Below are 144,179 nucleotides of genomic sequence, written 5' to 3'. Positions count from 1 at the left end.
TAAATGTATAAAGAAGGTGGATCTCAGGCTGAGGTTGTGGCTCAGCGGTAGAGCCCTTGCCTAGCATGTAGGAGGCCCTGGGTTCAATCCTCAGCACCACATGAAAACAAATAAATGAAATAAAGGTATTGTGTCCAACTGCAACTAAAAATAAATATTTAAAAATTAAAAAAAGATTGATCTCAGCTAGATCAACTGGTTAGGAACATGGATAAAACAAAGTTGTTGCCAGTTCAATATAGGCAAAATATGGAGAAATAATAAAGGGAGGGTATGTGAACTTACAATACAATGCCACTGAAAAAATGCCTAAGAACCTTGCTGAGCACAGTGGGAGCCATTTGCCCACCCATGAGACAGGCTCAACAGCCAGATCACAGTTGTGAGCAGGATATGCAGAGTAAAAGGGGGGAGAGAGTTAATAATAGTCAGAGACAAAGCAGACAGAGAGAGAGAGAAAAAAAAAAGAGCTGGCTCCATTTTGATGATGGGGTATGACATTTTCCATTCTCATCATGATGCTTGTAATACATTAAAGAATCAATGAGAAAGTTTTAATTCAGTTGTGGTTATTGGTTATGTTCTTGCTCCTTCTTTACACAAGGCTTTGTGGAGGGTGATAGTCTCCTTTCTATTTCCACATATGTCTCTACCCATCTCACAATTTTCAGAGGTTACCTCCTGTATTAGTTTCTTATTACAATAAGAAATTTGTAATTTGTTATAACAAATTGTTACAAATTGATTGGCTTAAAACAACACAATTTTAAGAGCTGAACTGTAGTTCAGTGGGAGCATGTGGAACATACAGGGTGAAATTAAGGTGTGGTCCAGGCTACATTTCTTCATTCCTGCCCCCACCCCCTGACACTGACCCTCCAGTCCCCCTTCTATAAGGACCCTTGTGATTACAACAGGTGCACATGGATCACCCAGTGTCTCCTGTCTCAAGTCTATTACATTTCAATGTTCATTTTGTCAGGTAAGATACAATGTCCACTGGCTTCAAGGATTAGGAAGCTGATGCCTTTGCAGGACCATTATTCTGCCCACCACACCTCACAGAATGACACTTCATGCCAGCAGTTGACAAGTGGTTTTACAGAGGGCTATGTCATGAGAGTTGATTAACAGGACCTTTGGTTTTGGTATGCCAGCAAAGCCTTTACAGAAAAGAAATACATTGAATCGAATTTTTAAGATCAGATGAGAATTCTATTGTCAAAGAAAAATAAATTCTTAGGATGCACATAGAGAAGAATGCAGCATGAAGAAAGATGTGGAAGGAGAAATAGATTTTTAAAAAGGGATGATTTTTGTTAGTTGGTAGAAACAGGATATTTGCATCAGGAAATGGATGGCAGCTTGAGAAGTTAGATTTGGGAAAAAAAAGTGTGGAAAGTTTTGAAAGTCTACCAAAAAGTTTTCATTTCAACCCCAGATCATGGGTTTTCCAATGATATTGGTGGTAGGCTGTGGTTAAAAAGAATTAGAGAAAGAATTTCAAGAGCTACTTCAGTGTGGAATCATGAGGTTCAATCATGAGGTTCTAAGTGCTCACATGAATTAATGAGGTATAAAACAGAAAGCATTAAAATGCTGGATTTTACTTCAAATTTGAATGCAATCTTTATTTGTTATATATAGATATATAAAATATATTTGATGAGTATAGATAAATGTGACTAAAACATCTTATTTTATTATTATTTGTCAAATTTATTGTCAGATTTTTAAAAACGGAATGAGAGAAATCTTAGCAATAAATCAAATTGTAATGTTTATATAATTTACAATTTATATTTATTCATCAGTATGCTTTTACTTATTTCATTTTTGCACCTTGGCATGAGTAAATATTGCTGAAATTCAAGGTTAAAGCTAAAGTCCTAATTTTTTAAAAAAGAGAATTTTTGTGCTACTTTTATATATTGACACTATTTAGAAGGCTTGTTTTTCTTCTTGGCTTGGTATAAGTAGTTTCATCATCACATACTGCACAGCCTAAATCAAAGCTTGCTCAGTTGTCAGAGATGTATCACATTATCACAAAGGTGGGAAATATAAAACTACAAAAAAAATACTATATGATTCATGAGCAATTCTTGTACTATAAATGTAGAAGTGAATTTTTTCATGACAAAGACACTTAACCCCACATCTCAGAAAGTAATTGATGATTTGAAAATAAAATCTAACATAAATACTGTTTTCTTTAATATTACATTCAATCAATGGAAAGATATTATATAAAAAGATGGGGAGACATTCAGAGAATAATTTGCTCTGTGGAAGGTATGTTGAATCATTTAATTCTCATAATACTACATTTGAAAGTGAGAATAATAAAGATTAGAGATAGTTAATGTCTCAGCCATAGAACTAAAAATTGCTGGTTGGGGCAGTATGGTTCAAACACAGTATTTCTATACTTGCTACCCTGTTGCTTTAACTCTTTATATTTGATAGTATTGACTCTTTGAAAATTAAATATGCTTTCCAAGAAAAGGTACTTTATAGTACTCACATTCTATAAATATTAGTTTATCTTGGAAAAGAACATGAATCCTAGTTATTTTATACTAAACTTTTAATAAAAACATGATTGTTTATGATCTAATTCAAAAACTGAGAAGTATGAGCCACAAAGCAAAACAGAATTCTTGGTAACTAAATTGTTTGAATAGTTGAATTGGTGCATAGTCATTAAAATTTTTGATCTAAAAGTTATATTTTAAATTTGAATATCCAAAAGAGGGCTTGTGGCAACTAAATTTGTTATGAATCTAGCAGGAACTAATGATTCTCTGAACACTTATCAATGTGAAAAATGTTAAAAAGAAAAAACAAAACAGCAATAAACACGAACTAGTACATGTATCAATAGATTGTAGATTTATGTCAGTGTTTTTCAAACTCCACTCTACATTTGAATCATCTAAGGGATGTTTTAAGAAGACCAATATCTGGACCTCTCCACCATGAAAGTTTGATTTAATTGGTATGTCATGAAATTAATTTATCTATATTTTAAAATATCACTTTCATTTATAAGGTTGCTGTGATAAGACCTCATTAAAAACACTGAGGGACTATGGTCCTCCAGTCATACCCATGCCACAATATTTATCTCTTTTACAGTGAGTTTTTTATGGAACAATGTATTACTAAATAGATGGTAGCTACACTAGGTATTTCAGAACACTAAAGGTTATTACTGCATGCCAAAAGAAAACTCTGGAGCCATAAGATGAAAACACAAATATTAATTATTTTTGAAGGCGATATAAACCAATGCTGTTTAAATAGTGTATGTTTTCATTACACATGCATATATATGAATAAATGTATAATGTAAAAAATATATGTACATTTTCTTGTTTTTTTTTTTTAGTATTGGCCATGGATGAAGTATTTTCAGAATATAAATTTCAAAATAAACAATGCTGAAATATTGTATCTGGTAGGCAATTTGAGGGAGGGTCAGGACTATGTTATGTGTCCTAATATGGCCTTATATTTTTATGTTCTCTATAAGCTTCACAGAATGTTGATACTCATCCTGTTAAAATTGTCTCAAATAGACAAAGAGAAAACCTAAAAATACACAACTGTTCTTGAGCTGCTTTCTTCTAAAGAGTGTTTAATTGTATTTGAGGGTTTATTTTAAATATTAACATTACTAATTTTAAGTAATCTCTGTGAAGGGAATGATATAGAAATCCTTAAGGCATAATAGTACAGGTATGGTCCCTCATAGGCCAGTGTTTGCACATCCTTGGTTTGTATTTGGAAATTTGTTGGCTCTCTCATTGTGAACAAGCTGTGAGGGATGGTGCATGACTAAGCCTATTGTTGTTCCAAGTTCAGGATTTCAACCTACTACCTCAGAAAATGAAGCAGGCCGATTTCCTTAAGTAAAAGTGAAAGTTGAACTGCAAATATTTTTACTGTTTATGCTGGGTAAATAGTATATCTTGTGAGTCACATATGATGGAAGTAGGGATCCATCTGTACATGTTTGGTTTTGATTTTTTTTTTTTTTTCAAATAAAATGCTGGCAAAAGCCAGCATTTTCAGAAGACAGCATGCTCTTCTGCATAATGGAAACTATTCTGAAGCATACTTGAGATCAAACACCTTAAGAATGTCATCTTGGGAGGAAAACTCTGGAACAATATCGTAAAGTCAGGAGGTGAGTATGCTTGCCCTTCCTTTATCCATCATGGAAAAAATTAGTATTTAGAAGGAATTATTTTTTAATGACAAAATATTCATCTAATCTTCAAAATTCTACCGAATTTACTCTCTTCTGTGATGACTTATGTCTCAGGCCAAATTGAAAGTTTTTCCTCATAATAAACTCCTGTGACATGCCCTCTGTAAAACATTTTTTGACTGCTTCCTTGAAGCTTCATTTTGTGAAGTGTAGTGGGCACAATAATGGGCCTGCAAAGGTGACCTCCTCCTAATCCTTGAAGCCTGTGGATATTCTACCTTACCTGGCAAATGGACTCTGAAAATCCAATAGACTTGAGACAGGAGACACTGGGTGATCCATGTGCATCTGATGTAATCACAAGGGTCCTTGTAGAAGGGAAACTGATAAGTCAGTGTCAAAAAAGGATGTGAGGAGTGGAAAAATGGAAACTGGAAAAAGCAAGGAAATGTATTTCCCCAGTATTTCTTTCAGAAGGAACGCAGCCTGGGCCACACCTTGATTTTGAAACACTAAAAATTGTGTAATGTGTTGACATTGACAAATATTGATATCAATTATTTTTCCTGTTTTATACTCTTCTCATGTTCAAAAAGTTCCCATTACATAATACCTTCAATTTCACTTATGAATAAATGATGGTCTCATTTATTAATGATAGTGAAATGTTATCCAGCTCTAGTTTATTTAAAATTTAAAATATAAACTTTAGTAAGCAAAAGGAAACACACTCAAAGATAAAAATTTATACATTATCATAGTAAATTTTATGAAACATAATAAAAAATAGTATGCCATACAATAGACATATTTTATATGCATGTGAAATAAAACTTAGACTTTATCTACCAAGTTACATTTTTTTCCAGAAAAAAAAAAAACATTAATTCACATAAAACGCCTGAGATTACATTTTTTTAATCTAGAGTTTTTCATGATAATATATTTACATTATTAGTTAACAAAAATGTACCTTTTCTTTTGTTGAACTCAAAGAGCTATACAGAAATGCATATTTTATAGCTTAGCTGTTTCTTGCCAGATTGTACCTTAAAGGAGTTGCACTGCATTTCCATGCATATTGCCATGCACCCTTTTCAATCATTATGATGCATTCATAAATGATTAATTAGAATATAGAGTACAAGATGAGATATTTCATTTTTAAGCACATAGAGATAGTTTCACCAGGTTTAAAATTATCCAGCTGAGAAAATAATTCCCACAGTTTTTCTTTCAAGTTAGCAAGTAGTACAGAAAGTGAAATTGTGTCCTTACTATTGTACACACATTGTTTTTTTAAATTCATCCTTTACGATGAACTGTCTTCTAACTACTGATTAGTAGGGCTTCAGTCAGTTTTTTGTGCTGTGACCAAAAGACCTGACAAGTACAATTTTAGAGGAGAAACTTTGGCACTCATGGTTTCAGAGGTCTCAGTCCACAGACCATCGCTCAATAAGTCTGGTCCCATGGTGAGGGAGAATAGTGTGGAAGGATAGTGGAGGAAAGCAGCTCAGCATATGGCCACCAGGAGGCAGACAGAGCTCCCCTCATGAGGAACAAAATATATACCACAAACGAACATCCTCAGGGACCCATCTCCTCCAGCTGTACCCTACCTGTCCAAAGTCACCGCCCAGTTAATCCCCACCAGGGGATCAATGCACTGATTATGTTGACTCATAACCCAATCACTTCACCTGAATTTTTTGTCTCACACATGAACTTAGGGGGAACATCTCACATCTAAAGCTTAACAAATCTCATCCAAAAATATCACAAAAAAAAAGAAAACTAGAAACCAAGAATTTGAAAGTAAAATAGGGAGAGTCCCTTTGGAGCAGGTTATTTTATCTAATCATTTTTTACTGCCTTTTAGATATGGAATAAAGGACCCAAGGGGTAAAAAATGCAAGTATTAAAATAAGATTTGTTGCATTGTCCTATTGATGATGCTTTTCAGCTTCAGTCTTTGTGGAATTTAAGAGCTTCCTGTCATTGTGTACTCGTTCCATAAACCCATAATGGTCACATAGTATATCAAATCCTGAGCAAACATAGTCCATTGTCTATCTTTTCCTTAAAGACTACTATTTTTGTTGCTTTACAGTCACTTAAAGTCCAAATCTTGAGGCTCAAAAAATATTGTTTATCTATTTTATTGATAATTTATAGCCAAATTAATACAACATTAGTAATATTCTTTAACTTGGTTCTTTGCAAAAGACAGTACATTGTGTAACTACTAATGGGATTGTATTACTTTATGGTGACAACTAGAAATAGAATAGGAACAGTAAAGTCTATAAGAATGGATGGTGTGTTTTGTGACTATGGAAAAGCCAGATTTATAATTGGAAATAACATTAATAGCTGACAATATTTAATCATAAATTATTAGAAATCATAATAGGAAACATAAATGGGTATTTTCATTTAATTTTTAAGTAATTCCATGGGTTAGATCCAATGAAATAAAGTTTAGAAAATTTGTGTAACCATTGTAGCTTTTTAATGAAACTGAAACTGTGTGAACAAAGAGAAAGGCCAGTAGATGTAAAGTCAGAGAAGTGGCTTTGAATTAAAAACAGAATGAGGCAGATAAGTGTATAGAGACAGCTGAGAAAGCTGTAGTAATAATGCAAGTGAAAGACAATGGTAGCTGGGATGCATGATAAAGGTGGGCAGGTACTGCAAGTATTTTCTATGTCTCCTGCAAGGATCACTGTTAGCTTATATTTAAAGTACTCTCAAAAAGGAAGAATAGAATTCTCTTTAATTTTATATAGGAAAAACTTGAAAGGAGCAGGTTTTTGAAGACAGGCTTTGCCCTTGTGCTCTAAAGTCTGGAGGTAACAAACTTTGCTGATCTGTGGAGAAAACTGTCTGAAAATGAAACCAACACAGAGGACAGCAGATGCATGAGATGGGCAGAGGAAAGCTCCCATTTGCTTTCACAAAAATCACAAGCTAGCTTTCATTTATCTCATCCATACTTGCTGGTTTCCAGCCACAGTGACATGCTTTTCATTTTTCATACAGGTAAATCTCTTTCTCTTTTCATTTTTTTCCCACTCACTGTTCTATTTGCCTAAAATACTTCCCTAGTTCCTTGGGCTGCCTTTTGCATAACTTTCAGTTACTAACATGAGTATTCACCTCCAAGAGCTATATTCTGCATTCTTTAATTGTCCAAAATAAAGTAGAACAATCTATTGTTACCTGTTACTTTCACCCACTATGCCTTTTATTATATACATGCAGTAATGAATATACTTCAGTGTCTACATGAACATATATACTTCATATATATATATATGAATATATATACTTCATGAATATACTTCATGTGTTCATATATATGCTTATTTCATTAATATGCTGGCTCATTATATATCTGTTTAATCAACTTAGTTTATTAATTAAATTTAAAAGCATGAGGCTATTATTTACTGCTCTATTCCCAGAAATTATCACACCCCTTAGAATATACAATATGTGAATTAATTAATTTTTCTTTGTTGATTTTTTGTTGTCTTTGTATTAGCCACCTTCTCTCTCTCCTCCTCCTCCTCCTCCTCCTCCTCCTCCTCCTCCTCCTGCTCTTCCTCCTCTTCCTCCTCCTCTTTCTCCTCCTCCTCCTCCTCCTCCTTCTTCTTTTTCTTTTTTAATCCAGGGATCTTAATCTGATCAAACAGATTTTGATATCACCTTTCCTTTTACCATAACTCAGCATAACTCTGCTTTGATTTAGTATATTTAGAGTTTCCTATTTTACTACAGAAAATAATTTTCTTCTAAACTTGCAGATTCATGAAAACACCCATATCAATATTTGAACACATGTACCTAAATGTAGTCTGATTTCATCATCGGAATTTTAAATCAGCTGTCTTCATTGTAACTAGAAATGTGACACATTTTCATAACCCTGGAATATTGACTGTATATTGGTGAAATATTGGAGTTAATGAGTATATCGATTATGTTGAAATTTAGAATAGTCCAAAGCATGACTAAATCTTTATTGGTAGAATTGTGTAATTCACTAGAAGAGTCACAGTGACTTTTTTCTAATGTAACCCTGCTGATTAACCAAAGATTAAAAGAATATAGGAGGCTGTGTTTATTTGGTTCTAAGATTCTATCAATGAATGAGTATAAAATTATACTCAATTTACTTTCATTTTTAACCATTTTATTCTTAATTTTCTGAAAATTGAGGATTCTTTCAGATATCAATAAATTAAATTCACAAATCAGAAGTGGTAACATGAGCTTGTAATCCCACCAAGTTAAAAGTCAGCCTCAGCAACTGGGTGAGACCCTGTATCAAAATTAAAGATTAAAATGGGCTACGAATGTAGCTTAGTAGTAATGTTCCCATGGGTTTAATCTTCAATCTAAAATAAGTAAGTAAATAAATAAATGAAAATAAATTCATAAGAGTATAATTTCTTTTACCGTTTACTTCTGTGTCCATGTTCCCAAATACTGAGAATCTTTTCAACTAATTCTATTTAATACCATTTTCAACTAATTCTAATTATGTGATCTCTTATAAATTCAAAACAAATCATCTGAAAATAGAAGGAGTAGGGCAATCTCTAAATTGGACATCTGGATACTAAAAATATTTAAAGGAAGGGAAACTATTTTAATAAAACTAGAAAATATTAAAACTTTGAGTGAGTTAAATGGAGAATGAGAACACAAAGATATATTTTAATAAAAGACTTTAAATTATTTATTTATTTGTTTGTTTGTTTCTTTAATTATTGGTAATAAGGATTGGATCCAGGGGCACTTATCACTGAGTCACATCCACAAACCTTTTCTCCTCCTCCTCCTCCTCCTCCTCCTCCTCCTCCTCCTCCTCCTCCTCCTCCTCCTCCTCCACCTCCTTCTCCTCCTCCTCCTCCTCCACCTCCTTCTCCTCCTCCTCCTCCTCCTCCTCCTCCTTCTTCTTCTTCTTCTTTCTTTTTCTTCTTCTTTTTGAGACAGGGTCTAAGTTGCTGAGGCTGACTTTAAAATTGCAATCCTCTTGCCTCAGCCTATGCAACCACTGTGATTATAGGCATCCACTACCACATCCAGCTTAAAATTTAAAATTTTAGAAAATTGTACTTAGAAATTCCACAGTATGTATCTACTTTGTATTCAGATATAACATTCATGCTAACTATAAATAAAACTCCTAGTATAAATGTCCTGAGCTCTTGCCCAGAGACTAGCATTAGTAAGCTCTCACTTCTGTTTCTCTAAATAAAATAACCCCTACTCCTTTTTTTCTCTGGAAGTATTTACATTTGCATGTATTTACTATAGATTTTTTTCAGAACTCAATGAATATATTTCTAAATTATATGAAATCACATTTTCATCTTTATAGTAAAATAGTGTGGATAAAATGTACTTATTTCTTACAATTTAGGTTATATAGGTATCTTATGCTCTTTTTTATGGTTAGTAAGTATCACATTCTGTATTATTTTTAGTAAACTGACAATGTCACATTATTTTATAATGTGACATTAAAATCAACTTCATTGTATATGAAATTTTGAGAACTCTCTCTTTTTTATGACAAATGTTTAATATTCTTCTGTATATCAAGTTATATTTCAGTTTAATTAAATACATAAATATAGGAAATTATAAAAGTCTTATAAGAAAACCTCCATAAACATTAATCAAGGTAGAAATGATCTTAGATTATGAAAAGAGAAACATTAATAAATTTTACTACTGCTGAATTTAAAGCACATATCAAAATCAGTGAAAATTGCCAGGCATTGTGGCGCACACTTGAAATCCCAGTGGCTGGGGAGGCTGAGGCAGGAAAGTCATGAATTCAAAGCTAGCCTCAGCAAAAGCCAGGTGCTAAGCAGTTCAGTGAAACACTGTCTCTAAATAAAACCCAAAATAGGGCTGGGGATGTACCTCAGTGAGGAAGTGATCCTCAATTCAATCTCTGGTAACTCCCCCAGCCAAAAAAAATCCCTGAAGCTAAATTAAAAATGTATCTAGAAAAATGGTTACAACAAAGTGGACAAGCAAAACTAATGTCTATATTCATAAAGATTAAAGATGTATGGGATGGCCATCTTCAATAAAGAAAGCCTGTCAAAGTAAAAAAAAAAAAGATTAAAGGAGAGACAATTTCAATAGAATAATATACATAAAATATGAATGAGCAGATGAAAAGCAAAAAAATGAAATACAAAAGGCCAATTAATAAAGAAGGAAATTTATTATCCTGAACTATCAAAATTATCCACACCAGCTCTGTTAGGAGCAGAGGTGGATTAGGATTTACAAATTGTGTTCCTAATTCACACAAAGAGAGATGGCATTTAGAGTTGCTCACCAGGGGACTTTAGGGTAGCAAATCCCTAGCTGCCATTTCTAGCACATTGCCTAAGTCAAAGAAGAAAAATTTTAGTTAATTGAAAGACTGAAGCATTGGAGTTTAATAATTCCAAGCACTATTGTTAATGGGAATGTTAGATCATGTAATTTTTTTTTCAATATTTATTTTTCAGTTATAATTGGATACAATACCTTTATTTAATTAATTAATTTATTTATTTATTCTTTTATGTGGTGCTTAGAATTCAGGGTCTCACATGTGCTGAGGGAGTGCTCTACAGCTGAGCCACAATCCCAGTCCAAGATCATGTAATTTGATTTGTAATTTTTATTCAATATAAGAAGACACTAATTGTTTGCATTTTAAAAACTATTTCCACAGAATGAAGTATAATTTAAGCCCACTAATATACAAAATTTTAGTGTAATTTGGATTTGGTAAATGAAATAATAAAACTAAGTTACTGATATTTGAAAGTATTTATATAATGTAGTCTAGTCTATTTGTTGAGGCTATCTTTAAGCTTCCATATCTATTGTATTTTAAATAGTTTTAAAGATACGAAATCTTCTCAAGACTTCCAGACTGTGGCCTGATAACCTGATTCTAGACCTTCAGAAGCATCATCAGATATCAAAATGCTTACTACTTTAAGGTCTTCTCACTTCTCATTCCACATACACCACCCCTCTCCAAATCAATGCTTGAAATTTAATTATCAAATCTCCACTACAAAATCCTCAAGGAAACAATGAAAGCCATTATGGGTCTGTTTGAAAATGTTTAGGAAGGAGAACTTGTTTCTTATTAAAATGCACTTTCATAAATCTGTGAAAAAAAATACTTTCAAAGGATGCACCTAGAAATCTACTTGATAACAGAATCCTAACAGGGTTTAGTGGGGCACATAGAGCGATGTTTAGTATTCTTGCCTGATCTCTCTGTCTGTCCTAAAATACAATTTTCCCTTCCTAAGCGGTAACTTAATGCTGAATCCTGACTCCTTCAGTTCTGGGATGTTGATTGAATAAGGTCTCTGTGTACTGATGGCTCTTGCTGATATTTCCTTCTGTTCCTTCATTGCCTTGCATGTAGTAAGTGATAAATAAATATATTTAATTCTCAAAATATGTAAGAATAGACTTGAAAAATCTTAATGCAGTCATATCCACATGAGAATTTTTTCTTTTGTTGAAACAAAAATTTATAATAACTACAAATAGCCTAGTTGTGTATTAACAGCTTCTAAAAACTACAGGTAGTGGATCTCCCATGGAAATGGAATACCTTTCATAACTTCTATGCTTAGGTCATCTACAGGAACAGCAAAATTGGAAAAGTACAATTTTTTTTTTAAACTGAAAAATCTACCACTGTTAAGTCTGTGTTATAAAAAAAAAGCTTAACACCCTGAATCTACCTTCAAAGAGCTTATCGTTCAGGAAGGATGATAAAAGATGCACACAGAGAACTGCAAAACAGACAAGATTTTGAGAGGTTGGGTGCTATATAAAAGTTAAAAAAAATTGAAGTTTTCAAACACTCCATTGTGACAATATGCATGCCTGTGGAGAACTAGAGCCAAGATTTTGGGGGAGATGTGTATAGGTTATCAATTTGCAGAAAGATTTTTTTAATTCAAAATAGATTTGACATTTTGAAAAAAAGGATATTTTTGCTTTTCTTATTTATATTACTGCATTATATAGATCCAGAAAAAGGAAAATAGTTAATACATAAATTCTCAAGGATAGAAAACTCAAATCTTCACATAGTGACTCAGGCTTCATAATTATGACTTTTTAACATATGGATCATTACTGATTTCATCTTAATTGATATGACAATTCCATTTACACTCTGTAGCAACATTTGGTGTTGTGGTTTTACTCAGAATGAATAACTCATATATCTGACATCTTAATTGAAGAACATCTGTCAGTCTCAACTAAACTGATCATTGATTTTTCAGCATCAAAATATTTAGAATGTAAGGTGATAGAATATAAACTAATCTCCAAAATAATTTGATCATTTTCTATAAGTGTGCATTTAAGTCTAAAAGAATATGCTTGTACAATATATATTTTAAATCTTTTTCTTATAAATATCGACATATCAGCAAAATATATCACCCACAGTTTTGTGTTAAAATAAAGGTTTTCCTTCAGAATTGCAAGAAATTTTTAAATTTCCTTTTAGTGAGATAGGATAAAATGGATTCTCTTTTTGGTTGATTTCTGAAAGATTTTTTTTTTTTATTTCTGGTACAATGTCTGACCCACAAAAGAAAAAAAAAATAAAAATATCACCAATAGTATATCTTGTGATTTTTCCCCAAAGTTTTAAAATAGCAATACATTGTTGAAATTGGTAAAATAGTGGCTGACAAAAAATGACATAAAAGATTCTCAACTGAAACAGAGTTTAAAAGTCTTTAAATTAATTACCCCCACTGTGTTCTCTTTCACACAATCCCTTCTCCTTCCCTTTGCTGATAACTGTTTTGGTCTGCTGTTGGTACTGACAGTACTTTCTATTCATTATTTGTGTGGATTAACAGGCAAATGGGAATTGTTTCCCAAGTGATTTGTGAGAGGGACAGCTTTTGAGAATCTTTACATTATAATGTTAAAAAGAATTTCATACTTAGTAAAAATAAATTTTTGATGCTATAATATTTAGACAATTTTCCTGAACAATGAGGATGAACACAAATTAATTCTATTCCTTTCCCAAAACTGATCATAGATAGAATCATTCTTTCTGTTCAGTCTTTGCCTTTTCTGATATGCTCCCATGAATATTAGAAAAATACATATTGGAATTATGTTTTAAGAATTATGGAGAGCTTTGCCAGTTGTAATTATTAGCATTGAACATGGAAGGATGGTATCAGAGCCAAAGCCTGAATTTTCACTGATGCTGATGTAAATGTTTCATGGCTCATATTTGGAGAAATATGAGTCTGAAACTGTTTGAATTTTAATCCTGGGTCTGTTTTTTATTTCTTTTCTTTTTAAGTTGAGACACCTTAGGCATCACTTATTTAATGTCACTAATTCTCAGTTAACTCAACTGCATGCCAGAAATAATGTTTCTATTTTCTAGAGTTGTGGAGAGGATGCAGTGATGTTATGCATCCAAAATATTTTGCCCAGAGGCTGGTCCTAAGAGAGAGCTATCAAGTTCTAACATTATCATCATCATCATCATCATCATCATCATCATCATCATCATGAAATAGACATCCTGTAGAACTCCAAACTGAAGATATTTAAAAGAATCTTGCCTTAATGCTTATTGCTTCTTTTGATAATATACTAATTTATGTTTCATTAAAGTTTGGTAAGATATTATCTAGAATTCAATTTGCTTCTATGTTTTGAGCTTTTTTGGTAGGGAGTCCAGGCAGAGATCTTTTTCCCTAAATATAAAAAATATTTAGAGCTAGTTTACTAAAGCAATTTTTCATTTTGTAAATGTTGCAGATTTATAAGCTATTTTAGGGTGAAAAAATAAAATATTAAATTATACCTAGCTGGGAAAAGGGAATAATTTGTTTGTCTTCAGGAATAAATTTGTTTCTTTTCTCATGATAAAAGCAAACATTCCAGGCTGGTAGCTGCTCTCCTACAGAGAAGAACACACAGATAGTTCTTTATTCTCCTGTTATGTCACACATGAAGCAATTAAGAATTTGAAGAAAGATCCTGATCACTTTGCTCAACTATATATATCCTGCAGTTTGGTATACCAGCAAGGCAAAAACCACCTGAAACACAGAATTTCTGCCTTCCAATCAACAGGAGTGAGAGGGTGCTTAAGACTGGTGCTCAACAAGGTTATATTGAATGAGAAAATCTGACAGGACTACCATATTCTTTCTAGTGATTTCACTGTTCCAGGATTTGTACCCAGTTTTTTTTTTTTTTTTTTTTTTTTTTTTTTTTTTTTTTTTTTTTTTTACTCAGAGAAGTCATTTGCCCAAAATGTTTTCATAAGCAGTGAGTCAGAGGTGGGGCATACATCCACTTTCCCAAGTGATTTGTGAGAGGGACATATTTTGAACTCTTCCTAAATCTGAATATCTTGATAGTCTTCTGAATGTTTTCCCACTTGGTCCTCTCTCAATTCCCTTGAAAAATCACATTCTTTAAAAGCTTCTTGAAACAACCTGAAATAATGAAAATGTTCTTTATCTTCATAGGGTGTTTTTTTATGCTATTTGCAGCAAACTCATTTATTTACACAATTAAAATTATATATTAAAGGTCCTATACAGAAATTTTTCTCATTTAGAAAGGAAAGACTTCTCTATGTTGATCTATATTTGAACTTTGAGGTGGAGTTTTATACTGGTTTTTATTTATATTTTTTAATTGTTAAAAGAATCATAAATATGTACTTCTTCTTGTTCAGTCACAAGGTATTAAGCTTGAGTGTCAATTATTTGGTGCCCTTGTTATCTACTTGAAGCATGTTACCATTGGAAGAATAGAATTTTAATGGAAAATTCCAGCACAAAGATGAAAAATGGAAAATAATGTTTTCAGAATGATATATTCAGCCCTCATAGTTTTACAGTTCTTGTATGAATTTGAGACCAATGTATGATTTAATCTATGAAGAGTATATAAGGAATGAATATCTGATAAACATTTCTCACAACCTCCAATGTCCCTAACAGATTGTAAGGCAAAACAGCACACAATGTCCACTTTACAAGGCTACTTTGATGGACACAGTTTAACTGAGTGTATTACCTCCTGAACTCTTGTGCAAGTCAAGCAGTGCCCACTTGTGGAAGGCTCTGAGTTTGTAGAGCAAACATCCTTATTCTTTTCACTTATACTCTTTTGAGATGGAGATAGAAGAAAGGACAAAATCCACATTGTTTATGTATTTTGGTGGATAAGCTCTGTTAAATAGAAAATGTATATAAATTGATTTTATCCAGCATCCAGGTAAATGCTTTCACCTGTGTAAATGAAAAGCAAAAGGTAGATACAGAGGAAAAGAGCATTTAGGGAACATTGAATTTAAAAGGCAAAGAATTAAAAGACACATACTGAAAATATGTGAAATCAGGTTATGATATGTAGTTACCATTGGCTTCAGTTGTGAACCCGATATAATACAGATCACTATCACTGGGTTTTAGATGTCAAAACAGTCTTTTTGAGACTTAGATTTTCAGCGTTCCTACATTACTAAAACATTGACACCCAAAGTAAATAAAACTATACAGTTCATTCGTCAGGCACATTTTGGTTAAAAGGGAATTTGTAAATCCCTGTGTATTATTTGCTAGACCATGTTAAAAGAACACAAGTTGTACTGACTCCTAGGATTAAAGGCAAATGCAATGTCAAGAAATGCATGAAAGTTTAATTATTATAAATTTAAGGTAGGAAAGAGGAGGGACAGGAGTCAGTCACAGGAGAGGACACTAAAGGGGGCTCAAAGGTTTAGCATATTACTAGTGAAATCTCCAGGCTTTCTGTTACCTGTCTAAATTTTCCAGTGGTTTCTCTTTATCTCAGGGCAAAAGCCAAAGCTCTGGTAATGATCTAATCTACCCTCACTTATCAGTACATACCCCTTTATTCAGTCTTTCTCAGACACAACTCCCTCCTTACTGTTCCTCAGAGACAAAAGCATGGCTTCCATCACACAACTGTCTGAAGCTGGTGCCCTCACTTCCTTCAAGAATTTGTTTAAATGTCACTCTCTCAGTGAAGAGCACCTAATAATAGAGAACATTTACGAGGCCTTTCCCCTATTTATTGTTTGCCATGAGACTTAGCACCCATCACCCATTGTGATATGTAGTTACCATTGGCTTCAGTTGTGAACCCAACTATATGATATACATGTGTATTATGTTAAAGTCCAATTCCCCCAACTGCATCCCACCAGCAATTTTTGTCTTTTATTCACCAATGAATGAACGAGGAGCTACATGTGGCATGTTTAAAGCAAAAGACATTCAGGATTTCCTGGTGCTACAGAATACATATCATCTATCTGCCTTAATCCATTATACTCCTGACACATGGAGACAGCTCATCAAACAGCAAGGGCCATCCTTGAGCACAATCTCCTTGTTAGGGATTTTCCCAGAATAATACTCCAAAGACCTGGCTGTTTAGCTGTCTCTCTGATCCTTGACTCAAATCTCAGGACTATACCTCAGATTCAGGTTTCTTCATATTGATGATTAGTTTGGGTTATAGTTGAACTTCTTTTCCTTCCCTCAATGTCTCTATATTATATTCTTGCTAACCATTCATCCAGAATCAACTCTGTCATCCTTCTTAAAGGAGGAGGAACTGACAGAAGCCTGTTTCATAATTGCTCCCTTAAAATATAAAGCCTTCAGGCAAGCAATTTGCCACCTACAAATTTGTACTTATAGCCATGTCTGCAATTTTTAAAAAATCCCTGTTATAACATGTAAAACATGAGGAGGAGAGGCTTTTTCCCCCATTACTTCTATTTCATCATCTTATTTCCTTTGTTCTTCAATTGATTTTCCTCCGCTTTCTGCTGAGTGGCTTGCCTTGGGGTTTCTCAGTGTCCTCTGGGCCTGCTTTACGTGCTTTGCCTCTCTATAAGTTAAATTTCAGAAGCAGGTGTGGAGTGTAGGCACCTGAAGCACATCATCTGCCAACAAAGCGCAGTGGCAAACACCAAATAGAGGCCAGGGATGAAGCAGGGAAGAGGACCGGAGCCAGGGCTGAACTGGCTCATGTTTCTGAACTGTGCAATAGGAGTTAAGGAGCCAAGAAAAAGAGCCAGATATAAACTTTTCATCATATTGAGGTTTTAATTCTGGGAACCAGAAAGATTTATTTTTAAGTCTTGGTGTCATCATTTGCTAGGGGTGTTAAGAGTTGAGAAAAACTTTTAGTTCTACTATTTTCATAAGGGCCTGGCAAAGACAGTCTTTGCTGAATACAACTGACAAACTCTGAGGTCCTCCAGCTTCCCTGCCATGATCCCAGTCCCTTTGGGTTGGTGCCTTTGTGTAAGAATTGTGGAAAGGAGCTGTGACTTGCTTCTACTCAATACAATTTGGCAAAGGGGAGTGATGTGATGTCACTCCTGTACTTGTTATGTTATGTAAGACTCCATCTTGCCAGCCAACTTGCTCTAGAGATGCTCTTTGCTGGCTCAATGAAGTAAGCAGACATGCTTGGAAAGTTAATGTGACCAAGAATGCATTAGCCCATTGGGTCTGGGAAACCTCTAGCAGCTGAGGGTGACCTCCTGCTTCTACCCAGCCAGCCAGAAGCTGGGATACTCACTTTAACAGCTGGAAAACAAAAAATGAACTCTGTCAAAAACCTGAGTGAGTTTCAAAATAGAATGCTTTTCAGTCAGATCTCTAGATGAGAGAATAGCTCTAGCTGACCTTCTCTGAAGCTTTATAAGGCCCTAACCTAAGCAAACTGTAGCTAGGGTAGACCCAGACTCTTGAGCCCATAGTAACTTTGACATACTAGATCAGTGTCGTTTTAAATTTTAATTTTGTTGTACTGTGTTACACACCAATAAAAAACTATGACCTGGTGGCTTCTCCATGCCCCAAACAAACAAACAAACAACAACAAAATAACACAAATCTTAAAGGATGCTGTCATACTAACAGCCTTACCCTGATTTTTATGAGATGTGACCATTTCTCCTACTTTCACAGCCACATTTTTAGTTCCTAAATTAAATGTTATTGTAACTTTGGTGATACTATCTGAAAATTGAAGTGGGTCAGTTAGGTTTTCCTTATGCTATTAAAAGTAGGATGTACCCTAAATGTCTCCCTGAGTTTTGTGAACAATGTAAATTTTAAGAGTGTGTAAAATGTATTTAATACAATGTGCAGCTCTACACATATAAGGCATTAACATTTTACTTTAATTATTATGATTTTCAAAATAAAAGTTACCTAAATATGAAAGTGTGGCAATATATAGTCAATACATGTTTGCATTTATATTTATAGTCAATACATGTTTACATTTACCCCTACCAGGGAGTATATTTTTATATTCCACTGTTATATTTTAAAAAAAACTTTGCTGATATATACTTTTAAATTATTGTATACTAGCTAATGAGAGCTATTTAAATCAGAATTAATTTTAATAGAAAAAAGAAAAGCAACATGAGTTTCCTATTTGTGACATCTAAAAATGCCATAGTAGCTTACTAGGTATATAAAAATGGTATTGAACTTGTAGAAAAATAATAATACAATTTTATTAAGGATATCCAATTTAGAAATACAAATTTATGCTTCCTACTAACAGTCACAAGTGTGTCTGATTTACTTATTGTTTAAAAAATAATATTAAGTAGTACCTATTATATAAATTACAGATGCCACTGATAAAGAAGTGATTAAGATACAATATTCTTCATCAAATATTGCATACCCAGAATGCCACATAATCCTCAAATTATTTGATTTGATCTTGATTAAAATTAATGTTGTAATCAAAAGTCACACATTTCAACAATGAATGATAACATTATAAAATAAACTAATATTCTATCTGAACATACAATATTAGAGATGTTATCCTTGTTTTCAATTTTAAAAAAAGGACACTAACAAATATATACATGCTTATTGTCATAGCAAAATTCACCAGAAAGTTAAAGCTGGTTCAGTTAATAAAATAGTCCAGCACTAGTCACAAATGATTAAAAAGTTTCCTTTCATAGCTACAGAAAGTTTTGACTTGGAACTTTAAGAGTATACATGTTTCTTTTAGGGAACTTAGCCTGGGAGAATTTTGTAGAAAATAATATTGATTCACATTGCAAATTACGTTACAGGAGATTGGCAGAATGGAATTATAAGTTCTTGTGTCTGGAGTATAGAGGAAGTGAGTGACCAGAAAATAATTAGAAGAGTAGATGATGGCTGAATATTGTTTTGAAAATTGAACATGACTTGAAAACTCAAGAGAAGAATAGCAATAATAAAGTCACAGAAGTACAAAATAATGGAATATGAAGGGCTGACATGAACTTTCAAATCTATTCAAGAAGGTTCCCTTCCACATTTATAAAATTATTAATTACTTTTACTCCAAAAAAATTTTCTTTTCTTTTCTTTCAATATAGAACTAAAATCAAGTTCTTATTTAAATTTTATAACAAACATAAAATACTCCTGACAAACTCATTTTCTAAAATCAATATAACATCCTAAAACTGGTTATTTAACACAAATAGTCATCTAGTTCATCGGGATATCATGTACTTACTATGTTTTTAGAAATGCACAGCTATCCCTCTATATTGATAGGTTCTGTATCTGGTAATTTAACCAATCACAGATGGAAAATATTTGGAAAAAAAGCTTTGCAATTTTACCTACATTTTTCTGGTCTTCATTTCCTAAACAATACAAAAACTAGTTACATGACATTCACATTATTATGTTATTCTAAGAATCTAGAGATGATTTAAAGTAAATGGAAGATGTGTGTAGGTTATAGACAAATTTGAAATCATTTTATACAAAGAACTTGAGCACCTTCAGATGTAGTTGTGCACTAGTGGTCTTTAAGCAATCTCTTGAGGATATGGAAGGTATGTGGTACTTTGTAAAGGCAATGTTATACTGAATTGCTTATGGAGATAATGATATATAAGAAATACTTTAGAAGAAAATATGCAAACAGCCAGAAATACCTATGCATTGTGAATTGAACATTGAAGGTACAGCATTAATAGAAGTCTGGTGAGTAATTTTTTGCATCAACATGGCTCAGCCACAATGACTAGATATATGGTAGAATATTATAGAGACTTTTAGAACACTGTTCTGGGTGTTTCTGTGAAGACATTTTACAACAACAAAAAACCTCTGAAGTAGAAAAGTTTGAATGATTTGCACTCTATTTCTATTTTTCATCATTTGTATAATTATATTTCATTATTGCTGAAAGACAATAGTTGTAATTGCATACAAATTGAAAAAGAAAAATTTATGTGCCAATTAAACATGTTCTAAGTTATGGTTCTAAGGAAATAAGTTAATATGCATATGATTCCAGCACAAATGGTTGAAGGTAGAAAAAAAAATCTAGGTAGTATTTTCACCAAAACATTGAACACTGTTATTATTTTCATGCATTTTGTTTTTGTTCACGAACTGACCAGAACAACTGCTACTTGATCATCATTTGGTTAAAAGATATAAATTTGATATTGTTATTATATTTATTTTCAGTGGTTATTCCATCTTTACAATGCTTTTAAAAGCTAATGGTCTATAAAGAATTTTCATGCATACATCATCAAAAGCATCTACATAGAGACACAAAATAATTTATTTTCCTGATAATCTATCCATGTTGGCAACTATGTTTCTTTAAAGAGATGGCACTATGATAAATTATCCAATATGTAGGAATCATGGCATGAATCTGGAAACTTTGCGCAGATGCTTATAATGAGATGCTCGTGATCACACACCACTTGTACGTTCAGAGAATGACAGAACCTTCTGTTGTGAAAGACGTTTATATGCTGAGGTTTCTTTTAGTAATGTTTAGTCATGCTGCTTTGGTTCAAGAATGATATATTTTGACGTCACCACCCCTGTTTTTGACTGACCACAGCTCATTCAGCCATAGATCAGGTAATTTCAGGCTGCAATTCGCCTGCGGCTTGCAGACAGATTGCTAGGGTTCAGTGCCTGGGTGCTTCTTAGAACCTGATCCTATCGGAGCGAACACCTAGCGCGGGGCGGCGGAGTTCCGGCTCCCGGAATCGTCCCGGAACCGCCCTGGCCCAGGGCTGCGGAGCCTACAGAGGCTGCTTCTTGGACCCTGCGCCTATCAGAGCATACACCAAGCACTACGCAGCCGAATTCCGGCTCCCGGAACTGAGCCCGCGGGGACTGCTTCTTGGAGCTTACACTTATAGGAGCTTATACAGAGCACGGAGCGGCCGAGTTCCGGCTCCCGGAACTTCCCTGGCCCGGGGCTAGGAGCCCGCGGAAACTGCTTCTCGGTCCGGGTCCTGCTGAGGGCCGGTCAGGACTCACCCGTTGCTTTGGCTGCCTGGCAAGGGGAACGAAATGCTGCCATTCGCATAGGATACCAACATGGCAGAGATCTGATGTCAGCAGAAAGCGGCGGAGGAGAGAACTTCATCAATACCAGCGGTGACATAAGCAGTTGGTCTCCTGGTAGGGGGGGTGAGGCACAGTCACCCGAGTCTCCTCAACTTGTCGTCGAGCCAGAGGGGAGGAGCCGGGCCGCCGCCAGCGCCCAGAGCAGGCCCAGCAGCTCGCCAGGATGGTGACCGCGTGACCCCAATTGGAGAGGGGGCGGAGCGGAGCCGCCACCCGCACCCGCAAGGTGGGCAGACCCGCGACCCAGTGGTACATGGGCGTGGTAGGAGGGGCAGGGCAGAGCCGCCGTTCGCGCTGGCAAGGTAAACAGACCTGTGACAGCCTGGCAGGTCAGGCCCAGTGGCCTGCCAGTGTGGTACACACGTCACCCCAACTGGAGTAGGGGCAGAGCACATCCTTCTGCCACGCCCGGATCAGGCCCTGCCGGTGTGGTGGTCACGTGACCCCAATTGGAGTGGGGGCGGAGCGGAACCGCCACCCGTGCCCGCAGGGTGAGCAGACCAGTGATCAACCTGCAGATCAGGCCCAGGGGTCCGCAGGCGTGGTAGGAGGGGCAGGGCAGATCCGCCGCCTGCACCTCCAAAGTAGGCAGACCTACAACAGACCAGCGGATCAGGCCCAGGAGCCTGCCAGCGTGGTAAAAACACCACCCTAATTGGAGTAGGGGCAGAGCAGAGTCGCCGCCCGTGCCAGGAACAGGCCCAGCGTCCTGCAGGCGGGGTAGTCACGACACCCCAATTGGAGTAGGGGCAGAGCAGAGCCTCCACCCGTGCCCGAAAGGTGGGCAGATCTGCGACCGACCAGCGGGACAGGCCCACTGGCCTGCCGGTACGACAGACACGTCACCCCATTTGGAGTAGGGGCAGAGTAGAGCCGCCTTCCGCGCCTGCAGGGTAGGCAAACCTGCAACCGACCGGCGGATCAGGCCCGGTGGCCTGCCGGCGTGGTACACTCTTCACCCCAATCGGAGCAGGGGAAGAACAGAGCCGCCGCCAGCTCCCAGAACAGGCCCAGTGACCTGCCGGTGTGGTAGCCACGAAACCCCAATTGGAATAAGGAGAGAACAGAGCCGCTGCCCGCACCTACAGGAAAGATATGCAAGCAGTATGAAAAGACAAGGAAAGAAAGGACCAGAAGCAATGCAGGTCAACGCAACTTTAGAAGAGGTAACAGCTGCAGCAGATGGAATGTCAGATAAAGAATTCAGGATATACATGCTTCAGATGATCTGGAGTACCAAGGAAGACATTAAACAGCAAAATCAGACAATGAAAGATCACTTCGACAACGAATTACGCAAACAAATCCAGGAAGCAAAGGATCAACTATACAGGGAGATAGAGGTTATAAAAAACAAACAAACAGAAATCCTAGAAATGCAGGAAGCAATAAACCAACTTAAAAACTCAACGGAGAATACTACCAGCAGAGTAGAACACTTAGAAGATAGAACATCAGACAATGAAGACAAAGTATTTCAAATGGAAAAGAACATAGACAGCTCATAGATTGTTAAGGAACCATGAGCAGAACATCCAAGAAATATGGGATAACATTAAGAGACCAAACTTAAGAGTTATTGGGATACAGGAAGGTACAGAGCTCCAAACCAAAGGAATGAGAAGTCTATTCAATGAAATAGTACAAGAAAACTTCCCAGACTTGAAGAATGAGACAGAATCCCAAATCCTAGAAGCCTACAGGACGCCGAATGTGCAAAATCATAAGAGATCCACACCTAGACACATTATAATGAAGATGCCCAACATACAGAATAAGGAGAGAATTTTAAAAGCTACAAGAGAAAGGAAGCAGATTACATTTAGGGGTAAGCCAATCAGGATAACAGCTGATCTTTCAACACAGACTCTGAAAGCTAGAAGATCCTGGAATAACATATTTCAAACACTGAAAGAAAATGGGTTCCAACCAAGAATTGTGTATCCAGCGAAATTAAGCTTCAGGATGGAGGATGAAATTAAAACCTTCCACGATAAACAAAAGTTTAAAGAATTCGCAGCTAGAAAACCATCTCTTCAAAACATCCTCGCCAAAGCATTACAGGAAGAGGAAATGGAAAATAACAATGAAAACCAACAGTGGGAGGTAGGACAGTAAAGGGGGGGGAAATAATCAAAGAGGAAAACAAACCATGTTTAGTAACAGAAATAAACAAATATGGCTGGAAGAACAACCCGTATCTCAATAATAACCCTAAATGTTAATGGCTTAAACTCACCAATTAAGAGACACAGGCTAGTAGAATGGATCACAAAACAAGACCCAACAATATGCTGCCTACAGGAGACACATTTGATAGGAAAAGACATACATAGGCTGAAGGTGAAAGGTTGGGAAAAATCATATCACTCATATGGACTTCGGAAACAAGCAGGAGTGTCCATACTCATATCAAATAAAATAGATTTCAAGCCAAAGTTAATCAAAAGAGATAAAGAGGGACACTACATACTGCTTAAGGGAACCATACAACAACAAGACATAACAATCATAAATATTTATGCCCCAAACAATGGTGCAGCTATGTTCGTCAAACAAACTCTTCTCAAGTTCAAGAGTCTAATAGACCACCATACCATAATCATGGGAGACTTCAACACACCTCTCTCGCCACTGGACAGATCTTCCAAACAAAAGTTGAATAAGGAAACTATAGAAATCAATAACACTATTAATAACCTAGACCTAATTGACATATATAGAGTATGCCACCCAACATCAAGCAGTTACACTTTTTTCTCAGCAGCACATGGATCCTTCTCAAAAATAGATCATATATTATGTCACAGGGCAACTCTTAGACAATATAAAGGAGTAGAGATAATACCATGCATCTTATCTGATCATAATGGAATTAAACTGAAAATCAATGATAAAAGAAGGAAGGAAAAAGCATACATCACTTGGAGAATGAACAATAGGTTACTGAATGATCAATGGGTTATAGAAGACATCAAGGAGGAAATTAAAAAATTCTTAGAGATTAATGAAAACACAGACACAACATATTGGAATCTATGGGACACATTGAAAGCAGTTCTAAGAGGAAAATTCATTGCTTGGAGTTCATTCCTTAAAAAAAGAAAAAACCAACAAATAAATGATCTCATACTTCATCTCAAAATCCTTGAAAAAGAAGAGCAAAACAACAGCAAAAGAAGTAGAAGGCAAGAAATAATTAAAATCAGAGCTGAAATTAATGAAATTGAAACAAAAGAAACAATTGAAAAAATTGACAAAACTAAAAGTTGGTTATTTGAAAAAATAAACAAAATCGACAGACCCTTAGCCATGCTAGCAAAGAGAAGAAGAGAGAGAACTCAAATTACTAGCATACGGGATGAAAAAGGCAATATCACAACAGACACTTCAGAAATACAGAAGATAATCAAAAACTATTTTGAATCCTTATACTCCAACAAATTAGAAGATAGTGAAGGCATAGATAAATTTCTTAAGTCATATGATCTGCCCAGATTGAGTCAGGAGGATATAGAAAACCTAAACAGACCAATATCAATTGAGGAAATAGAAGAAACCATAAAAAGACTACCAACTAAGAAAAGCCCAGGTCCGGATGGGTATACAGCAGAATTTTACAAAACCTTTAAAGAAGAACTAATACCAATACTTTTCAAGCTACTTCAGGAAATAGAAAAGGAGGGAGAACTTCCAAATTCATTCTATGAGGCCAACATCACCCTGATACCTAAACCAGACAAAGACACTTCAAAGAAAGAATACTACAGACCAATATCTCTAATGAACCTAGATGCAAAAATCCTCAATGAAATTCTGGCGAATCGGATACAAAAACATATCAAAAAAATTGTACACCATGATCAAGTAAGATTCATCCCTGGGATGCAAGGCTGGTTCAATATACAGAAATCAATAAATGTTATTCACCACATCAATAGACTTAAAAATAAGAACCATATGATCATCTCGATAGATGCGGAAAAAGCATTCGACAAAGTACAGCATCCCTTTATGTTCAAAGCTCTAGAAAAACTAGGGATAACAGGAACATACCTCAATATTTTAAAAGCAATCTATGCTAAGCCTCAGGCTAGCATCATTCTGAATGGAGAAAAACTGAAGGCATTCCCTCTAAATTCTGGAAGAAGACAGGGATGCCCTCTCTCTCCACTTCTGTTCAACATAGTTCTCGAAACATTGGCCAGAGCAATTAGACAGATGAAAGAAATTAAAGGCATAAAAATAGGAAAAGAAGAACTTAAATTAACACTATTTGCAGATGATATGATTCTATACCTAGCAGACACAAAAGGCTCTACAAAGAAACTATTAGAGCTAATAAATGAATTCAGCAAAGTGGCAGGATATAAAATCAACATGCATAAATCAAAGGCATTCCTGTATATCAGCGACAAATCCTCTGAAATGGAAATGAGGACAACCACTCCATTCAAAATATCTTCAAAAAAAATAAAATACTTGGGAATCAACCTAACAAAAGAGGTGAAAGACTTATACAATGAAAACTACAGAACCCTAAAGAGAGAAATAGAAGAAGATCTTAGAAGATGGAAAAATATACCCTGTTCATGGATAGGCAGAACTAACATCATCAAAATGGCGATATTACCAAAAGTTCTCTATAGGTTTAATGCAATGCCAATCAAAATCCCAACGGCATTTCTTGTAGAAATAGAGAAAGCAATCATGAAATTCATATGGAAAAATAAAAGACCCAGAATAGCAAAAACAATGCTAAGCAGGAAGTGTGAATCAGGCGGTATAGCGATACCAGACTTCAAACTATACTACAGAGCAATAGTAACAAAAACAGCATGGTACTGGTACCAAAACAGACGGGTGGACCAATGGTACAGAATAGAGGACACAGAAACCAATCCACAAAACTACAACTTTCTTATATTTAATAAAGGGGCTAAAAACATGCAATGGAGGAAGGATAGCATCTTCAACAAATGGTGCTGGGAAAACTGGAAATCCATATGCAACAAAATGAAACTGAATCCCTTTCTCTCGCCATGCACAAAAGTGAATTCAAAATGGATCAAGGAGCTTGATATCAAATCAGAGATGCGCCGTCTGATAGAAGAAAAAGTTGGCTACGATCTACAGTCGGTGGGGTCGGGCTCCAAATTCCTCAATAGGACACCCATAGCACAAAAGTTAATAACTAGAATCAACAAATGGGACTTAGTCAAACTAAAAAGTTTTTTCTCAGCAAAAGAAACAATAAGAGAGGTAAATAGGGAGCCTACACCCTGGGAACAAATCTTTACTCCTCACACTTCAGATAGAGCCCTAATATCCATAGTATACAAAGAACTCAAAAAATTAGACAATAAGAGAACAAACAACCCAATCAACAAATGGGCCAAGGACCTGAACAGACACTTCTCAGAGGAGGACATACAATCAATCAACAAGTACATGAAAAAATGCTCAACATCTCTAGCTGTCAGAGAAATGCAAATCAAAACCACCCTAAGATACCATCTCACTCCAGTAAGATTGGCAGCCATTAAGAAGTCAAACAACAACAAGTGCTGGAGAGGATGTGGGGAAAAGGGTACTCTTGTACATTGCTGGTGGGACTGCAAACTGGTGCGGCCAATCTGGAAAGCAGTATGGAGATTCCTGGGAAAGCTGGGAATGGAACCACCATTTGACCCAGCTATTGCCCTTCTTGGACTTTTCCCTGAAGACCTTAAAAGAGCGTACTACAGGGATACTGCAACATCGATGTTCATAGCAGCACAGTTCACAATAGCAAGACTGTGGAACCAACCTAGATGCCCTTCAATAGACGAATGGATAAAAAAAAATGTGGCATTTATTCACAATGGAGTATTACTCTGCATTAAAAAATGACAAAATCATAGAATTTACAGGGAAATGGATGGCATTAGAGCAGATTATGCTAAGTGAAGCTAGCCAATCCCTAAAAAACAAATGCCAAATGTCTTCTTTGATATAAGGAGAGTAACTAAGAACAGTGTAGGGACGAAGAGCAGGAGAAGAAGATTAACATTTAACAGGGATGAGAGGTGGGTGGGAAAGGGAGAGAGAAGGGAAATTGCATGGTAATGGAAGGAGACCCTCAGGGTTATACAGTGGAGGAGGTAGAGAGAGAGGAGGGGAGGGGAGGGGAGAGGTGGGGAGGGGGGAGGGTGGAGGACGGGAAAGGCAGCGGAGCACAACAGACACTAGTATGGCAATTTGTAAATCAATGGATGTGTAACTGATGTGATTCTGCAATCTGGGTATGGGGTGAAGGTGGGAGTTCATAACCCACTTGAATCAAAGTGTGGAATATGATATGTCAAGAAATTTGTAATGTTTTGAACAACCCACAATAAAAAATTAAAAAAAAAGAATGATATATTTCCTGGTAAATATATTTATTATATATAGTGATTTCAATTCTTAAGATGAAATATTACTAAGATAAAAATTTGGTAAAACAGATCAACTGAGACTTTATTCAATTTAGTAAAAGGAGCTGAAAATACTCTAAGCTTAAAGGTGTTTACAAAACTAGCTTTCCAGAGCTCAATACAATTTTAATTTTCAACAGCAGACCTCTCCAGGCTATCAGGAAAAAAAACAAACAAACTTCATTTTCTAATATGGAAAAAAAATTGTTTCAAGTGAAAAATAAATGTTGATATCAAGATTTATGAATTGTGGTGTTATATCAATTCTCCTTGAAATACAGGTTACAGAAGAACATATAAAATGGACCAGTCAGAACAAAAAGCTTTTATTCAAAGGCACAAGGCTAATCAAACTTGAGTTGTAAAGAACTTTAAGATAATATAACTAGGGAGCTAGTGACTTAGAATGTTGAGTGATGATTCCTGAGGAAGGTAGATAAATCACTTCACATAACATGAATACAAATAATGGCAGGAGCCCAATTATTTGTATTCATAACAATATATTTCCTGGTTCTTTAATACTGAATAATTTAAATCTCTAATATTGGAATGTCCAAATCTCAATTCTGTGACAATTATGAAGTTTTTCTGACTTATGATGTATGGAGAAAAACCTAGATTCTAGTACATTCTAGGCCCTAGCTTATTTATATTTACTCTTTTTTTTTTTCTGTGTATGTCTCATACATCAGCATCCACACATAAATAGAATTTCTAAAAGTTTAATTAAAGCCGATAAGAGATAATTTGAGTCATGTATACATATTATTGAATGTTTTAAATTCATTTTAGACTTTACATATTCAACATAAGAAAGGCTTATCTATGTATGTTTATTATATTGTCAGTTATTATTAGTCTTTAAGTGTATAAACCAGTACTGATGAGTTAGATGCCTAATTGTGTACCACCTATTTTCAGTTTTTTATTTCTAAACTGTATCACAAACACTTCTTACCTAAGCACATTTAAGAGTTACTTAAAACTAGGTATAAATTGGGCTAAAATATATTTTATTTCTCTTATAAAAATTATTTATCAGGAATTTTATTGAAATGAAAAAAAAATGAAATGGTGGTATTGAATTTGAATCCCTGATGTCTGAAATCTGTAAGTTTCACATTATTTTTATTCTTTTTATGTAGCTCATAAATTATAACTTTCTCATTAAGAAAATAGTAATCTGTTACTGGATCAGTATGAAAATGTGGGAGCTATTTTTTTCTTTCAATTTGTACTATAATGTCAATATACCTTATTTAAGGAAAAATTTTAAAAATATACAAAATAAATTATGAGAAGATGAATTATGTAGAGATAGAAGAAACAGTATTTCCCTGTATTTTTCTCACTTTCTATTTCTTCACTATTTACTTTAACTTACTGTACTTATATTGTGTTATTGTGCTTAGAGAGTCTAACAAAACAAGAAAACTCCCCTTGAATAAATAGGTCAACAGTTTTCCAAAAAGGATCCAGGGATCCCACGATGTTTCTGACATTGGTCAGGAGCTTTAGGATATCAAATTACTTCCAGACTACTGATATCCTGTTTTTCCTTCCACCTTCTCATGAGGTCCAGTGGAGTTTCCAGAGGCTGCAGGACATGTGACATCCCAACAGCCTAAAGGCTGAAGTAGACATGAAAATCCAGATGACTTCTTTAAGATTGACACTGAAATAATTGTCTATGTGTAAAGCATACTACTCTCTGACAGAAATGTCTGACAAGAAAAACAAAATACATAAAAATGTACATTTTTATGTAAAAAATGTGCAACATCAAAACATGTTTATTACTGTATTTTAAGTGAATTAAAAGATAAAAATATTTTAAATTTCTTTAAGTTCTGATACTGTAAATGTGAATAGGGCTAGCTCACATTCATAAAGAATTTGGAGGGACTGGGGTTGTGGCTCAGTGGTAGAGCACTCACCTAGCACGGTTGAGGCACTGCGTTCAATCCTCAGCACCACATAAAGACAAATAAATAAAGGTATTGTGCCAATCTACAACTAAAAAATATTTAAAAAAAGACTTTGGAATCTTTAACAATTTTTAAGTATATAAAGAGTCCGAAGTCCTAAACTTTGAAGAATTCTTCTCCATTCACCCCTACCATGGTGATTTTTACTACTCAAATCACCATGCTAAATATTGGGGCTAAAAATTATCAGTAAGACCCCATAACTACCTCACAAGTAAACACTTTTCTGGAGGTGTTAATAGTCTTCTAACAACTAAGAGGGGGTTATCCTCTTACAACACTGTTTCTGATGCAGCACTGTTTACTAAACACTTGGAGAATTTTTGTTGTTGTTTTTTGCATTTTTACATTGATTATTATTCTTCTTTAGGTGGAATTATACCAAAAAATTAAGGTGACTGCATTTCCATACCTAAGGTTCTGGTCCTGCTCTATGCATGCTGCCTCAAGGAATTTTAAATTTAATATGGAAGAAATAGAAAAATAAAATTAATTTATATTTTATTTTTTTCTTATAAAACAGACACTTCAAAAGTTTATTTTTAAATCAAATCCCTGAATTTATAAAATTTGAAGTTTGCTATAAGATTTTTTTTTTGTACCAAGAATTGAACCCCAGGAGTGCTAAGCCACATTCCAGAGTGTTTTATGTCTTGTTTTGTGACAGGATGTTACTAAATTCTTAAGAGCCTTGCAAAATTGTTGAGGCTGGCTTTGAACTTGTGATACTCCTACCTTAACCTCCCAAGCCGCTGGGATTAAGGAATGCAACACTGTGCCCAATGAGAATAAAATAATTTTGAAAAAAAAAAAAAAAAAAGCAAGTCACTAAACAGTAGCACAAAAGTTTAAGTCACAACAATAATTGGAGGGTAATAAAGATGTGACTTATTCCATAAATGATGTAGCTCATCTGGCCAGAAAGGAGGTTACCAGAAGAGAATGAAATCTAGAATAAGAGATGAGGTTTAGGGAGATTGCATATGCAGAAGCAAATACAGTATCATAGGCCTGGCTAGCAAGGGCCACAGAATCCTCTCAGAGCTGCATGGGATCCATGACAAGGCTTAAACACATTAATTCTCACATGAGCACTTGCCTTACACATGCTGAGATCTGGAGGCAAGTACATTATGCTTCTCATCATTGCCTGGCAAGGGTATTGTTCAACAATTTTCTCCAGGATGCCCGTGAATCATCCCACAAAAGTGATTCTCACCTATGCTACAAGATATTTTTTCTGAGCTTCATTCAAAAGTTCCACTGTGGACATTTAATATTTACCTACAGAACTCTTGCAAGCCCTCTTTATAACACCATAGTATCTACCAGGTAGATTGATGCATGCATTTCCGAACAATAAACTCCAAACTCAGATCTTTTACACGTGAGGATCTATATCCATAACACAGAGTTAGTAGTAATCCCTAGTGGAAAACTCTAGGCATTTGAACACAAGGTCATGACTATTTATGAAAACACACATGTGCATGCACTGCATCCCCTGCACTCCCCCCCCCCAAAATCAAACAACAACAATAACAACAATTACAAAAAAACAAACAAACAAAAAAACTGGCAATTCAGGAAACATAAGAAAGGAAGAAATTTTCTTTCTCTCTCTCTCTCTCTCTCTCTCTCTCTCTCTCTCTCTCTCTCTCTTTTATTTTGGTACAGAATATAGATTTCCACAGTAACAGTTCAGATGCTTCTTTTCAAATATTGAGATAAAATTTAGAGGTCTGAACATAACTATTTGCTAAAATAAAATTATAGGGAAGATGTCATATATAAAGTGTTATGTTGTGACCTGGAGGATCTTTGAAATCCTAGAATTTCTGGAAGATGCTGGACTCAATATTGAGACTAGAAAAAAAAAATTGCAGCTGAAAATGTAGATAGTGAGTTACCTGAGTTGTGTTTTTGAAATTTAGAGAAACATATCACAATTAGTCTTGCCATTATTTCAGATGTGAGGGCATTCATATTACTCTTGAACCAAATGCATTTATAACTCACAACTGGATAATGATGCTCTACTTCTCAAAGAAGTTCAACTATGCTGGTGACAAAGTTATTAGGCAAAGAAGTGAAAAAATTTTGGACTATGTCAAACCTACTAAATTAGAGACATTGAGGGAAAAAACACAGAAATCTACTTTAATATGCCTTCAGGTGATTCAGATGCATAATTACTTGGAGAATGATGGTTCTCAGGTAAGACATAGTGCCCTCTAGTGTGCCTATATACAAATAACAGCCAACTCCCAGATTTTACCTTGCCAAACTTACGAAAAACAGGTGATAGAAAAATCAAGCTTGAGGATAGTTGTCTTGCAACATCTAGGATTAAATGACATCCTTGTGTGAGAGACAGTGTGTTTTCCAGGTAAACATGTTTTTACATGGCTAGGAAGACACTAGTAATATCCTGCAAATTACAACAATTTGAATTATATTCCAAATAATCTCAGTTGTACCATACTATATACACTTTATTAAAAGAAGGCCAAATACAATTCAAATAAATAGTTTATTGGTTAATTTTTAGTTTAATAGTTGAAACATTGTAGACTATAGAAAAATAATAAGCATTGCTATTTTTTTTCCTATATTTTAGATGCTTCTTTTCAAATATTGAGTTAAAATTTAGAGGTCTGAGCATAACTATTTGCTAAAATAAAATTATAGGGAAGATGTCATATATAAATGATTTCAGGATAGCTTCAGTGTGATTTAGGAAATACGTATTTTAGCAATGACAGAAATATAAATACACAGAATAGAAGTTTGTTAAGATATCGAGGAGGTCTCTGAGAAGGCACCTGTGCTGAAAATAGGGAGAAGATAAAAATTTTCAAAAGGTAGGGTAGGGAACAAACTGGGAAAGAAGAAAGACCTTGCCCCTAGGTGGACAGTAATCACAGAAGACTAGAAGTAGCAGCTTGCCATGCACAGGCAGAAAGAGAGGCAAAAGTGGGCAAAGGAATCACAGCACTTGCTTGAAGCATAAAGGAACTGCAGAGGTTCTTTGTTCTTATCTGAAGTGGTGGCAATGTCAAGAAGACCTACAAAGTTCCCTTGGGTAGAAAAATGAACCAACAGAGACTGAAAGCTTTTGATCCAAGACGATAGGAGGCATAGAATCAACATCATTGAATGCCAACCTGAGGGGTCTAAAACCAAAAGGAATGAGGGGCACACCAGCAGACATCAGTTTAGGATGGACTGTCAGGGAAAAGCCCAATGAGGACAAGATGATGAATGGACAATACCTTTTAAGAGAATTAAAAAGACTTACCTTGAACCAAAGTATGTTAGTCTAGTATCAATGACTATATGCAAAATACCTGAGAAAACTGAAAAAGGAGAAGGAGAAATTTTGGCTTACACTTTTATAAGTTTTAGTCTATAGTCACTTGGCTCTGTTGCACTTAGGCCTTTGGTAAGGCAGTACATTATGGCAGAAGCCCGTGGCAGAGGAAAGCTGCTCACTTCATGGTAACCAGGAAGTTAAAAAAAAATAGGGAGAGCTTTCATAACAAAGGCCTTACCCTAAGAATCAATTAAGCTATGAATTAATGCATTCATGAGGTCAGAGGCCTCATGATGAATCACCTCACAATTATCCCAACTGAACACTGCTTCATCAAGGACCAAGCCTTTAACACACAGCTTTTGAGGAACAGTTAAGAAAAAAAAAAAAAAAACATAATAAAGGGTACTGAACTCTGAAAGTTACGTCAGAAAGAGACCATTTGAAGCAGAGAATAGTCCTGATAGTATGTCTTAACTTTATATTTACAGAATATTCAAGTAAAAGGAACAACAGCATATAAGAAAATATTATATTTAATAAACAAATTTAAGGCCCCCTCCTATGTTCCACCATAAACAGGAATGTGTGCTCCAAGAGACAGTGATGTCAGTTACAGGCAATAAAGTTATATTGTCAGAGTTAAAATATGTAACCCAACACAGAAAAGGATTTGGGATCCATGCACCTATGTTTTTCAGTGATGTCAAGTGTTCAAAGTAAAGCCTTTCTTGCAGCAAATGAAGAACTTTGGTAACACCTCAGGTGAGTAGAACAATTTTCTGTTCAAGACGATTTTATATTTGCACTTAAGTAAATGCATACTCCTTATCAGAAACAATAGTTATGGGCAATTCATGTACTGCATAAAGGAAAAAATAAGCTATATTTTGTTAAAATAGAGTTTTTGCTATCATACTAGAATCTCTTCAAATAAACTTGAAAATAAGCTACAACAAACAAGTTTCACAGGAATATTAAAAAAAAAAAAAAAAAACCTTAGGACTTCTTTACAAAAGCTAAGCTGAGTAACATGGCATGTGTGTTTTTCAAATGCTGGCATCCATTCCAAGCCATCAGATATAGCATATAGCCAAAGTTTGAGTGCAAACAATCCAAGATATGCTACATAAAATGATTCCAAATGTGATAATAAATGCCTTCTATAAAAACAAGACTTACTCATAAAAGGCATTCTTTGTGGACAAATAACTCATGCTGACAGCTTGTGAATTCCAGTATTCTTCAGGCAGTTTTCTACTGGCTTTCTTTCTGGCCCAAGTTTATAATGTTAACTGATCATCAAAATAAAAAAAAAGGCAGCTAAGAATACATTTTAAAAGCAGAGTTTAGATAGCTTTGGATTTGTAATGGCATGCAACAAAGAATACATTATATTGTCCTTCTAGCCTTGTAGGCAAGTAAAGGAATCTGATGTTAAAAGATTCTAGCAAAACGTGCATGGTTATATAATTAAATTTGTGGCTTTATCCTGAAGGTTTCTAAATGGTCCACATTTTAAAAATGCAGCTATAAATCTATTTAAAGGGCTTCTTATATTCATGCCTGCGAACCTTGCATTGTCTTTGTCAATTTGTCTGCAGTCCGTCCTGGCAGGTGACATTGTACCTGAGTGGTAATCAATTGATGTCTTGGTGCCATCTGGCATTCTGCTGCCAAGCACAGCTGCAACACTGTAAGGTGAGATGTGAGTGACAAGAAGCAGAGTTCATGTTCATCAATATGTAGCAATTCAGACTACACGGTCAATAAATCCTTCCCATGCCAGGCCAGTGCCATGAGTTGCTTCATCTTAAGAGGTGATGAAATGTCTTGGCAACTCTTTAAAAAAAATAGAGAGAAAAGTAACCACTCTAATGAGATTTTGAAGACCTTGACTTGTTTACAGAGTGATCCCATGAGGAACAATACTCTTCATTGTTAGGATAGAATATGAACAGATCACTAACTGGTGCATCCTCATATTCAAAAGACATTAATGAAAACTGATTTCATACGTGTTTTTCATCACTTAGAAATGTCTCTCTCATTGACTCCTTTTCACCACTTAGTAAGGGCCTATGTAATTTGTCACTACATTTCTAGAAAAAAAGCCAACATTATTTATAATTATGCAGAAAATAAGCATACAAAAGGAGTGTCCTAGACAAATAGAGTTGAAGTCTGTAATCTAGAAACTGAGGCCCATTAAGTATTGTAAATTCTGACTAAAATAGCTCTCAAATATTACTGATTTTGAAAACATCATAAATAATCTGTGGTGGAACTTTAGGCAAGCCTTCCTCAAACCAAGTATTGTAAGATATTGATTGCAGCTGCAAATACTAATGCCTAAGCAAACCTGTCCATTCCATTAAGTGGCTCTCTGCCATTTCACCTCATGGTTACCACAATCAGTAAAACCCACCTCGGGAATATATGTGACTAATTCAAGAACACCTTCCTGATTTGATATTCCACTTCTTCTATTGTTTCTCTTCGACAAAAGAGAAATGTCTAGCCTTCAAATAAATTGCTTCTCTGTGTGTCTCCAGCTGGAATAAAACTGGCTCATAAAACACCTTGGGGAAAGGTACTGACACATCCCCATAGTAGACAACCATCTCTAACAGATGAATGACTTCAAAAGAAGTCCCGAATGATAATAAACATCTTTCAAAAATATGTGTGCTCTCTTCCTAAGGAGGGAACTTAGAGAAAGAGGAACACTGTACATTTAAACTAGTTCAAAGAAAAATGATCCACGCATTTTATACATTCATTAATATATTCAAGCAACCACCTAAATTTTCTACTCTATATCTACTGTGTGCCAGGGCACTTGCAAAGTGCTGTGAATACAAAGTTAAACAAAACAAAGTCCATTCTGTAAACTCAAATATGAGATGGTGGCCCTTACGAAGTGGTATGGTATTGACTCAAAAATGTTCCTCCTCATTTTCTCCTCTTGCCCCACCTTGAAATAAGCACAGAGTACAATTTTCACTTAAGAATGCCTATTATTTTTTGAGTGATACAGATGAAAAGAAGGAAAAATAGAATAAAATGAATCATCCACATCCTTGCTTTGAAAGCAATGAGCTCTTGTGATATGACCATTCTTTCTCAACATCAGTGTGACTGGCCTTCAGTAGTTCTTGCTCACTCCATCCCCCCACCCCCCACCCCTGCTTGAAGGTTGCTGCTTCAGAAGACCTGCTATATGCTTTCAAAACAGAAGCATATATACTTCCCATTAATGCACTTATCTTAAAACCAGATGAGAAGAGGAATCTAATCATCATTGACACTAGAATTTGTGCTTTGGGAATAAGAATGTGATTGACAAAAGCAATCTAAATATTTTTCATTTATATTTTTAAACTGTTACTAATAAGTGAGATATTAACTAATAACACAGAACATATATTTTAATATATAGCATATTTTTTATCCACCCATTATTTTATGAACAAGCACTTAAGTTGTTTCTATGTCTTGGCAAAATTGTGAATACTACTGCCATTAATGTGGAAGTTCTAATACGTCTTGATGTATTGATTTCATTTTCTTTGGATATATATTCAGAGGTGGGATTGCTGGATCATATGGTAGCTGTGTTTTTAATATTTTGAAGAACTTCCATTTTTTTCCATAATGGCTTTACTAATTTACATTCTCTCCAACATTTTACAGGGATTCTGCCTTCTTTATATCCTTACCAGTATTTGTGATATTTTCTTTTTGATAATTGCTACATTTTCTGTAATGAGTTAATATCTCATTGTGATTTTATTTGCATTTCCCTGAATAGATTTGATTGCTCCAATTTTAGGTGCAAATATATTTCAAATTATTAAAAGGTCTTGCTGAAATAAGTATCTAATGACCTAACTTTTGGTTTCTTATATCTGATATAAATAGGACTACTCTTATTTTCTTTTGGGTTCCATTTGCATTTATTCCATGCCTTCACTTTTCATTCAATGACTACCCTTCAAGGCACAGTGAAGTTTTTGCAAGAGTCACATATTTGGTTTTTTTTTTTTTTTTTTTCAGTTATTTATGTCTTTAAATTGAAGAATTTAATCTATCCATATTTAAAGTAATTGTTAATATACTACAGCAATTTACATCATATTTTCTATTTTCTTTGTAATTCCTTTGTTTCACACTGTCTTACATAGAGGTTAAGTTATTCACTCTGCTAGGGTGTTCTGATTTCTTATTATTTTGGTCTGGTCTATTATAGATTTTTTCTTTGTGGTTACTGTAAGACTTACAAAAAGCTATTTTGATTACAATAAGCCATTTTTAAATGATAGAAATATAAAATAATTTTAAGACCTTAGTCATCAAGGAAACAAAAAAAAAAACAAAAGAGAAAAAAAATACTAATAAAAAAGTATAAAGCCTACTAAATTTGTACTCCTCACCATATTTGTTCTTCCTCACATTTTAATTTTTTGATATCCCATATTACACCTTTCTAAATTACTTAATATACAAATTGTTTATCATAATTTAATTGTTTTGTTTTATAGTCTTCATACTAAAAATGTAAATATTTGCTTGCTATGCTCACAGGATTAGAATAACTTGAGTTTCTTGGTGTCATTACTCTTACCCATGAGTTTTATACCTTCCTGTATTTTCCTCTTACTCATTAATGTTTATTTCATTCTTTTGAAGACTGTCCTTTAACATTTCTTGTATAACAGTTCTGATGGAGATACATTCTGTACTCTTTTGTTTGCCTTGGAATGTCTTTATATTCCCTCTTCATTCCTAGACATTGCTAGACACAATGTTTGCAGTCACGAGATTTTTCTTTTCGTACTGTGAAAAATGTCGTCCCACTCTCTGCTATGCTTCTCTGTTAGCATATGGAAATGTTTCTTTGTTTTCTTTAAGTTAATTGACTTTTCTTAAACAACTGGTTTAATTTTCTTATTAAGAATTCTCCCACGCTAATTATCACCTGGCCATTTTTTTTTCTCTCCTTGTTTTGTGTGTTAGATAAGGTCATGTTTTCCTGAAAGTTCTTGATACTTTTTGGTATGCATATTGTCTAGAAATTGAAGGATCTTTTACTTATTCCAGTCTTCATAATCTGAATTTTTTTTGTGTGTCTATCTTTCTAAAAATTCTAAACAAGTTGTTTATTTTCTTTTAGCCCATAATCGCTTCCACAATTTCAGCATTAGATGGCATCTAAATCCATATTTGTCAGGATTCCACTATTTGTGACTTATCAGTTGGTACCAGATGGCAATCCAAGTCCACATTTGTCCCAGTTACTACTGGAGTGTTATTGTAAAAGAACCAGGTGAGTACCCAGAAAAAGTAATCTGCTGTCAGAAATCTCTCCCTTAATCTAGAATAAGCTCAGATTCCTTGTTGATAGTTACTAGCCTGTGATCAGCTACTGCAGGACTTTGTCCATCTCTGAACAGTCACAATGGATGGATTAACTTCAGGCTATGACATCACACCTATGTCCAGTGATGCTACCAGTTGTGTTGCACCCTGAACCAGCAGCCCACCAGGAATGGTACAACACTTAGGACCAAGGTCTCTGGTGCTAGTCCTGCCTATTGCTGAGATAGAGTCACGACATAAGAGGCTAATTGGAATAGAAGTCTGATAGATTATTGCTGCAGCTCTTCCCCTGGCACTGGAACTGTTTCAGAAGCTCCATCCATAGGCAGGCTGGGGAATGGGGTCCAGAGCATCTGACAAAGTATTAATCTTTGTCATCCTAGAACTAAGTTCCAGGACAAAACCATGTGCTTACAACCTATCTTGTCCCCAGCATATTGTTCTTGCACAACACTATGCTACTTAAGTTCTGGGTTATTTTAGTGAAAAAATTCCCTTGGCCACCTAGGCAGATGCTCAGATGGGTAGTGACAGTAGTGACAGTCTCATAGCTGCAAGGACCTGCATAGTCTCAGTGGTGTACTCAGACCCAGAATATAGCTGGGGGTGAAGTAGGTAAAAATATGATTCCATCCTGTCATGGCACATGTCTCTGTCTGGTGCCAGGGCATTTCTCAAGCTCATTTCTGAGAACTGCTCTGATTATAGCTCTACTGCCTGAGACTGTGGGAGGGTAGTAGAAGCAATCTCTTAGCCACCAAGTCTGATGCTAAGATGCTTTGAACTTCAGTCTCACAATTATAGCATAATCATGGTCATGGGAATATAGCAGGTGTGTCCCAGTCCTATTCTAGAGCTGGAAATGACAAAGACCCATTTGTGAGTCTGTCCCCTTGTACATATGTCTCTGCCTAATGTTGAACCAGTCTAGAAGCTCTGTCTGAGAGATTTGGCCAGGCTATAGGACCTTCATTTTCTACAGGGTGCTTGATCTCACTATGGAAGGCCTGGTGAGCCTCAAGGTAACACCCTATAATAGCTTTTTTGCCCTATTCCTGAAAAGGTAAAGTCTTGTTCCTCGTTGTAATGCCCATGGTTAGAAAAGTGATGGAGTGAGTCAGTCACCTGGCCAAAAGGAATTTCATGAACTCAGTCTGTAAGCATTATCTTGAGAGTAGGGTCCATAAATCTTTGCCCAGCCTTGGATTTCACTGTGGTGGCCCTGGCTCTGTGTTTCAAATCCAAGGTCTGAACTTTATTCTCTCTTCCTCCCCCAAGCAGGATATTGTATCACTCATCTGGGTTGCTTGGAATTGGTAGGCGAGTCATGTGGGCATATTTTTTCTTCCTGCATTCTTCATTATATCTTTGGACTATTCTCTTTTTTAAATACTAAAAGCAGACATTATGTTCTCTCAGTTGATTTCCTTAGCTCTTGTGAAGGTCATGTGGTGCATTAATAGATGTTTAATTTGATATGTCTACTGAGAGAGTATCACAGGAGTCTCTTACTCAGCCTTCATCTTTTGCTGCCTCCCTGAATTTCCTTTTAATATCAATTCACTTGCCATGGATGAATCTGTGGTTTTATTATTACACACTAAATGTTAATTTGACTTTTTTTTTTTAATCCAGTGATTGTTTACCGGTCGTTTTAAATCCCCTTCCTATGAGGTAATAAAGACCAAAATGGTGTCAATTTCTAATTATATTGAACTGCCATTAGAAAACTTGGTCTGTAGTAGAAATTATTTGGTATTTGATGTGTAATTTTGTGATGTAGTAGTAACTGAATTATGGAAGAGATCCCAGCATTTCGCTGTTTTGGAAACATATACTGTGTGTGTGTGTGTGTGTGTGTGTGTGTGTGTGTGTGTTTCTATTAGATTAGCTTTTTTTTTTTTAACCAGAGATTGAACCCAGAGGTACTTAACACCTGATACACATCCCCAACCCTTATTTATTTTTATTTTTATTTTTTATTCTGAGATGTGGTCTCACTAAGTTGCTTAGGGCCTTGCAAAATTGCTGAAGTTGGCCTTGAAATTACAATATTCCTTCCTCAGCCTCCTGAGTCCCTGGGATTACAGGCATATGCCACTGCACTTAGCTTAGATTATCTTTTTTATTACAATGTTTCTAATATTCTAGATTCCTCTATTTTAATCTGCTTAATGGAATGATTTCTCAGATAAATGTGTAAAATTATTTGTCTACTATTCCATCTTGTATCAGTATATGCTTTTTATTTTTAGAACATACATTTGTCAAACCTGTTTTCCAAATTATTATGTATTATGATGAATTTAATGATTCTATTATTATATAATAATCCTCTGTATCTATAGTTTTAATTTTATCCCTTGTATTTAGTGTTCTATAGCTGTACCATAATTAGTATTTGTTTAGTATAAATTTTTCCATTCCATACTTCCAAAAGTTTTAAATATATTTAGGCATGTTTCTTGTAATAGAATACAACTTTCTTCTTAAAAATCCAATTTATAGCCAGGCACAGTGACACATGCCTCGAATACCAGTTAGTAAGGAAGTAGAGGCATGAGAATACCATGTTCAAACCCAACCTAGGCAACTTAGTGGGATACTTTCTCAAAATTAAATAATAATAATAATAATAATAATAATAATAATAATAATAATAACAAAAAAGATTGGAGACATAACTCAGTTGTAGAGTACCTGTATTCAATCTTCAGTTGTGCAAAAATAAATGAATAAGTGTAAAATAGAATAAATAAAACTTCAATTTATATATCTTTAATTTTAATCTTATTTGATTCAGTTTTTTAAATATCTAGTTTGATTTTTTCTTAGGTTTCAATTAGGTTGGATCTATTTTGAAAACAAATTTTGTGTAATTTTTACTACACTTCCCTGCCTTTTGTTTTTTCCAACTTTTAATATGTATTATTGAATTTCTCTACTTTTTAAAAGTTTCCTGCCTGTATGTTTTCTATCTTATTAATTTATAGTTCTGCATTTTTATTTTTCTGAAACCAGTAAATTTATATCTCTACTGTTTTCCAGAATAATATATAGAATTTGCATTACTTTAATTTGATCAATATTTTGAATTTGTTAATTTATGTCTAGACATTAAACTCTATATTGTTTTAATCTCATAAATTTAGTCTATGTTAATATTCATGTATGATGTTTTATAGTCCATTAATCTTCTAATATGCAAGTTGCTTTTGACACCAAAATTTCCTTTACTCACTCACTTGAGTTTTTCTGTGTCTTCCTATTTGTTTTGGAATCCTAATCCCATTTTCATAGTGTATATTTAATAACTCTTTCATCAGGGGTCTGTGAGATGTAAAATAGTTTAACTCTGTAAAGGTCTTTATATCATTTTATGGTACTAAAATCATATAAGCCTCTTCTTTGGAAAAGGAAGTTCTAATTATAACAATAATAGTTTCATTTTAGAAAGGAAATTGGCTTTACATCTTAAATAAGAGACATTTTGAAAAAATATGAATCTGTGACATTAGCTGAGTTTTAATTTTTCTTTCAAAGAAAGACATAAAAATGGCCACCATGGTAATCATTGATTATCAAGAAAATATAGATAAAACCCATAAGAGGTTATATCCTATATATCTATATAAAATATCTATCCTAATATTTCTATTCAATGTATATATACATTGAAGCATGCATCATGCATGTATACAATGTCTATATACATTTAAATTCACGCACACACATGTGACAACAAGAGTTGGAGAAGATGTAGAGAAATTTGAACCTTCACACAATGTTTTCACTATGGAAAAGTTTGTAGGTTATTCACAAATTTAAAAGTAGAAATGCCACATGATATATCGATTCCAATTCTTTGTATTTAACAAATTGAAAGCTGATCTCAAAGAGATATTTGCATTTCCATGTTCATTTTTCTACTATTCATCATACCTAAGTAACCAAATGAAATGTTCACTTACATATGAATAGTTAAAGGAAATGTGGTGTAGACATACAACTGATTATTGTTTAACCTTAAAAATAAATCTTGTCATTTATAAAAATATGATTATAGATAATCATAAATGAAATAAGCATAGATTAGTATAAGTGAAACAAAAACTAAGACTACATGATTTAATTTACTTGATGTCTTACTCTATTTGTGCTGCTATAATAGAATATCACTGATATAGTTAGGATGTGTGGTGTTCTGCAAAAACTCATGTGTAAGACAATGTAGGAAGATTTAGAGGAGAAATCATTGGGCTATGAGAGTTTTAAATTAATCAGTGAATTAGCCAACTGATGGGATTAACTGGGTGCTAAATGAAGGAGAGTAAAGGTCTAAAGTACGAAGGTCCCTGGAGCCATGCCTTTGGGGTATATATTTTGAATCTGGCTAGTGGAATCACTCTACTTTCTGATCATGTGAGCCACTTTCCTCTGCCACCCTCTTCCACCATGACATTCATGATGTTCTGCCTCACCTTGAGTCCCAAGGAATGGAGGTGACTATCTAAGGACTGAGACCTTAGAAACTGTGAGCCCTCAGATAAACTTTTCCTCCTCTAAAATTGTTCTGGTCAGTTTCTTAGTCACAGCAATATAAAAGTGGACTCAAAAAACCAAAGACTATTTATTTTTTTTTAATTTTTATTGTTGGTTGTTCAAAACATTACAAATTTCTTGATATATCATATTTCACACTTTGATTCAAGTGGGTTATGAACTCCCATTTTTACCCCATATACAGATTGCAGAATCACATCAGTTACACATCCATTGATTTACATATTGCCATACTAGTGTCTGTTGTATTCTGCTGCCTTTCCTATCCTCTACCATCCCCCCTCCCCTCCACTCCCCTCCCCCTCTTCTCTCTCTATCCCCTCTACTGTCATTCATTTCTCCCCCTTGTATTATTTTTCCCTTTCCCCTCACTATTTATAAAGAACAGAAATTTATATTTCACAGTTCTGGAGGGTGAGAAGTCCAATATCAAGGGAGTGCCATCTGATAAGTGGTGCTCTGTGCTTCCATGATACTATCTTAAATATTGTGTGCTCCAGGTGTGAGGAATCCTGCGTCTTCACAGGTCAGTGACAATGAACCAGAAGGGAAAATCTTCCACTGGTAAGTTCTTTTATAAAGGCATGGATCCATCATTCACGAGAGCAAAACCATCATGATCAGAACACCTCCCACTGCTTTGGCATTAGTGATTCAGTTTCCAACATTCAAATTTTGAGGACACTTTCAGATCATAGCATATGAGCTCTATAAAACTGTCAAACTCATACAAACACAGAATTGAAGGTGGTTGGCTGGGGCTGGAGTAGGGGTACATGGCAATTATTTCTCAATTATTTCTTAAGTCTCTGTTATGCAAGAGGAAAAGTTTTCATAGATCTACTGTGCAACATATTGTCTATACTTAATACAGCCTTGTAAACTTTACCATGTGTTGCAAGACTGAATCTCCTGTCAGATATTTGTGATCAAAGGAACAACACCCAAAAGAACACCAGGAAAGTTTGGAGAGGTGATGGATATATTCAGTACTTTGCTTATGGTGATAGTTTCACAGGTGAATGCATTACATCTGAACACATTAAAATGAAATGTGTTGTGATGTGGTTGTGGCTCAACAGTAGAGTGCTCACCTAGCACGTGTGAGGCATTGGGTTCAATCCTCAGCAAAACATAAAAATGAAATAAAGATATTATGTGTTAACCTACAACTAAAAAATATGTATTAAAAATATTAAATGTGTTATTTTTTTATTTTTAATATATTTTTAGCTTATGAAGCAGAGTTTATTTAAAATGGGGTAACATAGACTTCTCCCTGGAGGAAAAAGTGGGACATAGCTAGTATCCTGGTACCACCATGTCAAATTTTCTTGAATGCCAGTTTTAACTATATATACTAAAAATTGTAAGTAAAAAGAAATGTGGACTTTTTTTAAATTTTATTTTATTTATTTATTTATTATTATTATTTTTATTGGTTGTTCAAAACATTACAAAGCTCATGATATATCATCTTTCATACATTTGACTCAATTGGGTTATGAACTCCCATTTTTACCCCAAATAAAAATTGCAGAATCACATCAGTTACACACTCACATTTTTACATAATGGCATATTAGTGACTGTTGTATTCTGCTACCTTTCCTATCCCCTACTTTTAATCCAGATCATTGGGTTTATCTTTTCTCTCTCATATTGACTATATATATCACTTTGGACCAACTTAAATGTATAGTCCAACATATAAAATTAAGATAACAATTAAATAATTGATGTACCTAGAAACTTCATGCATTTTAACTTTTTAAATCCTACAGTTATCCTTTAAATTGCGTGCTATTTTTTTCTATAATGTTTGAATTTGGAGGCTATATTCTTCTGTTTTTGTGTATTCCTGTCTAGGTTTTGGTATCAAATTGTTCTGTACAGAAGTCTGTCTGGTAGTCAAATGTGTTTTAGCAAGTTGTGAAAATTGTAAAATATATGTAGGACAAGAGAGAGGAATAAGTAATAGATACTACTTAAAATTTCAAATATAATTAAAACTAAACATACAATAAACTAAAAACAAATCAGTAAGAAATGATTGATGTCTTAATTATTTTATGAGTAGCAGATCTAATCACATTGTTCTCTAACAATATAAATATTTCACAGAAACTCAGTGTTTACAATGGCTAATTTTCATTTTCAGTCTCTTTGAGCAATTGCTTATAACCTTGAAATAAATAAAGTTATTTGGACTGAAGATACAATGGGGAATTTTTACCTAACATTAGTCCAAGATCACTTTCTTAAATACAACTTTAAATGGGCATACAAATCTATACTGTCATTCTCAATGATAGGTATATAGGATTGTTTTGTCTTTTTTTTTCTGTGAAGTACACTGTCTAATTATTTTGTGATTGTTAATAATTGCATTTGCATTTTCATTCTGGACTTACAATCATTTTTCCTCCAAATCAGAGTCATTTCATTTTATTCATCAATTGTGGAAAATTCACTTGGAATTATTATTTTTCTCTTCAGTTGTTTCTTTCTGATATTCATCTGGGATTTATGTCATAAATTTGATCTACTATTCAATATGTTCAATCATGTTCAATACCAAAACTTCCCCTTGCTTAATGTGTTTATATCTATCTTTTGTTTTTATTTTTATTGCTTATTCCCATCTTTCTTTTAACCAAGTCTCTCTTGATATCTGATTTGCTGTTTTCCTTTCCATTTAGTGTCTTTATTTTACTAATATAAATTTTCTTTTTTTATGGATACCTTCTCTTTTTTTTCTTTGTTCTAATTAGTTTTACATGACAATAGAATGCATTTTGACACAGCAAACATAAATGGAGTATAACTTCTCATTCTTCTGGTGTACATGACGTAGAATTACACTGGTCATGTAATCATATATGCACATAATGAAATAATGTTCAATTTATTCTAATATCCTTCCTACCCCCACACCACCTTCCCTCCCATTACTCCCCTTTGTCTAATCCAAAGTACCTCTATTTTTTCCATAGCACAACCCCTTTATTATGAATTAGCATCCTCATATCAAGGAAAATGTTCAGCTTTGGTCCCTTGGAGTTGGCTTATTTCATTAAGCATGATTCTCCATCTCCATCCATTTACCTGTGAATGCCATAATTTCATTCTTCATGGCTGAGTAGTATTCTATTGTGTGTATATACCACATTTTCTTTATCCATTTATCTGTTAATGGGCACCTAGGGTGGTTCCATAGTTTAGTTATTGTGTGTTGAGCTGCTATAAACATTGTTATTGCTGCATCACTGTATGACGCTGATTTTAAGTCCTTTGGGTATAACTGAGGAGTGGTATAACTTGGTCAAATGGTGGTTCCATTCCAAGTTTTTTGAGGAATATCCATACTGCTTTCCAAGTTTCACCAACTTGCAGTCCCACCAGCAATGTATGAGTGTACCTTTTTCCCCACATCCTCACCATCATTTATGGTTGCTTGTATTCTTCATAATTGCCATTCTGACTTTCTTGAATCTTAACTATCCACAGCTTTATTTTCTGTTTCTGTAATGATGTATCGCCTTACAAATTTCTCTCATTCATTTAGGATTATTTATTTTGTATTCCCTTTTATTATCTTTTATTATCTCTATCGGTTCCTTAGAATTTTAGTCCTGATCGCCTGGGTTTGCTGAGTCTCCATTATAGTGTTTTTGTAACAAATGTGCTTCTGCATTTTTAACAACTCTTGTTTCTGTTGTTGGTATTTTCCTTCATGTATAATTCCTTTGTGCTCTGGATGAGGTGATTGTCTCTTCAGAGACATGTTGAGCTTTTCATTTATTTCTTTTGGGACTCTCCAGAATTTCATTGGTTAGGAACTAATTCTTATGTTTCTTAGCTTTTAGATTCCACCATCAAATAATATATATATATATATATATATATATATATATATATATATATATATAAATTCAAATTTCTTATGCACTTGTAGCACAAGCTTGCCTTGTGTTTTATGATAAATATATTACTCTATTTGTTATTGTTCAAATACGCCTACTCACTGCTTTTTCAGTGTGACTATTTTATGCTGGTGGCAATTCTCTACTGAAGGCAAATTCATTTCACTTTCCAGCTTCACTTTAGACTCTCACTTTTAGCTTCTGAAGGCATGTGAACCAAATATTATAAATATAAATATTCTTCTAGAGCATAGTGTTTAAAGTATCAGGACTCCACTGTAATGATCTCAAATTAACATTATTCAATCTTCCAATTCATATAAAGCATTGCAGGAAAAAACCTTAAGAAGCCCAGTGTATTAATGCATGAATACCAGGGTGGATATGCCTCAAAAGACTAGATTTTTAAGTCCTAATTTTACCATTCATATGCGAGTTATAACAGTTTCCTGACAATATAAGAGTATTTACAAGAATCAAAGCTAGTATAATAGTGATACATATTTAACTGAGAAAATATGACAATATCATAATTGATAACAGCTTTTCCTTGCATTACTTCATATGACTTTTCCCAGTATGAAATAAAATTGGCAAGACAGAAATTCATATTATCTCTTTGGGTTTTGTATTAGGGTTCTCCAGAGAAACAGAGTAGAGTATATATAGATATGTAAGAATAAATTAACTATGGAAATAGGCTTATATGGGTATGAAAGCAAAGAACTCCTGCTGTATGCCATCTGCAAGCTGAAGAGCAAGGAGAGATGGGGCTGTAATTCACACTGAGTCTGAATGCTCAGATCCAGGTGACCTGAACAATGGTGTAATTTCCAGTCCAAGGTCAAAGGCCTAAGAATCAGATGGAGGATGATGTAAGTCTTAGGATCAAGAATCAGGAGCTTTCGTGCCCCAGGGCAGAGGATGATAAAGTCCTACCTCAAAAAGAAAGTGAATGTGTTCTTCCCCTGGCCTTTTTGTTCTATTTGAACATGTTTTCAAAGTATAGAAAACACTTGCCCACATTAGTATAGCCAGATCTTCCTTAATCAACCTACTGCTTCATATCCTAATTTTTTTTTTCTGGAAACTTCCTCACAGACATAGCTAGAATAATATATTATCAGCATTTAGGGCATACTATAGCATAGTCAGGATGATTCAAAAAATTAACTGGTCATGTTTTTTTTCTATGTCCACTAATGTAGATTTAAAAATGCTGATACAACCATAATTTTAACAACTTATACATGAAAATCAGTGTGTGTGTGTGTGTGTGTGTGTATCAGTGTGCATGTGTGTATATATACATTTCTCTACAAAAGTTACTATATAGATATATAGTAATTTGTAGAGAAATGTTATATATATGGTAATTTGTAGAGAAATGCTTTGTAAGGTCTACAAATAGGTTCACTCTTCAAGTTGTGTTTCTTGAGACTTGTAAATCTAATCTCTATTTTATGTCATGTTGATCATTTAAGCATCTCCAAAAATAAGACTTTAGAAGAATAACCATGCAGATTAAGTGCTGAAGTGCCATGTGATGTGTTTAAGGAAGAGCTCAGAGTTAAAACCTTTATTATGAGGAAGCAAGATGTCATGTCATTTTCTCATGTTTGGGGAAATAAGCTTCTATGAATTTAGGAATATGCTCTAGTTAAATCTGCTTTGAATGATAAAATCGTCCTGTGAATCTAATTACACAATGTGAACAGACTGAAAAACAATGTTAAGTCACAGATTGTGCTAAGATAGAGCAAGATTAATTATTATTTGCCTGATTATATTTAGTAACTGCAGTAATACACTAGCAATCCAGAGCTCAGCTAAATGTCAGACTCTTGGCATTAACTTAGTAATCCAGTTCCAAAACAGAGGTAGATCTCAGCAATTCACTTTTTTTTTTTCATTGTGACTTTTGACTCTTTTACTCCCTATTCCTACAGAAAATAAGATTTGAATTTTGGCATTTACAATGCCATTCTGAGGTGTTAAAATAAATTTTAGAGAAGCAAAAGAATGGCATAGACTGGGAAATATTGCAAGAGGATAAAAAAGAAATAAGATACAGAAGAGAGAAAGATTGTTAGAGGAAAAGAACAAATCCAAGAAGACAGGGTCACGTTACTGTGGTTTTGAAGGTTTAGATCCTGCTGTGGAAGGCAACATTGGTTGCCCTACTTAAAAACTTATCTCAAAAGTTACTGCAAATTTGCTCTTATGGTGATCAAGTGTACTTAGTGAGAAGCTGATGTTTGATTTGAGAATATTTTATGAAAATTGGGAATATTTTCAAATTAAAAGTGGAAAAATATCATAAAATATTTACAATTTCTCACCTCACAAATATAGTACCATAACATTCCTTTTAATACTAAGCAAAATTCTGCCATCTCCCCTGTGTTAGGGTCAGTTCTTTGTAGTTTTCCAGCCAGTGTTTTTCCAGAATTTGGACACATAGACTCAGAGATATAAACAGGCACTCACATGTGCACCCATGAGCATTTGTCATGACCTAATGAAAAGCAATCTTAGTCCCTACTGACAAATTTGCATAATCTGAGGAGGAATTTACACCTCAACACAAATTCATTCTTAGAAATCTTTATTATGCATCTGTCTCCCTATCATATATTCTCTTTAGATCACTCCTTCCAAACCATCTTCTCTTCAACTTTCATCTGCCTCTCATTTTATTTATCTCTCATACCTTAAAAAAATTTTGCACCACTTTCTTCAACTGAAAATGTTTCTTTCTTTCTGTCTTTCTTTCTAAACTGTCCTTAACCTTAACGTGTTTTCCCATGGAGTTTATATCATTCCAATGACATGAATTGGGCAACTTTGCCTTCTCTCAAGTCTCTGAACTGTTAAAAGTTATTTTATTTTTCATAATTTTAGGTGAAAATCTTAAGCTGGATCATCTGAACATAAAGTTCAGGACAGGAATTTAACTCTTATTTTTTTTTTTTTAAATGTGATTTGCTATTTACATGTATATTTATATAAACAATAGTTATATAAACACTTCATTCGAATTATAGACCATTGTTAAATAGAAACAAATACTTAGAAATGGTTGTTGTATATACTCACTATACAGCAATAACCACTATTGACATCTGAATGTATATATTTCCAAATATTTCTGTGTGCATATTTACATATATAAATACGGGGTCATATTTTTCATAACGTTCTGTGATATATATGTAGTAATCAAGAATTTTCAACTCAGTTATTCTTTTCAGAGCTAATATTCAGAAATTATTCAAATTTCCAAAATTGGCCCAAAATACTCTTTCTGATAACCAAATGCATTTTCTTTATGAGCCAATGTGCTACTTCTGACATTTTGTTCAACCTACACACGTTTCTTTTTTTTTAATTTCATTTCTCTGTATTTTTTTCTCTTTCTAGATTTTTATTCGTGCATTGCATTTGTACATAATTGTGAGATTTTTGTTAGATATTTGTACATGCACACAATATAACAATATAATTTTTCTTATATCACTCCCCAGCACTTTGTACACAATTTGTACACAATTTGTCATTGTTTTGTTGACAAATTTCAGGAAGCCCCACATCCAGAATTTCTCTATTTGCTTCATTGTGCTTTAGTTTGGTTCTTTCATTATTTTATTTGTTTCATGTAAAATGCAAGTCATACCTTTAAAAAATAATAAAAATTCAAATAAAAATAATAAACTAGATGATGTATATGTTTAATATCCTATAGATTCTACCATTCATCATACTAAAATTGACCTTTACTTATGTTATGAAATTCCAAATGTAATCTGTGTGGTTTCATATGAATTTCACAAATCTTGTTCATCATCAGTCATACACATAGTGACTTTAACAACAATGGTTAGCTCTTCTCTGAGATAATATTTTCATCAAGATTTGTGAAATCTTGTTCCTAACATATTGTCCCATCTACAAACATTAGTTTTTGTCTGTTTAACGTTAGAATTGTCTCTCAAAGAGAACTATTATTTTATTTATTATTTATAAACAGATGGAATTCCATAGATCTTTTGGAGCATCTAGAGTTAAAGGAGCACAGTATTACAAATAACTGAAATATTTCAGAAAAAAATAATATGCACATGCATACAGATACACACACACTACACAGATATAGAGATAGATTCCATTTGCAGGTTCTTCATCTGCTGATTCAGCCAACAGCAGATAAAACACTCTTTTTAAAAAAACTGCATTTTTCCTGAATATTTACAGTTTTTCATTGTTATGATCCCTTTAACAATAGTTTAACAATTATTTTCTATAACATACATAACTTAAGACTGATTAAAGTCTATAGGAGTTTATACCTAAGATATATGTAAATACTTTGCCATTTTACATATAAGACTAGAACATCTGCAGATTTTGGTGTCCTCAGGGAACCTACCTGGAACCAATCACCTGTTAATACTAAATGACAACAATGTGTGGGTATGTATACGTAGATATATAATGTGTGTGTATATATATATATATATATATATATATATATATATATATATATATACATACACATATATATGTGTGTGTGTGTATATTCTTTGTAGATGTATTCTTCACATATATAGTTGAAGAGAATAATATTGAAAATAGATCAAAATATTAATGGGTAGTAATACGGGTAAAAATTGTATGTGAGTTCTTTATACTGATCTGAAATTATATCTGAATAAAGCTTAAATTTCAGAAACCCCAAACACATGAAAATATATTTAACAATAAAATAATTCATCATAAATTGTCATATATTTACAAATTTAAATGTAAAAATAATGAAAAAAAATGTGTAATGCATTGTCTTTTGAGCAAAAGACATATTTTCCTAGACAGCTGATATGCATATAAGTTGCTAATATTTCACGGATGTAGTTGGTCACATAGGTCTTATTTATAATAGTAAAAAAAAAAAACTTTTGAACATTCTGGTTTAAATGATTATTCCATGGAAAAGAAGAAGTGTTCAAAATATTTAATCATATTCATTTTCATATTATCTTTTCCAGGAAAATTCAATTTACCTTTCCAATGAAAATAGAATAGATAATTTGTTATGCTACATCCATTAAAGGTGTTAATATAGACAATAAAACAAAGTTTAAAAAATTGATAGCATTATTTTGAAGTAACTTAAAATAGGTTATATGAATATAGCACAAAAAATATATGTGACATATCTCCAAATTATGGGAAATTGCTTAATTATGCATGAGCAAAATAAAGAAAAAAGATAAAGAATAAATTTTGTAGGACAATTTCCTCAAGATATAGGGTCAAGGATTTGCCTCTTTCTGGTATAGAACTTCTCCAAACAATTTCAATTAGGAGAAGAGTTTAAAAGATCCCTCTCCAGATACACTAAAGCCAAATTCCTGGAATGTGGCTTGAGAATCTAAATTTCTAAAAAGCGCTCTGATTTGCTGACTTGTTAATGTACACTTTTTTTCTGAGAGTAGAACTCCAAGACTAATCAAGTGTTTGGCCAAAGTATATTCAAGCCAAGTAAATAAATCATAAATAAATAAACTTGCTGTTTCTATCTCTCTCCACTTTTTTTTTCATGTGTGTTTAAAAAAAAGTTTCTCTTTCTTTTCTCAAGCCCTGTGCTAATTTTCATTTTTCCTGCCTTTGTACTTCCATGAAAAACTTTTTGGTATCCTATTTCCTTAGAAGATGTGGGGTTTTCTTGATTTTTGATTATGCTTTTAGAGTTTAGTCCTCCAGATTCTCTCTAATTTTTTTGTGACTCTAAACCTCTTTCAAAAACTTCCTGTAAATTACAAGCATCCTTGTATAAAAAGCATCATAACTTCCAGTTACTCACTCTCCCTTAATTCCAAAAGGACAACTTGCTTTACTGATGCCCTGCCCACAGGCATTTCCATATTAGTTGCTATCTTATTCTCAAAGTGTTTTATTATTTGCATAATTGGGTCCACTTTGTCTGCTGAGAAAGCCATCTTCAAACACCTGTCACATCTGGGAATGAATGTCTAATTCTTTGGCTCCAAAGACTTGTTGAGATTTATTCTGATTAAGAACATTTCCCTTGCCAAGACTGTTGGATACATTCCTATTAAATAGTCTGTGGAGAATCTCAGAAGATGAAAATCTACTTTGTTGTAGTGATAGTCATTTATTACATTTCTGGATAAATAAAGAAAATAGGAAAAAGATACTCAAATATCCATATATGAAATGCCTGTTATAGTCACTGATCTCATGAATATTAGAAAAAAAGTTCAATGCCTTCATGATATGAGGAATAATTAGTTAAAACCCTTTGTGGATGAATTTATTCAATCAAAAATAAGAATAAAAGACTACTTACTTTTAAAGGTGATTATAATTTTTAAAAGAATTAATATATTCAAACTGTATATAACAGTGTTTGTAAATAATATTTATTATTTAAGATTATTATCATAAGATTATTATTATCTAAGATTATTATCATAATATAACAAAAGGTAAAATAATTATACTTGTATGATAATATACCATCATACAATGATTTAATAGGTAATTAGTACCATGAAATAAAGGAAAAATTATATCAAATCATGCAACCAATGCTACATATAGCCACGTAACCATAACCACTACAAGATTTTTCAAAATTAAACAAAATACCCCAAAGTGATTTTCCTGCTTTGTGACATATAAAATGTAGAAATATATATATTTTTATAACTGTTAAATTATTTTTTGTAGTTGTAGATGTATAGCATGCCTTTATTTTATTTGTCTCATTTTTATGTGGTGCTAAGGATCGAACACAAGTTCTCACTCATGCCAGGCAAGCGCTTTGATACTGAACTACAGCCCCAGCCCAGAAATGTACTTTGATTTGCAAACCACACTTTTTTCAGAAAATGCATTTATCTTGTTAAAGAAAGTATTAATAAAGAAAATATTAGAACACTTTTATGGCATCATCAGACCTAAGAATAGGCACTTTTGCTGAGGCTGGCTTTGAACTCATGATTCTCCTGTCTCAGCCTCCCAAGCTACTGGGATCACAGGCGTGCACCACAGCACCCGGCCTCTCCTAGGAGTAATGTTAGACTCACAGTTTAAAATCTTTCTTGAATCAAGAAAACATCTAGCCCCTGATAACTGAGTCACAATTAAACCTTAAAAACTCAAGGCATCGCGGCTGGGTAACTGGAAGCCACTGTAAAGACAAGACCATAATGGTTGCCAAGACCAAGTTTTAGCTTATGTAGCTACAAAACCTGAGCCGTATTAATGCTATGTCAAGAGTCTGTGGCATTTCATCAGTGTCATTTTTCAGCATACTTAACATTTAACAGCAGGATCGCTAACCATCAAGGATGTGAATAACACTTGCCTACTAACCCTGAAACACACTCACTTTGTGTGACCTACATCCTCCTGCTAGTAGTGTCAGAAAAGAATGACGCCACCAAAGCAGATCAGCTGTTCTATGTTGAGCCACAGAGGAAACCACTCAAGTATGACAGGAAGAAGAGATGCTTTAAGGACGAAGTAAAGTAATGCATCTGACAGCAGGGCATAGCTTAGAAACCATGAGAGTGGTGAACTAAATGGGCAAGAGCTAAAGATGATTCACTTGAGTAAAAACAGTAAGCAGGAAAAAAAATGTCTGGTTTTGTAATCAGTTTAAACATCTGCTTGTAACTGATTTTGTTTTTAGCATCTTTTTTTTTCATAACAAAAATTAAATTATGTGTAAAAATGTGATGTTTTGTATAGCATTGAGTGGGTATTAGGAGCATGCAAAATACTCTGCTGAATTCACTAAAATTAAAAATCCTCAATAATTGCAGGGTTTGAAAATAAGATTAACTATATACTAGCTTAGAAAACAATGCAATGGAGTTGTGTGGGAAGAAGAATTTTGACATTTGAATAAGTAAATCACTACATTGAACTAATGGCCTCCTTGTAAGCCATCAGAATTAATGCATTTTAAAGCAAAATGCCATTACTTTGAAACCCATAGCAAAACTGTCAGCATACTTCCTCTTAAAAAGACTTTTTCTACATTTAGATGCACCATGTATTCTGTAACTTTTCTTAAACTAGGTTATTAGAAAAACTATATTCTAAATACATTATAAATCATTATTGTGAAGTTTATTAGCTAGTCCATACTGCCTAAGTAGTAATTTTCATACAAAAAAAGACAAGCTGAAAACAAAATGACTATCACCTGGGAATCAGTTGACTTGAAATGATATCAGACAAATCCATGTTAAAATTCTGATTCCCACAGCTACTTATGGTAGGACATATAGCAAATTTCTGATTTTTTCCAAGCCTTAGCTTCATCATCTGAAAGTTTATTTAAGAATGTTAACTAAATTTTTAAAAATATATTTTATGTAAATTGTTAGTTTTAATGCTTGGTACACGATGGAATAACAACAGAAATTGCCAGGTTTTATATTTGCTTTTTAATATTTAAAATATTGAATACCAAAAATCAGCCTTTCTACAAATACATGCCTTCTGATTAGTCCTCAGTGAGACCAAAGATAAGATATTTAAAAGTGAAAGAACTCATTTACAAAAGATGAAAAATGAGACAGCACTGAGAATTCAGGTATTAAAGAGTTCATTAGAAGTATTTCTTTTAAAATTTTTACCTAATATGTCTTTCAGGGAAGATGAGCATGAAAGATAAAAATACATCCTCCCCTGCATATGCACTGCCAGCTACCAGCTACAAAAAGCCTTTTTTACAGAGTTTGTTGAAAATCTTTCATTGTATTTCCTTTACTTGGCCAGAAAATTGCAGCTTTTCATTGCATACACCTGCATGCAGGGCTCCCTGCAAAGTAAATTACTATGAACAGTGAAATTTGTATGACTTAAATAAGTGTTGAGACGTGGGGAATGAAAAGGGACACATATCAGAGATGTTCATTTAGTTAATAAAACTAGGCATTTGATTTGAATAGCTTTATATCTACAGAGTGATTGTCTCTCACTTTCTTTTTTATGATACTTTAAAACTACATAATTTTAGCAGATTGAATAGCAAATTTCAATAACATCATTTCTTTACAACAAAGTGTGCATCTTTAAATCTTAAGCATAGGAAAAAGCTATAAAAGAAAAAAAAGTTCTGATAGTGTTAAGAAATCGTGCATTTTGTGTTTTAAAATGCTTCCATATCTTTTTTTTTCAGTCTTAGAAGACTGCCTGTGATTATAAAGCATGATCCAGTAATACTTTTGTAAATGAATCACTACTGCATTCATACCATTAGCCTCTGAACAGATGTCAGAAAGTAAAGATTGGCTGCCTCTAGATCAAGTTGCTGCTGCCAATTCTCGCGAGCTTTGTCAGTAACAGTTGATTATAATGTCAGTGCAGTCCAATTTACAGGCTGGAGCAGCAGCTGCATCCTGCATTTCCCTGAAGAATTGCATGATTTCTACTCCTTGCAAACTTTATCATCTTTATTTTTGCAGAAAGTCGGGTAAGTTAATCTGAATTTACACTTTTTTTTTTTTTTTTTCAGAGATGTAAGTTACTGTGAGGCTCATTCTGTGGGAGGAGTGTGGTTTCTTCACATGTTTGTTTGCCCTTTGGTGCTCTGTGGGGAATAGTCACTGAAGCTTGCAAATGGGACAGATGAAGCAAGTGAGCCGGCACATGCATCAGATCTTTCTATTTTCCTGGGAATGCAGATCTAGTCCCCATAACTGTTGAGGGAATAGGAGTTTATTCTCCACATAAAGGGCCATATCACTTGTGGAATCAAATATCACTGTGATATTTGTTCTTTCTGAGCTCCTTAAGGAAATATATTTTACACTACTTTATTCTTAAATGCACTGATTAATGACTCTTGCCTTGAAAGAGTAATAAAAGTGATCTTTGGCCAGGTTTGATCTATTTTCTCCCCTTTTTGAAGTGGCATAACATTAATAGTTCTCTTACTGTTTACTTAGCAAAGTAATTTCTCAATCAATATCTTGTCATCTGAAACTTTCACATTATCAACAGACAGAAGCTCAACTTTTCTTTTATGTAAAACAAAAATCTGTTTCCTAAGTTGATTTACAAATGTTTTCCCTTTGCCTGGTTAGACTTTTTTTTTTTTTTACAGGCATTTTTAAATAGTAGCAAAATATCTTATATTTACTGTTATTTTATTATTTAGAAATATTAAGCAAATATAGACTTCCTGCTGATATTTTAATCTTCTAAACTTAATGTTATTTTTTGACATCAGTAACCATCAATAATCACCAGGGCATTAAGCTTTAAAAGTATAAAATGTGTTAAATTGAAAAAAGACTGAAATGTGAACACAAATGTTTCATTTTTTAAATTTCTGTTTTTTATATACATTTTTATTTTTGGAGTAGGTCTTCTACTTTTTTATTAATATATGTCAGTTAAGAATGTTATGTGAAATGTATCCCTAATATAAACTATTACTAGTGATAAATGAAACTTTCTCATTTATAAATTCTTTATTTGAGGATAAGATTGAGCATTTGAAGTGTGGCATATTGCTTGGAAGGGTATTCCTTAGAGTTCTCTGTAGGTGTAAAATAACGTGGTCTTTGGATCCAAAAAATAATTTCTAACTGGATTTTCAAAGTTATATTTTATTTTCCTAGCTGTGTTATTTTTGTTTATTTGCAATGTCCCACTTTTTTAGTTGTAAAAAGCATCCAAGACCTATTCCATATTATATTTTTATAAAGTATAAGCAAGTATTAGTTTAACAAGTCATATCTTCTGTACAAATGTAGTACCTTCTTTGATTTATTTATAGACAATAATAATACATATTTAAATTATACAGCATGTTTGTTTTGATGCTTTTGTTAAAATTTGCTCACTCTTACGAAAACTGGACTGTCAAAGAGAAATAGAATAGATGACAACCTCAGAGAAAATTCAACTTCTGGAGAAGACCTAGAGATCTAAATATAAAGGGTTCAAATTATTTCTACAGTGAAAGTGTGTGAGCACTTTTCTTGATTGAGGACAGACACAGATCTTGTGCTTCTCATACCTAAAATATTGTCTTCTATCTGTATACTGCCTCTCAGTGCCTACCGGATAACTGAAAGATCCCTGAGAGTGGCATAGTGCAAAATAGTCTTTCTCAATTTCCCACTTTTCTTAACATGATATGAAACAAGGTTTGGGGATTTGATATAAGAACTTATTTGTTTTAAAATGACCAAATCATTTTAGTGGTTAGTGTTCTAGATCATATCAATATTATCTAGATTGCTCTTTCTTCAACATTTTAATAGGATTTGTTTTCAAATAAAAAGATACATTTTATTGTGACTTTTTCAACATTGGAAAACTAATATGCAGAGAAGACTATTAGAAATATTTTTGACATTTCTTTATGTAGGCACTGGCTGGCCTATTATTTTAAATACTTAGTTGATATCCTATTATGACAAATAAGTGGTAAATATATAATTCTTTATTTAAGTCAGTTAATCACATCCAGTATACTATAACACAGCATATTTACTCTTATAACTGACTGGAGAATTTTGATAATTTTTAAAATAAAATGCAAAAAGAAGAAAGTTATTGAGTTTTATTTTTTAAATTATATTTTTGAAAGTTCAGAATTTCAAAAAAAATCACCACTTTAATTTGTATGTCCTGGAGCATTTGATAAAATTGGAGTTTATTAATTTACTTTTGCCTCATCTTTCTTTCAAATATTATCTACTACTTCAATAGGTTAATTGATCTAAATTTCTTTTATTGTTGTACTTGTTGTGCAAATTTGCCCCATTTTTTATGATAAACTTGGTATGAATATGTGTATTCAGTGGCAGTTGCCACAGAATCTATGAAAAGAGAAAAAATGAATTTTTCTTGAATATTTTAATCATTTTTAACAATTTAGACATGTAGACTGGTAACATTTTGTTAGTCTTCTTTTATTTATTTCTATTTTAAAAACAAATTGGAAGACTGTAAAACCAATGTGTTAAAATACAGAATATCAGATTATAACAACAAACTGATGTTTATTTAAACAAAACAATGAAGGTGAATATAAAAATCTCAAACTACACGAAGTGTGTGAACATTTGCAAATTTTCTTATGAAGATATAGGTTTATTTTTATGGTATATAACAATCTTCAACAAGTAGCATTTGTGTCAAAACTACATAGTTATCTTTGCAATAATTGTATGCTTAAAACACTTGTTTTTAATGATAAAATTACATTATTACATTATTTATGAGGTAAAAACTCATAATTATTGAAAAAATTCTCTAATTTATATGAATAGTATTGCATAAAATTGAGATATACTTGAAATGTAAATAAAAATATTTATGTAAATTAATGTAAGTGACATGAAAATGATATTGCAACCTTTTAGATGAAATAACACCTATTGTAAATGTAATAAAGTTACCATATTTATTAATTATATATGAAATAATGCACTTGTTAGTAATTGTATCTGCATTGCAATAAAATTAGTAAAATATTTGTAGAAAAAAGTTTTTAAACAATCAGAGGCCAAAAAAAGAGTTAACATTTTGTTTGATTCTTAAAGATAAACCAATATTTAAGTAAGATCAAGGAAACAATAGAGAATCTTTTCATTGGTCAGGGGGACACTGACTGAGCAAGCTAAGAAGGACAAGTGATAATCAAGAACCTGTAATTAATTTGTTGAAAGGGTGTATAGACTAAACCTGCTTTGTATTTTATTTCTTTTGCCTTGACAATGAAGGTTTTTAAAGAGGGAACCATCCTGCACAGTACTTAATCTCATCCATTTATTTATGTAAAAGGACTTACTAATTATTAGGAAAAAAGAATAAAAAGGACTATAATAGCAGTGCCTCTAAAACTCCTGTTAAAAGTCTGTAACTCCCATAGTAAATGTTAGGCTACCAGAAACTGTACATTATTATTACATATTACTTGCCTATTGTTATTATAATGCACCAAGTTACATTTACTATAATAATAATAAGTTTTAAATATCATGAGCACAGAAAATGTTAAAATGTTTCTGCTTCATTAATATATTTTATTGATGTTAGTACACATTCAATAGTATTAAAGCAAAGGACATAAAAATAATCTGTAATGATTTAAAGACAGAACTTTTTATAACTTATTTTTTTTTGTTTTTTTTTTTTCTTTTTTTTAATTTTTTATTGTTGGTTGTTCAAAACATTACATAGTTCTTGACATATCATATTTCACACTTTGATTCAAGTGGGTTATGAACTCCCATTTTTACCCCGTATACAGATTGCAGAATCATATCAGTTACACATCCATTGATTTGCATGTTGCCATACTAGTATAACTTATTTTATATAGAGATATTTTTGTACTTACATATGAATATTGATAGTATTATATTTTGATGTGGATAAGGTCATAACTAGTAAGCTCTAAACTAAGTGATATAAACCATGGTTTAATTTATTCAGATATATGTTTGAATCAAAAGTTGTTTTTTTTTGTTTTGTTTGTTTGTTTGTTTTTCTTAGCTATCCTATGAACAGTGGTGAAATAAGCTGATTTTAAACATGAGTATTCAAGGTCTGGAAGAATTGAGAGTTATTCTACATACCAGGAGAGCTCCTTATTCTTTGCCTTCTGAAACAATCTAAATTAACAAACAAAGTAAAAACTAATACAGATGTTCAAGTCTGACAGGGTTAGTTTCTTGGTCATGCAAGTTGGATTTATAATTACAGCATCAGAAAAAAAAATAAATATTTTATATATATTTTATATAATAATATAGATGAAAACCACTACTTATAAATGAATATTCTAATTGTATTTCTTGCAGTTATATAAAGATGTTAGTTCTTTTAAAAAATATTTGTGTTACGTTTTTCAATCCCTCTTTAGAACATAGTTTTTGATGTGTTTTTTAATATTTTTATGTAAAAGAAACTTAGATATCCATTAAAAATTTTTGATAAAACGTATATCTATCCAAATGACATCTTTATATCATCAAAAATAGAATTTAACAAAATGTTAAATATTTATTATTTTGTACTTCGCAAAAATCATTTTGCTTGTTTCAGTTATCCCCTTAACTTCTCAGCTATGGTCCTCTGATTTCAGTCATTTTGTCCACCATCAAAACAGAAATAACTCTGACTGTGCTAACACATTTAACCAGTTACATATTCTTCAAGAAATTAACAATTTAGCAGATGTGCATTGTGTACAATCACTTCTAAGCCAGTATCTTCTTCCATACAATTATAATATCAGTCATTGTTCTCACCACCAGAATTGTAATTCAGACAGAAGCTCCTCATCCTTATTAAATTTCAGAAAAATTTCCCTGGGATGCATCCCTGGCCCTCCTCATTTTTTTTTTTTTTTTTTTTGCTTTAATAATGGAGCAGATTTGTTATTTTTTATGATTTATAAAATAATCTTCAACTGTTATATTTTTGTTACTTAACATTCTATGAATACATTGTCTAAGTCATTTCTTGACAATAGACTAAGATTGTATAGAAAGAGAAATTAGTAAGTGAAAGGACCATAAAAGGGACCATGTTGCAAAAAAGGGCAATAGTAGAAGTCTATGGATCCTAAAAAGTTCTTTATGTACTTCACAGTTTTGTCATGAGCCAGCAAGCCAATATTTCAAAAAATACATGAGCTTGTATTTTGTCCTCTAAGGCAGAAATTATACCTGACATACCCCTTAATGCCATATTTAATGTGGCTGTACATAGTGCAGAATTGATATTATATATGCTTGGGACAAACTTCCTCTTTAAAATATAAAATCTTTACAGATCATGAATATTTCAAAAACAAAGTTACTTCTACTTTCCATTCTACTTATTTTTCTTCTAAATTGAAAACTAAAATAGCCTAATTTTCTTGTTCCCGCCCCCCAAATTTATGCCTTTGTAGTGATAGCAGACTTTGTAGTGTTCATATTTTTAGGATAAAAAGAAGCAATATGTTTTAGTAAATTATCATCAATAAAGTATAACACTTTATACATAGAGTGATCAAAATCTCTGCTTACCTCTCTTTCAGAAATCAACATGCAGAGCAAGCACTCATTTATAGGTGTTCAGTTTCTCTTGTGGTTTCTTCTGCTCTGCATGCTTATTAGGAAGTCACACACTGAAGAAGATATGATAATTACAACCAAGATTGGGAAAGTGAGAGGGATGAGCTTATCAGTACTTGGTGGCACTTTCACTGCCTTTCTTGGAATTCCTTATGCACAGCCACCCCTTGGTACGCTTCGATTCAAAAAGCCACAACCCCTGAATAAGTGGTCTGACATTTGGAATGCCATAAAATATGCAAATTCTTGCTATCAGAACATTGATGAAAGCTTCCCAGGCTTTCCAGGATCAGAGATGTGGAATCCAAACACCGACCTCAGTGAGGACTGCTTATATCTGAATGTGTGGGTTCCGGCACCTAAACCAAAGAATGCTACTGTAATGATATGGATCTATGGTGGTGGCTTTCAGACTGGGACATCCTCTTTACATGTCTATGATGGCAAGTTCCTGGCTCGGGTTGAAAGAGTTATTGTAGTTTCAATGAACTATAGGGTGGGTGCCCTAGGATTCTTAGCCTTACCAGGAAACCAAGAGGCTCCAGGGAACATGGGCTTATTTGATCAACAACTGGCTCTTCAGTGGGTCCATAAAAATATAGCAGCCTTTGGCGGAAATCCTAAAAGCGTTACTCTCTTTGGAGAAAGTGCAGGAGCAGCTTCAGTGAGCTTTCATTTGCTTTCTCTTAGAAGCCACCCTTTGTTCACCAGAGCCATTCTTCAAAGTGGATCCTCTAATGCCCCTTGGGCAGTAATTTCTCCTTATGAAGCCAGGAATAGAACCTTGACCTTAGCAAAATTTATTGGTTGCTCCAGTGAGAATGAGACAGAGATAATAAGATGCCTTCAAAATAAAGATCCCCAGGAAATTCTTCTGAATGAAGTGTTTGTTCTCCCTTATGACACTCTCTTGTCAGTAAAATTTGGTCCCACTGTGGATGGTGATTTACTCGCTGACATGCCAGACACACTACTCCAACTTGGACAATTCAAAAAGACTCAGATATTGGTGGGTGTTAATAAAGATGAAGGGACAGCTTTTCTAGTATATGGTGTTCCTGGTTTCAGCAAAGATAACAATAGTATCATAACAAGGAGGGAGTTTCAAGAAGGTCTAAAAATGTTTTTCGAAGGAGTGAGTGAATTTGGGAAGGAATCAATTCTTTTCCATTATGCTGATTGGTTAGATGATCAGAGACCTGAAAACTACCGTGAGACCTTGGATGATGTTGTTGGCGATTATAATATCATATGTCCTGCTTTGGAGTTTACCAAGAAGTTCTCAGATTTGGGAAACAATGCCTTTTTCTACTATTTTGAACACCGATCTTCCAAACTTCCTTGGCCAGAATGGATGGGAGTGATGCATGGCTATGAAATTGAATTTGTCTTTGGTTTACCTCTGGAAAGAAGAGTTAACTACACAAGAGATGAGGAAATTTTGAGTAGATTCATAATGAAATGTTGGGCAAATTTTGCAAAGTATGGGTAAGTGATGATTTTTGTTGCTCTCTGCTTTAGTTGGTTTTGTTTTGCTTGATCTCTTGATCTTTTGTGTAGACTTTCTTAAAGGCATAGAAAAGTTTTGATGATTTATTCTCTTTGTATCAAAGATAATAAATTTTTTATCATGTAGTAAATTGCAATTCTTTGAATCAGAGTGCTTTGCAGAAATCATCATAGAATTTTCATGAAAGTATTTCTTGATTTCATTTCCAAACTATTGCAGAGTACTTTAACAATGCTAGTCAAAATTTGTGTGGAAATAGCTGCTTGCCTGAACAATTGAAATTTTTGTTACAGTGCTTTCTAAGCCTCAAGTTTATGATGTTCACAGATTTAGGCCAGAGTAGAAAAATATATCTTTTTTATGTTTCTAAGCCTTGTAGAGTGGTTTCTGCTACATGAAGTGATAATCTTTGCTCAGGAAAATGAAGGGACAAGGTGGTGATGGAATTTGCACTCAGATTATCTGAAATACACAGTATTGTTCATTCTATAAATTCATTTTCCCTAACAGATTTGTTAGAGCTCTCAGATAGTCTGTGTTTGACAGGACCTATGAGAATCTTCATGTTTAGCTAAGCTGTTCTCCAAAGAGGTCTTATGGTTGATGTTAGATAATCAGAGACTTTGCCCTAGAAGATATTTTTCTTATGTATTATAAATATTGCAATATTATGTCTTCAAGAGTCAGAAGAAAATACATGTACTTAGTGAATTATAGATGGTTCCAATTATGCTTTGTCTATTTTTTTAACGTTACAGTAATGCAAATGTGATACCGTTCAATAGAAACGGTACTTTGAATTTTGAATTTTGATGTCTTCTTGGGCCAGCAGTATTAGGCAGGATACTCTTCAGGATGCTGGACAGCGGCAGCAAGTGTCAGCTCCCAGGCAGAAAAAAAAAAAAAAAGAAAGCAAGAGTAAACAGGGGATAAACTGTAGGCTACTGTGTTGCTAACCCATAGCTTGCTCAGTAGCTTAGGTGTATTCAATGTGTTCTTTTATTTATGATATTTTCAATTTACAATGGCTTTATCAGGATATAACCCCATCATAAATCAAGGTGCTAAGAGGACATAACCCATTCATAAATCAAGGAGCAACTGTAATCGGTAGGAATATATTTTTGAATGGGGGTGCATTCATATAAAAATAGAATCTTTTCTTTTTCACTACATGTATATTCTCAAAAGAATTTTAGACATTAAAGTAGTTTATATCATTGTGAATAATAAAAAATAGAAATTTACAGAACCTGCTTTAAAGGGAGTGTATGTCCATGTATCAATCATAAGTTGATTGCTTCTTTAATTAATCTGTGACAGTTTCTTTAATAATTAAACATAATGTTGATAATTATATAATTGATTTCTGGTGTTCTTAGTTTACCTTCCATTTGGAATTCTTCATTTCAATGTTACTATATGGATCATTCTGCACTATTAGTTACATCATATTATTCTCAAAACTTCATGTTATGTATTCACTGTGTGTAAAGTTATAAATTTTCCATGTAGTTTTTAAGGGCTTCTATAATCTCTCTGCAACACACATTATCTAACAACATCTGGATATGTGGTAGACCAGTTTTCTCAGGAATGCAGACTCCAAGCAGAACTGTACCCTGCAGCTGTGCTCTTGCTGTGTGTCTCCATTAAAACACCTACACTTTTCACTTTCAATGACTAAGTCCTCCTCTTTGTAAGATGCTGATCAACTACACATGTCATCCATTGTTTCTTTACTACCTAGAACAATTTCTTTTAAAATCTTTTTTTTTTCATGGAGATTAATTATAAATTGTCTATATCCTTGCCTTCAATATAAGCCAATTCTTCTAAACTATATTAAATTACAACTACTTGAAATAGAAACTATGATTTTGATGAAGACTCATTAAAGAACTGAGATGGGTATATCATATTTAAAGATTTGGTTAATGATTGAATGATAGTGAAAACTAGTTTAAATTTTTTAAAAATTCTTTCAGGATATGTGGGTTATTATATTTTCTGTAACTGTGAAATATTTTATGTCTTCTCAACATTTGTCTGAATGCCTACTCAAGACAAGAAGCATCATATTATTTTTGAGCTACATTAGAATTACTTATGTCTCATTCTGTTCTCTGCCTAAAGCTTACATCCACATGGGATCATTTCAGTGTTTTGAATTTTTATTACAATACAATTTGCAAATTATTTAAATAAAAATATTTTTTGAACATGCATGTTCATAATTTGTAAAGGATTTAATATTTTACTTGTTGAAATTATGAAGGAATCTATATTTTGTCATAGTGGAGAACAGTAAGAATGAGATATGTTAAACACATTTTATATAAACATAACAGCAAATGAATAAGAGAATCTTTGGCATAATAGAAACAAAATTTAACCCTCCTGAAAGGCAGGTATGATTAATATTTTAATTGGAAATAAAAGGTTTACTTTTTAATTACAATGATAAATTCATAAAACAGGTATTATAAAATACTGAAGTTTAAAGTCAACATAGTATATTATTATAACCATAACAAGATGTTACTTTAGAAAAGGAAGTTCCTTTCTGGTTTATATTTGCATGATTGAACAGAGAAAATGATGATTTGTCATATATGTTGAGAGTTGACTTTATGGCAAGCAAAATGATAATAATAAATGGACTTCAGTGGAAATAAAGTTTGGAAATCTGATCACAGTCATGATGTTCCAACTCTTTAGCTCTCAAGAGGGGAAATTATCACCCATCCATCCCATGTCTGGATCTCATTTTGAATATTTCACTTGGGGGTGAGGTAATACTAGCAAGGTGTAATCTTGTTCCTGACATCTTTTGTTAGCATGATATATTTGCAACTCATCTCTGTCCTATAAATCAGAAGTTTATTTCTTACTCTCATAGTGATTGCTATTCCCCATGGAAGATTATGCCATAGTATGATCATTCATCTGCAATTTGTTTTCTGCTTGGGAATATTATGAATAAAGTATCCATAAATATTTTGCATAAGATGTTTGTAGATACATATTCTTTTCTCTTTTTGAGTGGTGAAGAACTAGGAAAGGTATTTCTGGGAAGTCAATAAGTACATACTTATCTATTCTAGAAATTGTCTTTATTTAGTTTTCTTTAGTCGAGAATATCATATTTCCAGAAAAAAATGTGCCAGAGCTCCAATAGGTTCACAACCTTAGCAACATTTGCAATTATCAGTCTTTCATGTTAGCTCTTCTGCTGGCTTTGTACTGTGATACCACAGTGGTTTTACTATTTACTGATAACTAATGAAATAGAACCCTTTTTCACATGTTTACTGGTCACTTGTATTTTATACAAAATATAAATATTTTGAACTCAATGTATTTCCTATTTTTAATTAGGTTTTACTTATCAGTGAATTTTAAGGGTCTTATATATTTAGTATAAAAATTCTATTGATTTTGAACACTTTCTCCTAGTCGGCATCATGACTATGAATTTTTAAATGACTTTCTTAATAATATAAAGAGCAGAATTTTTAATTTAATTATTTTTCATAGAAATACTTACATAATTCATTATTATTTATTGGAAAAGATACTTCTTTAGCTATTTAATTATGTTGGAAATTTTTTTCAAAATCAGTTGACCATATGTGTGTGGATATAACTGAGGACAATTTGTTCTGTTCTACTAGATAACCAATATCTATTTTTATGCCAGTATGTCTTCAGTAATATGTCTATATAGTATGGTTTTAAATTGAATCATTTAAAAACATACAATTTAATTTAAAAATAAAATTTTAATTTGAAAAGCATGTCAGAACTAGGTTTGAATTTCTTAATTAGCTTCACATTCTTAATAAAAATTTAGATAGAATGTTAGTTATTGATGAAATTGAAGAGAATGGTGATCTTAACATTATGGCTTTCCAAATCCATGAACATGATGTTTGTAATGTTATTTTGTTCTTTAGCTTCAAAATAGAATTTAAAAGATTTCTGTATAAAAGTGTTGTATATGTTTCAATTTATCAACAAAGATTACACATATTTTTAAATTTTATTTTTCAATTTAGGTTTTGCTGATACCTTGAAATTATAATTAATTTTTATATTGACATTACAGAATGAACCTCACAATGCCAATACTAATTTTAGTTGTTTTTGCTACTGCTGCTGCTGTTGTGGTTATTATTGTTATTGTTTTGGAAATGGGATTGAACTGTGGATCTACACTTAACATTGTTAAGTGAGGACTGAGCTCTGCTTCCAGTCCTTTTCAATTTATTTTGAGACAGGATCTCACTGAGGGATATCAGCTATCCTAGAACTTGTGATTCTGCTTCTTTAGCCCTCTGGTTTATATTTGCATAATTGAATAGAGAAAATGATAATTTGTAATATGTGTTGAGAGTTGGCTTTATGGAAAGCAAAATGATAATAATAAGTGAACTCTAGTGGAAATAAAAAGTTAACTTAGATTATAGGCATATGCCTCCAAGTCTAGCAATTTCAGTCATTTTATAGAGTTATTAAGGATCACTTCATTGGTGACAAAAAACATTTTTTTTAAAATTTTGGTAGACAGTTTGCCTTTTTTTATCAATATTTATGTTTTTGTTTTCCTTGTTGCTGATTTGTTATTTCATTATGATTTTAAAGCAATAGTAATAATAGAGGTGCAGTATATAATATTTCTTTAAATCTTAGAAGATGTGTGTTTATTGTTTCCCTACAGTGGTACAACTTTATACAGTTTTACTTTCAAAGGTTTCATTTATCTGCAATAACCCATATAATTAAAATATTATTAGAAAGTTCAGAAATAGCAACTCCTAAGCTTTAAATTATCCTTCTGACTAACATGATGAAATCTCACTCTGTCTTACATGCCCAACCTGGAACATGAATCATTCCTTTGTAACCACATGGTATGTTTTCCATCCTGTGGCAGTTGAGAAAGTGGGAGACCACATCCTCATAACATTTATATAGTACATTGTTATAATTGTTCTATTTTATTATTAGTTATTATTAATCTCCATGTATAATTAATAAATTATAGTTTATCATAGAAATGTGTACATAGGAAAAATATTATATATTATATATAAATATAATATATTATAACATATTAATGTAAATATATTATATTATAATATATTATATTATGTCCCAGGTGGGACAGAGGAGAAAAAAGTGAGATTTCATCATAATGCTCAGAATAAATATTTAAAATTTAGGAGTTGCCATTCAGACATCCATTGGCATTCTTGGAATGTATCCTCAGTGGATAACATGGTCTGACTCCATTTTCAGTAATAACAAGTTTTTCTTTTCATCAAATTGAAGATATTCCCCTATAGTTACAGTTTCTTAAAAGACTTTAAGGATGTTAAATGATAATGAATGCTCTGTCTGCTTCTATTTAGAAGGCTACACATTTTTGTTTGTTATTTTGTTTTTCTTACTAATTCTGTTAAGGTGGTGAGTTACATTGATCCAACTTTTGAATACTGAAACAGTCTTGCATTCCAAGGATACAAACAACTTTCTCACAATATTCTGTCTTCTTAATGTATTTCTGGATTGTTTTGACAATAATAAATATAATTTGTTGAGAAGTTTTCCTCTTATTCATGAGGATGATCAATATACATTTTATTTTCTTTAATTATTAAGAGTGAAGTATCAGAATACTCTTCCTTCTGCTTCAAAGTTTGGACATTGCACACCATAGGCATTATTCCTGTGATATTTAATATGCTTAAATAGTGAAGCCATTTGAATCTGGTGCCTTTTTTGTAATTAAATTTTTGTACTATAAATCTAGCACTTTGATTGAGACAGTGCTATCTAGATATTCCAGCTCTTCTCGATTCATTTTTGGTAGTTTACATTTTTATGATATTTTTGCAATTAATCAAAGTTATCAAATCTCTTGGCATTAAATTGTGCATAATATTCCCTTATGGTAGTATTTTATTGAATATTGTGTTTTCCTTGAAATTGTTAATTTTTTATTTTCAATCCCTTGATTATTCTTGCTTAAATATTTTTAGTCTTTTCAAAGAATTATTTTAGGCTAATTTTATCCTTTTCAATTTCATTGCCTTTTGTTGAATAATTTCCTTCTTTATGTCTACTAGGGTTAATTTTAATCCTCTTTTTTAGCTTCTTCATAAGTAGGTAAATTTTTAGGCACTTTTTTCTTTTGTAATACAGACATTTAAATTATGCTTCCTTCTAAGCATTACTTCAGTTTCTTCCAGCAATTATGATACATTATATTTTTCATTATGATTAACTTTAATATAATTTTGAATGTTCCTTTAGTATTTGTTTTACCTATGGGTTCATCAGTAGTCTGATAATTAATTTCCAATTATACAAATTTGGGGAATTTGTGGGACCCTTATTGTTATGGTCTTCTAATTTAAATCAATTCTTACAAGATAATATATTCTATAAAATTTCTCCCTTTTGAAAATTATTTATACTTTCATTGTTTCTTATGATTAATCCTGAAATTTAAATATATCATGATTGTTCAGATCTTCTAATATGTGTACTAATATGTGTTTTCTGTGTGTTTCAAATACTCTGAGAAAAGTGATAAGATCCCCAGTTATAATTGTGGTTTTATTTATTTGCCTAAAATTTTTCTTTTAGTGTTTTAAATCTAGGTTATTTTGTGTGTGAACATTTTATTATTATGGATTCATGATTAATTGACTGCTTCATCAATGTATAATATCCCCCTTTGTCTAGCTAATTCTAATATAAAGAGATATGCCACATTTTCCATGTTTATGTTTACATAACACATGTTGTTACATCCTTTTATGTTAAACTTATCTATATGTTCTAAAAAATTTATATTTTTTTAATGTTTTTGATATCTAATGTAATTATCGATATAGTTGGTTAAAGTCTATCATTGTTCTCTTATTAAATTCATCTTTTCTATTCTTTCTTTGCAGGTTTTTAAAATTTAGTGAGCATTTTTAATATTGAATTTATTTTATATAGACTTTTTAATTTTACTTTTAACATTTCTTCATGATGAGTTTAGAGCCAACAACTGTTAAGAGTTAACTTTGGACGCCTTAAAACTTGACCCCAACACATCCCACTTTTTCACTACCTGTTTTCTATTTTTTAAATCATTCTTCCTTTTTTCTTTTTCTGTCTCACCACTGTACATATGTAAGAAATTTGCAATATCATTTAATGTATTCTCTTCCATGTTTTCCTTATTCTTTCTCTGTTTTTATAACAATATGTAAAGTAAGCCTATATTTATAATATAAATTCATTAATCAGTTATATCTAAGTAAATTGGTAAACACAAAAAAAATATTTTATATTTCTACATATATTTGCTATTTCCAAAGTTCTTTACTTTTTCCTACAGTTTCTAGTGTTGTGGGTTTTAGGAATTATACTACAGTGAATTTCACTGTGGCTTATTAATACATACATATACTATAATTTGATCAATTTTATTCCCAGTATCTCCACTTGGCCTCTCCTTCTTCCTCCTCCAACCCCCTTTTTCTACCCTTGGGTCTCTCTTCTACCTCCTTTCTTTCTTTTCTTTTATTTCCCTAAACATTTATGCATATGAGAGAACATATATGATAATTTTCTTTCTGTGTCTGGCTTATTCACTTAGCAGGATGCTCTCCAGTTCCATCCATTTTTCTGCAAATGACATAATTTTCATTGTTATTTATTAGTGAATAAAATGCCAATGTGTAAATACACCACATTGTCTTTATAATTCACTTGTTCACAGACACCTAGGCTGGTTCTATAACTTGACTGTGAACTGTGTCATAATGAACATAGTTACACATCTATTTCTAAAGTATGAAGACTTTAACTCTTTTGGCTAAATACCCAGGAGTGGGCTAGCTGCAAAATATAGTAGTTCTACTTTTAGTTTTGAGGAAGCTCCAAAGTAATTTCCTTAGTGTCTTCACTAATTTACATTCCAATTAGCAGTATATAAGGGTTTCTTTTTCTCTACATCCTCACCAGCATTTATTATAATTTGATAATAGCCATTTTGAATGGAATGAAATGTAATCTCATTGTAGTATTGATTTGTATTTCCATGATAGCTAAAGATGTTGAAAATTTTTTCATGTAATTGTTGCCCTTTTGTATGTCTTCTTTTGAGAAGTGTATGGTCAACTCAGTTGAATGTATTATTTGGGGTATTTTTTGATATCAAATATTTGAATTTTTTTTATATTGGGGAAACTAATCCTCAGAAGAGTGACTGGCAAAGAATTTTGTAGGCAGTCTCTTCATGCTGTTGCTTCCTTTGCTGACAAAAAGTTTTTAGTTTGTCCTTATCCCATTTATTGATCCTTGCTAATTATTTCCTGAGCTGTAGAATTTGTATTCAGGAAATTCCTGCTTGTGCCTCTGTGTTAAAAGAGTTGCCTCTGTATTTTCTTCTAAGCAGTTGAAAAGTTTCTGGATTTTGAGTTTACTTTTGTACAGATTGAAAAACATGGACATACTTTTATTTTCCTATACCTGGATATCCAGTTTTCCCAAAAAACAGATTGTCTTTTCTCTAGCATATCTTTTTGGCAATTTTGTCAAAAACAAGATAACTATACCGTGTGGGTTTGCCTCTGTGTCTTCAATTCTGTTCTATTTGTCTAATGTGTCTGTACTTATGAAAGGAACATTCTGGTTTTGTTACTAAGGCTTTGCAGTATAGTTTAAAATTAGATGTGAAGATGCTTCCACCAATTAATGCCTCTTTTGTGGGGGTTGGGGATTGAACTCAGGGGCATTCTACCATTAAGCCACATCCCCAGCCCTATTTTGTATTTTATTTAGAGACAGGGTCTCATTGAGTTGATTATTGCCTTGCCTTTGCTGAGGCTGGATTTGAATTCACAATCCTCCTACCTCAGCCTCCCAAGCCACTGGGATTACAGGCATGCACCACTGCACCCAGCAGCAATGCTCTTTTACCTCAAGATTAAACTTTTTCAATTCTGCATCTTTTGCCTTTCCATATGGATCTTTTAACTGTTTGTTCTTGTTCTGTGAATAATGTCATGGCTATTTTGATGAGGATTATATTGATCTATATAGATCCCTTTGAGTAATATGGCCATTTGATAATATTTTTTAGAATCTTTTTATTAATTTTTTATTTTATGTATGACAACAGGATGCATTACAATTCATATTACACATAAAGAGCACAATTTTTCATATCTCTGGTTGTATACAAAGTATATTCACACCAATTTGTGTCTTTATAGATGTACTTTGGATAATAATGTCCATGACATTCCACCATCATTTCTAACCTCATGCCTCCTCCTTTCTCCTCCCACCCCTCTTCCCTATCTAGAGTGCCTATTTCTCCCATGTTCACCCTCCCTACCCCACTATGAATCAGCCTCCTTATATCAGAGAAAACATTTGGCATTTGTTTTTTGCGGATTGGCTAATTTCACTTAGAATTATCTTCTCAAGGCCATTTGGTAATATTAATTTTGCCAATCCATGAGTTTGTAAGGTGTTTCCTCTAATAGTGTTTTCTACAATTTCTCTCTTCAGCATTTTATAATTTTACTTTTAGAGATTTTTTCACCTCCTTGAATAGATTTATGCCTATGTAGTTAATTTTTTAAACCTATTATGATTGGATTTATTTTGCTGATTTCTTTCTCAGTGGATTAATTGTTGGTATTTTTATAAAGTAATTGATTTTTGTGTGTGGATTTCTCATCATGCCTTTTGCTGAATTTATTTATCCTTAGATCTAGAAGTTTTCTGGTGGAACATTTATGGTCCATCAATATAGGATCATATCATCTATGTATATTTTATTTCTTATTTTCTTATTTGTAAACCTCTTATGTATCTTTCTTGCCCAATTTCTCTGGCTAAAATTTCAAGTACTGCATTTAATAAGAGTGCTGAGAGTGAACATCCTTAAAGTTTTCCTGATTTTAGAGGAAATGCTTTTGTTTTTTTTTCTCCATTCAATATGGTATTGACTTTGGGTTTGTCCTCAATAGCTTTATGATGTCCTAAATAGCTTCTCTTCCTATGTCCTTCCAGGTTTCTAACATGAAGCAGTCTTGAATTTTCTTGAATGACATTTCTGCATCTGTTGAGATGATCACTTTTGCTGTTGGTTCTGCTCTATGGCACATTGTGTCTACTGATGTGAACATGTTGAGTCATTTTTGCATCTTTGGAATGAAACCAATTTGATCATGCTATACTGTCTTTTTCAAGTGTTGTTGAATCTTATTTCCTTATTTTTGAAGAATTTTTACATCTATATTCATCAATGGTACTAGTCTATACTTTTGTTTTCTTGAAATGTCCTTATCCAGTTGATATCAGGGTGGTACTGGCTACATAAAATGGATTTCAACATATTCCTTCCATGTCCATGTCAGGCAATAATTTGAGGAACTTTGGTATTGGTTCTTCATTAAAGATCTGATAAAATTCACCTGTGAATCCACATGATCCTGAGATTTTTCTTTGTTGACAGGCTATTTGTTCCTTATTCCTTTACAATGCACATCATTGATCTGTTTAGGCTTTCTATATCCCCTGGGTTCAGTTTTGGTAAGTCATATGTGTCTAGAAATTCATCCACTTCTTCTAGATTTTCTAATTTACTGGAATATGAGTTTTCAAAATAGTTCATAAAGATCCTCCTGATTTAATTGTGTCCATTGTAATATTCCTGTTTGCCTTCAATTTTATTAATTTGGATTTTTTTTCTTAGTTTGATTGTGAGCTTATCAAACTTGTTTTGTTTTTTTTTTGAACCAACTCTATGTTTCATTTACTTCTCATACTGCTTTTTTTTAGTTTATACTTCATTAATTTCAGCTCTGATATTTATTATTTCTCTAAGACCTTGAGATACACCATTAGGTTTTTTGAGATATTCTCTCTCTCTCTCTCTCTCTCTCTCTCTCTCTCTCTCTCTCTCTCTCTCTCTCACTGTTAATGGGGGTGTTCACAGTAGTAAACTTCTCTCTGTATCCTGTAGCTTGTGCTTATATTTTGTTTGATTCTAAGAATTTTAAAATTTCCCCTTAACTTCTTTAATGATCCACTCATAATTCAAATGTACATTGTTCCATTTCCATATATTTGTATAATTTCTGTAGATTTTCTTGCTGTAGATTTATAAATTTATTTCATTGTCTGAAAAAATGCAAGGAATTATTTAAGAATTTTTTTGTTTGCTAAGGCTCGCTTTATGGCCTAATATGTGATCAATTTTGGAGAAAGTTTCATGAGTCTCTGAAAAGAAAGTATATTCAGCTATTGTAGATAAAGTAGTGTGTAGGTGTCTGTTGAGAGCATTTGTCTATAATATAGTTCAAATCAGGTGTTTCTTTGCTGATTTTCTGTTTGGATATCCTGTCATTGGGAGTATGTATTGAAGTCCCCTGCTTCAATACATACTGGGTCTTTCAATCCTTGTGTATTGAGTAACATTTGTTTGGTGAAGTTCCATGAGTTAATGTTCTTGGCATAAACATTTACAATAATAAAAGTCAAATGCTACTGCAGTTTTAAACATTCCATATTAATGAAAGCCCAACATTCTATGTCTCCATTTGTAATTTCAGATAATTTTAACCCTTATATATTTCAGTTAGTTTTTGAAAACTCATTTTCTATTACATTAAAAGATTTCATGAGGGCTGGAAGTGAAGCTAAGTGGTAGAGTATATGCTTAGTACACATGAGGACCTTAGTTCAACTTCTAGCATCAAAAACACCAAAAAAATATGAAAATGTTTAAATTTGATTTATTGGCAGAAATTATTAAATTATTCTGTGATAATATTAAATAGTATTCAAAGTTTGCATCTTTAGCTACAATGTTTTAGATTTCTTACAAATAGAAGATAGAACATAATTTAGAAGATAGAACATAATTTCGGCCTTTCCTAAATGTGATTGCTACCTATTTGTATTTTGCTTGCTCCTGTTCTTCTTCTAATCCCATCTGTAAAAATGAACTTAAAACCTTACCCAAATAGCACATGTTCCATATGTGTATTACAGAGAATAGCTTATAATAATATATGTTATAATAGCAAGACAACATATTTTTTGCACCAACAAATTATCAAAGCAATGACTTGGTGGCCACAAAAATAAAATAAAATTTGTTAGCTGCACTTTGTGATATACTATGAACACTATCCAAGTGATAAAAGAAATTGGTAAAATCAAATTTGGTTTGTTACAGAGAACAGAAGGCTAAATAAGAAAAATAAGCCAAAATATAATTAGTACCATAAAATAGAGAAAATTCTTATTCCAGTAGGCCTCTAGTTCCTTCCTACTCTTGCAGAGAATTTTTTTTGTTTCCTATGTCCTCACTGAGTTATATCCAGAGCTTCTTCAGTGTATAACCTTTGAGGAAGCCATTTAAAATGCCTTTACAGAGTCTTCCAGATTGATGTGTTGACTACCTTGCTGTGCCCAATGTTAATCTTTCTATAGATCCTTTGCATATACAACCTTTGTCGAGTTACTTAAAACTCCCTGATATTTTTCTTATCTGTTAACTGTGAATATAAATATACCTGTACCATTGACATATTGAAATATACTTTATCATTGGCAGGGAATTGCATTCATCCTCTCTATTTAGAAAACAATTTCCCCCTTACCAGGCATAAAATGCTTAGTCGTATTTAAGATTGAACATGGTTTTCCTCTCAAAATGTACAAATGTTTACTTTCCTAGTTTAGAACTATTTAACTAAACAATTAAGTTTTCAAACAAATAACAGTGAACATCAAAATTAAGGCCATCATCTCCTTCTATATTTTAGTAATAAATCATTTATTCAGAGCCAGTGTTTTCTAATGCTTTTTGTCTGATAAATGTTATGACACATAATCTTTGTTTTTTTCTTATTTTCATAACTTGAAACCAAAATTTATTTAGCAGAGGGATTTGGAAGTAACATTCAAGCATCCTACTGCTGTTCCCACAGAAGAGCATTTTCTTATTTATTGTGTATCACCTTGCATTTTAAGGAATTTATCACAGAGGAACAATTTAGTAAATATAAATAAAATGAATTATTAAACTTTTTGATGCCATGATTAACTGACCTAGTAAAGAATATAAGAAGTAATGTTAACTTTTGCAATGTGGAGTAGGTGAGATTAAATTAAATTCTAAACCATAATTTGTTAAAGCACTTTAAAAAAATAATTAGGACAATTGAAAAATAGGCATAATTCTATGTAATAAACTGAAAAATTCATAATAAATTACATACTTAACAGATTTCTAAAGCAATAAGCATTGTCTCTGGTTTATAATGCAGACACACACACACACAAATAAGAAGAATGCTTCACATTGATGATCACAAATTCATTGTATTTTTAGGAATACACTCAATAACAATGAATTTCCTAATTCTTATAATGTAAAATTAGTTTAATAATATTTGCCATTAAATTGAAATATTTCTGTTTTATTTACTTGTATGTCACAGGAAGTAAAATAATTAAAATATCTGAATTCCACTTATTTTCTAAATGAATAATTTTCTTGGCATGCCCTTTAGTTTTTCTCTTGGAATCATTTTGTATTTTCAACAAGCAACAGAAAAAAATGGGACAGTCAATAAAATTATGAATGGAGAGCCAGTGCTTCTTCATTATAAATCACCATGTAGTAATTTAGCATGTATCTATGTTAATAACATAGCATTTATATAAATTACTTTATCAATAAGTACATTTTAAAATTACACATGAATGTACTTTTTATTATATTTTTCAATTAAAAATAAATATTCTGTTACTTCACTACAGCACACCTTTTAATAGGAGGTATTTTAAATATACTAGAGGAATATCAGTTAAAGTTACTTTTAACATGAATAATACCATCACACTAAAAAGGTATTAAACATATGGATTCTATTATTAAAATAAAAAATGATGAAACTATCTCACAGCTTTTCAGATTAGAAAATTATGAGCCATAGAAGAAAAGTGAATTGCAGCCAATCAGTGACAGAACAAAGATCAACTATGACTTATAACTATTAACTTCTATTTTCTTATGTTATACATTCACAAGCCTATCTTTATTATGAATTAATATAACCTGTTATTAAGTGTGCTTTGAAAATTTATTTATTTGAAAACTTGTAATATTAATATGTTAGCATGCTGATATCTGTCTGGTTAATGCTTCATAGATAAGGGATGAGAGCAGACTAAAAATCAGACAACATGAACTACAGAGACAAGTTTAAGTATGCGAAAAACTGTCATCTGACCATCTACTCAATTATTAGCAGACTTATAATTAGATTTTTTGACAGATAATGGTTCATGTGATTTCCAGAGTGATGAAGAAAAAATTCTTATCCTCTTATTCTATAATTATTTGTGGTACATTACTGTAATTAAACCAACTGGAACATTTTGATGATTTTGCAGAATGATCAAGACTTAAATCTTCATGGATTTATTTTATTGCTATCATGACAGCATCAAAGTTCTATCACTTCAAATGCCTTTCCTCCCCTTAGGGATTAGATGAGTAATTACCCCAAAATGAATAAAACAATAAATGCTAACTGCAGCATTCCTGTAACTTGCTTCAACAGATAGAATATAAATGTAGGTGAAAAAACCTGATGCATTAGTACAACTTATTTGAAAAGGAAGAATTACATTATAAGACAATTTAAAGCACACTTAATAAGATCACTTGAAAAACTACTTTAGAACACAGCAGTATTTTACCATCAATGACAGGGGAATGAGATGGAAAAATCAGATGCCACCAAAGGGACAATTTATAAAATAAAGTATGTTCGACCAAATAATTCAGAATAGTCTTTCATGGCATAGTAGGGGAAAACTAATGCTTTCTTAGCATAAGAGGGTGTATTAAAGCATTATATATATATATATATATATATATATATATATATATATATATATATATATATATAGCATCCATTTACTTGGAAATCATTTAATGTGATTTGTTTCTTATGTTTCCCCAAATGTTTTCTGTATTTGGAAAAATTATAACATTCAAACCACTTGGACATCTTTTCAGTCTAATATTAGAATCAATCTTTTTATATAAATCAAAGTAATAGTCTTAGAAATATGTTTCCAAATACCTGTCAGGTACAAAGTAATATTTTCAAATATTACAAAGTAACAAAATACAGTAATCAAATATGACTTTAAATATTTTACTGCATAAGTTTTTCTGAATTTTACAGTCAGATATCACTAAAATGTGGTCAAATTGATGAGTTCCAAGAAATTATTCTTTCTCCAATGCTTCCCTAGTTGATAGCATTCAGGATCATAGACAAAAAGCATAGCATCCCTTTTATGTTAATATTTTGCTTCTACTCCTTTACAACAACAGTAAAGTTACTATTAACCAGTAGGGTTATCAATTGGTTTATTACAAATGAATTATTAATATTAACTATTATCTGCAGACCTTGATTAGGTGAAAACAACAGAGTCTTCATACAAATTAAGCTCAATTATTTCTATCAGTCTCTAAGAACTGATAAAAGATTTCTATGTTTTATGAATAGAGTTAAAATATTCATTTGGAAACTATTTTTTAATTAACCTTTCAAAAATCATGGTAATAATTAATCGTTGCCACAAATATTAGAATTTCAGGGTTTACTTAAAAGCTATAACATCAGTCACATTTTTGATTTGATAATTTTTTTGAAAGCACAAAAGCTGCGAATTTTATAAAACTCTTTTAAATAAAAGCATGCCTTATTTTAGAGTGCTACTTAATCACAAGTTAAAGTTGTTTACATGATTAGGTCCCATATTATCATAATTTGTATTTTTAATTTTTCATTTATTACTCCAACAACTATTTTTGTAAGCCTATATGTATCAAATATTACTAAGGTGATAGTGTTATATAAATAAACAAAACATAAACAGGGAAAGAGGTAAAAGTTTTTCACAGTAGATGAGAGGGAATAGGAAATATTCACCTTGAAGGAAATTAGAATCTAGTAGAAGAAGAAAAAAAAATCATACAATGTAGTTCCCCCTCATCTGTGGTTACACTTTCTGTAATTCAATTACCAAATCACCTGCCTTGCAAAAATATTAGGTGAAAAATTTCATTTAAAAAATATCTTAGTTTCAAATTGTGTACCATTCTGAGTAGCATGATGAAATCCCCGGTGCTATCCAACTCTGTCCCTCCATGATGTCTATCATATCATTGTCCACTGTTTCCATACTCTATATACTACCCCCTTACTAGTCATTTTGCAGCCCTATTGGTTGTCAGATCCACTATAACAATAGCACACTCCTTGTGTTCAAGTCTCCCTTAATTAGTAGCCTAACTCAATATCAAAATGCTGATGCTGATTTTGTCCCTTCTTCCTATCTTGTAAGCACTATATCATCTCATTTATCATGAGAGGAAGAGTGAGTAGAGCATAAAAACATTCTTTCAGGGAGAGAGAGAGAGAGAGAGAGAGAGAGAGAGAGAGAGAGAGAGAGATCATATACACATTACTTTTTATATCATTTTACCAATGCTATTTATTATTAGTTGTTATTACTCTGTAACAGTGATTTATTTGTTTATTTTTTATTTATTGTGGTGTTGGGGAGTGAAGTAAGGGCCTCACAAATTCTAGGTAAGCACTCTAATAAGAAGTTATATGCCCAGGCCTGTTGTGCCTAATTTATAAATTAAACTTTATTATAGGGATTCAATTGTAAGAAAGGAGACAACAAATAGGGTTCAGTGTTATCTTTAATTCCAGACCTCAACTGAGGGTGTTAGAATATATTCCCCAGAAAAAAAAGAGGAAAATACTGAAATATGTACTAACATGATGAAATCTGTGAAAAAATATATTAAACATAAGCAGGGTCATAGACTATGATGGGAATTAAATATCTAATATTTTGAAAAGAGTCACAAGGAGCCTATGACAAAGTTATATAGAGTGAAGAGAGATTAAATTATGTGGACATCTGGGGGGAAAGTTTACTTAGTAAGGAGCAGACATCTGAGGTATTTAAATGTTTGAGGAACAATGTTATGATGTGATTGGAATAAATATGTGAAAGAAAAGTGATACATAGTAAAGTCAGAGATATATAGAGGGCCAAGTTATATAGGATTTCAAACTTAGGCAAATCATTGTAACCCAGTCTGAGTGAAATGTTAATCCTGGTCCATAGAGTGGCATAATTTTACTTAAACTTTAAAAGTAGTCCTCTGACTGGTAAGTGCACAGTAATGAAATGGACAGAAGAGCTAGAAGGCTGTTCAACATTTTAGCTGATAAATGATGATGTATGGGATAACTGGAATGAGATGGTCGCATTCAGGATATATTTCTAAGGAAGATCTAACATGATTTTCTGGTAGACTGGATATAGAATACAAGAAAACAAATGAAGAGCAGAAAGGTTTTTGACCTGAACCACTGTAGGAGCAGAGGTGTCCCTTTATTAGATAAAGACCATTATGGGAGGATATGGTTGAGACACTGTAATTAGAAGAGCTATTTTAGACATTTTAAGATGCCTCTTTTGCAGACACATCAAACATTAAAAATCACTATTATGACAAAGAAGTCTGGAATTCCAAAGTAAAGTATGGGCTAGAGATAAAAACTTGTCCATGAAGATGACCTTTAAAGCCATGACACAGGATTGTATCACTTGGGAAAGTGGTAGAAAGAACAATTGTGTGAGCGCTCCAAAGGTAGAGGGCATGAGCACAGGAAGAAACCCAGCATGGAAAATCAATTGACTAAGTAAGTTAGAAGGCAAACTAGGAGAACAAGGTGTATTCTTGACATGGTTTCATATGGTTGCCATGTGATTGCTTGAGCCTCACTAAGGCAATGTGAGGGAAATGGAATCTTTAATAGGTAGAGCCTAGTAGGAAGTCGTTGTGTCACTTTCCTGCCTTCAGAAGAAATTAAAACATTTCTCTTGAAATCAAATTGTTAAATGAGCAAGACTGACTACTGAATCACTCTCTGGCTACCTGGTATATCCTCTTGGTCATACTTCAGCCATCTATGATATTCTCATCAAACCCAAATTGATGCAAGCTCCATCCCTTTGAACCTCCAGAACTATGAGCGAAATAAACTTCTTATATTGCTCAACTGGTTTCCAGTATTTTGTTACAGTATTAAAAATGGACTTAAAAATCCCTCAAGAACAAATGAAGAAAGGTTTTCAAGAAAGAAGTAATTTCTGCATCAAAAACAGAAGGATCATAATGAAAACTATATGAAAATATGTGCTTGTGGATTTAGAAATGTGATTATTGGTAGCAAAGGCCTGTGAAGTTTGGATGGCATGATAGAACCTAAAACCTTAAGGGAGATTCAAAAAAGAATAAGAGGAGAAGAATCATAAATCACAATTTTTAGTAACTCTTTCAAAGACTTTTATTCTGACATAAGAAGGGAATTCATTCAGAAGATGTGGACACCAGCAAGTGGGAGGCTTTTGATTGTTTTTGAGAGATATTGTTTATGAGAGATATTGAAACAATTTTATGTGCTGACGGAAATTGCACAGTGATGATTGTGAGTAATTTGGTTTAGAGCCAGCACCATAACTATCCTCCTTATCCATTTATTTATTTATTTATTTTAGAAATTAATGCTTGTAAAAAAAAATGCAAAGTATTAGGTTGTCAGTAACTTAGGCAGTCAGGACTGTGTGAAACACAAATAAGAGAAATCAGGAGATAAGAAATATAGAGCTCTGTAGAGGAACAGAACCAAAAGAGGAAATATATATATATATATATATATATATATATATATATAAATTTGAGTGTTTGAATATTTATTGATCTAGTATTTATAGATCAAATAATGGATAGTCCCACATGGTTGTTTGCAGGCTGGAGTACTGTAAGAATCATAGCTGCTCTCGTGAAGAAGACTCAACCTCAGAAGAAACAGGACCAATGAAGTTCTAAAGGGCCAATAAAGAAGCCCCTGTCTGAGACTGAAGTCCAGGAAGCTCTCAACGGAATCAGTGGTCAGAGTTGGATGCAATTTGGATTAGTGAAGAAGCTGGTGTGTGATGTCTTCTGGCAATCACAGAAGCAAAGGAAGCTCTCATTCAAGAAAAGTGGACTTTGCATTGTGTTGTTTTCCTCTTTATTTCCCACCTTTATTGCAAAAGAATCCACAGCCTATTGGACTGTGTCATCCACATTCAGGACAGTCAGCTCCTCAATTTGCTATCCCACCTGCCTATCATCTCTGGAAACACCCTAAATGACACAGAAGTCTCTTAATCTTAGGCATCTCTTCAGGTTGACAATCAGATTAACTATCACAAGAAGCAAAAAACAAATAAACAGCTACCTACACATTCTGAACATCAGAAAGAGTTATCCCAGAAAGAGCTCATTGATATTTATTCCACAAAGAAAGTTGTATTGGAAACTATTGGCTTAAAATATGTGCCCTATATTCCAGAATAATTACTCTTTTATTTATGAACTTTCTTTTGAGATGGGATTTCTTATGTTGCTCAGGCTTATATCTAGCTAATGATCTCAAGTGATCCTCCTGCCTCAGCCACCCAAATTGTTGAGACTCCAGGCACATACCACTATAACCCGATATTCCTTTACTTTTTAAGATGCACGAAAAATAAATAATAGCTTTGTAAGAAGGTTTTATACAGGAGACAAGAAACTTTAGAACAGAACTGTAAGGACTCAAACTAACTGGAAGATAAGAAACTGGGGAAAGGTTTAGAAATGAACTCTCTTCCCTCTCCTTGGACTATACCCAAAGGACTTAAAAACAGCATACTACAGGGACACAGCCACATCAATGTTTATAGCAGCACAATTCACAATAGCTAAACTATGGAGCCAACCTAGATTCCCTTTAGTGGATGAATGGATAAAAATCATGTGACATATATACACAATGGAATTTTACTCAACCATAAAAGAAAAGAAAATCATGGCAGTTGCAGGTATATGGATTGCGTTGGAGAAGATAAAGCTAAGTGAAGTTAGTCAATCAAAAAAAAAAAACAAATGCTGAATATTTTCTCTGATATAAGGAAGCTGACTCATATTGGGATAAGGAGGGGGAGCATGGGAGGAAAAGATGAATTCTATATAGGGAAGAGGGGTGGGAGGGAAAATGAGGAGACAGGGGATTAGCAAGGATGGTGGAATGTGATGGACATCATTATCCAAAGTACATGTATGAAGACATGAATTGGGTTTCAACCTACTTTATATGCAGAGATATGAAAAATTGTGGTATATATATATAATAAGAATTATAATGCAAAAAAGAAAATACATGTATAAAGACATGAATTGGCGTGAAGATACTTTATATACAAAGATGAAAAACTGTGCTCTATATGTGAATAAGAATTGTAATGCATTCTGCTGTCATGTATTTAAAAAAATAAAATCAATTAAAAAAAAAAGAAATGACCTCTCTTAGGTATGCTGGTATAAGCAGTGACAGAATATTGACCTGAGAACACAAAATATGTAATATTTTCTTTGTTTTCTTGAATATTCATTGAAGCATTATATGATATATGAAAAAATCCAATTTTTAAAATGAATGTGGTTATAATAAAAATAACACAGCTCTGAAAGAATATACTTTTCATGTAAAATACAAAAAAATAATTTAGCTTATTGCATGGTAAAATGTACTCAGATACTAAGTAGCCTTTAGTAATTTTAAACCTATGTTCTTGTTGGTATTAATAACAATAATTAGAATTTTTGAACAGTTAACATGCTAGCTCCCTGCTCAGGAGTTCATTTTCATTATCACAGCAGCACTTTAAGAAAGTATAATCAACATCCACAGGTGGAAGGAGATAGTGAGTGTTACATTGGCTCAAAATTCCACAGCTAATTTTATAAAGCAGAGTTCCAAACTGCACTGGAGGAGCTCAGGTACATGGTTATTAAATTTTACTCTTTCTGTGTTGATTGACTTTGCATCTCTGTGACCAAAATACCTGACAAGAACAATTTAGAGGAGAAAAATAGCAGGGGAAAGCTTTGCAGTTTATGGCTGGGAAGCAGAGAGGGGGGAAGGGAAGAAATGGGAGGGGAGGAGAGAGGAGGAGAGGGGAGGGGGTTCTGAGAAGAATATAGACCCTTTTAGGACATGTCCCAGTGATTTACTTTCTCCAAATTGGTGCCACCTCCCAGTAGTATATTTAGCTATTAATCCACTGATGTAATCAGATTCCTCATAATCACAGACCTCATAATACAATGATTACCCACTTCTGAACCTTGCTGCCCTGGGGACTGTGCTTAAAGCACATGAGATTTTGGGGGACATTCCATGGACAAATCATAATGCTCTCCTTTAGAATTTTTGTGTACTAGTAGCAAAAGGAAAGAATAAATTATTGCATACCTCTTTCCCTTAGTTTCCTTTTCTCTGAAATGGGTGATTTAATTACCTATATCTTGAGAGATGTAAATTTGAGAAACGATATATAGTTGTGTGTGTGTGTGTGTGTGTGTGTGTGTGTGTGTGAGAGAGAGAGAGAGAGAGAGAGAGAAGCAAAGACAGAACTGTAAGTGAAATTGCCAGATAAAATTAGAATATCAGGTTCAATGTGAAGGTCAGCCTGAAAAGAAATAATTGTTTAGTACAATGTTTCCAATAAATCTTCACAGTGCATCTTTATAATTAAATATATTTATTGAGCTGACCTAAGTTTTTTTCTTTCTTTTTCTTTTCTTTCTTTTTTTTTTCTATTTTTTTTTTTCATAGTGCTAGGATTGTATCCAGTGCCTTGTACACACTTACGAAGCACACAACCACTGAGCTACATTCCCAAATTTGACCTTCAAATTTATCTGAGCTGTTTTGTTTTGTTTTTGCTGGGTGTAATAATTCTAACTGCAAGTTAATGGCCTTGGGAGAAAAAAAAAAAATCTAGCCCTAGCATGAGGGGTTTGATGAAAGCCAAGAAAGATGTCTGTGGGAAGATCAACAAAGGGTATGCAGGTTGGTAGGAAGAAAAGAAATAAGGATCAGAACATCAAAATTAGTTGTTTTGACAACCCGCTCAGGTAAGCAAGGATGGAAGTTCTCAAGGGACACACTGAATTTTAGAGTTACTGACTTTATTCCAGAACACTGCCTCAAGGCTAGGCTATGTTCAGCTTGTAGGTTCCTGGTTTCCCTTAATGGTCAATGAGTTGAGGAACATAAGAATAAACATCACAGAGGTGAAGGTTAGTAAAAGCTGTTAACATTTTATGAGAGCAGTAGAGTTTTCTTCCCCTTAGCCTGAGTCTACAAAACTCTAAATATATGTTTACATAGATCTCATTATTTGTTTGTTTTTTTTTTTTTTATTCAGAAATGATAACCTCTGGATATGAGTGTTTTTTAACCTGTACTAAATATGCATTGAATTATTTTAGTGAAATCCAAAAATAATAAAAATGAAAAATAAATCAGAAAGCGTGTTATTTGTAGACTCTTGAAACTAACTCTGCATTACTCTTTGCATCCTTGGATTTAATTTAAATGATCTATTACTAAATTATTTCCTTATAATTACTCTGTACTTATCAAATATGAATTCTTAGAAAACAAATTATTCAGACCTGGTACTATAAGGAAACCACCTACATTTATTACAAACAAACCATTGTGAAAGTAAAAGAAACTTAACATTCTTAAAAATGTCTAAAATTCCAGTATATTCATGTTTTAATTCATCTATCTGATCTGTCAAATTTGGATTCAGATATTAGTTACATAGGCCTATAATAGACTATGTGTAAACTAAAACAGTTTTTTTTTTCCTCAGCCTTAAATTTTAGCAAAGAGCCCCATCAATTGTTTTTCTTCTCTATTTAATCACAGTCATTTTTTACTTTTCACATAGTGAAAATCATTTATGTAAAATGAATATGTAGTATTAAAGTAAGACAATTATTAACTTTTAAATATGAAATTAAATTTCATCTTTTATATCCCCTTTTCTTATGCTGTCAACATTTGTAGATATTTGATTTAAACTCATAAATTTCTTTTAATTATATTTATTTCTTTCACTTTGAACTAGGAAGGATTTTGGTATAAATAAGAGAGTTCATATGTAGAAGGAATTACAGTACAAACAATATGCTCCCAATCAACTTTTCAATGTGACTAAATAAGAGTCTCAATGATTACTATTTGTTAAAGTAGTACTTCATAAAACGTTGGTATGCCACATAAAAGCTTTCCTATATAAAATGTGCTCTATATGTGTAATATGAATTATAATGCATTCTGCTGTCATATATAACAAATTAGAATTAAAAAATTAAAAAGTTTTCATATAATGTATATAATATGTACCATATATATATACAAATATATGCTATAGATATAATATGTAATCAGATAATATGTATATATGTAAAAATGAAAGATAAAAAAATGAGGAAAAATCACAATTTGTCTTCATTCTTTATTTAAAATTAGAAGTTATTTATTTATTAATGGAAAAAGATATGATTGTAAATATTCATAGAATATCTGAGAATGAAAGATCAAGCAGTTAGAGAATTATGGAACTCCTATTACCTTATAAAGGGTGTCATCAACATTTCTAGTAGCTTGAAATAATAGACAACAGAGAAAAGAGTCTCAAAAAGATCTGGAAGAACTAAAGCCAATGAAAAGGGTACTGGAGCACAGTCCCTGAATGACTAGTTTGGATTTATGTACCAAGAAGTAGTATTTCAGAAAGTACCTAACACTCACATACTATTAGAGTTTGTGACCACTCACAACATTATGCTTTCTTCTGCATTTATGGTTGAACATTTTTTCACTAAACGGTAAATAACACTTTAGAAAATATAACAAATACATAAGAAGTATAAATGTTAGAAACTGGCAAAAATGTGGAAAGTTTTTAGGCAAAATATTTAATTTATCTTAATTTTTTGATATTCTGAATGAGTTGAGTTCTAAATCCAAACAAGAGATGATTTTAAAATAAAATATTTTAGTCCATGCAGTCAAAAATATCAATCTAAAACCCCCGTAAGACTTGGATTGTACATTTACTTGAAAGTACAATATAATTTTTGTATGGTTTCCTTATGCCTAACACATGAAATAAATAGATTGTTATACAAAATGAGATAATTTCTTAAACTTTAAAACAGAATTTTAATAGTATTAAATATTTTATCTTTTCTGTCTTATAAGAGTGGAACATGAAATTTCAGAAAAAAATTATTTGAATCCCAATTTGTATCCAATTATGGATTCATTTCTAAGAAATCATTGTGTAAGAATATTATAGTATTTATTTGTTTTTCAACACTTTTCAACTATTGATAAAATTGTATATCTCATACTTGATACCAAAATGTTGAGACTGGAAAAAAGACACCAAACAAATTCTCTTAACAAATTTATATCTGTTCTTAATAGAATTGAGGTAGTTCTTGATTCTTTAAAGTCAGTATTCACAGTATTTAGGGTCCAGCTTGCAAATATTCTGAAAATTTGGAATGATATACAGTAAAATAAATCTCTAGAAGTTTAATGATGAGAAAAACAGAAAGGAAAGAAAGGGGGAAATGAGGCAATATAAATTTACTGACGTTTTAACATTGGATAATATAACTCATTCAAATTTGAGAAGGAATTCCTAAGAAAATATCTGTTAGGTGAAGAGAATCAGTTAAATTGAGCAAGTTCAAATTGCTAGACACAGCTTGAAAGAGGCTTCTGATCTAACTATTTCCCTAAGAGCACTGAGGCACGTTGATATACTCAATTCTAATACTTTTACAATTTTTAACCACTATTGTGTTTAGCATTTATTCAATTTTTCTTGGCGAGGTTGGAACTCCACTCAATAGAATGTTAAAACAATGGTTATTCATGTAACTTACCACCTTGCAGTGTAAATATCAAGTTAAATTATCATATTGACTTCACTTTATCTCAAATACATTTAATATTTTAAAGCTGAAAACCAACATCCCAAAGTAGAATTTTCAAATGCAAACGAAGCTAATATTCTTTTTGTCAAATGAGCTTTGTGTTCCTTTGCAGATGTGGGTAGTTCCCTTACTCCTATGACATTGCTAGCATCTATTGACACACACCCTCCCATGTGTTCAAATTTTTAATTATTTTATTATTTTTCTCCTGTCCCACTTTCTGGTAGTTTATATACACACTTATACTCCTCTATTAGATATAAATATTAATATATATAAATTAATGAATATATATGTATGCATGTTTTTACTTGTACCTCCGATTTGCATACTTTAGAATTAAATGGAAGTTTAATTTGAAGAAGCCTTTCAACTTTCACCTGTATGTGCAGAATCACTTCCAGTTTTGTCCCTTCTGTTGGGTTATGATTGCTTATTAATTATAAGGTCTAAATACCATAATTTCAGACTTACTTGCAATTTACATTTTCACTTTTGAGAAACACTGTTCAATTCTTGGGCTGTTATAGTCTAAAATTTAAATTGATTCTATTTTCATAGCTAAATTTAAAAATAAAAGATTTATTGTATTTCAAATCCCAAATAGTACTTGCAGTTTCATTTTTGTCATCATTTTTTTTAATTGGTACTGGTGGTTGAACCCAGATGCACTTAACTAGTAAGCCATATCCTCAGCCCTTTTTATTTTTTATTTTGAGACAAGGTCTTGCTAAGTTGCTTAGGGTCTCACTAAATTGCTGAGGCTGGCTTTGAACTTGCAATCCTCCTGCTTCAGCTTCCCTAGTCCCTGGGATTATAGGCATGCACCACCATACCTGGCTCGTACCACATTTTCTTGATCCATTCATATATTGATGAGCATCTGGGATAAATCTATAATTTGACTATTGTGAATTGTGCTGATTTAAACACTTAGGTGGCTGTGTCACTATAGTATACTGATTTTACTTTTTTTGGATTAATACCATGATTCTATACCTAGAAGACCCTAAAAGTTCCACCAGAAAACTTCTATAACAGGAAAATGAATTCAGCAATGTAGCAGGATATAAAATCAACACCAATAAATCAGATGCATTTCTGTATATCAGTGACAAATCCTCAGGAAGGGAAACAAGGAAAACTACCCCATTTACAATAGCCTCAAAAAAAAAAAAAAAAAAACCTTGGGAAACAACTTAATGAAAGAAGTGAAAGCTCTATATAATGAAAATTACAGAACCCTAAAGAAAATCAAAGAAGACCTTAGAAGATGGAAAGAACTACCTTGCTCTTGGATAGACAGAATTAATATTATCAAAATGACCATACTACCAAAAGCACTATACAGATTTAATGAAATTCTGATCAAAATCCCAATGGCATTCCTCATAGAAATAGAAAAAGCAATCCTGAAATTCATCTGGATAAATAAGAGACCCAGAATAGCTGAAGCAATCCTTAGCAGGAAGAGTGAAGCAGGTAACATCACTATACCACACCTTAAACTATATTACAGAGCAATTGTAACAAAAGCAGCATGGTATTGGCACCAAAACAGTTCGGTTTAGACTAATGGTACAGAATAGAGGACACAAAGAATAACCCACTAAATTACAATTATCCTTTATTAGACAAAGGCACCAAAAACATGCATTGGAGAAAAGATAGCCTCTTCAACTAATGGTGCTGGGAAAACTGAAAATCTATATGCAACAAAATAAAATTAAACTACTATCTCATCATCACTTTTAATAAATTTTATTCATTTTCATATAAATAAAATTCCAATGAGAACATGTCATTCAACATGTTTTAGTCAAAGTTTTAATGTATTAATCTTCAGCTAAAATCTTCTGTTCTTTCAAGTTTCTCTTCCATCTAATCTGCTGTTCTTACTCAGTGTACCCTTGGAGGTGAAAGCATCATACAAGTTCTTCATTTACAGGTAGACTAAAAAAAAGTTACACTTATTTATTCATTTCAAATACTGGTAAAAAAAATTGAGTCTAACAACAGCATTTATTCAGGTGGGGAACTTGATTCTATAGATGGCCACCAAAGCAAAGCTAATGAGCAAGTTACTCCCTTACTCCTGGTGATAATCTAACTAGTACTATTTGCTTTTCTAATTTCCCTGTTCCCTGCGTTGTCCACTATGCTTTTAGTAGATGATCTGAATGACTCAATATCTTAGCCTAATCTCAGATGGAAGGCTGGCAACAATATAACACTCCAATAACAAGGGGCAAAATTACAAAGTAATAAAGCTATGCAAAGTATTCACTGAATATAAAAGATAGCTATCAGTTCATAAATGAATGAAATGCTCATTCTGAGAATTTGCTTTCTTGTTGAATACACACACACACACACACACATATAATCTGTTGAAATATTTTGAGTGAGTACAGTCTTTGCAGTAGAGACAATATAGATAACTTTCATAGATGTTTTCTCTGCCTTGGAGTCTGCTGCTGGAGAATCACATTATGAACATAAATATAATTTAGCACACACTAATTACAACTATACATAACACAACTAACTCAGTGGTCAGTTATATATTTTTAAGCATTCATGAGCAAAAATGCATCCTACTTGAAACTTGCTTTTTTTGTCTTTAAAATAAACTTCAACTTCTTAGACCAATTTAGAAATAGAGAAAGTGTTTAATTGCAATTTAAATACCATGGTATCGCAATGAGCATGGTAAGTATGAATGATATTTTTTAAATGGTAACCTATTGTTATAGTCATAAAAATAAAAACTCTTAAGATTATGTAAATTCTTGTGATTGCTGTAAAATACCAAAAAAATTGGGGCATTTTCAATTAAATCATAACAAAATAATTTAGTTTGATAATACCTTATTTTAAAGTTTGACAGTTAAAAACTAAAAACAATAGTGTTCTGGAAATACTTCTCCTCAGCTTCTTAAATGGCTACAAGTTCTATTATCATAAAAACCATGACATTTCTCTTAAGTAACGTGGCTACGTTATCATATCATGCACTTTTCTTTAGAAAGTACTATAATGAAAAAGCATGTTACTTTTGTATTACAAAAGTACATAGTCATATGGGTGAGGGGAATATATCTAACAAACATCCGCCTTAGCTTGTTTTGATAGACTTTTGCTAAGTGGAACAGTTTTGCAGATGATATTATTCAGACACACAAAATGGAAAATAATTTATTTTAGAGTATCTTAGGTGTAAAAACATCAATAAAATCTATTTATTTATCCAAAACTGAGACAATAAAATTTATCTTGTATTTAAGTTTTATTTGGGATGCCATGAAATAAACCCAGGAACACTCAAATTTGGAATAGTGTGATGTCATGACATAAAATCAAGAAACTTATGAGTTTTTAGGATTAAAATTGGGTTTGTCTATCATTTGTGTGTAAATTACAATATTTTTGTTATATTGGCTTAATATTATCCTTCCAATCCTCCAAAAAGTGCAACAAAATCAAGGCTAAACATTTTTAAAATATAGAATTATGAAAGTTCATAAAAATTCTTTCATGAAATGAATGCCAAAAATATTTAGAGCACTCATTAAAATAAATCATAACCATTTCTAATAAATATTAAAATTATATGGATTATTTGCTTTTTAAATATATAAAATAGGCTTTGTATTTTTAAATATTTACACAATATAACATATAAAATCAAAAGGAATAAATAACTGTAAATATATAACCATATATTAGTGATAACTTTTTATTATCTCACACATAATTTTTTTAGAACTTTTTAATTATATGTTCCTTTTGAAATTAATTCAGAAATAAGATTTTATTCTGTACTTTAGGTCTCTATTTTGGTGATATGAAAGGCATTTTAGTAGTATGTATGATGCAGTCTAAATGCTATTCAAATATTAATCTTTTGAGTTATAAAAGAAAGTTACTACAGTATAATCATAGTTATTAAGATCAAATATTTAATATTTCATGAAAGAAGACTAGATTTATATTAATTTAAATCGAAGATATTTTCTGAGGACAATATTATTACGTATTGAATTAGATAGCATTCGTTCCTAAACATTTAAAAGTAATATACAACTTTTCTTGTTGTATATGTAATTCTTACCCAAAGTTGAGGTATGTATTTCTTTTTTACTTGTAGATGGACACAATACATTTATTTTATTTATTTACTTTTATGTGATGCTGAGGATCAAACCCAGTGCCTCACACATGCCAGGCCAGTACTTTACTACTGAGCCACAGCCCCAACCCCTTGAGGTATGTATTTGATGAGTTAAAAGAAATTTTGAAATCTGTTTCTCATAGTCATATATGAATTCATAAATGGCATCTGTCATATATACCACTCCTTTTTCAATAGTTTCAGCTGAAATATTTACCATTTTTTAAAGTGGGCAAGATTATATTAGGTTATTAGTTTTACTTAAAGAAATTCAACTCAACAAAATATGAAGCATTTAACGTTCACTATGAGTTATATTAAAAAATTAATAATTTTATTATTTGATCTCAATTATTTTTAAATGAATATTTCATTATACTTACTGAACTGATGATAACTGTTTTTAAAACAGCTATAAGTGTTTTAAATGTATTAAAATATTATTGTGTTCCAGAGAGAGAAAACTTTAGCTATATTTCTTATGGAAATTTATTGGACACTAGAATTTGGGAAAATATTACTTTTATTTTAAAAAGAAAATGTCTTCTAGTGAAAGATTTCGTAAAAATTGCATCTTGTACAATACACAAAAGTTAGACAAACATTATAGTTCAAATATAATTTCCTCAATATTCAGGGTGTTTCTTTTTAACTTATGAAAAATGGCAAATGTTGGAAATTTCTAATTAATGTGAGGAACACATTTAAACATTTTCATTTGGTTCTGTAAACTTTTAGCTTAATTAAGAAAGAAATGAAAATTATTAAGTATGTAAATGTTATTCTTCACCAAAGAAATAAAACAAAGGAATAATCTCTGAAACAAAATCTGTATAGTTATTTATTATTTATTTATTTATTTATTTTTAATAATTGGTGTAGGAGGAAATTCATTCAGCAATTTTTTTAATATTTACTTTTTAGTTGTAATTGGACACAATATCTTTATTTCACTTTTTTATTTTTATGTGGTGCTGAGGATCGAACCTAGGGTCCCGCACTTGCAAGGCAAGTGCTCTACTGCTGAGCGACAACCCCAGCCCCATGTATAGCTATTTAAAGGAGAGGTTTTAAGGTTTAGAAATTAACTCAGCAATGGCATGCTTGCCTACCATGTGTGATTCCCTGGGTTCCATCCCTAGACTGCAAAAAAAGACATTTTGATTCTATTTATTTAACATAAACTCACAAAGAGAGACCAACATTATTTATAATTGTATAAAATCAAATGTTCTGCCATGTTATTTTTTTCTCTCTAAACTAACACTGAGTTGTACACAATCAATACTGCCACAAAAATACCCAATCTGATAATTAAAATAATAAGAACAGTATTTCATCTATTTTGTCCATTATTCAAGCAGATTAAAATAAACTACATAATTATGATCATAAAGATATAATTATACCATTATGTCTGCCTCTGGTTCTAGTCCCTTTTTGTTTTATTCAACATTATGAACTTAAATGATGATTTAAAAATTGAGTTTTATATTAAATTTACCTCATATCTGTATAGTATATTAAAAACTTCATTAATTTAACCAATGTTCATAGATTACCACCCATAATAAGCCAGGTACTGGGCTAAATGTTGTTGCAGTCAGCATAAATATATTGCAGAATGAAGGAAAGCCCTATATCATAGAGCCTACCATTTACTGCTGAAGGTAGCAGCAAATAAATAACTTGCCACTACAATGAGGATCATATCATGGTTAATAACAGACTGGGGAACACAAGCTTGCACAACCTCAATTCAGTCCTAGAATCATAAAAAAAAAAAAAAAAAAAAAAAAAAACCTTTTCTCAGGCAGATAAAAATTTCTTTGGGAAGATTAAAAGTATATTCAAAGACCTAGAGGTGTTAAAACAAGCAAGAAAAATAATAAGGCTTGTGTGGGGAGACATGAATCTAGAGAGCTGTGAAAACATCAAGTTACAAATTTATAAACCATGCTAGTTTGGGATTACATGCCAATGATGCCTGGTGAAACCCTTATTATTATTAATTTCAAGGGAGCATGCTATCATATTTTGCTTTTACAAAGATAATTCTGTATAAAGAGAAAATGCCCTATAAGGGAGCAAGAAAGGTGAGAGGAAGAACCATATGGAAACAGGTCACATGGCCCAGGAAAGCAATAATAATGGTCTATATTAGGGGATAATGTTCAGAACTTAATAAAGAAAAATAGACAAAGGATGTATTTGAGCAGATTAGCAGATAACCCATGGGCTTTGGTGATTGCTTGGATGGATATGGACAGTGTAAAAAAGAAGGACAATGAATGTTAACAGTTTTTTTTTTTTTTTTTGCCTCAGTAAGAATTAGGGCCTTTACTGAGTTTAGAGTACATGGAGGACTGAAAGTCACCATAAGTGAAATTAGAATATGTGTGATTTCTGAAGGCAATGAAAGTAAGTTTCTCAAAAAGAAATAGAATAACTTGGCAAAGCAAGGACTGAAAGTATGACCTTTATGAGTAATGATTGAGGTCATTGCTGTCATCCACCCTGCTATATCTCAAATCTTACAGCACTATGGCAGAAGAAATCTCTCTCCATCTGTCTACACACATATGAGTGCACAAACATCATGTGCCATATGCAAACTATGTAATAAAACAGATTATGCCATTAAGATATATTAAAAGATTATTTTGGAAATGCATTTGTGTTCCTTTAATAACATAAACTGAAATCTGCATTAATCAAATTTCCACATTTTCCAAACTTCCAAAACATGAGTGCTTCTGATACTCCCAGCCTTGGGGGGGGGTTGAAAACAATCTTTTCAGTTTGAACTTCTAAACATTTCCTAACTGCTTGGCTTTAAGTAATGTCTGGCTAATCCTAAAGGTTCCATTTAACTATCAACCTTCACAAGTGCTAGCTGTTTTTATTCTACTTCTCATATACCACTGAGTCATATATGTCACCTGAGTGCTGTTTAGCATTTCCAAAGCATTACTCCTTCCTTCTCAAAAGAAACTCTGTTGGAGCAGATTCTATCAGATGATACTCATCATACCCCTTTCTTCCTGCTGTCCTCTGCTTAAATCCTGCTGAATCCTTTTCATTCATTGATGATTTTTAGTATCCTGCTTACTTTCCTTCTCTCTGCTATAAATCCTGTAACATTTAATATCATTTCAGTGTTCATGCCAAAATTTTGTTCAATGCTTTAGCCTCTTTCAATATTTCTCACCAGTGAAAATCACAACCTTACTTAAATCTAAATATGTGTTTACTACCAGACAGCTTAATTTACATGGAAACATACACAACACACACAATGTGCTAATAAATTCAAGACCTTAAATTTAAGAGTGTTTAATGTGCCAAGTATTATAGGTTCTTAGCTAGTTCATTCTTCACATCTTTTCTAAAGAATATCTTTTCTGTTCTTATAGCTCAGAAATTTCTTCTTCCATCACACTTTCGTTTATAAACTTGCTTCGTACACTGAAACAATGATACAAACAACAAAAAAATTTAGGATCAATGAGTCTACCACATCAACAAAGTTATCAAATCCATATACAACCCCCTCTCTACCCACCTCTTGTAATGTCTGTGCTATCCTTGTTACCCATTTTCATCCTGGAGAGTCCATGAATTCACAACAGTAAGCTCTTTGCTGAAATTATTTTTCTTTTCTTCTTCATTTTGAAATCTCTTTTTAAATGTTTTTAAATCTCTACTGATTCATTCTTGTATGTTTGCTAATGAAAATTATATTTCTTATTCATTCTGAAAAAGAATAGTTTCACATTGTTCTATAGCTGTTTTCCTAGTTTTTTAAATTTTACTTGAGAGGAAAAATTGCTAAATAAAATACCTCTTTCAGTTACCTACTTTTCTCCTCTGATTCTATGTTTTAACTATTTTATTATCCCAATCACCTCCTATAAACTACTTCCATGATGCCAATCAAAAGATCATGTCTCAAGCATCTCTGTTAACCTATATTGGTGTTTGATATCTCTACTTTTCTCCTCCTTGAAACCTCTTTTTCAAATGAGTCATGGAAAACCTGAACTCACCAGCTTTACTCTAACTTTTCTAGCCTTGCTCTTTAGTTTGGTTTTTTTTTTTTTTTTGCTGTTTTTTTCTTTTCACATCACTGAATATTGCAATGCCCATGTTCATTGCTCAGACATCACTTTTATATATTTCTTTCATAGGAAATATAATGCAGTAACACTGCTTTAACTACCATCTAACTACTGATGCCTTCCAAAGTTATATACAGATACAATTTCTCCATGAAGCCCTGGGCCTTATGTACATATTCGCTTACATATTTAATGAATATCTCAATTTTTATATATCTGTGATTTAAGTTTAATATTCTCCTTACAGGCTTTCCTATCTCAGATAAAAACAATCCCATACTCAGGGCTGGGGTTGTGGCTTAACAGTAGAGCACTCGCCTTGTACGTTCAGGACCCTGGGTTTGATCCTCAGCACCACATAAAAATAAATAAGTAAAATGAGGGTATTGTGTCCAACTAAAAAAATAAATATTAAAAAAAATTTCACTCTTCCACTTGTTATGCGGAAAGATTCAGGATTAACATTGCTGCTTCTATTTTTATCATTCTCCACAGCCAGTTTATCAATAAATTCTGTCACTTTGACCTTTCAAAAATAACCAAGCCATAATTCTCTTCAAGAAAATATATCTTGCTTATAATCATTATGTGCATTACATATTTTTAATGATAACCTGGGCATTAGGTAACATAAAAATATTAATATTAAATATATTAGATGTGACAATGTTGTAGTTGTAGCTAAGTAGAAGCATATTCTCTGTTCTTGGAAGTGCATGCTGATTGCTTACTATTACAATGTTTTGATTTTGTACTGCAGAATAAAACAAATAAATGCAAAGAGTTAAAAGCTTCCTACAGATTCTCACACATGTAACATTTCCCTCTTCTACTGCTTTTGGTCCCCTTAGCTTTTATTATTTGTCTGATTGATCTTCCTCGTCATCAAGTCTGTTTTTATCCAAAATATCAGCTCCAGAAAGATATATTTTGTTTGTTGCTTTTATCCAAATTTTATTCTCAGTACCTAAACATTATGTGGTATATAATCAGTATTCAAAAATAATTGTTGAATAAATGTGTAAAAAAAAACATTGAAAATATCCTTCTCCTCTTTCCTACCTCTAAATCTCCCCCAGAGCTTCATTCTTAGATCTCTTTTTCTATATTTGTTCCTAAGTCAGCTCATCTATTGCCATGGCATTAAATATCATATGTACACTTGTGAATTCTGTTTGTAGCTCCATAAACGACTCTTTGATTTAGTTATCAAAAAGCCAAATTCTTTGCAATTTTTTAATCCTTTCTCCACCTCACACCAGCAAGTTCAATCAGTGCAGCCTCAAAACACATATGAAAAAAATTTAGATCACACCATCTTCATGTGCAAGGGTAATCTAAGCCACCACGGAGACTTTTCTGTTTTGCTGCAATAGCCATTCTCCCTGGTCCCTCTCTTCCTCTCTCTAGTTCATTCCCCTCATTGTCGTTAGAGTGATGTTTTCAAAATATAAACCTTATCTTACCTCTGCCTACATAACATCTATTTTGATATACAATAAAATTCAATTTTTTAAATTATTTTCTACAGGGCCTATAAGACATATTCTTTGTCAACCTCTGTTGAGATTCTCTCCATGTTTGAGTACATTTCTGCCCACTTGGCTTTTTGATATCACTTGTTAAAAATTAAGGAGTAAAATGGCTCTAAAAGGTGAATGAAGTTAAGGTGAATAACATGAAGTTAAGGTGAATAACTTCATGTAGGAGCAATTACTTTTAAGTAGCAGTCTCTAGATGCAAAGCCTGTGATTTTAAACCATGTATCATGTAGTTCCCCACTTTAGGGTTTAATACGGTAACAAGAACAAGTCAGGAACCTTAGCTAAACTGAAAGAGATAGGTAGTGTGCTTTTGAGAGGACTGTGTGGTGTTGAGGATTAAAACAGCTTCTTCCTTCTACTACTCCTTTGTTCTCATTCTTATTTACCTTCCCATTGAGAATCACTGAGAGAACAAAGAGAATTTAAGAGTTTATTTGAAGAGAGAATAGTTCATGAATTGGGCAACAATCAGAACTAGAAGGAGGTCCAGTAAGATCAAAAAGCATTGCAAACACCAAGCTTTTATAAGCTAAACATGGAAACAAATCAGAGAAAACACTTGATTCTCTATAGCTAGATATCTGTCTTATTAAAACATGATATGATGAAGCATTTGTCTTATTTGAGCATAGTCTGATCAGTTGGTTACCTGTGCTTCTCTGAAGCATAGCTGTGTGTGTGTGTGTGTGTGTGTGTGTGTGTGTGTATATATTTCATGTTTGATGTTTTTACATGCTAAATAAAGTAGATCATGTTTTGTTCCCTAGCAATACAAAGTACAGACATAACCTCAGGCTAATGTCCCTCTGTTCATTTAATTTAACAATAGTATAAGAAGCTGACACTTACCTAAAATATATTTTCAACTATACGCTTAAAAGAGAAAGTTACAGTATAAGGTAAAATAATGGTAGTAGTAAAAAATGATCCAGTATAAAAATAAATAAATATTTTAATTAAAATCTACCTTGCGGAGAACACTTTCATCACTGTACAAGCCATTTGAATAATAATATGAGTTACTGGTAGATACATGTGTGAAGGAAGGTACTTCCTAAAATATTATTGGGATGATGATGTTTTTAAATTATAAACATTCTTAGCAGATGCAATAATTGCATTTTTATTACTTTTGAACACTAAAAATATTTCAATAATTCATGTTTTAAGCTGAAAATGTAAACATACACTGGAGTAGGATTTTTTATTTTTATTTCTCAAATCCACAGGAAAAAAAATTTTTTTTTTCAAATTGAACTTCCAGAATATTATAATGCAATATTAGAGGGAGACACACTTGATTTTGGAGTTCATGTTTACCACAGAGTTGTCAAGCTAATTAATCCCTCTGTGTGTCTATTTTCCTAATAAAAAGCCATCTGACAAGTTTATTGCAAAAATTTGTCCAGTGGGTAATATATATACCCACTATGGATACATAACATTATGTATATAGTACGGGGAAGTCTACAAGCAACATCTGGATTGGCTCTGGTGGTCAAAGGAACGTTTTTACTGTCATCATTATTGCCATTGTCTCTCCTTCTATCCATTCATCCATTTATTGAGTTTATTATTAAGATCCAGAACAAGTTTTAAACATTTTACATAAAAAATATACATATTCTTTATAATCCGTCTGTATGATCATTAATATCTCTATTTTGTAAATAAAATCACTGATTAGAGAATTAAGTAAATTTCCCAAAGCTGACATAACTAAAAAATGTTCTACCTTTTTATTAATTTTATAATTGCTTTTAAACTATGGAGTCCAAAATAACAGTTCAGAACTCTTTATATTACTAATAAACTTAAAAACTTAAGGTAAATATTTTCTGATAGGAATATTTATTATTTTCTTTACAAGGCTTCCAACCTCAATGCTGTACATGAACTCTTATTCCATCCCTTAGATTGAAGATATTTTATGATTTTCAATTTCAAAAAGTCTTTATATTTACTAATTTTTATGTATTGTTTCATTATTTATGCCATGTTAATGAACAATTTATTTGATTCTTACCTGTTCATATAAAATCTTAATACCTGATCATAACAATATTTCTATAGAGCTAAACATAAAACATGCTTTTGCTTCTTAATCATTTCCTCATATAAGATTTTACATAATATTCATGAGACAATTTCCAAGGTACATTTCCTTTAGATTTGTAATTGTTTTAATTATAAAAATAAATAAATAATTGCCTTTGCAGTTCTTAGTATGACTCATCTGCTTTAGACATAAGAAATAAAATTCCCTGAGGGCTTTAGCTGTAATTAGCAAGTCATTCAGAAATCACATTCATCACTGTCAGTAAAAAAGAGTCTGGGAGGAATTGCCTGAGCTGTATTTAGCATCAGTGAATACTGCAAAGTCCAGGCTGTTCATCCTTCTCATGTTTCGGTTTTCAAGTAAAAGCCACATGACTGTAGCCAAGAAGGGAAGGAAGGAAGCTTTGCTTCCAATACCCTTCCTTAGTTGAGCTCATAGCTCGTATGACTCAGAAACCAGTTCCAAATTACTATATGATCTTTCAAGTTAGTTACTTGGTTATCCTGCTTTCTTTGCTGTCCATATTTATAATATATATTAACTTGTGTGTTTATTCTCTATCTCCACTGATTCAATAGGTAAATCTCTAGTGTCAGATACTCTGTTTTGTCCACTATTATATTCATTACCTACAGACAAGTTCCTGGTACAGTGTAGACAATAGTATCCAATAAATAAAAAGAGCTTTCTTAAAAAAAAAAAAAAAAAAAAAAAAAAAAAAAACTCAGCATTTTATTTTGGATTATTAAAAAAAAAAAAGCAACAATTTCTGACAAGCATATGATACAATGCCAGGTAAGAGTAACCTCATTTTCTCACACATCAAAAGAAACAGCAGAAGGAAATTAACAAAATTCTACTACATATATACCCAGTGAATTCCACCTTTATGTATATCTGTAAACCACCAATTTTAAAAAATCTAGTAATTATTTTAAGTCTTTAATATAGATCTATTTTTCCAACTACATTTAGTAATGAATTCATTTTTCAGGGATTGGAATCTCCTTGTCTAACAAGTGGCACACATCCCATTGTAGAAAGTAAACTGAAGTTAGACTAGTTTTATACTACTATTGTAGAGAAAACAAAAGCTAAGTGGGAGATTAGGCTGTATTACTTCAAGGAAGCCACTACTTTTTAATTCAAAAGGCATAATATTTATTTTTGACCAAAAAGTAAAGTTATTTAAGTAGTAGACATACTATGAAACAGTTAACTGAAATGACTTGAAAATAAAAAAATCTTTTATCTTAACATAGTTTTAGATTACCTGGTGACAAGATAGGATTTTTTTTTTTTTTGTACTGTGGATTGAACTCAGGGATACTCAACCACTGAGCCACATTTCCAGCCCTATTTTGTATTTTTCTTAGAGACAGGGTCTCACTGAGTTTCTTAGCACCTCGCTTTTTGCTGAGGCTGGCTTTGAACTTGCGATCCTCATGCCTCAGCCTCCCCAGCCACTGGGTTTACAGGCGTATGCCAAGGCACCCAGCTAAGATTAGGATTCTTTAGTCATAAAAAACTGAATGCTAAAATGTGACACCATAAAAGTTTAAATTATGGAAAATGTAGATAATTTTTAGTTGGCTAATTATTTGTCAATTAATTAATATGAGAATTATTGGAAAAACAAATGAGATTTTATATTTTATATTATTAATATTGATTTAATGTTATTTTCATCAAAGGTTTTTACCAGTTAGTAAAGTATCTTAAATTAATCATTAAAAGAAAATAAGGCTATTTCATAAGCAGCACCATCTTAAGGATTAGAAATTCTATTTGCTTAGATGCTTATCTTTAAACTTCACTATGAAGGACTTGGCTTCCATTCTGTTCACAGATGTATGGCATTGAAACTTCAAGCATTTTCTATGCTGAAAGTTTCCTCCCCCAAAATAGTGCCATTGCTATCTGTGCACCTTAACATAGCACATTTGATTGTGTCACATTTCTTTTCCTAGAAACAATGTCTTATATGGAGATATACGGACAAAATCAAATATGCATAATGTATTTAAAATTTTAGTTTGCACTATATTCATTATGTTACCTAAAAGTTTTCTTTGCACATTAGATATTGTGCATATTTACACATAAAGTAACACTGGGTTTAACATTTTAATGTTTTCCCTAAATTCCTTCACAATGTACCACTTGTATCAGAAGATTAGGTTTAAGAAAGTTCAGATTGAAAATTTGACTGAAATAGTAATATCTTTTCCAAAAGCATGAAGAAATGTAGGGTAATAATATTCTCATGAGTCCAAGGTGAGATTTGTGCCACTTGGAAGATACAACACTAAATAGAGAACAAATTTTGGAAAGTGGGTTGAATTTTTATAAAGAACAAAAAAAAAAAAAAGCAAAAAGAAATATGATATTTCAACTTGAAAGCTTAAAATGTTTCATTTATCAAATTGTACCCAACATTCTCTGAGATATTATGGGTATGCCTTCTGAATATGTAATAAAGAAATAAGAAGATAAAATAGTCACCTACAGCCATGACTATTATAGTAAACATTTTAATATTTCAGGTTCTGTCATTGAAAATTGAATGCTTTCATATCTTGCTTTGGAAAACTGCATAAAACTACATTTCATTAGAAAACAGCAATATAAAAATTCTAATGTTCATTTGAGGCATTTAGGTGAACCATGAAACATCAGATTTATCCTTTTGTAACTGTGGACTTTGGGATCATGGAATATAACCTTCTGAGTTTGAAGTCTTAGCCATTACAGTTGTGTGAACTGGGAAAAGTTTCTTTATGTACCTCAGCTTCCTTTTCTATGAAATCTGAATAATAATGTTACCTCCTTCAAAGAACAGTTGTGAGGATTGAGTTATTGTATAAAAAGTGCATACAGCAATGTCTAAAAGATAATAAAAAAGAGTTTCAAAATAGGTTTGCTGAAGTATATCATTCTTATTTATTTACACACCTCTGAAATAGGTCTCACATAATGTCAAAATATCTTACCATGCACACTAGTATTTTTTATGAGAAGAAAAAAAACAACTTGGTTGTTTCATTTAGACAGGCAGAATATAATTTATTATTTCATGCAGTATCATTCTGAACACTTTAAAGTTTCATTCAAAAACAATTGGTCAATGGCTTTCACAATGAAACAAGTGCTAAGGTAGGTAAAATCTTTATGAAACTGATTTTTCTTAGAGCATTGACCATCCTAAGCTGTGGGAGTGAACAAAACAGACATTATCTGTTCCCATGGACCTTTACAATCTAATGGAGATGATTACTGAAATATGAGTACCACCCATGAATCATGATATAATGAATATAACTGTGAATTCAAGAATTATTTGATATGCTTAAAATACACATTAAAAACATAATAATCAAGGCTTTGCCCTAATAATAATTTTCAGGAGCATCTTTAATCACAAGTCCTTCTAATGTTCAAGTATTTCTTTAAAATCAATCTATTTTAAGATTTGTAAATGCTACTCCAGAACTAAGGACTTTTTCTTGGCATTTTCTCAGCCCATTCCTGAAACTGTGGGCTTGCTGCCATCAACTTTATGGCACAGACTAGAGCAAACAGACATGAACTGAGCAAAACTGATAGAACTTGGAAGGCCAAAAAAAAAAAAAAGTCAATTTGTTTCAAGTTTGGAATTATTTTCTTATCTACATTTAATCATATTTAATGCAAAGCTTATTCCCTTATTAAAATAAATGCTCTAATGCCATTGTATGAAAGTACATTTCAAGTTTCTGCAGATCATTGGGCTATAGCTCCTCTGGGATTTATGACTGCTTCCAAATGGCAGTATTTGTTTTGCTCTCACTAGAACACAAAAATAGGTACAAATAGTGTGTATTTTCACATTTAAAAATTAGGCAAGACAACTGGATATACTTGCCAAACTGATGCAAAGAAAGGAAAGAAGAATTGAAGAAGGAAAGAAGGAAGGGAGAGAGGGAGGGAGGGAGGAAGATAACACAGGAGTCAGGAAAGAAAGAAAAAAGGGAGGGAGGGAGGAAGGTTTTCTGCTTCTCTTTAAATTGATCTAGTATTCAGCCTAGTTCATTTTCTGGAGAGCTGGAGGAGAATAAACATCGCCTGGTATTTCTCTTTAACTCTCCAACAAATTACACAAACAATGCATAGGGAAGAAGAAAGAATGATCTTCCAGACTATGAAAGCTTTGTTCATCCATCACACCAACAGTATACTACAACCCTTTGCCCTTTCAGCTGATGAACAAGTGAAGATGTGCAATGCAACCTAATTACTGAGAACTGAGCAGCATCAGGAATGAATTTGTTTTCATGATGCTCTCCAGCTACTTTAGTGAGGTATTTAGGACAGTGTATTAAGTACACCACCCTCTTCAAATATGAATTAAGATTTAAATGTTTTCATAAGATATAGACACATGCTTTAAAATGAGAAATTGATTTTCAGGTATAAACTTAGAATTAAATTTATTTATATAGTTTAAAATTAAAATTAATTTTTTTCAAAAGGGTAGAAAGTGTTGAAACATTTTTAGATTAAAAAGAGAAGTATGGTTGTGTCTACTGAAGTCATTTTTTTTATTTCATTATTTTCTTAAATCTAATTGAGTTACACAACGCTGATTAATAACCTGTGCAAGCTACTTGGTAAGATTTTCTGGTTTTAAAAAAAAAGAAAAAGAAAAAAGATTATGTTAAGATAAGATGCCTCACACCAGAGATCACTCAAGAACTCTCACCTTATATATAGGGTTCAACATCATGGATATCTTTTCATCCTTCAGACTCAACATTTTCATAGCATACATCTAGCTATATTATATCATAATTGGGCTTTTCTTATTGGTAGTGCTAAAACTTCACCTCATGTTCTGCATGCTTCTTGTTCCTGTGGCTATTATTATTCTTAAGTTAGAAGATGATATGCAGCTAAATATATCTCATCTTTCTAATGTTCATTTAACTGAAATGTAATTTGTTCTTTTTTAATAGAGCTTAAAAAATAGAATTTTTTTCTTGGAAAGTTTAGTACATTGCCATGTGTTGCCTTTTGATTACATTTGTTAATAGGATCAATAATACAAATTATTTTTCTCTTCCTCATTCTTTCCCTTCTCTTCTCATTTCTCTCTCACAAAAGGCTATATTCCTATTGCTCAATAAAGGTCAGATATTTAGCACTTCCATGTTTATTGTATCCCTATTAACAATAGGTAAGAAACAAAAATAACCTAACTGTCCATGCACTGATGAATTGATAAAGAAAATGTGACACGCATGCATAAGGTAATTCTATTCAACTGTAAAAAGGAATGAAATATTTTTATTTGTGGCAACATAGATGGAAATGAAGACCATTCTGTTAAGTAAAATAAGCTAGGCATAGTGCTAAACAATTTTACTCATGTATGGAAAGCGAGAAATTTGATCTTATAGCAGTTAAGGATAGGTTGGTGGTTCACAGAGACCAGGAAATGTGGGGAGCATAGTGGAATGGGGAAAGGTTGATTAACAAGTACTAAATTATAGATAGGAGCTAGAATTCCTGTTGAGCTATTTCATAGTAGGGTGATTATAGGTAATAATGTACTGTACAGTTAAAAAAATGATAGAAGGTATTTTTAATGTTTCATCATAAAAAAATAATAAATGTTAAAGAAAATATATATTTTTCAACCTGATTTAAAATTACACAATGTTCTCATATATCAGAATATCCCTTTACCTGGTTAATAATACAATGTTTACGTTTTGGTCTCAGTTAAAAATAACTTTAAAAATGAAACATAAAATAGATCCACCACATGTAAGCTATTGGTATTGTCCTCCAGACATGTTCTTCTTGTAGTCTTACCTCTTATAGTATAGTAGCTCCACTCATTCTTCCAGTTTCTCAGGCAAGGATGCTTGGAATCATTAAAATTGACACATCTCTTTACCACAATATCTACCTATTGGTCTATCATAAATACTCTACCTTTAAAATATATTCAAGGCCTCGTTATTTCTCTTGATTTATACTACTACCTCCCTCTTCCAAACAATCATCATCTCTCACCTAAATTATTTCAGTAATCTCTTAATGGTGTTTCTGTTTCTAGCCTTGAGCCATCTATAATTTTTTTTACAAACACTGCAGCCAAATGATCTTATAAATAATGCAAGTGTGATCTTATACTTTCTTTGTTCAAACCCTCTCATTCTTTCTCCTCTAAGACTAGGCACAAAGAACTATAGGGTATGAAAAAAAATGTAATAGCTTTCCTTTCACTTATCTCCCAGTATTTCCTCCTGAAATACTTTCCCCCAGAATAACTGTATTTCCTACTCCTTCTTCCAGTTCCTATTTAAAAGTTCTTTTGCTATTAAATGTCGCAAATCTTCTCAAACTAAAGTTAGTCAAAGCTTAATTATCCATACTGTCAGGAGCATAGTTAGCCATACTGCCAAGTCAATCCAACCCAAGATTTTTGACATCATTCACAAGCTCAGGATCCCTACAGCTTCTCTCACTTCAGACTAGCCTGCTACAAATCTGGAATCACATGGACTCCCTCAGGTTTGATAATCCCCTAAACTACTCACAGAACTCTGAAAAGCTCATTAATTATAATTGCAGTTACATTATAGCTTGAGAATACAAATCAGAATAGGCAAGGAAAGAAACAAATAAAGCACAATCTTGCATAGAAGGCTTGAAATGCACAGTTTCTCTGTTCTTGGAGATTCATTACCCACCTGTCACACCATTCCAGGAAGCTGATCAGAGATTTGTGTATAATATTTATTGGCATATTATTATAAAGTCATGATTGATTGTATTATTGGTCACATTGTTGATCTTGATCTTCACCCCCCTTCCTTCCTTCTACATCATAGTAAGATTACATGGCTAGAAGTCTCAACTCTCTAGTCACATATTGAACTTTCTGACAGGGTCAGTTCCTGCCCTAAGATTATCAGTGTAACCAGCTCCATCCTCAGTTATCTTATTAGACAAACTATTAGGTACTCACCAGAAGGCTCTTTGTTAGTATAACCTATCAGATTGATGTGAGACTTCAAAGATTTAGAGGTTATATCAAAGAAACCTGGAAAAAAACAAACATGCAAAATATAACAAAGGTGATCTCATAGTATATGGTATGGTGATTAACAAAAAATGGGGGTGAGAAGGGGAAAGCCAGGGATGGAGAAGAGTTGATCAATGTGTACTAAGTTACTAAAGAAGTAAGAAGTTCTGATGTGATATTTTGCAATAAGGTGAAAATAGATAATAATAATATGCTGTGTACATCAAAAACCTAGAAAAAAAAAAGATTTTTCACCATTGTTAGTCAGTTTTTCACTTCTATGATGAAATACCTGAGAAAAACAACTTAAAAGTGGAAATATTTATTTTGGTTCATGGTTTCAGAGATATCAGTAGATGGCCACTTGGCTCTGTTTTTTCTGGTCTTGTGGTGAAGCAGAATAAATATCATTTCAGGGAGTGGATGGCAGAACAAAACTGCTCACCTCCTGGCATCCAGGAAGCAGAGAGAGGGGACAGGGTAGCAAGATATAATCCTCAAGAGCATGCTTTAAGGACCCACTTCTTTCAAGTAAGTCTCACATTCTACAGTTCCCTCACCTTCCTGTAGAACAGACAGCTATGAATTCATCATTGGATTAATTCAATCATGATATTAGAGCTCTCATGATCCAATCACCTCCCAAAAGTTCCACTATTGGGTATTGCTGCATTGGGGGCCAACCCTTCAACACATGAGCCTTTGGGGGATGTTAGAGATCTATATCATAAAAACCATGAAGCAAGCCAGAATCCTTGGCACACACCTATAATCTCAGCACCTCTGGAGGTTGAGGAAGAAGGATCATGAGTTCAAAACAAGTCTCAGCAAGAGCAAGGTGCTAAGCAACTCAGTGAGACCCTGTCTGTAAATAAAATACAAAATAGGGCTGGGGATATGACTCAGTGGTTGAGTGCCCCTGAGTTCAATCCCCAGTACAAAAACAGAAACAAACAAAAAACATGAAGCAATAATAGATGTTTCAGAAGATGTTTAATTTAAACATTATATAATGTACACATGTATCAAAATATCAAATGATAACTCATTAATATGTATAACAATTATTTAAGTATCAGCTTCAAAAAACTAAAAAGGCCAGTATTTAAAATTTATTTTGTTGTACTTAAGATTGAACCCCAGCCCTAAATTATGTTAGGCAAATGTTCCATCAACATTCGAAATGCATATATTTCAATATGAACTTACATCCCAGACTTTTTTTTTTCCAAGACAAGTTTTTGCTAAGTTACCAGTTGCAAGGTTGTCCTTGAACCTGTGACCTTTGTACCTCATGAGCAGCTGGGATTAAAGTTGTGTACCATTGCAACTGGCTCCAATGTCTATATTATATACTCCACCACCAACTTCTTCCAACTGAACTTATTTGCCATTTCCTATTATACCCATTCCCCATTTTTATCATCTCTACATCCTATTACTATCTTATTATATATATATATATATATATATATATATATATATATATATATATATATATATACACACACACACATATATATATACATTCTTGCTTGTTTTCTTTCTCACAGAATCAAAACTGAAATATGTAGTCGTTTTATTTTATCTGTTAAATCTCCTGTTATTCAAATTATTTTATGTCATATATACTCCATAAATATTGGTTGAATTAATTAATGAATTTATTTTCTAAATTCCAATTCTCTTACAGCCATTCTATTCCTTAAGGTATATTTTTATTTAAACATGTTGTCATATTTTATATGAATACAAGAATATTTGCATTTTCAAGCTATTATTCATTGTAAACTGTCTCCAGTCAACCCTCTTATGAAAGAAAAATATTTCAAGTGTTTTTTTTCAATTTTAAACTACAAAACCTGGATTCATTGTACTAGATTTTAAATCATATTGAAATATATGCATTTCAAAATTGTTGTGTGTAATTAGAATTAAGTATGTTAAGCAAGTTATAAATGATAAGCCTTTAAATTCTTCATCAAGGAAAATCTTAATTCCTGTGTTAGAATTGGGTAGAAAGATTCAGATAACTATCATCCCAAGAAAATTTATACATAAAACTAAGTTCATACATCTTCATAGGGTCATCCTATATCAATTCATTTTTTTAAATTCATTTCTATGTCTTTTTTAAATGTGTGCTCAAATATCAAAGACATGCATGTAATTTTCTAGAGCACAGATATTGGATGATAATGTCTGACTATTTTCCAGTCTTAGGTTGTGTCTTACAAACTTTTAAACCTGCATAAGAGGCAAATTGTAATAGAGCATCTTTCCATCATTTTGGTATAACAAAAAGTAGAAAAAGAACTTGAGAGTAAAAATACAGTATGATCTTCAGTATTCTTCAAAATTTTCAGGTATAATCACTTTGACATCTTATTTTGTGGCAAAAGCAGAAAATACATTTGAGAAATAGCCAATCCAAGATGTTTTAAAATTTTCATATAGTTTTGAAATCAAAATTATATATTGTTTCAGAATTGTTTACCTGGGAAAAATGCTACATTTTACAACATTTTAATTGATACAGACAGGAAGAGAGATGTATCTCTTGTTCAGTTTTCAATTCTTAGGAGATTTTCTTCAAATTATAGAGTAAAATGCTCTATCGATTCAATAGCTACTTCATTCATTTTTTTGAAAACTATATCTGCATCCATAGAAAAAGGGATTTTATTATCTTTGAATTACAATTTGGAATGTCATGAGTTATATCATAGGACAAAGTTTGTTAAATGAACACTGGCAGTGCCATTAGTGCTTTGCTCTTGAACTCAAGTACAAGTCAGCTCCGTTTAAGTCACATTTGTAGAAGCCAGAAATGAATGTGCAGTTAAAACGGTGCCATAAGTTAATTAGAGTGGAATTAGAAGGAAAGTGGGCAATTTAGGAACATTAGAATTGCTGTACCGAATCAGACCAATGGTTCTCCTGGTTTAATATCCTGCCTCAAGCAGCTGTACTTGTTAGTTTCTTCAGCTTTAAAAGAAAAGAAAAAGACTACATAATTCTCCTAGACAAGTGTGCCATCTGTGATCTGGAGAAATTTTCTTCTTGACCTCTCTCAAATAACACCCTAAAGCAGGAGGTTTCAATCCTACTATGATTTTGGTTTAGCTTGAATAGCTATGGTTATTAATAATCCTTATTAAATCATCCAATTGCTACATAAAATCAACTAGTCCATCAGGAAGCTATTTATCTCTAAAGCTCCTGAATTCACGGTTGAGTATGCCTGCTTCTATGATAAAATATGAATTTATGGTGCTTATTCAATACAAGTTCTTGATGGCAAAACCTGCCACTTGAGAACTATGCTGGATGAATGCTTCTCTTTCCATAACTCTGCTGAGTTCAGAGGCTTTTGCTTAACACCTTTCCTCAAGTCCCCCCAAATCATGGATCTATTAACACTTCCAAATTTCTATTAATGATCTACAGATCTATTTGAATGATGAAGAATTTGAGGTACTAAACTTAGAAAATTTCAAATGGAGTTTGTATATATTTTTGCTTAAGGTAAAAATAAACCTAAGAGAAAGGATTGCATTCATTGATTATCTTTATTAATTTAGTGTTCTGTGTCTGGTAGAAGGAACTATAACTACTTCATAGGCTTTTTAAAAATTACTGTGAAGATCACCTTCAGATTAATATTTATAAAATAGTGCATTCGTGACAGACTTTTCATCAAAAATCCCTAAAGAGTAGTAAATCCCTATAAGCTAAAGTCTAAACTATTTACCTAGGCTACCAGATATAAATTTGATAACAAAAGTATCCTAAATTTTTAGTTCTAAGGGTAGCTTCTTCTACCTTAGAATTTGAAATAATATTTTTATCATTATTTGAACCAAGAAGCAAATTTTTTACTTATGTCTCTCTCTATTCTTTTCCTTTTCCCTAGTCTTCCCCACTTACCTTTCTGATTCAGTTTCTTATTTTCTCTTCTTACTTCAACCAGAATCCCTTTCTTCCAGGTAATTTCCTTTCAAGCATGTAGTGAATGCTCCTTCTTCTGACAAATAGTGTCCTTTGTTTAGACATGGTTCAGGATACTTTGTACTGTTGGTTCTTTGCATCCATTAATGTCTTTGCTTATGAATTCCCTGTGGAAAACTATATGTCCCATATTTATTTGTATCTTTATAACCTAGATTAGTATCTAACTAATATTAAAAACATAAAGATGCATTAATGAGAAACCTATACACTAGCCACTAACCACTTAGAGCCATTTTTATGATATCTTGGTAATCATGTTTATGGAGTGCTAGAAAGGTATAAATGAACCTAAAAATAAAAATGGAGTCAACTTTTTATTGAAATCACAATTAAAGATTTGGAAATATAAACAAAGATATATTATGAAGTTTTTTAACAAATGTATACCCATGAGATTGGTAAATAAAGAAATTCCAAATAGAATTAGAAGCTGGAATAAAGGCAAAGAAGTAAAATAGAGCTGAGAGTTACAGAGAATTGTCCCCAGTTCCTATTGGCTACTTTATGAAAAAAAAAAAATACATGTGAAAATAAGTTCAGCAATGTGGCTTACACCATATTTTTAGCCTTTATCTGAACCCAAGAGGGAATAATTGAAGTTTTTTTAATCAATTAGATCTATGAGAACATAAGAAGATCTTAAAAGTAAGATGAAGCAGTTTCGTAGATTAATGAGGTCACTACATAATGAGGAGATGTGTCTCAAACATTGAGTAGATGGTATTCATATTCATGGTGAAAATTTTGGGCCTGGGAAGAGAATGGAACAAAAATAACATGTTCTTTTGAGCATGTTTAAGTATAAATCAATAAATACTTTATTGAAATTGAAAACATTTTTCCCTGGTATATTACATATAAATGCATGCAGTAAACTCATCTTTACATTTTAATTTATGTAATTTTTACTAATACACTGCTTCAAGATACTAAAAATGATCAACCCGGTTCATTTATGTTTGAGATCACCAAAATATATCACCATTTTTGACTGATTCAAAATGCTTGTTGACTGTTTTACAGAAGAATATTTTTATTTTATTTAAAAATTATTTTAAAAGAAATAAAATGTCTATATTTAGGCATCCAAATGGGACCCAGAACAATAGCACAAGATGGCCAGTCTTCAAAAGCACTGAACAAAAGTACCTAAGCTTGAACACAGGATCTCCAAGTGTGCACACTAAACTACGTGCTCAACAATGCCGATTCTGGACACTGTTTTTTCCCAAAGTCTTGGAAATGACAGGTATTTGTGTGTTTGTTATCATTTGGTTAAATAATAGATTGCAACTGTATAAATGAGAAGAGGTCTACTATTTGAGGCATTGTTCATTTAATAATGTTAATATTCAATATTATGACTTTATAGCTACTTGATTCCAATGAGTCCATAATTTTAATAACATTTTTTCCAGCAAATTTAGACATATGTTTTGAGCACTAACTATACGAGTAGTACTTTAGTAGTATTTTAGTTGTTAAATAAATAAATCAAAAATAACTTTCGTCCTGGAGAAGTATAAAATTTAAATTGGGCCCTACTTACTCAGCCATCTTCATGGAATGAATTAATGAATATATGAATAAATACATAAAATAAACAACGTATAGAATTAAAAAGTATGTACTAAAAATAGGTAAAATTAATTTGTTAAATAGAATCTGTGGGATGAAAGAGCTCCAAAATTTACATATTTAAAAACATAATCAAAATGTTTTAAGGAATCTAAGATTGAAAGTATTTAAGAACATACACACGTGTAAATTACATAATATTATAAACAAATGTGGTTAACTAATCTTCAGGGTGTAATTGATCAAAACTATATAAGGAAATACTATAAAAATCAGTTCTGATTATCATTAATTCAATATTCATTACTGAGAAAATATTTTAATTAGCTTGAGTGATCAGACGTATATCATCCTACTTTGATGTCTCTGAGAAGAATGAAATTCATATTCAATTCATTGCCAAGTTTTAAAATACCCAGTCATTAATAATTCATGTTGTTCCTCAAGTCCATTTTTAAATTTTACTTTTCAAATAAAGGCAATTGACTTTCAATCAGCTGACCTATTGCTGCTGAATTCCATCATTCTGATTGTCATGGTTGTCTGTAATTTTCAGACTATACAAATAGGATGTTGCAACACAGTATGTTTTTATTTTCTTGTTTAGAGATTTTAGGGGTTAGTTTCAGACAAATATGAACATCTTAGAGATGCACTGGATTGTTTAATATGCCTTTTGATTATCAGACATTACTCATCAACATTATGATTGTGTACTCCATCTGTTTAGGATATGTTTCTTACATACCAGTGCTCTGTGTATCGCCCAATGTTGTGTGACATAATATATACCCAGAGATGGGTCTCTGCCTCCCTTGGCAAAGCAACAGTGCAGTCCTTGTGTCCTCCACATGTGAATAACAATGAGGTAACCCATTTAATCTGCCAAGAGCCCAAACAGATACTATTTAACATATCACAGACTACATATTCATCTTTATTTAAAATATTTTGATTGAGTGCATCCTAATTTGAAGGAAAATAAGTGAGGGGAGAGGGCAATGGTGATTTTAAATGACTCATTTATTATATGAAAAACTGAATCCTTTTCATCACAAGTTGTCTATGGTAATTTATTTGTTGATGAAATAAAACTTAAATACTAGAAAACATTGAAAACAGGCTTCAAAAATCTCTCTGTCAACATACTAATCTGCTACAAAACAGGTTGAATAAACACATTCCAATATTTTGGACCAGCTGCTGCTGCTTGCAATAATGCTGGACAATGTCAGAGCTTGAGCCCCACTGAGCTCTATAGAAATACCTGACTTGCTCTGGGCTAGTACCACACTAAGGTTAGATCCAAGGTGGCTTAAAAAATAATTTTGTATTTAAGCACCATTTTTCTTCTAAAAATTCCTCCCCCAAAACACTTTTCATATTAAATATATGAATTTGTAAGTTGTAAACTAAATATATGTCATGATTATAGTAACATCAACAATAGATTCATTAATTAAAAATCATTACATTTAAACAAACAAAACCAATTTGAAGTTACATGCTTTAGGTTTCATAAATAAACAATGTATGGAGATTAAAAAGTTTAAGAACACATGTTCTTGCCATCTCTTATTTTTTCCAGCCACAAAACTTCAAATACTTTCATATTAAATTTTTTGAAAATTAGTGTCAATAAGATAACTGAAGGACTTAGCTATTTTTTAAGGTAGCTCTACAAATAAATGAAAATTTCAGAAGATAACTACTGACTGGTTTTCTTAAAAGCAGAAATGTTTACTTCACGTAATACCAGAAGCTCACTAAACTTTATAAGTACTACTTCGGTGATAGTTTACATTTGAGCAATAAATGTTCTCAAATAGACTGATTCTTAGAACTTGTTTAAACACATGAATTCTAGCAATTCACTTCCAGGCTATACTTCAGTCCATGCCTTGGAGCTATTGCATGCACCTGTAAAAAATAAAGTTACAGTATTTGTTTCCAATTCTATCAAATTCTGCTTTTCACTATATCTCATGCTTATCTGAATAAAGAAAGTTAAGTGGAGAAATTACCCATTATTTGTTCTCAATGATATTGTCTTTTCCATTAAAAATGAAAGAGTAAATTTATTTAAAGTAAGAAGTTATTTGACCTTTATATCATCCCAATAAAGAAAAATATTAGATATAATGGTTTTTCCATTGGCCTTTGAATAAATCATGTGATATTATTGCTTGCTAAAATTAAAGAACACCAAATAAAAAATTGAAGAGGTCATATATCTTTTGGATTGGTTACTTTGTAGTTATTTACTTCTATTTGCAAATCAATAAGCAAGACTGACAACCAAAAATGAGAGCAGACAGGTGATTTGGAGATAAAAAATCAAACTGATTTTATTGTATTAATATGTCTGAATTCTCCACTCATCATTAACAGTAAATCAAAACAAAGACAAAGGTGTTGAGTAACTTATAATGAAATCAACTTAATTGTACAAGAAGTTTTCACAATGCCGAACCTGAATTTAAAGTAGTTCATTCTATCATCTCATCCCACATTAAAACTAAAATAGGAAATCTAATACATTTGTGAGCTACTACATAAAAATATGAATTCCCTGATAATTTTTATAACTAGTCCATGATAGGGAAATAAATATAAGATGGGGGATGAAATAAATTTTAATGAACTCTCGAATACATAAATTATGGTGTTTTAATTATCATACTTGGCACAATTCAATGTCAATTTCGTGTCTTCTTCTAACTTACCTCCAGTAAAAATTTAGATCAATTGATCAAACTGTATTTTAATTCTCTCCTTCTGTGATCTGAATGTCTGTGTCCTTCTAAAAATCATATGCTGAAATCTTACTGCACCATGTGGTGGTATTACAAGGTTCAACCTTTGGTAGGTGATGAGGTTATGAGAGTACAGATTTCATCATGGGATTAATGCCCTTATAAGAAAGGTCTGAGAGAACTTCTCTGTTGCTACACAGGAGGGACACATGATAAGACAGCCATCTATGAAAGACGAAACACGACTACACCAGACTTCAAATCTGTGGGTGCCTTAATCATGTTCTTAGAACTGTGAAAAGTATCTTTCTGTTGTGCACAGGCAGCCCAATGTGTGTCATTTCATAATAGAAGAACAAATGAGCTAAAACAACTTCTAATGTCTCTGATTTAAATAAATTGACTAAGTTCTGCTGACAAGTTGCTTAATCACTTTTATTAACAAAACAAAACAAAAACCCTTATCATTATTATTCTTCTCATAAGGGAAAAATAACATTTTTCTCAAATAATACAAAATATGGGCAAAACAAAGGTAACAAAAATGTGAATTAAACAAATTATGTTCATATGTATATGAAATTACTTTTTCTTATTATTATTCTCCCATTGCTATTCCTTTCTCTTTATCTTCTATTTTGTCAAACAAAAAAAATTGATCCTCTTATACTCCCCAAAACCCACACACATAGAGCAGGTTGTCTCTGTTTTATATTTTAGAAAATATTTTGTGCCATTTTAAATAATTTTAGTTAAATTACTCATCTAAATGAAATTGTAAAAAATGAAACAATCTCATTTAATTCTAGGCATAATAAGAAAGTTAAATATAATAACAAATTAATAGAACGTATTTATCAAGACATATACATGAATATATAAAAAAACTTTAAAATACATTTATATTTATGTATATGAACTCATTACACTTGTAATGTATTATTATGCCTTAGATATTCATACTAAAATTGCTATCATAAATATAAAGGATCACTCTTTTTCTAAGAAATCTTCAGGTAAAATCATAAATTTATTTATGCACTTATTGTCATAAATATTCAGATTCTCTGTGTTTATTTTTCACTTTATCATTAAACAGTTATATTTCAGGAAACAAAAACTGCATTATCTATTATTTTTATAGTACATAAAAACAATCCATAATCTCGCAGAATTTAGTTTTATTAATGTAAGCCTAGTCATTGACTCTTTTTTTTTTTTTTTTTTGGTACTAGGGATTGAACTCAGGAGCGCTTGACCACTGAGCCATATCCCCAGCCCTATTTTTTTTATTTTTATTTACAGACAGGGTCTCACTGAGTTGCTTAGTGCCTCAGCATCACTGAGGCTGGCTTTGAACTTGGGATCCTCCTGTCTCAGCCTCTTGAGCTGCTGGGAATACAGGCGTGTGCCACCGCGCCCAGCCCATTCACTCTTCTCTGGATTTTTGAAGAGGAGCTTTGCCTTCAGAGTATAAAATGTACTTCTATCTATATTAGGAGATCAATGTGTTGTCAAATTACACATTGGTATGAGTAATGCTTATATAGTCCCCTCCTCAAAATATTACTAAATTAGCATTTTTGTTAAGATAGATGTTTTTTGGGGGGTGGTAGGTGCACTGGTGAGTGGACAATATTACTTTTGAAATTGACATTAAAAAATAGAAAATAATTTCTAAACAATTAAACAGGTGTACGGAGTTTGATTGGACTATCTTTCCTAGGTAGTTAACACTTCACTAATTAATGAGCATTTTCTAGAGCATGTTATGACACGTATAACAAAATATCTGGTAGAAATATGATTTCTCTTTTTTTCTATTTTTTCATCAGTTAATTTGATAAATTTTTACAGAGCTTATTGTCTGCTGCTGTGTCCTAGGAATTGCACTATCAGTTAGAGCTACAAAAATAAAAATGATAGAGTTTGCTCACTCACAGTGAAGTGGTAGAGTCAGGGTGCATGATCATGGAAAGCTTTTAAGAGAAGATACCTGCACTGAATCTTAATCCCAAGGATAAGTGGAGAGAAGCCAGATAAGCAGGGACCAGAGATGAAGTGTCTCGTGTGTCATGCAAAGGAATTTAAATTCTATCTTAAGTAAAGCCATTTAGTAATTTTAAATGGAATTCTGACATGTTCTGGTTATTAATTCCTGAAAGTGTTAGATTTCATGGCATGCAAGTTTTTCTACCTAGTCTACTTAGAGTTTCTGGAAGTATTATATGGCATCGACATAATAATTTCACTTCTGAGGCAATACTGTATATCCAAATAGCTGCTTTTATTTGCTTGATTGCATCAAGAATATATTAGCTTCTCTTATATTCATTTATACTTTATAATTTATTTATATTTGTTTTATTCTTTAAAACTTACCATGAAAGTGCTTTTTCCTGTTTTAGTATGACAAATTAAATTTACCTCTAAATGGAAATTTGTATTCAAGGAACAATGGAGATGAGTTAAATTCTACAATTTAATTCTACAATTTATTGTTCTTAACATGTATTTAATATTTCCATAGTGCTTTTAGTTCCTATGTTTCACTGTGATACTCCTTTGTTTAACAATCATTGGAATTTTTACTTTCATTAGTAGTGAAGATTTTTAATCTTATTTCTGAATAATCATTTACTTATTTAAGATTTTGACCTTGATTAATTTCTTGTGTTGTTCATATTGCCCTTATTTTTTATTTTATTTATATTTCTGCCATATATTTGTTCTTGATCTTTTACTTTTTACTTTTCTATATTACTTTATTTTGCATGTCATTTAAATGACATAAGTTGAAGATAATTAGTAAATAGTATTGCTCTATTTTTTATATTACAAATGAGAAGATATGTGTCCATACTTACATTATATCAAAATTGTATGGAATGAATAAAGAGGACATCACATTCTGCATAAAAACTGGGGAAGTCCTATCAACTGATCTGTACTTCTTCATAAAAGTTAATTAAGTTTAATATATTTTGGTGATCATTCCATTGTTTCTAGTGCCCAAAAATATAAAGTATTACCACTAGAGAGACAAAATAATAATAATAATAATAATAATAATAATAATAATAATAATAATACTCTTCAAGTTAGAATTCTTTCTTTCTAAAGAAGTTGAAAGAGGATTCCAAGAATTAACTTATTTGAAGACAATTTCACTTCAATATTAAATGATATGAGTAATGCTTATATAGCCCCCTCAAAATATTACTAAATTAGCATTTTGCTAAGACAACATAAGTTTTTTTGGGGGTTGGGGGTTTCATGGTGACTGGTGAGTAGACAATATTACTTTTGTAATTGACATTAAAAAATAGAAAATAATTTCTAAACAATTAAACAGGTGTAGGGATGTTAATCAATATTAATATGGTGTTAATCAATATTTTACTTTTAATTTGATTGCTAACCATTCACTTGTTTTCGATGTTCTATATTTCCTTTCATTTCTTAGTCATTCAAATTTTATTAACTTTTTTCTTTCTAACAAAGAATATTTGTACACATACAACATATTACTATAATTAGCATACTTATGGACTTTCAGTTATGACTGGTTATGATGAGAAATATTATAAAACAAGATTAATTTTCTACGATTACTATATTCAGACAAAATTTATTTTGATGGCTTTCAGTTATACTTCTAGTTTAAACCCTGTATTTTGATCAATATAGGAAACCCATTTTTTTAAGCAGTGTCACTCTGTTCTAAGATATAATTGTATTGAGATTAACTTTAGATCAAATATGATTTACTGTAATGGTCTTTCCTCTCTCAAATTTTAAATAAATGAATAATTTTGAAAAAATTGTAATCCTTAACTGTGACATTTCTCCGTACTCAAATTAAGTGGTTTTGTCACTGGTTATCACTGATATTGAAAATAATGGAGACATTGTCCCATGACTAGATTTTTATGTTCTTAGGAATAAACAAGCTAGTATAAATTGAGAAGAAATAAGATAAAAGAACAAAAGGAAGGGAAGATGGGAAAGGAGAAAAAACTTTAATTTTGGTTTGGGATACAGTCCTCAAAACCTTCATTTTCTTATCATTAACTTCTTTTGGATTTTGCTGGAAAATAATTAAATGTTTCATATTTTATTGTTTCAGTCAACACTATTTTTAAAGTCAAAACAAAAATTCCTCAGGTTTACACAGCATTTGTGCACTAAAAAGTTTTTCAAAACACTAAAATGTATAGATATTTAATTATGAAACATAATGATTATGAAACAACTTTACATTTACATTTACATGAATCACTAGATTTGGGACCATTCCACAAATAAGAAAAGGAAGTCAGATCCAGGATCTTTTCTGTAATTATTAAAATTCATGTCCTAATGCTAAATTACCAATAACTTTTTTTATATAAAATTTTTATTAGTTTTTAACTTTATAGAGTCCTCATTTTGTCAGTAACATTTAAAATAGCATGTAATTATCATTAAAGGAGAATAAAAGGGGATTATTTGGTATGATATTTAAAATCCTTTTTTTCACATTTAATGTGTTTTTGACCCTTTAGGAAAGTTCTATTATTAACAAAATATATATATATATATATATATATATATATATATATATATATATATAGTGTTTGATCTTTGAAAGGCTATTTTTATATAACAGTGGGACATTTTATATAAATTCTCAAATATTTGTCCAATGTCCAAGCATTATAAATACTCCAAACCTAAATATATCTTAAAATACAAAGGAAATTTAATGGATATTCAAATGTTTTATACATTTTGATTTTCATGCAGACTGAAAATGGATCATTGAATTGTTTTCTCCAAATTAATTTCTTACAAAATTACCATTAATTTCAAAGTTTTTAAACTGAAAAGTATATATTAAAATAAATTGTCAGTTCCTATTTTCAGCATTCTTGAAATTACTTAAAATTTTCTTTTCAGTTTAATGACTATGACTCAGCATCTTAAACATTTAAGAATGAAGATAATCACAAATGTATAAAATGCTTATATAACTTAAACCACATTACAGTTCTGTCTACTTATATCAGAAACATTTTGAGTTTTTAATTTTCACGTATATTAATATACTTTCAAATAAATCAGGATTTTGAGGTTCTTGATATTCATAAAACTTTTTTTGGTTTATTGCCTCATTTTATTTCTGGCCAAACACTCCTTTCTCCAGACACATATGAATACTTTGTGAACTGCTTGAAAAGAGATTTGTGTTATCTTTCTATTTTACAAAGAAATTAATAAACTGCTTTCACACAGTAGGCAGCTAGAACAACAGCTAAACATTGTTTGGAATTTAAACAAAATGTAATATGTGTAATGATAACCTCAGAGTTCTCTTTATGCATTGATAAACACTCATGTGTAAGCATTTTACCAACAATAATGTTCTGCTATATAATTACATATTTTAAAAATGCTTTACATGATATTTTTGTTATTTTGAAAAGGATTAATGAAAGCGAATCTACATATCTTCTCGGAGGCTAAAGAAACATGTTAGGTAATTTGACATAGTATTATATATGAACCCATTTCTTCATTTTATTTATTTTTACATTTTATAGAAATTTTACACATGTGTTATTTATATTTTCACATATGCATTAAAATTGTATTAAAAATTTATCAGGTAGAGATAGAAGCTGATATTAAATAATGAATAAAGAATTGCTATGTGGTGTACTTGGAGAAAATGGCATCTATAATCAAAATTATTTTTCAATTAATGTAAGCAGATTAAAATTTAGATTAATGCAACTTATTCCATGTTCTACAGGAAATATTGATGAAGCAGAACAAGAGTGGAAAGCAGGATTCCATCGCTGGAACAATTACATGATGGACTGGAAAAATCAATTTAACGATTACACCAGCAAGAAAGAGAGCTGTATGGGTCTCTAATTAATAGATTTACCCTTTAGAGAATGTGCATTTTCCTCTAGATGAAGGTAAAATATCAGTAGCTCTCTACACATCTTCGAAGAAAGCTATTATATAGCTGAAACAAAACTGCCAGAAGGGTAATATTGATCCCTCACATCTTTCACTTAGTATTTTACCTAGCATTTCAAAACCCAAATGGTTAGACCACGTTTAATTAAATTTCACAATATGAAGTTTGACAATTAATTATATGCATATTAAAATGATGTGCTGCTTTAATCTTTATTTTCTGAATAACTAAGTGTTTTTCCCCAAAATGTATTTTGTTTTTAGTGGCATATATATTTTCATTATTTTTCTTAAAAAAACAATCTTTTTAAAATGAATAAAATCTTGAAACACTGGATGCTATAATTTACAGTGTTATTTCTTCTAATCAGTTGGCAAGATTAATGCCAATGTGAGATATTAAAACAAGCACAGACAATAATTCCCCTCTTTTTTGTTTTACAAAGGCAAGAGAGAATCCTAAAATGAGAGGCTGAGCATATTGGAAGTAACGATCATAAAATCAAAATGTTGCCATCAAGAGACAAAATCAAGGAGTCTCTTTATAAAGCAAGAACAAACTAACTTATGTCCAAGATGGGAGGAGGATTGGTTCATGGGATCATTCCATGTGTTTAGGATTTGTCCTGCACATATTAATGATGGGTCCCTAATTACCCATCTCACAGATGTGCTCTTAAAGTGCCTTTAATGGTGATGATCAAACATAATCCTGTTTCATCAATCAGAGGATTTTACATCAAAAGACTTAAGTGATTAAAAAAAATACTAGAATCCTGGAAAAATGGCCTCCAAAACCATGATTTTGGTGTATAAGAGAAAGCCTGATAATTCAACTACCTTTTGTGTGATTGTTCCTTATGAGAATCAGGAAGGAAATATAAAACAAAAATGTCCACTTACTGTATAACATATATGATATCAAATCCAACCTGGGTTTTGTCACAACTATCTTTAATGTAACATGAACTCTGAGTGACTCTTTGGGTGATGGCCATTAAAAGGGCAATTTAGATGCAGATTCTAAATCAGGAACTCCAAAGATAAAGTGGTGCATGAAGATACAGAAATTCTTGTCTCTGATTTCTCCTTGGAGGTTTATATTTCAACTGGCTCATGATGAAAAATTTTGGTAAGTTGAAATATCAACATTTTGTAAAGTCCTTTTTCTAGCATATACACAGACTCATGGGAACTATCACTTAATCTTGGTACATGTCTTAAAAACTGATAATTATACATAAATCTGTAACAGAGCAAATATAGTAAATCCAATTAGTGTCAGGACATTAGCTTGATCAATTATTTACATAATGGAAAACATATTTTATGGTTTAGTATTCAAAATACTTATAAGGACTAAGGTAACAAGTCTTATACCTTAAAAGAAACAAAATTATAACTAGTTTTCATTTTCTAAAAATTGGTTATGGAATATTTTCTGAAAAAAGAGTATAATTGTAAAAGTAAACTAATTTCTGGCCAATTTGAAAATAAATTTCATGAATAAATCTTAACATAATTTCAGCTGTGACATGTTTTGCCAAGTATTCTAATAAATGTAACCTTCTGCATATTGCTGAATAGGGTAATAAACTCAACAGTGAGTGAAATTTCTCTTTCATAGGGAGTTTGGTTTAAAATGAAGGTGTGCAGGAAAAAAAAAATAAACAGCTTTTGTTGGATCTTCCTAATGTAAAACAAACTGGAAGCACTATCAACCCTCTGACTATGGAAAAGTAAAGCAAAAACGTCAGATTTAAACACACACACACACACACACACACACACACACACACACACACATTTCTACAAACAGGAGTTTATTGGTATTCAGCACATGATGATATTAAAGAAATTCACTAAGTGATCTCATGCAGGACACAATCAGAGTATGAGACAGAGTGTATGATGGTCATATGATAGTTATCTAATTAAGCATCAAAATAAAATGTAAAATAATGTAAAATATATTTTACAAATATAATATGTATCATTTATGCATATGTAATAATAAAAATAGTTAACATATATAACATATTAGAGGTGGTTGTGATAAAACACAAGAATTTTTTTCTATTTCCAAGTAATGCTATAATTGGAAATTTCTTTTTTTTACAAATTGAAAGATGGAGACATTAAATCAATCATATTGTTAGTAATTGAGTGAAAAATACTGTTAAGCAAATATGGAGAGGCATTAGAAGTTTTTAGGGCAAAGAATGATAAAAGCTCTATACTGCCATACCTCAAATCTACCACTAACATCTAAATGTGATCATCTACAAATCATATTTTTTGGAAATAAAGAGAGAAATCTCCTTTTACAATAAGCCGCAGCTTCTCTAAATTAGCTTACCTTGTTCTTTCTTATCTTTAGTTGAAATTTCACCATGAATGAAAGGTGAGATGTAAAGGCAAGAGAACTGGTATAATAGTTTTACCAGCTGACCCTAATAAAAATAGCTATGCATAGACAACACAGAAACTCATACGTAATCAAAAGAAGGCTGATTTTTCCTCTAAACATTGCCCATTTTCTTAGGTTAATTTAATTTCTTATGATTACACTACTGGTGAACAAAACTGAATTTTCAAGGCAATTAGCTGTCAATGCTCTGCTATCATGAGAGTCATTTCTGGATGCTCACTTAATGATTGCTTGTACAATGCTTCCACAGTGTGCTCCATGCTTATTGATTGAGTAAATGATTCAGGATAAGAGGCAACAGAGTTGAATTCTACTATATGAGAAGTCAATAGCACTGTGAATCTTTGGGGAACCAGAAGGAAACATGAAAAACAAAGGACTAGGAGGGGACAGGGGAAGACACAACATTGTAGCCACCTCAAACCGAATTTATCAAAATGTGCCATTCAGACTTGAGGATCTCAATGTAAAAGAATAGATTAGTTAGGGAATTGTAGATATATTCAATGAATCAGAATTTCACATAGACACGTGGAGAATTTAGCTCAATGATTCCCAAACTTCAACCTTAACCATGCATTAGAATCCTTTGTATAACTTTGGTCTAAAACACACTAGGCCAATTGAATTAGAATCTCTGAGAATGAAGCCTAGAAATTAGTACTTTCAAAAGATTCCCTGGTGGTTCTGACTTATTTCTCTATGATAGCACTATTTATCTTGACATATTTGAGGTCAGTGCTTTTTCTAAGAAAGAAGTCCTAGATGAATAGTTTCAAAACTTTGTTATGTATTTGAATTAGCTGAGAGGAAATTAAAAATTCCAAGAGACATGCCACTCCCCATACTAAGTAAATTACAATGGGAAAGGGGGTGACAAGTATCTGAATTTTTTAGAGATCCCTGAATAGTTTAAATGTGTGACAAAGTTTGGAAACCCATGCCCATCCTAGATGGTTAATTTAAAGTTCTGGAGGAATTTTCATATTATAGTACTCACAAGATTGTAAAATCTGCAATTTTAGGTGAGAAAGAAATGCACTTATTACAAGTAATTAATTATAACAGCAATTGCTGAAAGTGCACACTCTTGTCCTAAGACCTAGACACTAGTAAGTTATCTTTTCAGGATATCATTTTTTTCCCAATAATTATATGCTTTGGAGAAAGGTGTATTTAAAAATTAAGAAATATTAAATTTTATGTGCATATACAATATTTTATGGTGGTTTATATAATAACAATCATTGTAAAAGATCATGGTTTACTTTGAGCTAATCTGGAATTTGCTCACTTGATTATAATCAATGACATTAATTCAGATTTAAGATAAATAATTATAATTTTTATACTATGTTCCAGTGTATTTCTAATGTAAAAAGTGTTAACTATCCTATGAACGCTCACAATTATAGGTAAACCTTCTTTCCAGTATCATAAAAAGATGTTCTTTATATTAATTACCTAATGATTGTTGAAGTAAGTAGGTGAATGCTAAGAATTGTTTTTCATTATGAAGTACTGGACCAAGTTTTTTTTTTTTTTTTTTTTTCCTGGCAATTATTGTGTTATCTTGTTTTCTTGAAAAGAGACCTTCCATTCTCCTTCAGTTGTTTTGGTATCTTTCAACACATCAAGAATACCAGGGGGTAAAAAAGGTATCAAAGAAATATAGTAAGGCTAAAGATGCATTTAAGAATGTCAAGCATTCTAAAACAATTTTTAAAGTACATGCAAAGAAACTCTACCCATATATCATCTATCCATCTCTCTATCCATTGACCAATTAATCAACTATTCAGGATAGCCACTCCCAATTTATGCCAAAGGTGTGAAAAATAGAGGAATATACTGATTGACCTAACCCAATCTGGAACAGAAATTTAAAGGAGAAAATAAGGAATTGAACTTAACAAAATCATCCTATGTGAACATATAAATATACCTCAGGAAATTCCACCTTTATGTATAAGGAGAAAGCCCTAATTAAAATAAATAAATAAATGATAGAAAGGAAGATCAGTAAAGGAAGAAGAATAAAGGGAGGGAGGAGGGAAGGGAAAGGGACCAATAGGGTCTGAAATGGTATAAATCAAATTCCATGTGTGTATGATATTATCAAAATGAGCTCAACTATTCTGCATAAAAGAAGAAATAGAAATTCTCTTGAAAATCTGAAGATGTAGCAGAACTTGAATTGTAAGAAGTGTTGAATATTTAATATTTTAATGATCTTTAGACTTCAGATAGATAATTTGCGTACCTCTATTAATCTCATGTTGTTGCCATTTTTCAATTAAGTATTTCTTTATATTTTCAGAATTTTTTTCCTTCTTCTTTTCTACACAAAATGAAATTTTCATGAATAAGTATTTTTTTTCTATTAGAATGTCTCCAAACAATTTGATTGTTTTATTTTGTACATACAGTTGTGTTTCTGTTTTGTTTTGTTTTCTCTCCTGTCATGTCTTTTGTCTCTTCTTTTTCCCCCTTAATGACAGAATTGCTATAGATCTTTGGGTGGTAGTCTAGAAACCACTGTTGATTTAAATTTACATATGAAGGCAAATTTTTAATATACTGTTAGGCATTTGGGAACAGATCCTAGGAAATATGATCATCCCAAAGAAAGATATAACAGGAAGCTAGGATAACTTAACCTGAAGCATACTCATTTACAAGGACCATTTTAAAGACACTGCATATAATTTTGTTTTTATAATTTTACATTATTTACCTTAAAGAGATTTCTCAAATGATATGTTTCAAGATGTACAATTCATAGTTTATTTAGCTGTTTTTCACCACATATGTGTGAATCTGCCATTAGTCTTTAGCCCCAGGCACAAAATAATATTTTTTTTTGTTTAAAAGGATAATTCCTCTCCCTCTTTTCTTAAAGACAATTTCCTAATTTTCTTTATTTGAAATATGTTTTTTGGTTTACATCATTGTAGTATAATTTGGAAGTTACTATCTTTGCATAAGAAAACAAGTGAATGAAAACTCACATGCTAATATCCACAATGGCATTTTGATTTTAAATCAGATTTGTGCATAACATTCTCTTTGGTTAAGAGAATTATCATTTTTCACATAATCATGAAAGATAAAATTTATTTATTTTTTTTTAATTTTTTTTTATTGGTTGTTCAAAACATTATAAAGCTCTTGACATATCATATTTCATACATTAGATTCAAGTTGGTTATGAACTCCCAATTTTACCCCAAATACAGATTGCAGAATCACATCGGTTACACATCCACATTTTTACATAATGCCCTATTAGTAACTGTTGTATTCTGCTACCTTTCCTATCCTCTACCATCCCCCCTCCCTCCCCTCCCATCTTCTCTCTCTACCCCATCCACTGTAATTCATATCTCTCCTTGTTTATTTTCCCATTCCCCTCACAACCTCTTATATGTAATTTTGTATAACAATGAGGGTCTCCTTCCATTACCATGCAATTTCCCTTTTATCTCCCTTTCCATCCCACCTCATGTATCTGTTTAATGTTAAACTTTTCTTCCTGCTCTTCCTCCCTGCTCTGTTCTTAGTTGCTCTCATTATATCAAAGAAGACATTTGGTATTTGTTTTTTAGGGATTGGCTAGCTTCACTAAGCATAATCTGCTCTAGTGCCATCCATTTCCCTGCAAATTCTATGATTTTGTCATTTTTTAGTGCTGCGTAATACTCCATGGTGTATAAATGCCACATTTTTTTTTATCCATTCATCTATTGAAGGGCATCTGGGTTGGTTCCACAGTCTAGCAATTGTGAATTGTGCTGCTATGAACATCGATGTAGCAGTATCCCTGTAGTACGCTCTTTTAAGGTCTTCAGGGAAAAGTCCAAGAAGGGCAATAGCTGGGTCAAATGGTGGTTCCATTCCCAGCTTTCCCAGGAATCTCCATACTGCTTTCCAGATTGGCCGCACCAGTTTGCAGTCCCACCAGCAATGTACAAGAGTACCCTTTTCCCCACATCCTCTCCAGCACTTGTTGTTGTTTGACTTCATAATGGCTGCCAATCTTACTGGAGTGAGATGGTATCTTAGGGTGGTTTTGATTTGCATTTCTCTGACTGCTAGAGATGGTGAGCATTTTTTCATGTACTTGTTGATTGATTGTATGTCCTCCTCTGAGAAGTGTCTGTTCAGGTCTTTGGCCCATTTGTTGATTGGGTTATTTGTTTTCTTATTGTTTAATTTTTTGAGTTCTTTGTATACTCTGGATATTAGGGCTCTATCTGAAGTGTGAGGAGTAAAAATTTGTTCCCATGATGTAGGCTCCCTATTTACCTCTTTTATTGTTTCTCTTGCTGAGAGAAAACTTTTCAGTTTAAGTAAGTCCCATTTGTTGACTTACTATCTCTGAAAGTTCTTAAAACCTTTCATTGAAAGATAAAATTTAAATAGTCTCCCTTGGAGTTGTCTCTTTGAAGTCATATGCAAAATATTAAGTGAGAATTCCAACAGAACACTATTCCTTCTCTCCTTCCTTTTAAAGGTTTTAAGAACTTTCAGAGATAGTAAGTGAATACAATGCCCTCCCTCTCAGTTTATCTGGTATAACAGCCAGTTAGGGAGGGTCCATTTACTTATCTTACTGTGGACTGAATGGAAGCTAAGAAGGAAAGTCTCAAGTTCCAAAGTACCTAAGGTTCTTGATCACTGATGACACAGGTGTATGGAATTCACATGAAGTTTTCAATGTCTGGAAAACTTTGTCTAGAACCTCTTTTAGCTATTTTTTTCCCAATCCATTTTTAACTGTCACTATCCCTTAGGAGAAGCAGCTAAGGTCTTAAGGAGCAGCATTTGATTTATCACATTACTATTATCATTCCAATTCAGAGGGTTCTAATTCTAGTGAAGTGAACGTGGTACACCTGCCCTCTAAATAAATTCAGTGGTAGAGTCTTTTGGTATATTTTTCCCACTTTAGGTACTCTTACTAAACAGATTTTAAAAGCTGCCTCAGAGGACAAGTCTTACACCATATAAGAAAACAAGGATATGAGACCATCTATCTTCAAAACAATTTGATAGCTGTTTAACTATAGCCCAAATAATTAATATCTTTTTCTGCTTATCTGGGGGGAAAAAAGTGTTAATAGTGGTACTGGTCTTGGAGATTGGTAACAGGTCCTTGTTCCCTGGTGGAATTTCTCAGGTATTTAATCTTCAACACCTGGGAACAAGGTCCTATTCCTGGTCTCCAAGACTGGTATCAATAATATAGGTCTTCATTAATTATTAAAAACACTAAATATTAAACATAAAAATAGTACAAATATGAAAAAAACTGTAATTATACTGACCCCTATTTTGGGGTCATATTTTATATTTTATATATGGAATATGTATGTATGTATATAAAATTATGATTTGTATATAAGGCATTCTCCAAAAGCTCCCATATTAATACAGGAATATTCAGAAGTAAAATGACTTCATTTTGAGAGCTGTAACCTAACTATTCCATCCTACTTTGAATGGTCTGGATAGTAACTGTAGGAAGATGGGGCACGACTGGAGGTGGGCCATTGGGGCATTCAATAGAAGGGTGCATCTTCTCTGTTGCCCTTTCGCTCCTCCCTCTTTCAGCTTCCTGACCCCACCATGAGCTGAGCAGTTCACACACACATATATAAAAAACATATAATCATATAAAATTGAACTTTATAAAATATATAGTTCAAATTATTAAATTGTAACACAGGACATACCAAGACACATTTTTTTGCCATTTAGCAGCTATTATTAATTTTCATGTATACTTTTAGATTCTGGGCATATAGCAGTGTTCAAAACAGAAAATTTACTGCTTTTATTGATATCATATTCCAGTGGTATGGTATGCACAAAGAAACAATAAAATTGCATAATGGTATGCACAAAGAAACAATAAAATTGCTATAAAATTGCATAATGTCAAAGTCATGAATAAAACATTGTAAAACAAACAAGTGGAGATTTACAATGGGGTAGGGAAAATCTGAGGAGATGACAGATGACATGTCATACCTGAGGAAAGTGAGGCAGCATGTCATGCAAGTTTTCAGAGGAAGGTCAGGTCCAGCAGAAGGAAGGAAAGAGCAGGCTGTGGGGAATTCTGCTGAATGAAGAAAGGGAGACCGGTAGGAGTTGAGGTGCTCAGGAAGTCAGGGGAAGAGTAGACTGGAAGCCCTGGTAATGGTTTGAGCAGGCAAGTAATATCACCATGCCCATAATTTATTTTGGAAGAATCATGTTGGCTTTTTGAAGCTAGTTATAGATATTGAAGAAGCACTTTAACTCTTTCAGACAAGAAAGGATGATGGCTTGAGCTAAGTGGTGACTGTGGAAGGTATATTTCTAAGCAACAGCTGACAGGATTCTGCCAAGATAGGAGTAAAAAAAAAATCATGCAAGACTTTCTGCCTAAATCCTAGTTGAACTGAGTTATTTTCTGAAACAGAAATGTTTTGGTTCAGCAGGTGTAAATAGAGAAACAAGCATTTTGTTTAGAGAATATTAACTAAGGAAGAGAGAAAAACATTATGTTAGATGAGAGTGGAGTTAAGTAATGACTTCTAAATCAGAGATAGGAGTGTCCAGCATAAGATGATATATACAGCTGTAGAAATGAAGGAGATTAGCTAGAGATTGAGTGTAAATCTGAATCATGCAAAGCCAGCACTCCAGCACTGAGACTCAATTTGCTGTTTAAGTCTCTGTTAAGCCTTTTGTGTTTATTGTCAGACCTTTATAAAGCAAGTTTTTAACCTTGACACATCTCCAATTCATTATCAATTTAAGAACTGTTTTTTAAACTAATGGTAAACAAAGTCTTTTTATAGTTGAAAAAATATTTTGATTGCTATCACAAATACATGAATATACTTGGTTGAATTTATAATCACTATTAAAATACACTTTCATAAATCCTATAGAATTCTCTAAAGAATTTTAGAAATGCAAGAGCAACTAGATTTTTTTTTCTTTTTCATATACTCTTTAACTTCTGCTCAGATACTTGCATTATTCATGCATACATATATAGATATGCGCAGGTTGAATAGGTTGCAAAAAGGGATCCACTTCTTAAACAGTGGAACTTTTGAATTGTCTATTGTAAAAAGAATATTACAATTTAAAAATAATGGTGGGAGTCCTATTCTGAGTTACTCAGTTGGATACCAAATGTCATCACATGAAAAGGGAGGCTTGACCAAAAGAGGAGGAGAAGGCAATGTGCTATAGGCAGAGATTAAAGGGATACTGTCACAAACTAAGGAATTCTAGTAGCCACCAGAGGATGCACAAGACTAGGAACTGATTTTTCTTTTGAGATTCTATGGAGAGAGAATAGCCTTGCTAGTACCTTTGTTTCAATTGTGTGTGTGTATATGTGTGTGTGTGTGGGGGGGGTGTATAATTTCATCAAGATATATCTAAATAAAGATTTCTAAATATTATTTGTCATTTATCTAGCATAATTTTGTCTATATTTTCAAAGGGTTTTCAAACTGTATGTTTGAATATATCTCCCTCTGGTGAAAATTTTCAGATATATGTCTTTGTTACTTTTGCTCTGTCTTCTCGTCTCCATCCTATTTTAAATGATAATATTCCCCAAATCTGATCCAACTTAGCCATACTTTATTTTTCATTTATTCCTTTCCTTATAAATATACTTTGGGAACATTTCTCTCTATAGTTTGCTCTTTCTCTCAGATTTGTCTTTTATATCAGAACTATCATTATCATCATGATTATTACAATTATTATGTTTTTTTAATTTTATAATTTTTATTTCATAATCCTAACTTATGTGATATGAATATGTAAATTATAGTAAAACTTGGTGAAAATTTCTGGATGAATCCCTCAGACATTGACCTATGTATATATGTATATATTTGTATATAAAGATACATATAAAGATATATATGTAGATATACATGTATATGTATATCTATCTATTGTAGGGATTGAGAGGAACTTATAGTGGATGGCTTTGCCACAGAAGGGGTGTTTATCTGAGGTGCAGAAATTTCTTTTCCAAGATAGATGTAATAGAAATCTATCACAGAAATTTGCCTAAATAACAGCCCATTTCAATATGATTTTCATTGGGCTGTTTATTCCATTCCATTTTATATCAGCCTGCAGGATCCTGGTCATTGTATGCACCTTCAGAGGTCTGTTTGCTTTTTCCTGTATCAATTTTCAGTATTAGGGATATGGTTAGTCCAAATGTTAGAGTCATGCAGTCATGCACTATCTTACAGTGGTACAGAATTTTAAAACTTAAAATCATGAAAAGTTGTAGATTTGGATTATGTGTAATTGCAGTGCAAATCTTTAAAAAATTCAAATAATTTAATGTATTTCAAGAATAAGGGTAGAATGTTTTAATTTAACAATGTTCTTAGAAAAATCCCTCAAGCACAGTATTTCTGACAGCTATTCATTCTAGACTCAATTCAAGTCAGGAAACCAGCACTGGTTTACAGGAAAATGTGAGTGTATAAAGGAAGAAAACTGGATAATAAAGGAGGAAGACAAAATACTTACTAGAAACAAAAAATGATTCCATCGAACAGATAAAAATTGTGAACAATTATATTGCCATTAAATATGGAATTCTTGGGCTGGGGTTGTGGCTCAGTGGTAGAACGCTTGCCTAGCATGCGTGAGGCACTGGGTTTGATCCTCAGCACTACCTAAAAACAAAATAAAGGTATTGTGTCCACCTCAAAAAATATTTTTTTAAATATGGAATTCTTAATAATAAAGCAAGAAATTACATGTCAGAGGCTTATAGCAGAAATATGAAAATTTAGAAAAGATGCTATAGAGAAAAGAGTTAGTAGAGCCCAAAAAAGTAGAAGGCAAAAAAATTAAATCAGGTATGAATTCCACATTTGGATCAACATGAATGAGAACAATCAAGAATTAAAACAATGAAAATATGACAAGATTAAAAATAAATGAATAAAGTGAAATCAAAGAAATATTTTAAAATGATATAATAAGTAGAGAAATATTTAAAAGGAAATCAAACCCAATCATTTTATTAAAACCTGAAAATTACAAAAAGGAGGACAAAAGAAAGAATTAAAGATGTAATTCAAGAAAAAAATATTGTTTTCTTGTCTGAAAATTTAAAAGAACCATATTTCTCAGAGGAAAAAAAATACTATTAAAGTATATTCTAGGATGTTACCAAACCTTACAAATTTTTTCTTTATTAGAAAGAGTAGATAATAACCTAAATATCTACAATAGGAAAAAAATTTGAGATTAACCTGGGTAATTTAAAATAGAATATCATGCAGTAGTTAGATGAAGTAATTCTATGTGCTGATAAGTTTTATATGATTGAATATGCATTTATTATCTATGTAGAGACATATTTAAAATCATAACAGTGAACACCTCTGGGGAGAAAACTGGATAACTGTGATACAGATATAGAACTGAAAATCAAAGCTTTTATTGTAGTTTTCAGTTCCTTTTATACTTTGTAGCATATGCATGTATTAACTATTCAAATAAATAATAAAATTAAATTATATAATAGCAGCCAAACTTGTTATTTCATTCTTCTCAGGATAAGAAAAAAATGTATCAACAATTTAATACCAATGTTGTTTGGGGCAGAGATTTTTCAACATTATAATAGATAACGCTAAATAATACCATCCAGTATGTTACCATCTCCAAGAACTCAGAGAAGCCTTTTGCTGCTAACTAAACCTGGAGGCAGGTCTCTGAGATTTCAACCAAAAAAAAATAGCCTGTTATTGGAAAGAAAAATAGACAATACGACTCCTTTAATGATAATTCAATTAATTTTATCTTACTTTTATAAATATTTATTAAAATATCCACTTATAGTTTGCTTCAGTCAGTAACTGAATGTTTTTATACCCTAATGGATGTGAGGACCTTCCTAAAACTCATGATATTTTTTTCTTCTCATAAGATAAAGAGAAGAACCAGAATTTTAGAATCATTGACATGTTCAGACAGAATGCCTTTAAACTTCATTTAACCTGTTCATACTCCCCCTTTTCCCTGCTAAAAGATGGAAGAAAAAGAAACAAAATAGGGGGAAAATTTAAATAGCATGCCAAAATAGATTATTCATCAAGTTATCAGATCTGCTTTCCAAATGATAGACTTATCTCTCTGGAGAATTTTCACCATAACTGGCTTCTGTAGTTTCTGAATAAACCAATAAACTCTAAGATATAAGATATTACAACTGATGTTTTTTGTTACACAGCAAGATGTTCTTGTTAAAGAGAGCAGTACCTTATTTTACGTTCTGGCTAACATTCCTTATTTCCATTTCCAAATACTCAGAGAGAACTTAGAAAACACTTATGAGAGTATATTTCTAGCAAGTGATGGTAGGGGTTTAGGGTGATTTTAGTTGCCTCTCAAGTTAGTGATAATTAAATCTGAGATGAAAATGCAATAATAAGATGGCCATGCAAAAATCTAAAGAATATTCTAGGCTAGTGTAAAAACTCTAAGGCAAATATAAACATATAATATTTGAGAAAATAAATATAGTTTAGAAAAGATGGAAAGAGTCACGATGGATAAAGTTGAATGATATAGGGTTTCATAAGAACGTAAGTTCTTTGTATTTTGCTCTAAGCTCAATGGAGAACTGTTGAGAGAATAACACAAATGGGAAATGATATAATGAGATTGTAAAAGAGCACAGTGACTGCTATGTGGCAAATAGATTCCTGGGAAAGTTAGTCCTAGCAGAAGCAGAGATACCAATAAGGAGGTCATTGAAATAGTCAAGACTGAACATAATGTTGGCTATAATGATTGTGACTTCAAAGAAAATAGTAATATTAAAAGTACAGATAGGAATGTGGAATATGCTTTGGAGTTAAAATCAGCAGATACTTTTAATATGTTGACTATGATTTATGAATAAAATATGTATCTGAAAATGACTAAAATTTTTTGCTTGATAAACTCAACATATTGTGGTACACTGAGATGAGCTAGGTGAGATGCAGTAGCTCAGGATATAAACTAAATTTGATACCTGAGGTCATAATTCAAGTATTCTATTCTCAACACGCTTATAGTTTACATTAGTTATATTAATTCAGACTCTATACTTTTTTTATTATTGATTTTTAAAAAAATAAATGACAAAAGAATGCACTACAATCCTTATTATACATATAGAGCACAGTTTTTCATATCTTTGGTTATATATAAAATATGTTCACACCAATTCACGTCTGCATACATGTACTTTGGATAATGATGTCTATCACATGCCACCATCCTTGCTGAATCCCTGTCACCTCCCACCCCTCTGCCCTATCTAGAATTCTTCTATTCCTCCCATACTCCCCCTCTCTACCTCACTATGAGTCAGTTACTTTATATCAGAGAAAACATTTGGCATTTGTTTTATGGGGATTGGATAACTTCTCTTAGCATTATCTTCTCCAACGCCATCCATTTACCTGCAAATACCATGATTTTGTTATCTTTTATTGCTGAGTAAAATTACATTGTGTAAATATGTTACATTTTTTATTCATTCATCTACTGAAGGGCATCTAGGTTATTTCTACAATTTAACTATTGTGAATTGTGCTGCTATAAACATTGATGTGGCTGTGTCCGGGTAATATGATGTTTTAAGTCCTTTGGGTATAGTCCGAGGAGAGGGATAGCTCAGTAAAATGTGGTTCCATTCCCAGGTTTCCAAGGAATCTCCATACTGATTTCCAAATTGGCTGGACCAATTTGAAGTCCCTCCAGCAATGTATGAGTGAATCTTTTTCCCCGTGGCCTCAACAACACTTATTGTTGTTTGTTTGGATAATAGCTGCCATTCTGACTAGAGTGAGATGAAATCTTAGAGTAGTTTTGATTTCCATTTCTCTAATTGCTAGTGATGATGAACACTTTTTCATATATTTATTCACTGATTGTATATCCTCTTCTGAGAAGTGTCTGTTCAAGTCCTTGGCTCATTTATTGATTGGGTTATTTGTTTTTTTGGTGCTTAGCTTTTTGAGTTTTTTATATACTCTAGAGATTAGTGCTCTATTTGATGTGTGAGGGGTAAAGATTTGCTCCCAAGATGTAGGCTCTCTATTCACTTCACAGATGGTTTATTTTGCTGAGAAGAAAGGTTTTAGTTTGATTTCATCCCGTTTATTGATTCTTGGTTTTAATTCTTGCACTATAGGAGTTTTATTAAGGAAGTCAAGGCCTAATCCCACAAGATGAAGATTAGGACCTTCTTTTTCAACTATTAGACGCAGAATCTCTAGTTTAATTCCTAGGTCCTTGATCCACTTTGAGTTGAGTTGTGTGCATGGTGAGAGATAGGGGTTTAATTTCCTTTTGTTGCATATGGATTTCCAGTTTTCCCAGCACCATTTGTTGAAGAGGCTATTCTTTTCTCCAATTCATTTTTAGCAACTTTGTCTAATATAAGATAATTGTAATTTTGTGGGTTAGTCTCTGTGTCCTCTATTCTGTATGATTGGTATACCAGTCTATTTTGGTGCCAATACCATGCTGTTTTTGTTACTATTGCTCTGTAGTATAGTTTAAGTTCTGGTATAGTGATGCTACCTGCTTCACTCTTCCTGATAAGGATTGCTTTAGCTATTCTGGGTCTTTCATTTTTTTCAGATGAATTTCATGATCACTTTTTCTATTTCTATAAGGAATGGCATTGGGATTTTGATTGGAATTTCATTAAATCTGTATAGTGCTTTGGGTACTATGGTCATTTTGATAATATTAATTCTGCCTATCCAAGAGCAAGGTAGATCTTTCCATATTTTAAGATCTTCTTTGATTTCTTTCTTTAGGGTTGTAGTTTTTATTGTATAGATTTTTTTACCGCTTTCATTAAGTTGATTTCCAAGTATTTTATTTCTTTTTGAGGCTATTGTAAATGGGGTAGTTTTTCTTATTTCCCTCTCAGGGGATTTGTCACTGATATACAGAAATGCCTTTTATTTATGTTGATTTTATATCCTGTTGTTGTGTTGATTTTATATCCTGCTACTTTGCTGAATTCATTTACTAGTTCTATAAGTTTTCTGGTGGAGTTTTGGGGTCTTCTAGGTATAGAATCATATTGTCAGCAAAGATTGCTAATTTAAATTCTTCTTTTCCTATATTTCCCTTTAATTCCTTTGTCTGTCTAATTGCTCTGGCCAGTGTTTCAAGAACTATGTTAAATAGAGTGGTGAAAGAGGGCATCCCTGTCTTCTTCCTGTTTTTAGAGGGAATGCCTTCAATTTTTCTCCATTTAGAATGATGTTGGCCTGGGGCTTAGCAAAATAGCCTTTATTATGTTGATATATGTTCCTGTTATCTCTAGTTCTTCTAGTGTTTTGAACATAAAGTGGTGCTATATTATGTGAAATGCTTTTTATGTGTCTACTGAGATGAACACATGATTCTTATCTTTAAGTCTATTGATGTGATGAATTACATTTTTTGATTTCCATATGTTAAACCAACCTTGCATCCCTGGGATGAATCCTACTTGATCAGGGTGCACAATCTTTTTGATATGTTTTTGTATTTTATTTGCCAGAATTTTATTGAGAATTTTTGCATCTTTGTTAATTGGAGATATTAGTCTGAAGTTTTCTTTTTCTGGTGTGTCTTTGCCTGCTTTTGGAATCAGGGTGATATTGGCCTCTATTTCCTGAAATAAATCAAATAGTATTAGTTTTAGTTCTTTTTTAAAGGGCTTGTAGAACTCAACTGTGTATCCATCCAGTCCTGGGCTTTTCTTGGTTTGTAGGCTTCTGATGGTGTCTTCTATTTCATCACTTGATATTGGTCTGTTTAAATTGTGTTTATCACCTTGATTCAATCTGGGCAAATTGTATGACTTAAAAAATTTGTCAATGCCTTTAATATCTTCTATTTTATTGGATTATAAGTTTTCAAAATAATTTCTAATTATCCTATGTATTTCTGTTGTGTCTGTTTTGATATTACTATTTTCATCACATATGCTAGTAATTTGAGTTTTCTTTGTTAGTGTAGGTAAGGGTCTGTCAATTTTATTTACTTTTTTCAAAGAGTCAACTTTTTTGTCAATGTTTTCAATTGTTTCTTTTGTTTCAATTTCATTGATTTTAGTTCTAATTTTAATTATTTCTTGCCTTCTCCTGACTTTGCTGTTGATTTGTTCTTCTTTTTCTAGAGCTTTGAGATTGTAATGTTAGGTCATTTTGTTGACTTTTTCTTCTTTTAAGGAATGAACTCCAGGTAATGAACTTTCTTCTTAGTATTGCTTTCATAGTTTCCCAGAGATTTTGATATATTGTGTATATGTTCTCATTTAACTCTAAGAATTTTTTACTCTTTTCCTTGATGTTTTCTGCAACCTATTGTTTATTCAGTAGCATATTGTTTAGTCTCCAGGTCTTGGAGTAATTTTTGTTTTTTATTTTGGCATTGATTTCCAATTTCATTCCATTATGATCTGATAAAATACATGGTAATATCTCTACTTTTTTGTATTTGCTAAGAGTTGCTTTGTGGCATACTATATGGTCTATTTTAGAGAAGGATCTAGGTGCTGCTGAGAAGAAAATGATCTGCTTGATGCAAGGTGAAATATTCTACATATGTCAGTTGTCAAAGTTATTAATTGTATTATTGAGATTTATAGTCTCTTTATTCAACTTTTGTTTGGAAGATCTATCCAGTAGTGAGAGAGGTGTATTAAGTTGACCCAAGATTATTGTATTGTGGTCAATTTGACTCTTGAACTTGAGAAGAATTTTCTTGATGAACATATGCACCATTGTTTGAGGCATAAATATTTTTTATTGTTATGTCTTCTTGTTTTATTCATCCCTTGAGCAGTATGTAATATCCATCTTTATCACTTTTGGTTAATTTTGGCTTGAAGTCTATTTCATTTAATATGATGATGAGAACCCCTGCTTGCTTCCACAGTCCATGTGAATTGCATGATTTTTACCAACCTTTCACCTTCAGTCTGTGGATGTCTTTTCTTATCAGATAAGTCTCCTGGAAGCAGCATATTGTTGGGTCCTTTTTTTAATCCAATCTGCTAACCTATGTCTTTGATTGGTGAGTTTAAGCTACTGACATTCAGGGATATTATTGAGACGTGATTTGTATCCCAGCCATATTTGTTTACTTTTGTTATTTAACTTGGCTTATTTTCTTCTTTGATTCTTTTTTTCCTTTAGTGTACTACGTCTCTCTGCTGATTTTCATTGTTGTTTTTCTTTTGTCTCTGCTTCATGGAATATTTTTCCAAGGATATTTTGTAGTGCTGGTTTTCTAGCTATAAATTCTTTTAACTTTTGTTTTTCATGGAAATTTTTTAGTTCATCTTCAAACCTAAAGCTTAATTTTGCTGGATACAATATTCCATTTTCTTTCAGAGCTTGATATATGTTGTTCCAGGGTTTTCTATCTTTTAGGGCCTGTGCTGAAAAATCTGCTTTTATTCTAAAAATCTGCTTTTATTACATATAGGTTTTCCCCTATATGTAATCTGATTCCTTCCTTTCATGGCTTTTGAAATTCTCTCCTTATTCTATATGTTGGGCATTTTTATTATAATGTTCCTAGGTGTGGATCTGTTGTGATTTTTGTATATTCAGCATCCTGTAGGCTTCTTGAATTTGGATTTCCAATTCATTCTTCATGTTTCAAAAGTTTTCTGATATTATTTCATTGAATACATTGTTCATTTCTTTGGTTTGAACCTCTATGCCTTCCTCCATCCCAATAACTCTTAAATTTGGTCTTTTTATATTTCTTGAATGTTCTGCTTGTGGTTTCTTACCATTATCACTGTGTGGTCTACATTCTTTTCAAGATTATATATTCTGTGTTCATTGTCTGATGTCCTATCTTCCAAGTGGTCTACACTGTTGGTGATGTCTTCATTTGAGCTTTTAATTTAGTTTATTGTTTCTTTCATTTCAAGGATTTCTGTTTTGTTTTGGTTTTTGTTGTTGTTGTTGTTGTTGTTTTGTTGGTTGGTTGTTTTTTTAGAACTTCTATCTCCTTGTTGAGGTGATCTTTTCTTCCTGTATTTGTTTATGTAACTCCTTGTTGAAGTGATATTTCACTGCCTGAATTTGCTCTCTTTTATCATCCTTGAGTTCACAGAACTTTTTAACCATGCACATCCTAAACTTCTTCTATGTCATTTCTTCTGCTGTGGCTACCAATGATTCTAATAATGTGGTGTCTTGATTTGTTTGGGGAATTTTCTTCCCTGGTCCTTTCATGTTGCTTGTATGTCTTCCTTTCCAGCTCTGTGGTCTGGGGTGTTATTGTTTTTACTGTACAGGTTTGCAGTGCTCTTGTAGGATTCCAAGACCTCTCTTTTGTTGGGAAGGGCAATGTTAACAGATACCAATATCAACAATATAACACCTATGAACAATTGTTGTTATTAAGATGTTTACAGTTTAATCTCAATGTACAGAAATGTTGGATTTAATTATTATCTATAATATAATCAGTATTTTTGTGAAAGGGTTTACAGTTTCTGATGGTAAACATTGAACTGGAGGTGGAGTGTAGAATGATATGTTGAGGAGGTAGGATGTGAGGATATAGAGTTTATATATCTTAGGAAAGAGAAATCTAATGAAGAGTGTTAGTAGCAAGAGAATAGACAGGAAGTCATTTAGGGTAGACAGTACATGGGAAGATAGTAGAGTACATTAAACAAATGCACATGTGTGTTTAGAAAAATACTGGATGTTAAAATAGTTTGGAATGGAAAAGAAAAGTGAAAAAAGAAAAAAGGGCATATACAACACCTCTATATTATACTATTCAGATGACTCAGTCCTCAATACCTATTTCGTGCAAAGTTCTTGGTTTCACATATGTTGGGAATATGAGGGCTGGAGGATAGAGGGGTAAAAGGAAAAGAAAACAAAAATACTAGAAGGAAGAAATCATGATTCTTGCTAGTTCATTCCTGCTTCTCTTCTCATCCAATAGGTGGGGTTGTCTGTTGCAAGCTGGTGTCTCTGCCCTCAGGATGGTGGAACTAACCAGGGTGGGAAGGCTGGTCCTGGTGCAGGTTGCCTGAAAGTGGGGAGTGTCACCTGCCAGTCCCTGCAGGGAGATTGTACCTCATGGATCTCTTTTTAGGACCCCTCGTATGACTTGAGCACCTTGTACTATCTCCCTGTCTTGCCTGGAGATTTCCCAGTTCTTGGTCTCACTGTTAGGCTCCAAACTTTAGCCCCGTCTCCCTCTCCCTTAGCAGTTCCAATTGAGGGACCTCTCACACCAGGACTCCCATGGGTGGCACCCTGGTTGCACTGCACACCTGCCCAGCTGAATGTTGTTTTGTGTTGGGCAGTTACTGTGTTGGGTTACCACCACTGGGGAGAGGGAGGAGTTGGAAATCTGGTACCTTGTCAGCTGGAGATCCAATCTGATAACTGCCCCTACCAAATATGGTGAGAAATTTGAGCCAAGATGGAGGCAGTCTGCTTCCAGAGTTGGGGTGTCTGGTGAGGTAGGGGAAGCCGGGCGATGGTGTTTTGCCAAGGGTAGGTAGCAGCTGAGTGACATGGGTGGGAGCAGAGTCTGGGATTTCTGCAGAGGTGCTGATAGGTGATTCTGCTAAGGCAAGAATCTGTGTTTGATTCTGCTAAGACAAGCCTTATGTTTGTTACAACTTCGGGCTTTGGGTGTTGGGAGTCAGGAGTCCAGAGTCCTGCTCAAATGCTGAGGTTCAGAGCCCTGCGTGGGGTCACATTGCTGGTGATTTCTACGGAAAGCAGCGGTATAGGGGTCCTCTAACACTCTCAGAGATGCAGTATTCTGACTAGGTGAGATCTGGATCATGGATCGACACACAATGCTGCCTCCCTCTGATCCACCATCTTCATTCTCTCTAGACTCCATACTACTTAAAAAAATTTTTTACATGTTTAATTCTGGCCTAAGACTGTGACTCCAAGAACCTCTCATTGGTTAATCCACATAATCAACCAAATGAAAATATGTGAATTAAAATCCAAACATCTGAATCCCATCCTAGGGGGAAAAAAAGCTGCTATTCTATTTTTATCTGTCCAAATACTTAATCTCTATGCTTTTCTTTCTTCCTTGTTTTCTTTTCTTCCTTCCCCTTTTCCTTCTTTCTTTATTTTTCTTTCCTTCCCTTTCTTTTTTCCTTTCTTCCTTTCTTCTTTTCTTTCTTCCTTTCTCTTTTTTCTCTAACACAACTCCATGCTAGTGATTGAATGCAGAGACTTTCACATGAGACAAGCTCTCTATTACTAAACTACATCCCCAACTTCTATCTGCATACTTTAATGAAATATCACTCACCCTATGAAGTTATAGACTATGTCAGTTTCTTTTTATAGCTATCCTAACCCCCATCAAGCAATTATTTTCCCTCTGCAGTATTATTTTACTAATTCTTATTTTTAAATAGAAGTCATCATATTGACATTCTTGCTGTCTCTATCATCAGTTCTTCAAGGAAGAGTGTACATTAATTCACATTAGAGTTTCTGGAAACTAGCTCTATGAAAGTCTTCTCACTAAAGAGAAGCTCATATACATTAATACTGAAACCCAGCCCACAGTAGTATTTGCAGAAATGTTTTAGTCAGCTTTTGTGTTTCTGTGACCAAAACACCCAAAAGAACAACTTAGAGGAGGAAATTTATTTAGGAACTCACAGGTTTTACAGAATTCAGTCCGTGAAGACTCCATTGTTTTGGACTCAAGATGAGACTGTACATCAAGGGGAAAGGACCCAATGGAGGAAATTTGCTCAGCTCAATGGCAGGGTCAAAAAAAAGGAGCAAAGAAAGGAGGAAAGAAGGGCCACAATCCCAGTGAATTACCTACTCCAGCCACACTCCACCTAGGTATAGTCACCACTGAGTCATTCAAAGTTGGATCTACTGATTAGGTTACACTTCTCACAATCCAAATTTATCTATGAACATTTCTGCATTGATATAGGAACTTTGGAGGGACACTTCATATTTCAATCATAACAAGATTCACTCCCGTTTAAAAGTAGTATTCATTCTCTCTAGATGTATCTTCAAGGAAGGAAAAATGTGTAGTTGAAAGACCAAAGGTACAATTTAACTAATAACAAGATGTGGCTATTTATCTTTTTAAATGTGGCTGATTTTTTTATGAAAAAAGTACTGTCTTCAAGTTTTCTCAGTTTCCCTTCTTTTGTTGGTAGAAGACACTATATAAAGGGATGCATTATTTTCATGTTAAATTTACACATTTGTAATTAAACTAAATGGCTTCCTCTCAAATTGCAGGCATGGGTCAAGTGTCTGATA

At 32.4% G+C, this 144,179-nt stretch overlaps 1 protein-coding gene across 1 annotated transcript; it reads left to right on the top strand.

The window, feature by feature from the left end:
- Positions 1 to 62,491: 62,491 nt before the first annotated feature.
- Positions 62,492 to 122,812, top strand: LOC114079140 (cholinesterase-like). Its single transcript, XM_071603199.1, has 3 exons — positions 62,492 to 64,008; positions 113,148 to 113,314; positions 122,197 to 122,812. The coding sequence occupies exons 1-3, from the start codon at positions 62,492 to 62,494 to the stop codon at positions 122,319 to 122,321; spliced, it is 1,809 nt and encodes a 602-aa protein (XP_071459300.1). The 3' UTR covers positions 122,322 to 122,812.
- The last annotated feature ends 21,367 nt before the right edge of the window (positions 122,813 to 144,179 follow it).

Source organism: Marmota flaviventris, chromosome 17 (assembly GCF_047511675.1).
Source record: "Marmota flaviventris isolate mMarFla1 chromosome 17, mMarFla1.hap1, whole genome shotgun sequence".
NCBI lineage: Eukaryota > Metazoa > Chordata > Mammalia > Rodentia > Sciuridae > Marmota > Marmota flaviventris.
The sequence above is the reverse complement of the archived record's forward strand: the minus strand, read 5'-3'. Positions and strand labels throughout refer to the sequence as shown.

Bases quoted from the DNA above. Each gene is read 5' to 3' on its own strand.
- LOC114079140 (XM_071603199.1), top strand. From the start codon at position 62,492: ATGCAGAGCAAGCACTCATTTATAGGTGTTCAGTTTCTCTTGTGGTTT. The intron at 64,009-113,147 runs GTAAGTGATGAT...GTCTATATTTAG, and splicing joins GCAAATTTTGCAAAGTATGG to GCATCCAAATGGGACCCAGA. The intron at 113,315-122,196 runs GTATTTGTGTGT...CATGTTCTACAG, and splicing joins CAAAGTCTTGGAAATGACAG to GAAATATTGATGAAGCAGAA.